The sequence below is a fragment of the Salmo salar genome, chromosome ssa18 (genome assembly GCF_905237065.1).
Source record: "Salmo salar chromosome ssa18, Ssal_v3.1, whole genome shotgun sequence".
Lineage (NCBI taxonomy): Eukaryota > Metazoa > Chordata > Actinopteri > Salmoniformes > Salmonidae > Salmo > Salmo salar.
In genome coordinates, this window is record NC_059459.1 from 8443959 (window position 1) to 8588137 (window position 144179).

General features: G+C 42.1%; 2 protein-coding genes across 2 annotated transcripts; one reads left to right on the forward strand and one right to left on the reverse strand.

Annotated features, from left to right (window-relative positions):
* The first annotated feature begins 31341 nt into the window (after window positions 1–31341).
* Window positions 31342–35610, forward strand: LOC106576803 (cytochrome P450 1B1). Its single transcript, XM_014154233.2, has 3 exons — window positions 31342–31721; window positions 31897–32911; window positions 33726–35610. The coding sequence occupies exons 2-3, from the start codon at window positions 31905–31907 to the stop codon at window positions 34336–34338; spliced, it is 1620 nt and encodes a 539-aa protein (XP_014009708.2). The 5' UTR covers window positions 31342–31721; window positions 31897–31904; the 3' UTR covers window positions 34339–35610.
* Window positions 35611–42435: 6825 nt separating this feature from the next.
* Window positions 42436–98329, reverse strand: LOC106576802 (regulator of microtubule dynamics protein 2). Its single transcript, XM_014154228.2, has 11 exons — window positions 98311–98329; window positions 96293–96747; window positions 81899–82088; window positions 80709–80811; window positions 75839–75899; window positions 48893–48968; window positions 47645–47722; window positions 46720–46818; window positions 45038–45091; window positions 44822–44902; window positions 42436–44696 (listed from the first exon to the last, which is right to left on the reverse strand). Exons 2-11 carry the CDS (start codon window positions 96736–96738, stop codon window positions 44640–44642), a joined length of 1245 nt encoding a protein of 414 aa, XP_014009703.1. The 5' UTR covers window positions 96739–96747; window positions 98311–98329; the 3' UTR covers window positions 42436–44639.
* Window positions 98330–144179: the final 45850 nt, after the last annotated feature.

Genomic DNA, 144179 nt, shown 5'->3' on the forward strand with positions numbered 1-144179 from the left:
AATGCTTAGAACCAAATACAATGCTTTTGGTTTGAGATGTATTTAAGACCAGTTTATTGTTAATTACCCATTCTGACACTGACTGTAACTCCTTGCTAAGAGTCTCAGTGAGCTCACTGGCTGTACTGTAGTTGCTGATGTGTAGAGTGTGCAATCATCAGCGTACGTAGTCATTTTAGCCTCTTGTAAGACAAGTGGCAAATAATTTGTAAAAATAGAGATGACTAATTGCCCAAGGCAACTGCCCTGAGGGATACCACACTGTACATACTGTATCTGATGTTAGAGTAGCTTTCATTGAAGAAGACTCTGAGTTCTATTGGATAAGTAACTCTCCAGCCATGTGATTGCAGGTGATGTAAAGCTATAACAAAGGCTGCACTGAAATCTAACAATACAGCTCCAACTATCATCTTACTATCCATTTATTTTAGCCAATCATCAGTCATCTGAATCAGTGCAGTACAAGTTGAGTGCCCGTCCCTATATGCATGCTGAAAGTCAGTAGTTAACTTGTTCTTTAAAAAATAGCATTGTGCAGTGAGCTCCAAAAGTATTGAGACAGTGACAAAGTTGTTGTTTGGGCTCTGTACTCCAGCACTTTGATACAATGACTATTGGGTTCATGCGCAAACCGTCAGATTTAATTTGAGGGTATTTTCATCCACATCTGGTGAACCGTTTATAAATTACGGCACTTTATGTACATAGTCAATTTTAGGCGACCAAAAGTATTGGGACACATTCACTTATATGTGTATTAAAATAGTAAAAAAATCAGGATTTGGTCCAATATTCAAAGCACGCAATAACTACATCAAGCCTGTGACTACAATTTTGTTGGATACATTTACTGTTTGTTTTGGTTGTATAAGGGCACAAGGCGAGACCCAAATGCAGACACAGGAGGCAGATGGTAGAGCTCTGATATTTATTATAACAAAGGGAGTAGGCAAAGGCAGGTGGGGGACAGGCAAGAGTTCATAAACCAGGTCAGAGTCCAAACAGTACCAGGCGATAGGCAGTCTCGAGGTCAGGCCAGGCAGGAGTCAGAAACCAGATCCGAGTCCAAAACAGTACGGGAGAGGCAGGCTGGTAGTCAGAACAGGCAGAGTGGTCAGGCAGGTGGGTTCGGAGTCAGGACAGGCAAGGGTCGAAACCAGGAGGACTAGAAACAAACAGAGACTGGGAAAAATAGGAGCTAGTAGAAACCCTGGTTGACTTGGCAAACAAGACGAACTGGCACAGAGAGACAGGAAACACAGGGATATATACACCTGGGATAATAAGCGACACCTGGAGGGGGTGGAGACAATCACAAGGACAGGTGAACCAGATCAGGGTGTGACAGGTTGTGTTTCGGATTATTTTGTGCCAATAGAAATGCTAGGTAAATAATGTATTGTGTCTTTTTGGAGTAACTTTTATTGTAAATAAGACTAGAATATGTTTCTAAACTCTTCTACATTAATGTGGACGCTACCATGACTAAGGATAATCCTGAATGAATCGTGAATAATGATGAGTGAGAAAGTTACAGACGCACAAATATCATACCTCCCCAAAAATGATAACCTCTCCTGTAATGGTGAGAGGTTAGCATGTCTTGGGAGTATTATATTTGTGTGTTACAGTATGAACTTTAACCTTGTAGTCATTGTGTCATTTCAAATCCAACGTGGTCAAGTACAGAGCCAAAACAACAACAAATGTGTCACTGTGCTAATACTTTTGGAGCTCTCTGTATTTGTTTAAACACAATTCTCTCCATCAGTTTACTAAGAACAGGCAGGAAACTGATTGAGCAGTGGTTAAAGCCAGCAAAGGGTGCTTTACTATTTTTAGGTAGTGGAATTACTTTAGCTTCCCTTCAAGGTGGACACACACTCCTTTAGGCTTTGGTTGAAGATATGGCAAATAGGGGTGGCAATACAGTCTGCTACCATTCTCAAAAGTTTCCCATCTAGTTTGTCTATACCTGGTGGCTTATCATTATTGATGGATAACAATAGTTTCCCATCTAGGTTGTCTATACCTGGTGGCTTATCATTATTGATGGATAACAATAGTTTCCCATCTAGGTTGTCTATACCTGGTGGCTTATCATTATTGATGGATAACAATAGTTTCCCATCGAGGTTGTCTATACCTGGTGGCTTATCATTATTGATGGATAACAATAGTTTCCCATCTAGGTTGTCTATACCTGGTGGCTTATCATTATTGATGGATAACAATAGTTTCCCATCGAGGTTGTCTATACCTGGTGGCTTATCATTATTGATGGATAACAATAGTTTCCCATCGAGGTTGTCTATACCTGGTGGCTTATCATTATTGAAGGATAACAATAGTTTCCCATCGAGGTTGTCTATACCTGGTGGCTTATCATTATTGATGGATATCAACCGTTTTTCCACCTCTTCCACACAAACTTGACCAAATTCAAAACGGCAATTTTTCTCTTTCATTATTGGATCTTCAATGCACAAATATGATGGTTCACTGTTCAATGTTGTCATTTCACTTCTCAGTTTGTCCACTTGACGGGTGAAATAGTTATTGAAATGATTGGCTATATCAAAATGTTTTGTTATAAATTACCCATCAACTTCAATGAATGATGGAGATGAATTTGGTTTTCTGCCCATAATATAATTTAAGGTGCTCAAGTCTTTTCCCGTTGTTTTTTTATGTAATTTATCTTGTTTTGGTAACACCATTTCTTCCTTTTTTTAAGTTTAGTCAAAACATTTCTCAATTTAAATTATTATTAAAAATATATATATTTTACCTTTATTTAACTAGGCAAGTCAGTTAAGAACAAATTATTATCCACAATGAAGGCCTACCCCAACCAAACCCGGATGACACTGGGCCAATTGTGTGCCACCCTATGGGCACCCAATTGACAGTATGATAACCAATCAGCTGAGCAGCCTGACTTGTTTGCCACCTTCTTTGCATAATTTCTTTGAACCATGCCATTTTTCAATTCATCATCAATTAGGGGGCTCAACAGTCCACACAGTTAGTTTCTTAACAGGTGTATGTCTGTCAACAATTGGCAAGAATAATTTTACAAATACTCTAAGTGCTGCATCTAGATTCTCCTCCTTATACACATCAGACCAACATAATGTTTTTACATCCTCAACAAAAAAGAGAAAACATTTTGCATGATCTCTTATGAATAACATTAGGCCCTGCCTTTGGTACTTTGGCTTTCCTTGTTATTGCCACAGTGTTATGGTCACTACAGCCAAATAAGAACTGATATATCTTTGGAGCCAAGCTCTGCAGCATTGGTGAAGATATGATCAATACAAGTGGATGTCACAGGTCCAACACTATTGGTATACCGTCTAGTTGGTTAAATGATAACCTGAGTCATGTTACAGGCATTTGTCAAGGTAAGAATCTAACTATTGAGAGACCAACTAGATGATAACCAGCCAATGTTCAGGTCACTAAGAAAATACATTTCTCTTCTAGCATTAGAGACCTTATCTAACATCACACACATTTTCCAGATACTGACAATTTGACCTTGGTGTCCTATAGCAGCACCCTAATAGAAGAAGCTTCAGATGAGGCGGATGAACCTTCAATCACAGCATTTATACTTCATTTGTCATGAGATCCTCGCTGAGCTTTACAGGAATATGGCTTTGAATATATACAGCAACACCTCCCCCGTAGACATTACTGTCTTTTTAATAGATGTTATATCATTGTGTTCCTACTGTTGTATCATCAAAGGTGATGTCTAAGAGAGTATCAAAAATGGCTAATATATTAATATTTTCTGAGATTAGCAAATTAATAATTTCATTAACTTTGTTTCTGAGGCTACATATATGCATTTATAGGAGCTAACTTTAACATTGCCATCAAACAATTAGTACCTGTGTGAATTATATTATGTTTGGCCCCATTTAATTGGTTGCTTGATATATTTTTTAAAGGCACTTGCTGTTGTTGGGAATCATAGCTTTCTGACTAGGATGCCAGGGAATAGCAGTTTCTCTCTGGGAAATTTCCCTTTGGAGTCACATAAAATGAAGGCCATAGGGCTCTCTGCCTGTGTGCTGCTGTTGTGGGCTGTGGTGTCTGGTGTGATGGTCTTTGGATGGAGTGGGGTAGGGACCACAGGTGGCCTTTCGTTGTCTTCCTCTCTCCTGAGGGTCCCAGCATGGCTCCACTGGCATGGTGTTCTGGGGCTGGGATGTGAGGATCTTGGGGAGGTCTGGTCAGACGTATCTGACGAGGGTAAAGTGCTAGTGTGGGAGGAGTTTTTACTGGGTCTGGTTACTGATCTCATGCTGAGTTTGTGTGCGTTACGGAGGTTCACTATGAGAAGCAGTGTTACTGCCGATGAGGGGATGTGAGGGTTGTGGTAGTGAGGGTTGTGGTAGGCTCCAGTTGTTCTCTTGGACTGTGGACGGTGGTGTCTCTGTGTTGTAGCAACTCTATGACTGCTCACAACTCTCTTTGTAGCTCCACCCTGGTGTCAGCTACCGCTCTCCTCATGATGCTCTCGACCATTGCCAGTTTCTCTCTCAGCTCCTCCTTATCCTGCCTCAGAGCTGTCACCTCACCACAAAGCTCATTCACCTCTACCTCCAGTATCTCTACTCCCGAAGGCCTGGGACAGCTGGGACTGGTTGTCACTCTCCATATCTGCTAGGGTGACTTGGTTAGTTATGAGGGTGGAAATTATAGATTTATCACCAGGTCTGTCTTCTGGTTGAAGTGCAGCAGTTAGAGTGGCATTCTCTTTCAAGGTGTCTGCTAGCTCTTTCAGTGATGTAAACTCATGTATATAGAGGATAAGTCCAGGTTCCAGGCCTTTAATCATTATCGTGCCATTTTTGTAGGTGTTAATGGTGAAGAGGTGGTCTTCCTGAAAACTGTAAACATACGCACCCTAATTACCTGAAGACATGAAATGCTCAGCTTGGAACGTGGAACATTCTCTCTCCCAAGCAGAGCTTCACAGATTTTACATATTGGGATGTGATAAAACATTTCAGATAGAGAAAAGGGCATTTTAGTTCTTGTTTCATGCAAATTCATTATTCAAAAAAACATGTGAAAATGTGATCAGTTAGGTTTCATGAGAGTTTGACATTGTAAATATGTTACCAGCTTATATGCCTCCAGTAATATTTACAGTTGAAGTTGGAAGTTTACATACACCTTAGCCAAATACATTTAAACTCAGTTTCACAATTCCTGACATTTAATCCAAGTAAAGAGTCCCTGTTTTAGGCCAGTTAAGATCACCACTTTATTTTAAGAATGTGAAATGTCAGAAAAATATTAAAGAGAATGATTTATTTCAGCTTTTATTTCTTTCATCACATTCCCAGTGGGTCAGTTTACATACACTAAATTAGTATTTGGTAGCATTGCCTTTAAATTGTTTAACTTGGGTCAAATGTTTCGGGTAGTCTTCCACAAGCTTCCCACAATAAGTTGGGTGAATTTTGGCCCATTCCTCCTGACAGAGCTGGTGTAACTGAGTCAGGTTTGTAGGCCTCCTTTCTCGCACACGCTTTTTCAGTTCTTCCCACAAATTTTCTATGGGATTGAGGTCAGGGCTTTGTGATGATCACTCCAATACCTTGACTTTGTTGTCCTTAAGCCATTTTGCCACAACTTTGGAAGTATGCTTGGGGTCATTGTCCATTTGGAAGACCCATTTGCGACCAAGCTTAAACTTCCTGACTGATGTCTTGAGATGTTGCTTCTATATAGCCACATCATTTTCCTCCCTCCTGATGCCATCTATTTTGTGAAGTGCACCAGTCACTCCTGCAGCAAAGCACCCCCACAACATGATGCTGCCACCCCCGTGCTTCACTGTTGGGATGGTGTTCTTCAGCTTGTAAGCTTACCCCTTTTTCCTCAAAACATAACGATGGTCATTATGGCCAAACAGTACTATTTTTGTTTCTTCAGACCAGAGGACATTTCTTCAAAAAGTATAATCTTTGTCCCCATGTGCAGTTGCAAACCATAGTTTAGCTTTTTTATGGCGGTTTTGGAGCAGTAGCTTCTTCCTTGCAAAGCAGCCTTTCAGGTTATATCGATCAGTGGCGGTTCTAGACCATTTCAATTGGGGGGACCAAGATGGGGCCAGTTGTACTGTTAGAGGGGCCAGTTACATTAGAAGTTATTGTTGTCATATCGTTTTCTTCACTGCATTGCAGGCATTAGCAGGCAAAAGACCATGTTCATAATCATCATCATTGCCACTGTCTAATAACGGATGTAAAAAAAAGAATGATAGCAAAAATTTGTTATGTAAAAATTATTTCATACTCCACATTTAGGGGGGCCACAAGGGGGTCCAAAACTGTTGTCACAGGGAAACTGCCCCCCCCCCTGCACCCCAGAACTGCGAGTGGTGTCGATATAGGACTCGTTTTACTGTGGATATAAATACTTTTGTACCCGTTTCCTCCAGCATCTTCACAAGGTTCTTTGCTGTTGTTCTCGGATTGATTTGCACTTTTCGCACCAAAGTACGTTCATCTCTAGGAGACAGTATGCGTCTCCTTCCTGAGCGGTATGACAGCTGTGTGGTCCCATGGTGTTTATACTTGCGTACTATTGTTTGTACAATAGTTGAACGTGGTTCCTTCAGGCGTTTGGAAATTGCTCCAAAGGATGAACCAGACTTGTGGAGGTCTACAATTTTTTTTCTGAGGTCTTGGCTGATTTCTTTTGATTTTCCCTTGACGACACTGTTTGAAGGTAGGCCTTGAAATACATCCACAGGTACATCTACAATTGACTCAAATTATGTCAATTAGCCTATCAGAAGCTTCTAAAGCCATGACATCATTTTCTGGAATTTTCCAAGCTGTTTAAAGGCACAGTCAACTTAGTGTATGTTAACTTCTGACCCACTGGAATTGTGATACAGTGAATTATAAGTGAAATAATCTGTCTGTAAACAATTGTTGGAAAAATTACTTGTGTCATGCACAAAGTAGATGTCCTAACCGACTTGCCAAAACTATAGTTTGTTAACAAGAAATTTGTGGAGTGGTTGAAAAACAAGTTTTAATGACTCCAACCTAAGTGTATGTAAACGTCCGACTTCAACTGTATATTGGCCGAGCACAATTGGCCTGTATGATTGCTTATAGTCATGTGTCAACTAACTAATTTAGAGAAACCAGAGAGAACTACAGGGCTACAGCTTGTGTTATGTTCTAACATTTTGCTCAACTTCAAATTATAAGTCCCCTCCTATTGTGCTAGAAAGGTTTCCAAACAAAATATTTGTACACACCGGAAAGGTGACCAAAGTAGCTCATCAATAAAGACATTTCAATAACCTTAAAAGCTTTGATCTGCCGGGACCCCCAGTTTCCCCCTTATTCCATGTACCTCATTTTAAGGAGCTGTGACATTCTACTGATGTTGTGGCAACATTGTGAGAATGTTATGCTTGAGGAGTCACTCCCAGTGTCTCTCTGTTCATTTTGGCCTTTCCATGTGTGGGGCTGATTGGCACGGCTTCCTCCCCACACTACAGGGGAACACAAGGCTTTATTGGGTAATAAATCCAAGGACTCAGAGGAGGCCCTCCTTGGGTACCGAGTGCCCCAAAGTCATGCACCTCTCCCTAATCATACAAACATGATGTTGACTCCCATGCAATGGTGGTTCTAAGGGGCAAATTAGAAATTCAGTGTTACTTTACCCTTAGGGCCACTGTACCATGACCTTTCAGGATATACATTTTGTAAGAGCTTTGTGGTCTTTATTGAAATGCTTCATGTTATAATTCACATAGGTGTCAATTATTGTTGACATCTCCTATACAAGTTGGGTACATTTCCTTTTATGTGTTTTACCTTTTGGGCTGCCAACAGTTCCATAAATATATTGTACTATAAAGCGCATACTACTCCAGGGTAAGCAATATTGAATAAGGACCGAGCACGCCCCCATTCTCATCGACCGGGCTGTAGTGGAGCAGGTTGAGAACTTCAAGTTCCTTGGCGTCCACATCAACAACAAACTAACATGATCCAAGCACACCAAGACAGTCATGAAGAGGGCATGACAAAACCTATTCCCCCCCAGGAGACTGAAAAGATTTGGCATGGGTCCTCAGATCCTCAAAAGATTTTACAGCTGCATCATCGAGAACATCCTGACGGGTTGCATCACTGCCTGCTATGGCAACTGCTCGGCCTCCGACCGCAAAGCACTACAGAGGGTAGTGCATACGGCCCAGTACGTCACCGGGGTCAAGCTTCCTGCCATCCAGGACCTCTATACCAGGCGGTGTCAGAGGAAGGCCCTAAAAATCTTCAAAGACTCCAGCCACCCTAGTCATAGACTATTCTCTCTGCTACCGCACGGCAAGCTGTACCGGAGTGCCAAGTCTAGGTCCAAGAGGCTTCTAAACAGCTTCTACCCCCAAGCCATAAGACTCCTGAACAGCTAATCAAATGGCTAACTAGACTATTTGCACCCCCCCACCCACGCTGCTACTACTCTTAGTTATTATCTATGCATAGCCACTTTAACAACCCTACCTGTATGTACATAATTATCTCAATTACCTCGACACCGGTGTCCCTGCACATTGACACATTGGCTCTGTATATAGCCCCACTATTGTTATTCACTGATGCTCTTTAATTATTTGTTTTTCTTATCTCTTACTTTTTTATTAATTTTTATTTTTTAGGTATTTTCTTAAGCAAGGTTATCAAAGCTCAATGATGTTGAAAACTCACAGTTTGAGCATATGCTGTATTTTTTTGGTGGTTCAACACTGTATTTACTTCTTATGTTCAGTACAATTCCCAGTCTCAACTAGTATTCCAATCGCAAGTGAGTTTAAAGAGAACATCTATGTTCACAGAACAAATTACATCCACATGTGTGTTCCAAAGGCGTCTCTCACTGAGTTTATTAAAGAAGTGACATTTATAGACACAATAACTTCAGACCTTCTTGTTATACAAATCATTCCTAGATTACGTCTACTCCACTTCAAGTTTATGGTGATTTTGAAACTTACACTAAAACCAGTGAGATCATAAATACGCTTCAGAGGATTTAAAATAGAACAAACATTGTAATGCACAACAGTACTACCTGTAGCAGTTCAACACATAACTATGACATCTTTGGTAGATCATTCAGAATGATGTTCCAGCCCTAATCTAACACACTTGGCTTTGTGAATCAGCTGTTCATCGGCACCTTGATTAGCAGGACTGTGCTAGGGGTCCGTGCTATCCGGGATCCTTGGGATGACCCTACCCCATTGAAGTTGAAATGTAAAATGGTTAAGGTAAGGGCTAAGGTTAGGGTTTGGATTAGGGTTTAGGGTAGACCTATCCCAAGGATCCCAGAGAGCACTGACCCTGTGCTAAGTCAGAGAGTCAGGTCAGAGTCAGGTGCCTTTGTATTGAGCTGGAGAAAATACCTGCATACTCAGTAGCTCTACATAAGGAAAGTTCACCTCCAATATAATGAATGGCCTTACATTGTTTCAGCCATAATGTGTCGCTTGGCTATGTTCCTACCCCTCTAACTTCTTCACCCCTCCTCCTCTCATTGGAGTAGCCCCACTGGGGCTCTTTTTATTACTGTCAGGAGTTTCCCCTCCACCCAGGGATGTGGGTGGAGGGGAAGTGCCTTGTTTTTCACTGTGTAAACTGGGATCTACTGAGGTGGGTGGCATTATGCTAGGATGTGTGTGTGTGTGTGCATGTCTTGATTGCGGTAGAAGTGGAGGGTCATTGTCTGACATTGTTTACTATGCAGCTCCAAAAGTCACACAGTTTCCTTCCTGTTGGGACAGGGGGTGGGTAGCTGAGCCATTTTGTTGATATCAACATTATATTGATCTGGGGCCACATTAAATAAATGAAGAAAAGACCCCATCCGCTCCTCCAGTCCAATAATGCAAGAAGAGTAGGACAACAAAAATATCACCACAACAACAACACTACAAGCTACCTCTGAAGTCTCAGAGGTCTGCGATTGACCCCTGGCCTAACGGAAGTTTGACCTGAACAATAGCTTTAAGACTACAGGCACTCGGTAAACACTAAGTCTGACCTAATCTTCCACCCCAAGATGCTATCTGATCAACTCTGAATGCCATTATCAGCAGCAACTAACAGCTCAGAGGAAATACCAATCCCTTAGTGGAACAATAAGCTGAGAACATGCAGTACCTGAATGGAGACAGGCTGTCAGCAGGGAGCAGTCTCTTCAAGGGGGTGGGTGACTTAAAAAATAACCAGTTTTCCCTTCTGCTTCTTTACATTTACATAATTTAGCAGATGCTCTTATCCAGAGCAACTTACAGTTAAGTGCATTCATCTTAAGGTCGATAGGTGAGACAACCACATATGACTATGATAGCAACTCAGGAAGAATTTTGGCAATGATGACATTTTACATTTACTTAATTTAGCAGACATTCTCATCCAGAGCAATTTACAGGAGCAATTAAGGTTAAGTGCCTTGCTCAAGGGGACATCAACATATTTTCCCCCGGTGATTTGAACCAGCAACGTTTCAGTTACTGGCCCAATGCTCTTAATGAACCGCAAGGCTACCTGGTGCCCACATCAAGGTTTAATTCAAAAGCAGCACTGTTATCTTTGAATTAACTGATGTCAAAGAAATCCACTGTATCTGAATAATCAATGCAACCATAAGTAGCCTACACATTGCTAAGCTTCCTATCAACACTTGTACTACGCAAAAACTATTCGGAGTTTGTTAAACATTTCACACAGGATTCAAAACATGAATTCCCCCGCAAAAAATGAGCTGGAAGAGACAGAATATTAGTAATGACAATGTCCTGATTGTCGAAGGTCCTCAGTCAGTCGATGCATTTTCCACGCCCAGTATGACCAAAGCAGAGGATTAACAATGAATCAGTAAGCTCTAATATTTGATTTAATATGGAGGTACAATTTTCCTCTCCAATCCCATAAAAAAATCAGCAAACATCTGAGACGGATATCAGAGACCAGATCATGTACTATCACAGGGTCGTCACCTGTATTGTTACTGAGAAGTTGGACGACTCAAAGAGAGTTTGAAGTGAATGTCCCTGGAGTGCAAAAACGCAAAAATACATCCATATCATCCAGGGTGCTGTTCTGAAATAACAAAATGGATTGATGTTATTCCTCTGAATGGGAAAGGAGACCTTCGTTTTCTTCCTCTAGCTCATAGATAAGCAGACCACCATACTAAACCAATGTCACCAATATTGGCTTTCCGCACAGATGATCTTGCATTGATGGCTGCACATTTTATACAGTGTTTGTTTTCACATGAATGGCTAAGTAAGTCACAGTTTACTGCATCAGTAGATTGACATTGTGTCTGTCTGGATGGGTTTCTAAATCCCTAAAATAACTTAAAGGACAAGTTCATAATTTTTCAAACCAAATCTCTATTTTTTGATGTAAATGGCCAGACCCGTTTTTGGTGATTTCACTCATTTTTTTAAATAAACTTACCCCAACCAGCTATAGACTTTCTCATACTCGTTCTGCAGTGCCAGTGCACTGCTAAAACATGAACAAAAGTTTTTTTTAAACACCTTAATACGTCATTTTAGAAACGGCAACGCTCTCAGTATAGTGGTGTTGTACACATGAAATTGTGTCATTCCGAGATTTATCCGCAACGTTATATTCCATTTTGTTGGACTCAAGCGATACTTCTCCGTGTGTGAGCATGTGCGTTCTTTCTCGTTCCCATTGTGGTGATACAAGAAACGAGTAAGAATGTACGTGCTCGCACATGGAAGAATATCGCTCAAGTCCAACAAAATGGAATATAACGTTGCGGATAAAGTTCGGAATGACACAATTTCATGTGTACAACATCTAAAGACCTGCGTCACTCTACGTGCGTACAATATAGGTTGGAGAAAGAAAAAGTTAGATAGATAATGTGTAAATGAAGATGTTCATGTTTTAAGTTTGTTTTTACTGTTTTATCCCATACTGAAAAACCTGGTGCAAACACTGGGCCTTTGTTTAAAAAATATGATAGTATCAAAATCATTTTTGGTAAAACTTTCTATGAAGTACATGCATATTACGCTTTATAACATCCATTATAATGTGTTATAACACTGACTATAAGTGTCCATAATAACTCATAAGCGGGTTGATGTTGTGTAGATAACTAACTACAATGGCTTATAAGACTATAGTGAATAATGTAATATAGCCATAGTAGTTTGAAAACACAGGCAATACCGTTATTACACACATTGTGCTCTTTGGTACACTTTTACAATAGCTCATAATATATTATAAAGCTTTAAAAAGCACTACAAACAACTTTCTCATCTCAAGTACACTGCAGATCGGATCACAGACAAGACGATGCACCACCTTGATTGACTTCCACCTTTGCAGGCCATGGCAGATCGGTCGTGACTGTCCGTCATCATTACCTGCTTGTAAAAACACCAAAGATGGGCCTGGTTAGGGGGTAGAGGAAGGGAGGCTTAGCTTCCCTTTGAGCGCTGCTTCACCTCTGACCTCTCACAGGGGGAGACAGATAAACAGAAGGGGGGAGACAGCTAAGCTTCAGTGACTTTTAATGACAAACTCAGTTAGGGTTAAAATAGCAACACTGTCATCATGCAGAGCCTAGATATGATTAGGGCTCATCAGGCACACTAAAAAGCCTCTCAGTTGCCGTGGAACAAGTTTCTGTGTGCAGAGACGTTAAAAAAGGGTAACCTGCTACGGAGTAGATGTGTAGGTTTTTTATTTCACTTCAAATGGAGTCTGGGGATATAAGCTTTCATAAAACAGGTTTACTGAAATTTGGCTAAGGGCCAAACTAAGATAATTTGGCCTGTAACATTTTATTTGTCACATGCTTCGTAGACAACAGGTGTAGACTAACACCATGCACAGACCAGAGGTGCGCGGGTGCGCCATCGTGCGCAAATTGATTTTGTCCCCCCACACCAAACGCGATTACGACACACAGGTTGAAATATCAAAACAAACTCTGAACCAATTATATTAATTTGGGGACAGGTCGAAAAGCATTAAACATTTATGGCAATTTAGCTAGCTAGCTTGCAGTTGCTAGCTAATTTGTCCTATTTAGCTAGCCCTTCTGTTGCTAGCTAATTTGTCCTGGGATATAAACATAGAGTTGTTATTTTACCTGAAATGCACAAGATCCTCTACTCCGACAATTTATCCACACATAAAACGGTCAACCGAATCGTTTCTTGTCATCTCTCCTCCTTCCCGGCTTTCTCTTCTTTGGATTTTATATGGCGATTGGCATCTAGTTTTCAAAGTATTACCACAACGACTGACCGACCTTAATTCATCACCCACGTGGATATAACCAATAAGGAGATGGCATGTGGTTATCTGCTTCTATGAACCAATGAGGAGATGGGAGAGGCAGGACTTGCACGGCGTTCAGCGTCACAAATAGAACTGAATTCTATTTTAGCTCTTGGCAACATAGACGCTCGTTGGCACTTGCGAGCAGTGTGAGTGCAATGATTGAATAACATATATGTGTAAATGTATTTTTCAACGCTCGCACAAGTGACGAGAGCGGTGTGGTCAGCATGTAACAGTGAAATGTTTACTTACGTGTCCATTTCCAACAATGCAGACTTAAAGAAAAAGAATCTAAATAGTGACACAAGAAATAAATACACAGTGAATAGCAAATAAAAATAACGAGTTAAAAATAACATGGCTATATATAGGGAGTAGAAACCAATATGACTATATAGAGGGAGTACCAGTACCTAGTTAATGTGCAGTGGTACAAGGTAATTGAGGTAGCTATGTACTGTACATATAGGTAGGGGTAAAGTGATTAGGCAACAGGATAGATAATAGACAGTAACAGTAGCGTGTGTGTGTGTGTGTGTGTGTGTGTGTGTGTGTGTGTGTGTGTGTGTGTGTGTGTGTGTGTGTGTGTGTGTGTGTGTGTGTGTGTGTGTGTGTGTGTGTGTGTGTGTGTGTGTGTGTGTGTGTATCAGTGTAAGTATGTGTGAGTGTGTGGGGAGAGTCCAGTGTGTGCGCATTGCAAAAATGGGTCAATGCAGGTAGTCCGGGTAGCCATTTGAGTAGCTATTTAGCAGTCTTGTTTAGAAGTCTTCTGGCTTGGGGGTAGAAGCTGTTCAGGTTCCTGTTAGTTCTAGACTTGGTGCACTGGTACCACTTGCCGTAGCAGAGAGAACAGTCTGTGACTTGGGGGACTGGAGTCTTTGACAATTTTTGGGGCCTTCCAACACCTCCTAGTATAGAGGTCCTGGATGGCAGGGAGCACGGCCCCAGTGATGTACTGGGCCGTACACACTACCCTCTGTAGCGCCTTGCGGTCGGATGCCAAGCAGTTGCCATACCACACGGTGATGCAGCCAGTCAAGATGCTCTTGATGGTGCAGCTGTAGAACTTTTTGGGGGCCCATGCCAAATCGTTTCAGCCTCCTTAAGAGGAAGAGGCGTTGTCTTCAGGACTGTGTTGGTGTGTTTGGACCATGATAGATCCTTGTGATGTGGACATCAAGTAACTTGAAGCGCTCGACAGCCCCATCGATATGAATGGGGGGGCGTGCTCATTTCCTGTAGTCCACGATCAGCTCCTTTGTTCTACTGACGTTGAGGGAGAGGTTGTTGTCCTGTCACCACACCTCCTCCTTATAGGCTGTCTCGTTGTCATCGGTGATCAGGCCTACCAACGTTGTGTCGTCGGCAAACTTAATGATGGTGTTGGAGTCGTGCGCGACCACGCAGTCGTGGCTAAACGGGGAGTACAGGATTCAGTTGCAGAGGGAGGTGTTCAGTCCCAGGGACCTTAGCTTGGTGGTGACCTTCGAGGGCACTATGGTGTTGAACGCTGGACTGTAGTCAATTAACAGCATTCTCACGTTCTCCCCTGCATTCTACCCTGCATTCTACCCTGTATGATAAGTACTTTTTTGTATCCGACACCAAGCTAACATTCTAGGAAACTGACATTCAAGGAAAATGTAAATATTACTATATTAGCTCAGACTGTTTCATACTAACCTGACTTTATTTTCATAATCAGTTCACAAAGTACATTTACAAAACAAAGTAGTTCTGATCTCATTAGGACCTCTCTTCCATTAACTCTCATTAATCTCTCTACATAGATCTTGTCAGTGTTTTCTAGTAGGACAATAAAAACAATGACTGATGGTAACAGCGAAAAAAGGATCAGTGAGGACACAGCTTTCTTAGTTGACGTGTTTTCAAAAGCGCAATCATGCAGTAGAACACATTCTGTGGCTGGGCTCCCATTCTTCCCAAAGTACCAGGAGTTCAACCGGTTTCCACATACTTGCGACAAAGGTTTTTCCTCCAGTAAAACAAAAGTCTGCACGCCGATTCAGAATTCAGGGGTAAAATGCCCTTTTAGTGTGAGGATGGAGGGAGACGCCTTCACGGGCTGCTGACTACGCTTTGGCAAGGGCCTCAGGAACAGTTGGCCAGACAAAAAAAAAAGACCACGCAGATAGAGGTACCTCAATGAGCACTCTGTTAATCCGCAAAATCATTAGGATACGTCGAGCACTCATTAGCATCGTTCTCTTTTCATTAACTTGGGTAAAATCTGGATTTATAGTCTTCTGGGAAGCTTTGAGGGCGAGCGGGGGTGTTGTGGGGCACTTTGACATGGAGTCACAGGGGTCATTCAGTCGTAATGAGGGGCCGCTGAGCGGGCGGCTTGGCCACCGACTCGTCCCAAGACTAACCTCAAAGCGGCAGGTTTCTTTATCTAATAGGAAGCAATTCACATCTCTAATGGGAAACAATTAACAGGATGGGCAAACCCACTTTGAAGACTGGGGCAAAAATAGAGGCAAGAGAAAGAGAGGAGCAGTTGTAATTGCACTGTGTGTTACAATATGAGCCTTACATCTCCGATAACAGTGAAATTACCTTCCAATAAGTGTGTAATTTTAACAAGCCAACATGAGTAGAAAAGTACAAAGTAAACCACATGCAATGATGTCAGAAGTAGTTATAACTTGGTTACATTGCTTGAGTAGGTACAGAAACACATGCGTTCAACGGTGATGTGGGATACCCTAAAGGTGTATAGGAAATTCTATTAACATGAATGCAGAGCATTCCTACAAGGTAATCAAGGGGGGAAAAAATTGTTTAGGACATCCTTTACCTTTACAATGGAGCATGTGTCAATCTTCAATACACTGCCACCCCAGGTTTAAACAAGAGCATGGGGAGCTCTGCCCAACACATACAGGTTCTTCGTTTCCAGACGTTGCAAGTTGACCAGTTTTATTATTGCCTTGTCCAAAATCCTAGAGTCCAAAACTAAATCACGTGTCAGCCTGGCCAAGACTGTTATTAAATAATCAAACAAACGAAGATACAGGTTCTGGTGCAGATCCGAGGGAAGCACTAACTAACATTTCAACTTAAGTTTTATCGTATCCATACACAGGAACATCAAACAATACCGTCAAGCTTAGCCAGCACTTACCAGACACATGACAAACACTTCCCTCTTACCAGCACCTTTCCCCAGGTGGCTGCACCTTAAACCCCCAAAAGTACAGCGTTTAAAGGAAACAGTCAGCCAAGGAGAATTCTGAATCAATCATTCAACTAACAATGCAGAAGCGTGCATGATAAGCAATTGAGGCTTTTGTCACACCTGTGACACACGCACCAAGGAGGACATCCGGTTGGGGAGAACCCCAGGGGCATCCATAGCCTATCATTCAGGATCCATGACATGGTCAAGCAAAACCAATGTATCCTGTAAGCATTATGTAACAAATTATTTTCATTCAAAACATTATTACACATCTAAGCTATAACTTCATGTGCACATCGACACCAATTTCCAATGCATTTGTGGCCGTAAACATTGTTGCGATCTTAACCCAACATCTAGCAATCTCAAGAGGTTTAGATCTCTTGGTGTAATGGCTAAGGTGTTGGGTTGACAGTCGCCGGACCCAGACTCAAGTCCCGATCCGGTTGCCCCTGAACTCGCTACAATATGTTTGCCAGTTTAGTGGGGAATGATATATACTGTATTTTATTATTTCTCACCACTAAATATTGATTGTATTCCATAAGGCCATGTAGGCTATCCCATGCCTATTTCAACTTGTCTAAAGTGCAGGCTTTTTCAATTGCTGAGAGTAAGCCTACGACATAAGAGTATTTTACCATGACCAGTCTAGTCAACGCAATTGCTCAAAAGGATACAGTGACATTGTATTAACCCTGGCAACTCCACACAACATAGCCCGACCTAGCAGCAGTGTGTTTTAGGGAGGTTGTCAGCGTCTTTTCCCTTTCAGAAGACACCCCCATGATGAACTGCATGTGCGTGACAGCTCCACGGCTGTCCCCTCTGCTCTTGTTTCCCCCAGAAGTTCACTGCATCGATTGAGAGATGAAGATAAGCCTTCTCTAAGCACGGTAAAAGTGTACACCTCTCTTCCTAGGGTGCGTGTACACTTCCACTAATTACTCACATAAATCAAAGTAATGGCCCTTTCTGTATTTTATTTACTGATCATGTATCTTGTTCTCTGATTCAATATAGGCTAGACCAACAGCAAAACAGATTTTTTTTTGTGTGTGTGACATAAGTGACACAAGCCTATAACAAAAGCCAGCACCTGAATATATTAAATGTACGAGATATTGACTTTTTAACCTTGTAACTTGAAGTCTCCCAGCTTAGTGTGGGTCTTGTCATTGCTTGCAGTTCCTCTGGATTCCAAGCACTCCTTCACACGCAATCTCAGCAATAGAAACAGCGAGAAGAAGAAAAATTGACTGTTCTGCATCTGGTGACCTAGTCAGGGTGCGGGTGCTCCTTTAATGAAATGCTGACAAAAGTCAAAACAATTCCTCATAGGCATTCCTAGAAAGATCAGTCAATTTCATTTAAAGGGGCAATCTGCAGTTCAAACAATAACAAAGCGCTGACTTGCCTCTGTTTTGGTAAAGAGCTGAGAGTTGGGGCTGGAGAAATGCAACCGCTCTCAAATTCATAGACAGAGCTATGGATGCAAGGACTGACCATCCATGAGATCGCAATTACTTAAACCATGTTTTGAGCCTATACAGTTTTTGTTTTGAATTACATTGTTTAAAAATGATGGAGTAAAACAACCTTACATTTTGGGTTCTGATGGAGTACGACAGTTGAATAAGCTCACGAATCATTTCTAAGTTATATTCTTGAAGAATCAATGGGTATATACTGTATATCAAAGTCCAAAAATGGATGTAGACGCTATAGCAATTTGTCTCTTAAGTTAAAATAAATAATCTTATATGCATTTTGTGTGTTTTGACACAGAATAAATGACTATAATAAATGATTATGAACTCACTTTCTTGTTCTATCCCAAATGTGCAGATATTAATTTGGCTTTCAAGTATGTGTAGTGAATATGAGCAGTTTTGTCTTTAAAAAAGTGTCTGTCTTTGTAACACGGTGTGTAAGACCGCCTGTGTATCTCTGCAGTGATTGATGTGTTCGTGTGAACATGTGGAGGAGGGAAATCCTTACATGTCATGTTGATTTACTGATGTTGATGTGAAAAGTGGAAGTCTGATTGATCTTCAAAGCCTTTCACAGTAGATCAGCTCAGCACCTGTGTGAAGCAGTCTGTCCGTCTGCAGTCACGAGGGGAGGGACAGACTAGCCAGCCCAGGTATGGGCCAGAGAAGCCACTCAAACCAAATCTCAGCTCTGCATCCGGTCCCTCTGGTCCTCTCCTCTCCCATCTCACTATCATTTCACCAAAGGCCCGACTGTAAGTTTACCTGGTCAGTGGATTACCTGCACTTAAAGGGCAATTGTGCCACTTTTCAACCTCATATTCATAATCTATAGCAGCAAACCAGTGTCTGTGGTTATTAAAAAGATAAGAAAAAAGGTCCTACAAAAAATTGATTCTCTGTGACATTACGGTGTGTGATTAAAAGTAAAAAACTGTGATTTTCAAAACCTGCAACGAGTTTCTAGCCCAAGGGAGTGTGTTTTCTTGCTCCTCACGCCACCGTGGATCTCATAGTGTTTGAAAATCACTGTTTCTGGTAACGATATACTGTGACTAAATATCCACAACTCATTCATTACACATCTCTATGCATTTCATGAACGTGTTATATATAACAGGTCCCAACTGCCTTATTAACGGTAATGAAATATATCCATAGCATATCTATAGCGCATTCATGTAATGCTATGCAAGAGCTCATATTTAAGTATCTTAATAGATGCATTACAATGACAGTGAAGTGTCATCATTATGGCTGTTCTCAAAAGTGTGCTTCTGCCATACCAGTGTTACTGACTATGCCCAAAGGCCAAACCACTTTTTTTAAAGTGAATCCTCAGGGTAAATTTTACGGATCAAATCGTGTAGTTGAGGGTCAAATCATAACTCTTTCGTAACTCATTAACAGCCCTCCTCCACATCACAATTAAGTTGGCAATACTGGTCAAAAAACGCACAAATAAAAGGTACGAATTCTATGCAGTCAAAAGTAAAGTCAAATCTATGTTCCCATTTATAAAGAAAGCATTTATAGCTAAGCACTTCATGGTAATTAACTGTGGCGTTTGCCACTCTGATTTATAACACCAACATTAAAGGTCTATGTATGAATTCTATTAAGTCAGAGTAACGTCATTTATATTTTCCCATTTATAAAGCATTTATAAACATTCCTCACTTATCAAAAGATATGTTTTGTGCACAAAGGTGATGATTGTCTTATTAGGAATTTTCAAATCTGACTTCTCTACGTGGCCGTCTATGGACATTGTCTGTCTGGGCCGGGCGTCAGTTAAACTGCAGTACTGAAGAAAAACTGTAAGAGCAGTCGAAACCGTGCTTCTAGAGTGGAAGCCTAGCCCCTTGATGCAGCTACCCCACTGAGGTATAATAAGAACTGGAGACTGCGTCCAAGATGTCCAACCGTTGTTTTCAAGGTAATATGTTGGCATACGTCGATTCATGGACAGTCTACGGTGCCTTCGGAAAGTATTCAGACCCCTTGACTTTTTCACAAAAAAAATACGTTACAGCCTTATTCTAAAATGGATAAACATTTTTTAAATCCTCAGCAATCTACACACAATACCCCATAATGACAAAGTGAAAACAGGTTTTTACACATTTTTGCAAATTCAGAAAAGATAAAAAAAACAGAAATACTTTATTTACATAAGTATTCAGACCGTTTGAAAAGAGACATGAAATTGAGGTCAGGTGCATCCTGTTTCCATTGATCATCCTTGAGATGTTTCTACAACTTCATTGGAGTCCACCCGTGGTAAATTCAATGGATTGGACATGATTTGGAAAGGCACACAACCGTCTGTATAAGGTCCCACAGTTGACAGTGCATGTCAAAGCAAAAACCAAGCCATGCGGTCGAAGGAATTGTCCGTAGAGCTCTGAGACAGGATTGGGGGGAGGGTACCAAAAAATGTCTGCAGCATTGAAGGTCCCCAAGAACACAGTGGCCTCCATCATTCTTAAATTGGAAGAAGTTTGGAACCACCAAGACTCTTCCTAGAGCTGGCCGCCCGGCCAAACTGAGCAATTGGGAGAGAAGGGCCTTGGTCAGGGAGGTGACCATGAACCCGATGTTAACTCTGACAGAGCTGTAGAGTTCCTCTGGGGAGATGGGAGAACCATCTCTACAGTACTCCACCAATCAGGCCTCTATGGTAAAGTGGCCAGACGGAAACCACTCCTCTGTAAAAGGCACATGACAGCCCGCTTAGTGCTTGCCAAAAGGCACCTAAAGACAATCAGACGATGAGAAACAAGATTCTCTGGTCTGATGAAACCAAGATTGAACTCCAATGCCAAGCGCCACGTCTGGAGGAAACCTGGCACCAACCCTATGGTGAAGCATGGTGGTGGCAGCATTATGGGGATGTTTTTCAGTGGCAGGGACTAGGAGACTAGTCAGAATCGAGGCAAAATTATGCTAAATATACAAGCAGATACATTTTCTCCAGTCTCTGAAAGACTACGAGGCGGATACTAACAATAATCCTTTGGGCAAAACTGAAAGAACTTCAAGTGATTCCTCTCATCAACACGAATTAGATGATGGAGCATCTATTAGCTACATGGTAACATTCAACCGTACATGTTTAAACCGGAATATAGCAAAGAGGATTCTAAACAATGAGTTGGATTTAGCTAACGTTAGAAGCTCAGCTACACCCAAAGCCAGCACCCAGAGGGCAGATGACAAATATGGTGCCTAGCTAAGTAAGTTATTTTTCCTGCAAGCAACCTAGCAAACTTTAGTTTATCTACTGAAACCCATATTGTGTATTGCTGGCTAACAACCTACTGTGTTATTGTGGGGGGATCTAATAATTGTTCTGTTTGCTAATTTAGCTAGCTAGGTAGCTAGCTAGGTAGCACAACTACCGGTATATTTTGTATCTCAATTGTAAAATCTCTTCTCTTTTTAGTCGTAGATATGGCTAGCTACTAAACAGCAAGCTACAACGTTACAACCAGTCACCTAAAGCTAGGTTTACCAACAAATGTTAGCACATGACTGGAGTTGGCTAGCTCATTAGCCTGGCGCCTGTTAACTTATGTGCCACGCCTCGCATTTGTAACTTGCTAGCAAATGTGTCGCATAAGCAACTGTAACTAATTTACTAGCTGGCTACGTAACATAATTGACGAAGGTTGACGTTGGTTATGATTATGACCTAGGATGCATTTCAATCACAAAATCATAGGCATGACACAATATAGGGTTCTGAACAGATGTAAATAACAAGTATTGCATATCCAGCAAGCCAGCTAGATAAGTTTACTAGCAAACAGTGATGAGAAACAATAATACAATAATTTACTGTTGTAAATCTCTAAAACTGAACCTGGTTTTAGTATACAAATATTTGCATAAGCATGCCTGGTATTCATGGTTGTAGGTAGATACTGTCTGCTTTCTTACCTAGGCTCATTTGTACAGTCTGGTCACTGTGCAAAGGTTCAGGGTTATGCCCTGTTTCTTTCTATTAGGCTAGATATTGTTGTACATGTAATCTCTGTGCCTCTGCACATGTATGCATGTTCAAGTAGTCTATCCTAATGTTGCTGTAATGCTGGCATGGTTTAACTGTTGTTCAAACAGTACAACAGAATATAATGCTGTTTATTTTTTGTCTAACAGCCAATACCATGGGTGCCTGGGCTTCTTCCTGAAGTGGATTCTAGATACAGACACTGAATTCCTTTGCCTGTGAGTGTCATTGTAGTAGAACTGTATCCCATGAACTGTATCCCTCTCGTGGGATTAGACATTATGCTCGATTTCAAGCAGATGACTCATGAGGAACTGAATGGCAGTATGATCATAACACTCCTCCCACAGCTCCCAAGTACTCCCTGAACTGTCTTTGGAATGGCAATTTCATCATGACCACCTCTCCCATCATCTGCTTATCAACAGATTGTTGGTATCTATTACTGGGAGTTACAGGATAGGTACTGTTTGGTGTAGCACAGATCATTTTTGACCATGGTGTTACTTGTTTTGTTTTTTCCATTTATATTTTGAGGTTGCATTTTAGCACGTTAGCATGTAGGGCACAGCGATTGGTGTCACCTCATTAGTCAGTATGTGTTACACCTGTGCTGGTTGCCATCTCGTAAGTGGGTGCTACTTAAGAATGGCTGGCCCAGTGCTCCAGTGTCTTGAGAGATGTAGAGGGTCAACACCTTTAGTTGTCTCTCCCGATTTGATTTCTAGAAAACCCAGAGTAGAGGAGCACTGGGTCTTCTGGCAGGGTTTCCAAACTTGGTCCTGGGGACCCCAAGGGGTGCACGTTTTGGTTGTTGCCCTAGCACTACACAGCAGATTAAAATAAACAACTAATCGAGCTTTGATTTTTTGAATCAGCTGTGTAGTGCTAGGGCAAACATCTAAATGTGCACCCCGTGGGGTCCCGAGGACCGAGTTTGGAAAACGCTGGCATAAGAACGTTGTTACGCAATGGTGGACTGACTGGGGAAGCTGAGACTTTTTGTGCTTATGGCGATGGTCTTGTCGTGTCTGCGGTGAATGACCAGCTGGATAAGACTGCTTAAAGTGCTGTAGGGCTTCTTAACCACCAACTGTTTGGTCCTCTTGCAGAATATTTGCTGGTACTGCACATCTTCTGGTAAGACATGATTGTGGTCTTAGTGCAACAATACAAAACAATACACAATTGAACCCCCCCCCCCCACTAATTGTATTGATCTCTATTAGACTGGCTAGCTAAGCATACCTAACATGGATTTCAATATTTTCAGGTTGCTGTTAACTAACTCACGTCACTAAATTGGCGTCAAGACTGCTAGCCAGCTGACAGTGGCTGAGAACCAACCAACCATAGACGATATATACACATTAATTATTGCTACCAACACACAAACAGAGAGTGACTTAGCTATATCTACAATTCTATTTTTGGTAACGGAGTGTTTTCCAGACAAGGGTGGAATAGATGACTACCAAATTGAGACTTGTTTTTGGTAACATTAGCTAGTTTATGTTAGCTAACATCTGTCAAAGGGAGAACATGTCACACCCTGATCTGTTTCACCTGTCCTTGTGCTTGTCTCGACCCCCTCCAGGTGTCACCCATCTTCCCCATTATCCCCTGGGTATTTTTACCTGTGTTTTCTGTCTGTCTGTGCCAGTTCGTCTTGTTTTGTCAAGTCAACTCCGTGCTTCTGCTTTTTCCTTTTCTATGTTTTTTGCTAGTTCTCCCAGTTTTGACCCTTGCCTGCCTTGACTCTGAACCCACCTGCCTGACCATACTGCCTGCCCTGACCTCGAGCCTGCCTGCCACTCTGTACCTCCTGGACTCTGACCTTGTTATGATCTTTTGCCTGTCCACAATGATTTTCTTGCCTGCCCCTTGGATACTAATAAATATCAGAGACTCGAACCATCTGTCTCCCGTGTCTGCATCTGGGTCTCACCCTGTGCCCTTATAGAACAAACATGTTTACTCTGCTGAAGGTAGCTACCAGTCAAGCAGTGACTACAATGGCATTGGCGAAATTGATTGACAGTGTGCATACCAGAAAAGATAGCTATATGAGTTAGCTATCAGCACTGTAACGTTAGCTAGCTAAATTACGACTGTAACTTTAGCTGTTACCCATCAGTTCAGTCTGAAAATCCCTGATTATCTTTGGTCACCGCATCATTCTTGATAGCCGCAAGTAAGCCACTGGCAGAATCTGGGTGATTTTCTGGTAGGTATAACGGTGAAAGATAACACATTTTCACGTTTGTTTATACTTAGCACAGAACACAACACAGGCATGATGACAAACATTTGTGAAAAACTAACGTTTTCAACAAAAATCTTGCCTAGAGAAGTTCTTAGATTACTGTTTGTTGGTCAACACCATTATTCAAGTTTGTGAGAACGCCCCCTCTACCTAGCGGGCGGTATCAGGATTCGTTATGAATTCCAGACTTTGTGGTTCACTATGAGTGTCACGGTTGTCGTAGGAAGGAGTGGACCAAAGCACAGCGTGTGTGTCGTTCCACATTTTATTTTCACTGTGAAACTATGCAATACATACACAAATAAACTGAATGAACAAAAACAACAAACCGTGACGCAGAGTTGAAACATACACTAACTCAAAGACAATCTCCCACAAACCCAGGTGGAAAAAACACCTACTTAAGTATGATCTCCAATTAGAGACAACGAGGACCAGCTGCCTCTAATTGGAGATCATCCCAACAAACCCAACATAGAAATACAAAACTAGAACATACCAACATAGAAAAACTAAACGAGAAAACCCCCCTGTCACGCCCTGACCTACTCTACCATAGAAAATAACAGCTTTCTATGGTCAGGACGTGACAATGAGCAGACGAATACACAGGGAGTCGACACTTCCCGATTCTACCTGTGAAATGAAAATTTGCTAGTTCTAGCATGTGGTTTGGATAATTGTGATGTTTATGATAAAAGCGTAATATTGTTCATATACTAATGACTATATGCTGTGGCAGAGCCAGAGTGAAATTCCCCTTTAAACTGTCAGATTTTTACGGGGGTATTTTTTATTATGCTAATTGGGGGTGTCTCCTACTATTCATCTGCACTGACTGAAGTGGATTTAACAGGTGACATCAATAAGGGATCATAACTTTCGCCTAGATTCACCTGGTCAGTCTATGTCATGGAAAGAGCAGGTGTTCCTAACGTTTTGTACACACAGTGTATATCAGCATAATATTTTTAAGGTGGTTTGGCCTTTTGACATGTTCACTAACACTGGTATGGCAGAAGCTCACTTTTGAGAACAGCCATAATGATGGCACTACGCTGTCATTGTACTTATGCATGTATTAAGATACCTAAATATGAGCTCTTGCATAGCATGACATTAATGCGCTATAGATATTTTATGGATATATTTCATTAACCTTTAATAATGTGGTTGGGACCATTATAAATGCTTATAGATGTGTAATACATTATTTATGGATATGTAGTCAAAGTAAATTGTTACCGAATTAGTGAAAAAAAAAATGTTTTCTACAAAACTGTTTTCACATATGTTGACACTGGTTTTGTGCTGGAGATATTGAAAATGCGGTTGAAAATGAGTTGCCCTTTAACTTTTTCACAACACAAGCTCCAAAGAAGATGCTATCCCTCTCAGCAATAGAGATATGACATGACTGGCCATTTTAATTATGGCATGTGGGGCCGTTTGTGGTGCTGTCTGTAGATTATGGACTGTGTGGTTGTTTTAATTATGGTTTATATCGACGTATGTTAGCTGTCAGTCAAACTGCGTAAAAATGAAACCGATATTTACCTCGACTGTTAAGTTTACATTTTTGTAAAATTTTGTTAACAGGGTTATTAACCTTAGGCATTAATTCCAAATGGTTAAGGTAAGGGTTAAGGTTTGGGATAGGGTTAAAACAAACAAAAAATGTAAACCACTGGAAATTACTGGGATTGAACCCACGATCCTCAGAGCCGTAGCTAGCGGATCGCATAATACTGCGATTGAACCCACTATCCCATTTATAGTGTGTGGGGCCATCTGTGGTGCTGTCTGTAGATTATGGACTGTATGGCCGTTTTAATTAAGTATATTTTGATATATGTTAGCTGTCAGTCTGTCATAGGCGTCGTAAGGATTGGACCAAAACGCAGCGGGTATAGTGCTCATCTTCTTTATTTAGATTAAAGTGAACACTTAAACAAAATGACTAACAAACGACAAAACGACAGTTCCGTAAGGTACAAAGACTATAACGGAAAACAACCACCCACAAACCCAAAGGAAAAAACAGGCTGCCTAAGTATGGCTTCCAATCAGAGACAACGAGAAACACCTGCCTCTGATTGGAAACCATACTCGGCCAAACATGGAAAAAGAAACATAGAAATAGAAAACTAGAACCAAAATCCCCTAGAACCAAAAACCCCAGAACACACAAAACAAACACCCCCTGCCACGCCCTGACCATACTAGAATTACAAATGACCCCTTTACTGGTCAGGACGTGACACAGTCAAACTGTGCAAAAGTGAAACTGAAACAGTTTTTGGTTAAATTTAGGCAACAGGGCATTCATTTTGAGTGGTCAAGGTAAAGGTTTGGGATAGGGTTAAAAAAAATGAACAAGTGCTTAGCACTGCGATTGAATCAGCAATCCTCTGAGTCGTAGCTCATCGCGAGCCTACTAAATGGTAATAGGTGATCGCGTTGCGGCTTGTGGACGGTAGGAAATTGTGTTGGAAATAAAATGTGTTGGTCAATGTAAATTGTCCGGTTGCGATTTTATGAATTGTTCAGCAGTCTAATGGCTTGGGGGTAGAAGCTGTTGAGGAGCCTTTTGGGCCTAGACGTGGTGCTCTGGTACCGCTTGCCGTGCGGTAGCAGAGAAAATAACTTGGGTGACTGGAGTCTGAATTTTATGGGATTTCCTCTGACACTGCCTATTATATAGGTACTGGATGTCATGAAGCTTGGCTCCAGTGAGATACTGGGGCTACCCTCAGTGAGATACTTACACTACCCTCTGTAGCGCCTTACGGTCAGATGCCGAGCAGTTGTCATACCAGGCAGTGATGCAACCGGTCAGGATACTATCGATGGTGTAGTTGTAAAATCTTTTGAGGATCTGGGGACCCATGCCAAATCTTTTTAGTCTCCTGAGGGGGAAAAGGTTTTGTCGTGCCCTCTTCACGACTGTCTTGGTATGTTTGGACCACGATAGTTCGTTCGTGATGTGGACACCAAGGAACTTGAAACTCTCAACACGCTCCACTACAGCCCCGTCGAAGTTAATGGGGGCCTGTTCGGCCCGCCTTTTCCCGTAGTTCTTCACGCAAAAGGCTTGGATCTGGGCCTGTTCCAGTGAAAGCAGGATATCCTTCTCGATGGACTCGTTAAAGGAAAAAGTTTCTTCCAGTCCGCGGTGAGTAATCGCTTTTCTGATGTCCAGAAGTTATTTTCGGTCATAAGGGACGGTAGCAACAACATTATGTACACAATAAGTTAAAAAATAAGTTACCACAAAATGCTAAAAAAATGTTTAAAGAATTGCACAATTGGTTGGGAGAATATAAAACGTCAGCCATGTTCTTCTGCGCCATCTTCAAATTGTGCAAACTATTTAATATAAATTGATGGAAAATGTGCTGACCATTGAATATTTAATATATGTTTCATAGTTATTTATTTATCAGCATTTAATAACAGGTGTTGGCATTTAGGTAAGGAGTCAATTTTGAGAGTAAAATGATGTACGCATGTTAAAATAAAAAATAGAAAGATATTTTCTAGAAGGATATACAGTACATGGCCAAAAGTATGTGGACACTTGCTCGTCGAACATCTCATTCCAAAATCATGGGCATTAATATGGAGTTGGTCCCCCCTTTGCTGCTTTAACAGCCTCCACTCTTCTGGGACGGTTTTCCACTAGATGTTGGAACATTGCTGCTTCTTGCTTCCATTCAGCCACAAGAGGTCGGGCACTGATGTTGGGTGATACGGCCTGGCTTGCAGTCGGCGTTCCAATTCATCCCAACGGTGTTTGATGGGGTTGAGGTCAGGGCTCTGTGCAGGCCAGTCCGATCTCCACACCGATCTCGACAAACCATTTTTGTATGGACCTCACTTTGTGCATGGGGGCATTGTCATGCTGAAACAGGAAAGGGCCTTCCCCAAACTGTTGCCACAAAGTTGGAAGCGCAGAATCGTCTATAATGCCATTGCATGCTGTAGCGTTAAGATTTCCCTTCACTGGAACTAAGGGGCCTATCCCGAACCATGAAAAACCGCCCCAGACCATTATTCCTTCTCCACCAAACATTACAGTTGGCACTATGCATTCGAGCAGGAAGAGTTCTCCTGGCTACCGCCAAACCCAGATTCGTCCGTCAGACTGCCAGATGGTGAAGCATGATTCATCACTCCAGAGTCCGCATTTCCACTGCTCCAGAGTCCAATGGCGGCGAGCTTTACACCACTCCACCCGACGCTTGGCATTGTGCATGGTGATCTTAGGCTTGTGTGCGGCTGCTCGGCCATGGAAACCCATTTCATGAAGCTCCCGACAAACAGTTCTTGTGCTGACGTTGCTTCCCGAGGCAGTTTGGAACTCGGTAGTGAGAGTTGCAACCATTTTTACACACATCCTATGACAGAGCCACGTTGAAAGTTACTGAGCTCTTCAGTACAGGCCATTCTACCTCCAATGTTTGTCTATGGAGATTACATGGCTGTGTTCTCGATTTTATACACCTGTCAGCAGGTGTGGCTGAAATAGCCGAATCCAGTCATTTGAAGGCGTGTCCACATATTTTTGGTCATGTAGTGTATATTGAATAGTGAATGTATGCTTTTGCATTGTATTTCAAGTGAGTGCTCATTAACAGTTATGAGAATGAAATTAAACTACCCATTTCAGTTTTTGATTCCAAACTCAAAAGCATTAGGTTATATAATTTAAATATTAGCTGTCGAAAATAAACACAGTTATCTTGTATGCGCTGTCCGTGGTACTGAAGTCTTAAAACTATAGCCAAAAGGTCCCAATAAAAAAAATGTATAACAAAACAAAAAAAATAAGTGACAAATCTCCTCATTCTGACTAACACACTTTCCACATTATTGTGCTGTGTGATTTGTGAATGGTGCTGTGAGATGAGATGCTCAACAGTGAGTAGAATGGACATAAATCCACAGAAATGTAGTGATGTGTGTTATGCACTTCTCCTGGCGCCGAAGACGTGGATGTCGATTATGTCAGCCCCCCCCCCACCTCTCTGATTCAGAGAGGTTGGGTTAAATGCGGAAGACACATTTCAGTTGAATGCATTCAGTTGTACAAATGATTAGGTATCACCCTTTCTTTCCTTGAAAAATTTTTTTACAAATAAACAATATGCCTTTATCTCAATCATTCTTATTTGGATTTTTGTGTCAACAAACTTGTAAACTATTATTCCAATAGCTTGTATTCCAAGATAACCGTTCAAATACATGCGTAGGGAAATAGATAGAATACAATTGTAATACAATGTCTTGTAATTAGTGAAATTAAAAAATAAAAGGCATAGGGACAGTCTCCTCTTGGTGGTATACATTGGACATGCAGCCTAATGAACAACGTTTGTCTAATGAACAACGTTTGACAGGCCTATCATAATTTCATATGCTTTGAGAAAAAAAAGACCCATTGACAAATATTAAATATATCAAATGTAAAATGTTTCTTAGATTAAATGGAGGCGGGACATGTGGGGAAACGAACATGCTATGGAACAACTTGATATTTACATACAGTTTACTCTGTGTCCTGCCAAAATTCATGCAGATCTGTGTAATAGCCTAAATGACAAGTTATATATAAATTAAGCACCTATGTTTTAAGATATAAAATATACTTCATCAACAGTTAGTAAGTGATTGCAGGTATGCTTGAAACCCAGCTCCTGTCACGTATCAGGCCTCGATAACGGAATAAAGCATCAACTAATAATGAGGAATAATAAGTCTAATGTTTTATAGACCTCTCATAATTAATAATTCATTATAATTATAAATTAAAACGAACAAATTTTACTTGTTGGAAACTGTATCCCGTAAAGTAAGAAATACAACTATACCAGAAACACTCGGTCAATCTACAAACACGTTTATTTCTATTAATGTGCATGATCCGCACTAGCCTTTATGTAAACACATTAAAGGACATAAAAAACACATGTTGTTAGATCCATTTGGGGAATAATTCACGAAATATAGCATAGCACCAGATAATTCTGGAAAACGTGTCCCCAGCACACACATTCGTATAAATCCTTAATAAATTGCAATATCAAATAATTTGACAGTATGAATGAGTAAAAACACGATTTATTTGCGTAAAAGGAATAGAAGTCGAATAAAGTTCAAATGAAACAAGGAAACTCTCATTTGCTGCATGATAAGACCCACTCTATTGAATTTTAATAAACCATAGGCCTACATTTCCGCAGACACTAATCATCATTTATAAATTAAATTCAATACAATACTATATCTTATACTTTCAAGGTGTAACCGATAATAACTTTATAGTATAATAGTATACCATTTCTAATGATAATTCGAATAATATTAGGTCAAACAAATAATAAATACAAAAAACTACTACTACTACTACTAATAATGTTACATTAATAGTAGTATGGTAGTTCTGTCTTCTAGTATTAGGCTGCTAAAATCATATGATCTTTCATTTTTATTGATATTTCATCATGGTTGTAGTTATTGTTAGGCTATTACCATTAAATCTAAACATATAACCATCTACATATGAGGCTATAGCCTAGGCCCAAATAGAGGCATATTTGGTGAATGGTAACCAAAACAAATGAATACGTTGATTTGATTGGACATCCATAATTCTTTGACAAAACCTATCCAGCAAAGTATTGAGTTTCTAGTGGCTAGTGGTGATTGCATTCTGCCTCCAATTGCAACGAGGGAATGGACAACACAAACAGTTTGACAACAAAAAGTAGGCGCGCTGTGTTTCGATGAGAGAGGGGAGGAAGAGAGAGTGCGAGTGAGCGCGTGCGTGCGCGCGCGTGCGTGCGCGCGCGTGCGTGTGTGTGTGTGTGTGTGTCAAGGGGAGGGGGGGGAGGGGAGCAGACACCCCTTACAACTAACCACGACTCAGACGTTGACGAGCTATAAAGCTATTTGACACTTCTGTTTGTGATAAATCATTTAACTCAGGACAGCAGAAGGCTATTCACATGTGGAGAGTGGAAGGTCTAGAACTGCACCAAATGACAAATTAAGTTACTGGACGTATAATGGATTACTTGCTTGTCTATTGTGCAGGTTATGAGGATTTTATTCTCCAATAATCCTTACTTTCAATCACTGGATCCGCTATATAAAGACGTGACCTATAATTACCGCGCTTCTTGCATTTATATTAAAATGTAGTCTTACCATCGGCATCGACGGGACAAAGGACAGGAGCTTATTCATCAAAACGTCTATTAGTAACCGACAGACTACAATTAACATAAGGCTGTTCTTTACTTGGAAGAAGCAACGAATTGACTGCAAGGTGGTGTATTTTCATTCCCACTATTTGACCCTTTAAATATAGGATATGTTGTACCATATTTTGTGCTGTAATATTATTACCGCTATATTCTTGATTTTACTTGTGTATTCCCCTAGAATGAGTTAATATTTTTTTTCCCAGAAATAACTTATTGCTTTCTCTCAATATATTATAGGCTTCATAATGGACATACAAAATATATTCGAGGAGATGACCTGGCCATCGCCACGGAGTATATTATTGGCGTCTTTGACTGTTGTCTTTGCCGTGCACCTGTGGCGCAGGATCAGGCGGAACTGGGACGTGTGCAGCCCGCCTGGACCCTTCGCTTGGCCGGTCATTGGGAACGCAGTAGAGGTTGGCAAAACTCCTCACCTCTATTTCTCTCGCATGGCACGGAAATATGGGGATGTCTTTCGAATCAAACTTGGCTGCCGGGACGTTGTGGTGCTGAATGGCGACGCAATCAGGCAGGCGCTCATCAAAAAGGGATTTGATTTCGCAGGCAGACCGGACTTTACTTCTTTTCAATATGTTTCCAATGGCGATGGCATTGCTTTTGGAAAATTCAGCGAATGGTGGAAAGTGCACCGAAAAGTAGCCCAATCTACTGTTCGTATGTTTTCCAACGGCAACAATCACTCCAAAAAGACCTTCGAAAACCACGTTGTCTGCGAAGTTAGGGAGCTGCTCCGTCTTTTCCTGGGAAAAACGAAAGAGCACAAATATTTCCAGCCGATGACATACTTGGTGGTATCAACAGCTAACATAATGACCGCGGTGTGCTTTGGAAAGAGGTATTCCTACGACGACGCAGAGTTTGCGCAAGTTGTGGGACGAAATGATCAATTCACCCAAACAGTAGGGGCTGGGAGCATCGTTGATGTGATGCCTTGGCTCCAGTATTTTCCCAACCCAATAAAAACAATTTTTGACAATTTTAAAGAGCTCAACCGGGAGTTCAGTCAATTTATCGTTACTAAGGTTGTCGAGCATCGAAAGACCATTCAGCCAAGCACAATCCGGGACATGACAGATGCTTTCATCGTGGCATTGGACCATTCTCAGGACAGCTCGCCCGGAGTCTCACCAGGCAAAGATTATGTGCCACCTACTATTGGTGATATTTTTGGAGCAAGCCAAGACACACTGTCTACTGCACTGCAATGGATCATTCTGATACTTGTGAGGTAATAGCCTACGTATTCATTTTGAATCAGCTAAAGTGTAATTAAAGTACTCTTTTTCCTATAGGCTATAATATGTTCTATTAACAATGCATTTTATATTTTAGTCATAAAGCCGTCGCTTTTATCCAAAGCAACTTACACTAAGTGCATTCATCAATTCACAACAGCATATATGCTTTATGTTGAGAAAACCTATGCGTAAAACAGAAAAAGCTATTTTGTCTTGGGAAAATGATCCAACCTAATATACTAGTATGCCGCTGTCTCACTATCAACATAAAACAACGAAAGAGTACTATGCTCTGCTCTTTTATTGCTGGCAGCCTACTACTGTACGTGCTCCTGTGTCCCGCACGTCAGTAGTAGAACTAGGATGTTAGGTAATAGTCTTAAATAGCAGAAGTGCCCAGGCAGGTATTGGAATGAGGGCTCCGCTCTACTGAAATTTCGCTTGAGAAAAATAAAGTAATCTCAGCCGTAGAACATCATGATGTGAGTTGCCACTTTGCGCGGGAAAAAATAAAACCGTTTCGATGGTAATTCATGTTTATTTTGTCCAGTATTTGGTACTTACTTAGGATTACTTAGCATGTTGGCAACTGTAACCATGCTACCAAATCCCCAAATAACAAATTGCCAAATAACCTGTAGCCTATATCAACCTGTTGCTCATAGTTACCCATCAAAAAATATTAATGTATTGAGTATGCCCTCAGTGTTGAAATAGAGGTTAGCTTCCCAATAGGAAATTATTATCTCAATGAACAAAGATATCTGTGTTCTGAGTGTTCACCTTTGGCCATTTCCTATATAGGTTTCCTCATATCCAGCTGCGTCTCCAAGAGGAAGTGGACAAAGTGGTCTACCGGAGCCGTCTGCCCACCATCGAAGACCAGTCTCAGTTGCCTTACGTGATGGCCTTTATCTACGAGGTGATGCGCTTCACCAGCTTTGTGCCTCTCACCATTCCCCACAGCACCATCACCGACACTACCATCATGGGCTACACCATCCTCAAGGACACAGTGATCTTCATCAACCAGTGGTCCATCAACCACGACCCCGCCAGGTGGACACAACCAGAGACCTTTGACCCCCTGCGCTTCCTGGACCAGGACAGCTCTTTGAACAAGGACCTGGCCAGCAGCGTGCTCATCTTCTCCTTGGGAAAGAGGCGGTGCATCGGAGAGGAGCTGTCCAAGATGCAGCTGTTCCTATTTACTGCATTGCTGGCACACCAGGCCCACTTTAGTCCCGATCCGGACAAGCTGCCGACCATTGACTACACCTATGGGCTGACCCTGAAGCCCAATAACTTCTCCATAGCAGTAAATCTACGGGACAGCATGGACGTCTTGGAGGAGGCTAGCCAAAAGCCCCTCTATGGGGAGACCCAGGAGGACACAGGCAACTCCAGATCAGACTGAGAATATAGTTGCTAAAAGCATGACAAAAACGGTAAATGAAGCTTTTAAGAAGTAGATTCATGAACTGAAATTCGTCCTCATGTGCTATCAGGTATCAGCTAATATACAGTTAAAAATGTATTTATGAACTGAACACTCAGGCAAAATACCCTTCATATACATTATATTTTCTTTGTTTTACCGGTAATCACTCATATGACCATGGCTCACAAAAATGCAACTTTTAAAGATTTTTGTTAATAGGTTATTGCACTGATGTTTGTATATCTTTCACTGGAACACGCCAGAACATAAAAAAAGTGTGCAGTGTTCATCTGAGGGCGATGGCATGTTCTTTTACACTTGTTTGCCACTTCATTTACTGTATTTACTGGAATATTGACCAATTGGAGTTGATTCAGTCATTTTACTTGCACCCACCACCTCAGAGAGCACTGTGTGTACCTTTTATGGCCCAAATGATCTCCCAACAAGGTCAATATGATACAGAGAGAATATTGATTTAAGTAAATATAGGTAAGTAGGTAGATAGTAATACCAACCTTATTACTATTAAAAACAATAATTGTGTTTTAAGTGACATAGTGTTGGTAATTCTAATGAGCAGCCATACCCTAAATTTGACATATGCACTAAGGTTTTACAGAAAACTCAGATTATTGTGCTTTTTAAAAAATTGAGTCAACTTTAAAAAACAAAATATGGCAACCAGCTCTCATCAAGGCAAAGGGTGGCTACATTTAGATTTCTTTATCACTTTTTTGATTACTACATGATTCCATATGTGTTATTTCATAGTTGTGATGTTTTCACTGTTATTCTACAATGTAGAAAATAGTAAAAAAATAATGAAAAACCCTGGAATGAGTAGGGTGTGGACAAACGTTTGACTGGTACTGTACATTTGTTAAATTGAAATGGTCATTTTTAAAATCTATATTAGAATAGCGTTTTCTTTTTTATTGTCTTTTTGTTCTCTTCAAGTGTGTGTTATGTCTTCATACGCTTGAACGTTCAAAAGGCTGCTCTGCAAAAGTTCTTCATATATACCATATCATTAAGATTCTTCATTTAAGATACCAGTTATCAAATTATTTATTCTCCATGTTGTATTGAATACAGAACATAATCATAGTGTTACTGCAACTCTGATGATGCTCTTGTGAGAGTATTTTACGATATCTATCTGAACTGATGACATTGAGTTGATGAGTAAAGATAATATGTGTGATATTATACAGTCATACTAAATTAAAGGACATTTTATTCTTGCTTGATTTGTAACTAGTGTATTTATTATACTGATATGAGTTGGAGTAACAAGAGATTGCGTTTTGTTTTTATTTTAACACATGCCTCAGAAGAGGAGGTATAACTAACCAGCTTTTGAGTAAGTAGGGGATCATTCGAACCAAAATAAAAAGTAATGTGGGCAGGTAGAAAACAAATAGAATGCTGATTCTGCAGTGTTTAGGAATACACAAAGGTTATACACAAAGTCACTCAACACTTCCATATCTCAAACTCACTATGGATGAGATTTTCTATTTTTAAATGACCGGTTCAATTGTTTCCGAAAATAGAATAACCTTTAATTGTGTATTTTCTGAAATGACATAATTATTATTAGAAATACACTTTGTCTGGTTGTTTGATACAGTAGATTTCATTACTTTCTTATTTCAGCGAACAAATGTATTGTACTGTATTATGGGCACATAGCCATGTCATGTTGCAACAAATGGGAAGTGTTTAGGAGAGCCCTTTCCCTGCCGTACGTTTTATCTCGCTCACCCAGAACATCCTGTATTTCATCAGCGAGATGCTTGCAGCCAGACAGCCAGCTTGGAGTGCGTGACAAATTCAGATGAAGCCAGATGATTACTGATACGCTACTCCCTTAATGCTCACCCAACAGAAAAGGAAGAAAGTCAAAGAAAAAGATTTGCCTCAGATCTCAGTGTGAAGGAAAAGCATAGATAGACAAGACTCGGAAATTCGGCACATGTAAAATAATTGCGGGGTTGTGAGGGTTTGATTTTTGGAAAGGCTTTTTCAAAAACAAGCAAACCATATTCCAACGTGAAGGCAGAACTACGTGTCCAGGGTTCAAAGCTCTCATCAGTCCTCATCCTGCACACATGACCCTATGGATGGTCGTGGACATGTTGAATGCACCTTCAACATCATATTTGGCATGTAAATCTTGGTGGGGAAAAAAAAAAAAGTGGGATGCATGCCTGCAAAGCCACTAAACAACACAACACTAAACAATACATTAATTGCACTATAATGGTGACAAACGGTGCCCACAAACTCTTAGAGCCTACATAAAGCTGTCCCAACAGCAGCGTCCCAACAGCAGAGTCCCAACATCTTACCACTGCTAAACCTGGCTTTCAGCAGAGCCTTGTCTGGCAGCAAAACAGTTAATTCAGCCTCATTTAGTGCCATAAAAAAAACATAGCTGATATGGCTGACTTGCTTAAATAAGGGGACGACAAGCGGATGAGGCAATCGGTGATTTCGATTAACACATGAACGAACAAGCGACGACGGACTTAGTCAATATAACTATTTCTACAGCACTTTTGAAATGTACTGTACATCGACAGAATTCAGAACATGGGCCATTCTTAACATGGGCCATTCTTAACACGGAACCCAAACCGGCTCTGCGCGTGCGCCATCGTGGGTACATTTATTTTGTCCCCCCTACACCAAACGTGATCACGACACGCAGGTTGAAATATCAAAACAAACTCTGAACCAATTACATTAATTTGGGAACAGGTCGAAAAGCATTAAACATTTATGGCAATTTAGCTAGTTAGCTTGCACTTACTAGCTAATTTGTCCTATTTAGCTAGCTTGCTGTTGCTAGCTAATTTGTCCAGGGATATAAACATTGAGTTGTTATTTTACCTGAAATGCACAAGGTCCTCTACTCCGACAATTAATCCACACATAAAACGGTCAACCAAATCGTTTCTAGTCATCTCTCCTCCTTCCAGGCTTTTTCATCTTTGAACTTATATGGTGATTGGCATCTAAACTTTCATAGTATTACTACACCGACCGGCAACACAGTTCGTCTTTCAATCACCCACGTGGGTATAACCAATGAGGAGATGGCACGTGGGTACCTGCTTCTATAAACCAATGAGGAGACGGGAGAGGCAGGACATGCAGCGCGATCTGCATCAGAAATAGAAAGGAGTTCTATTTTAGCCCTTGGCAACGCAGACGCTTGTTGACGCGAGCAGTGTGGGTGCAATAATTGAATAACATAGATTTCTAAATGTATTTTGCAACGCTCGCTCACGACGCAAACGGTGTGGTCAGCCTATTACAGTGTACTCCATGTACCAGTCAGAACCGTAGGATAAATAAATGGGGCATTTAAAACATAATGAAAGCTCTTACAATATTCGATGATTACATTTCTCTAAAACAAGTTATAGGCTATTTGTGCATCACCAAGTTAGAACAGAAGGCAAATTAAGAGGTGAAAATAGAGCAAATTATTAGGGTGAGGCGCATTGGATGGCGTTTGGGTCTTTGCCTGTCAAAAAAGATACATGTCATATAACACTATTTGACATGTCAAATATTTGACATGTTAAATAAGCTTTTAATTTGACATGTCAAATAACACAATTCTACTACAGAATGTTGTGTGTGCTGAATTTGCACGTGCAAGCCAAGCACCACAACTACTAACGTTATGTGTTTACAATACCACGTCGGTGGAAATAGACCAAATTATTAGGGTGAGGCACATGGGCTACTAACAGCTTACTACACAACATACACTTAGTATTACTTTCTTAGCTACATTATACATTTATCCCGTGCATATTACATCATTTATGCAGCAGCATACAAGACATTTTTGGACTCACCTTGTGAAGGTGGCGCAGCGGTCCTTTGTGGGCAAATTTTGTCATAAAACTTTGTCATCAAAGTCTGGCATTCTCTGGATTTATGGTGGGAACTCGTAAAAAAAACCACAGCCACTCCTTTGAATAGCAGGCTAACATTAGTGTTTTCTTTGCAGGCTTGCAGTTAGCCACTGATTCCCTCCAAACAACTCATTGTTGAATTTGCGATTTCCAACTTGTTGTGTAATGTTTATGTGCAATGGCCGATGAGCACAGATACATTTTATATATAATTTCTCTTCATTATTTGTCTTCATATGGCAAGGATTAAAAAGGATGTGCCAGCATATCGTCGACTTAATGACAACTGATGGTGACTGCTAGCTAAGACTTTGAAAGTAAGATGTTGACATAATCAGTCAAATCAAAGCTATTGTAGATATAACGTGATTTGATGTCATTCTATCTGTGGCCAATGACCTTGAGCCTTTTTGGGTGGGCACTTCTAATATAACTTTATGGCAGAATCCAAGGGGCTAAAGTTTTCGAGCTCTAACCTTAGAATTGGGGATGATGTACTGTCCCATGAGTGACAGAAAACCGAGCCAATCATGACAGAAAACTGAGCCAATCAAGCGCAACGCTCTGTATTTTCTGCTGGCTAGCCCCACCACAGAAAAAACTGAGCTAGTGCTCAAAACAGTGCTCAAAACAGGTGGGACTCAGCCCCACCTGCTCTGAATGATGGGTCGCCATTGTCCCCAACAATGTCAGCTTCAGGGTTATTACTGGATCACAATACAGCCCCTGCTAACCCCTCTTGGGTTACAGGAAGGCAGGCAACACTCTACTATTACATTATTACCCACACAAGCCAGGAGAGAGGAATGAGTGTTGACCTGGCAAATGAAAGACGAAGCTTTACACCTCTGAAAATCCAGGCCACTTCCTGAAATGATCACAAACATCTGTGAGGAGGGTGGGAGTCATACAAATCAAGAGAGCACGTGGGTTGGGTGTGTGAGGGATAGGGCACATGTAAAACAAAGTTCTACAACATGATAAGTCCTCTTCTCCACTGCCCACCTCCAGAACAGCAGAACAGCGACTGACCATCTTAAGACTAATACTTACTTAAAGTGCTTTCATAAAGTATTCACACCCATTGACTTTTTCCACGTTTTGTTGTGTACAGCCTGAAATTAAAATTGATTAATTTGAGATTGTGTGTCACTGACCTACACACAATAACCTACGTCAAAGTGGAATTATGTTTTTCAACATTTGTACAAATGAATTCAAAATGAAAAGCTGAAATGTCTTCTGTCAATAAGTATTAAACCCCTTTGTTATGGCAAGCCTAAATAAGTTCAAGAGTAAACATTTGCTTAACAAGTCTCATAATAAGTTGCATGGACTCACTCTGTGTGCAATAATAGTGTTTAATATGATTTTTGAATAACTACCTCATCTCTGTACCCCACACATACAATTATCTGTAAGGTCACTCAGTCACGCAGTGAATTTCAAACACAGATTCAACCACAAAGACCAGGGTGGTTTTCCAATGCTGAATGCAATGTAATGTTTGGGGCAAATCCAACACAACAGATCACTAAGTACCACTCTACATATTTTCAAGCACGGTGGTGTCTGCATCATAGTATGGGTATGCTTGTCATCGGCAAGTACTAGGGACTTTTCTTTGCCAAAAAATAAATGGAATACAGCTAAGCATAGGCAAAATCCTAGTTCAGTCTGCTTTCCACAGACATATAAATGTCATCCATTTTGAATTGGCTGTAACACAACTAAATATGGAATAAATCAAAGGGTATGAATACTTTCTGAAGGCACTCACTGTATTTGTTATTTTATTAGGATGAATAATTTCATAAGGATGGATGTATATGGGTGGGGATTTCTTGGAGCACTTGTCACACCCTGATCTGTTTCACCTGTCCTTGTGCTTGTCTCCACCCCCCTCCAGGTGTCACCCATCTTCCCCATTATCCCCTGTGTATTTATACCTGTGTTTTCTGTCTGCCTGTGCAAGTTCATCTTGTTTGCCAAGTCAACCAGTGGTTTTCTCCTAGCTCCTGACTCTGAGCCTGTCCTGACTCTGAGCCCGCCTGCCTGACCATTCTGCCTGTACTTGACCTCGAGCCCTACCTACTGCCCTGTGCCGTTTTGGACTCTGACCTGGCTTTGAACTCTTGCCTGTCCCCGACCTGCCTTTTGCCTACCACTTGGACTATAATAAATATCAGAGTTCAAACCATCTGCCTCCCGTGTCTGCATCTGGGTCTCACCTTGTGTCGTTATAGCACTGGGGAGGATTTATGTACGTTTTGAAAATGATAGACTGTTTGTGATTTGAACACGTCACCCAAAAAATTATAATAAAAAGTTGCTCACAAAAAAAGAAAAAGAACTGGCTTTCAGATCGTTTTTTTTTGCCATCCGAGAGAGTAAATGTTATTCCGGTTCTTCTGTTCGATTACATTGTTAACAGTTTTGTAACTTTAATGAAGCTTACAAAAATGTAAGAGTTCCTAGAAAGCTTACGCAAATCCCACTGTTGGGAAAGTTACCACTTTGTAACAATATGTAAACAATTATGTAATTAATAATACATTACAATATGTAATGTGTAAAAACGTTTTCATTAAATGTTTTATTTGCAGGGTACCAATTTAATATGATGAACAATAATGACATTTACTGTCACGGGTGGCAAAAAATAGCTATCTGAAAGCCACACCTACTGAAAATAACCTATGGATTACATTAAAAAAGACCTAACTGCTGGGTGAACTCAGCATGAAAGTGAATATAAACCAATTGACGGTTAAATTAACCCATGTTTGGGTAAACCCGACAACCCAATATGTTGGGTTATTCATGCAACACTGGCTGGATCAAAATTACCCAACGTGTGTTCTGTCCAATATTTATCCAGCGCTGGGTTAACAAATAACCCAAATTGTGTTGATTTTAACCCAGCATTTTTTTGTGTATGTGGTGAGGAATATGACCTAATCCTTGATCGCATGACTGATGACAGTTTGGTTTTGTGACTCATTACGTCACAATTTTCCATTAGCCAAAAAGACTGACAGTCGTGTCTGTGATGGCGAATCATAAACTCATGACAGTTCCTCAAAAGTAGGATATAGTTGACCAACCTCCCAGACGGGCAATATACACATTAGCAGAAGTTTTCCAGTAAACCTTACTTTCAAGATGATTAACTACCGCAAACATTTCCAGTTAGGACATTATGAGAAAGGAAAGAAGATCATTTCCCAATTATGTAACATGTAGCTACCCTATATTGTTCAGATGAGATGTTAACCCTTAATGATTTTCCCGAGCCACTGGTATATTTGTTTACAGTACATTAGGGAGAGTTAGTGATTGTGGTATGCAGCAGGGTTGTGGTTAAGACATTTTAGTCATTTAGCAGGCGCTCTTATCCAGAGCGACTTACAGTAGTGAATGCATACATTTAATTTCATGGATTTTTTTGGTACTGGCCCCCCGTGGGAATCGAGCCCACAACCCTGGCGTTGCACACACCAGGCTGGCGTTGCAAACACCATGCTCTACCAACTGAGCCACAGGGAAGGCTTAAGACATTAACATTAACTTTTTAGTCCACTTTGGAAGAGGCATTTGGTAAAAAGTTGCAACAGGATTAGCTCCACTGACATGGAATACTGTAGTTCATTGCTGTGTTGAGGCAAGTTCCATTAATTTGGTACAAATGATAAGGCTAAAGCAACTTTCCAAGGATTTATTTTGAGTTATTTTAATACTGAACAAACACCTGTGTTCCGTTAGGAGGTAATTGAATGAGTCTATGCCATAACAATAACCTGAAACATGACCAGACTGGAGGGAAGTTGGACTGAATTTGATCCAGTGACAAATTTAAATTGGCTCTGGAACAAACTACACAGTCTGGACAAAAAGGGGAATGGAAGGGGGGCTTACAAATAAAACACCACACTTTACCTTTGGTAATCAAGCAAGAACTTGCTTTCATACCTTACTATTCCATTACATTTGGACCGAGACCAGGGTAAATATTTGGATGGTAATAGAATGAAAATGTCCCCATTAGATTTTTATCAAGTGTTGCGTACAAAAATTGTTGTGTGTGCATGTATTCCAGCAACATCTCCCCTCTCTCTCTCACACACACACACACGATTCCACATATTTATTGAAAAATGGCAGACTCAAATAACATTGATCAGTAGTGTCTATAGAATAGTCGTTTCCAGAGCCATGCATTTTCATTTCTAAATACATGGCTCGCATAGTGTATATATAATATTTTATGTACTGTATTTAATTTACAAGACATTATAAACTGGGTGGTTAGAGCCCTGAATGCTGATTGGCTGACAGCTGTGGTATATCAGACCATATACCACGGGTATGACAAAACATGTCTTTTTACTGCTCAAATTATTTTGGTAACCAGTTTATAATAGCAATAAGGCACCTCAGGGTTTGTGGTACATGGCCAATATACCACAGCTAAAGGGCTGTATCCAGGAACTCCGCGTTGCGTTGTGTGTAAGAACAGTCCTTAGCCGTGGTATATTGACCATATACCACACCCCCTCGGGCCTTATTGCTTAAAATTTACTTCACTGGGCACAGACATCAATTCAACATCTATTGCAAGTTGGTTCAACGTAATTTCATTGAAATGACGTGGAAACAACATTGATTCAACCAGTGTGTACCCAGTGGGTACAATGTGTACAACACTAGATCAAACAAAATCATACATTCATATTACTGGAACATAGACAAATCTGAGGCAAAATAAATGATAGCATTCCTGTATTTCACCTCTCAGATAAAGTATGCACCAGTTAATGGTTTCCAGAAGACTTGATAGGAAAGAAAACTTGACTCCTAGGGAAAATCTCAATTTCATACTCCTCGCGTCCTTTTTCCTCGCCTCATTTTCAAAACCCATTGAGAAGGAGAAGAGGAGAGAGGACGCGATGAGTATAAAATTGAGATTTTCCCTAGGAGTCAAGTTTTCTTTCCTATCAAGTCCTTCATCTTATCCGATGGGACCATCATCTCAGTCTATGTACAAACAGTGACAGGAACACAAAACCTGCCAACCAGCAGAGCTACACTAGTGGTCCACTCAGTGCAGGTCAAAGAATACAAAAAAAATGTCCAAGTCCGCATCTGAAATGGCTCCATATTCCCTATTTAGTGCACTACATCTGACCAGAGCCCCTATTCTATATTTAGTGGACTATGGCCCTGGTCAAATGTAGTGTACTTTATAGGAAATAGGGTACCATATAGTTATAGTGCCTTCAGAAAGTAGTTAAACCCCTTGAATATTTCCACTTTGTCACATTATAGCCTGAATTTAACATTTATTTAGAGATTGAGTCACTGGCTTATTAAGTATATTTTTAATATTTTTATTTTTTTAACAAATTAATTAAAAATGAAAAGCTGACATTTTTTGAGTCAATAACTATTCAACCCTTTCGTTATGCCAAGGCTAAATAAGTTCAGGAGTAAAAATGTGCTTAACAAGTCACTGTGGTCAATAATAGTGTTTAACATGATGTTTTGAATGACTTCCTCATCTCTGTACCACACACATACAATTATCTACAAGGTCCCTCAGTCGAACAGTGAATTTCAAACAGATTCAACCACAAAGACCAGTGACATTTTCCAATGCACTTATTGGTAGATGGGTAAAAACAGAAAAAACAGGCATCAACATTTTTTTTAAAGCAGTTCTTAGGCTAGGCTATTTCAGTGTAATAAAAAAACAAATCAATAATCATTATTGATACATATGCAGTTTACAGGGGACCATATTCATTTCTGAAACTAATAGGGTGAGTATAATTAAAATATTTTCTAGCTACAGTATTGCCTGGTCCTCCACACTTGTCTGCAGATTGCTTCAAGGTGAGATGGTAGATAATATATATCCCATTGAACACCATTGATTGACTTACATCAAAGATAGGAACAGCCATTGAAATTGGATTCTGGGTGTGTAACTGCTTGCTGATAGGTCACAACTGTCCCTTTTACCACAATCTCTTTAGCAAACAGACGTCAAAGAATTTTGATATCTGCTTTTATAAGACATCAAGATGTGTCTGTGATGAACTTGTTCTCCAGAACACTGTTCCCTAGCATGCACAGCAGATCCAGTCAATTCCAATCCCAGAGAGTATTAGCAAAAGTCAGGTATTTCAAAAATGTTGAAGCCCCCATTGAAGGTACTGTCCCATCAGTAATCAAAGAAGACATGGACTTGGATTCCATTCATAGTGTGGCTTCCAGTGAAGAGGATCATTGGGTTTCTCCCTAGCGAGAGGACGTAACCATTTCAAAATGTCCTCAATAAACACCTAGCGCAGGGAGAAGGTAGTCAAGCTCCTTCTGTGCCTCCTCATCCTTGGAGAGAGAGAGAAATAAAAAGAGACAATCAATCTCTTTTTGAACCACAACAATGACAAACGTGAGAAAACTTAGACTTTAGAGCACAAGAATAAGCCAGTGACAATACAGTCAGTACCCACCTCTTTGGAAACGGTTTCCATTGAGGCAGCAGCATCCCACATCTTCCTGGCCTGACCTTTCTGCCCCAGGTCTCTGTAACACTGACCAATCAAAGACACATTCCTCCTCCTCATCATTATCACCATCGGTGCACATACAGAGTCCTTTGATTATTGGATATACTGTAGATTAATCTAAGATGCAAACATTACAACAACATGGGCAGTCCGACTTACCTTGGCTAAAAACACATAGTTTAATTTGGAGTACTTGGGACGTATCTCCTCCACCTGTGAAAGAATGAAAATATTATAAAACATGAGAAAACTGCACTTGCTGATAATCAACTCTTTCTGGAGTTCAGCTTCCTGAGGCTGGGACAAAATGGCTTCTCCTTGTCCAGAATCTCTGTATTCTGATTAAGTCATACTCTTGTGAAAAGGTAGCCCTGCATTGTAAGCACAAATCTCCCCCTCAAACCTTGAGAATGTCCGAGTTAAGTGTTACTATAAGGCCAGAGGAGGCTGGTGGGAAGAGCTATAGGAGGATTAGGCTCATTGTAATGGCTGGAATGGAATAAATGGAAGTGAGTCAAACGTGGTTTCCATATGTTTGATACCATTCCATTGATTCCATTCCAGCCTTTACAATGAGCGTGTCCTCCTATAGCACAATAACATGTCTGTATTCTTCCATTGGACCGGCACCAAAAACACAACCGCTGACAAAAACACTGCCTCACAGTTTACGTTCTAATGGCATCAGATCAGTCCAGGACAGGTACGGGGTTGGTACGGGATTTGGGCAAATGACTGCAATTGAAACATAGAACCTTCTCAGCACACACAATTACAGAAAGGACTAACCATAGAATTATTCTGCCTCTAGCCGTAGACAATTCTATTTCACTTGACTCAACCTTAAATTTGGACCCTATATAGCCTGAGCATTAATAGTACAGTGAGAAGAATACTAGGGCAACACCTGGGCACTAGGTAGTGTGTAGTCACTGTTCGTGTACTTGGTTATAGTGGTACAAGTTGTATAACAGCAGGATGTGTTTGTTGAAGCTAAACAGCCTCTACCAGAGTCCTTGCGGCCAGAAGAAACAAGTTACAACAGAGACCACTTAAATTCAATTGATGGGTGAGATACACAAGACGTGAGGAAGAGACATGAAGCAAGAGAATCTTGGCCGGGAACAATTTCACATCTCTCTATATAAACATGTGAAATGTGGGAACACAGATTAAGCCTCTAAATACTTGGGGTTTGGGTCTTTCAATCTGGGTGCAGAAGTGACCTCTGGGCAAATCCCGACTCAACACAAAACCAATAGGCTGCTGCGCGCTACATGTTCCAATGGGTTGGAGAGAGAGCATGAAAGAGAGCAGAGGATCTAACAGCAAGTGCGCAGAACACAGGGAAGAGTTTTCCGAGTTTAAATGTGCAGTGATCAGGAAAGCTGAGTTAAAGAGAGAGAACTTGGGGTGGCAGGTAGCCTTGGTGGTTAGAGCGTTGGACTAGTTAACCGAAAGGTTGCTAGATCGAATCCCCCGAGCTGACAAGGTAAAAATCAGTCGTTCTGCCCCTGAACAAGGCAGTTAACTCACTGCTCCTAGGCCGTCATTGTAAATAAGAATTTGTTCTTAACTGACTTGCCTAGTTAAATAAAACTAAAAAAAAAGTTTTTTTTAAACTTGACAGGACCGTATGATTCTAACAGGCTAAAGTATACAGTGCAGAACTATGAAAGTAACAAACAGTGTAGCTGTCCATATTCAAATCTTGCAGTTGGGCAAATGAGAAATGTACTGGTAAATTACATTTGCAGTATTTGCAAGGCCTGACATGCTTTACTCCACTAACATGTACTGCCAAACACCACAATCTATGGTAGCAAGGAGAATCCCAACACCTTGAGGAAGTTCTTCAGCGCATCTTGGACCGTGGCACTTGGAGGCTCTCCAAACAATGTAGCAGCAATTTTCCTCTCGATCCAGGACAGCTGAGCCACCTGAACAGAACCAATGTATAGAGCCCTTTCAGAACATGGTAAATCAGATCAACATTTAAAACAACACGGTGTGAACATGACTCTCACACTACAGTGTGTAAACATTGCGAGTAGCATTTAAACAAGGGGAGGGTCATGGGAGTAAAGGATCTGAAAATGACTTTTTTACATTTTTTTCACTATGGAAAGGCACTTCCAAAATACTAACCAATGTTGCTAAAGCCCCGTCACTCAGGATGCGGAGACAACATAATCCGCGATGGAAGCAGTTTCTAATCCTAACACAAACCAACCCATCACGATAAACAGTCACACACACACACCTTTTCCATAAAACTTGATTACAGGAATAAGATAATGGGCCTAATGTGATGGACTTGCTGGGTCAAACGCACGCACTTGTTCCTTCCCCGCCCCATTCATCTTAGAAATGTGCGACTGTAGGTGTAGCACTGCCTTGCCGTCACCGCGGGCCCTTTCAAAGAGGGGCCCGCTGCCTGAACGTAAGCAGTGGATCAATGTTTAACGTGAACACGGAGCAGAAAGCCCTTTAAATTCACTCTCACAAAACATCAGGTGGTGTGACTTTTTCTCCCTTCTTCTGAGAAATAGCCACTCATCTTTGACTGCAGCTAGCTACACATGGGAGGGTATGTGGACGGTGTTTGTGTGTGTGTGTGTGTGTCAATGAGCGTATCTGTGTGGGTTGACCACCACCATTGTTCCATAGGCTAATGACTCCTTCTCAAAGCTCACTTTTCAGGGAGTGTATTCCTCACTGCATGGTTGACTTGGGTTAGTGTGTGTGTGTGTGTATGTCACATACAGCATAGCACCAGCGGCCAAGCAGGTAGTAAGACATAGGATCCTGTGGTTTCAGCTCGATGGCCTTATCCAGATGATCCTGAAAACAGAAGAGGACAGACAGCATTAAGTGTTGATTCATGACACCACACATTTTCCTCTGACCTGATCTGTCCTGCTCCACATACACAGCTACCCACAACTATGCCACAAAAATCTCTCACACACGCACATGCATCACAAGCTCCTATTTGTCATGCAACCCTCTCCCTTTTCCCTCCCACTGTTCTTTTCCACTCAATCGCAAAATCATCTCTCTCAACATAAATGCTGCGTGCGGTTGCCCCAGTCTCAGCCGTTATGCAACCCATACATCTGGGTGTTTTATTTAACCCTTAATTTAGGAGGTTCTCATTAACAGCAACAACCTGGGGAATAGTTACAGGGGAGAGAAAACAGCCAATTTTAAGCTGGGGATGATTAGGTGGCCATGATGGTCAGATTGGAAATTTAGCCAGGACACCAGGGTTAACACCCCTACTCTTACTATAAGTGCCATGGGACCTTCAGTGACCAGATAGTCAGGACACCCGTTTAACGTCTCATCCGAAAGACAGCACCCGTCACATGGCAATGTCCCCAATCACTGTCTTGGGGCACTGGGATATTTTTTTAGACCAGATGAAAGAGTGCCTCCTCCGAAAGAGTGCCACTTCCAGCAGCATCTGGTCTCCCATCCATGGACCAACTCTGCTTAGCTTCAGAGGAAAGCCAGCAGTGGGATGTAGGGTGGTATGCTGCTGGACAGTGAGGGGAGTGATCTGAATAGAGCCCACAGTCAATAAGGTTAACACCTGTACAGCAGTCAGTGTATATAAGCACTGACAATAACCGTATGTATAGGACCATTTTTTGACATTTAATTTGAGGGATACCTGACCTAAATAAGACTGAGGGAGATTCTTCAGCTGTCAACTTGTGGTTGTATGACAGGGGAGGACCCTCGCCATAGCTGGGAATCAACACGGACTGAGTGAGACCACAGGGGAAGTTCTGGGAAAGCACACGCCCCGACCTCACCTCAGTTACCCTCTCTTATTACTGCTAAATTCCCCCATTCCATCTGTGTGCCTGCCACCACCTCAGGTGCTGCTATTGTAAGGTAAGGTCTGACATCCTTCAAGTACACACAAAACAAACACTTGAATCAGTGACTACATAAAAGATATGGCTTTATGTGTAGACGGTCTGTCAAAAAAAAATCACTTACTTTGAAGATGTAGCCATTCTTTATCCTGTTCTGCACAGTCTCGTACTCTGTCATGATTCCACACATGATGGCATACCTAGAGAAACAGAGACAGAGAATTGAGAAAATTGCTCGACAATGTTGCATTGGCAATATGAATGTGTCATTTTGTCATGCCAATAAAGCCTTTTGAAAGTGTGAGAAAGATACAGTGCCCTCAGAAAGTATTCATACCCCTTGACTTATTCCATATTTAGTTGTGTTACAACTGAATTAAAAATGGATTAAATATATTTTTCTCTCACCCATCTACATTTACATTTACATTTAAGTCATTTAGCAGACGCTCTTATCCAGAGCGACTTACAAATTGGTGCATTCACCTTATGATATCCAGTGGAACAACCACTTTACAATAGTGCATCTAAATCTTTTAAGGGGGGGTTAGAAGGATTACTTTATCCTATCCTAGGTATTCCTTAAAGAGGTGGGGTTTCAGGTGTCTCCGGAAGGTGGTGATTGACTCCGCTGTCCTGGCGTCGTGAGGGAGCTTGTTCCACCATTGGGGTGCCTGAGCAGCGAACAGTTTTGACTGGGCTGAGCGGGAACTGTGCTTCCTCAGAGGTAGGGGGGCCAGCAGGCCAGAGGTGGATGAACGCAGTGCCCTTGTTTGGGTGTAGGGCCTGATCAGAGCCTGAAGGTATGGAGGTGCCGTTCCCTTCACAGCTCCGTAGGCAATCACCATGGTCTTGTAGCGGATGCGAGCTTCAACTGGAAGCCAGTGGAGAGAGCGGAGGAGCGGGGTGACGTGAGAGAACTTGGGAAGGTTGAACACCAGACGGGCTGCGGCGTTCTGGATGAGTTGTAGGGGTTTAATGGCACAGGCAGGGAGCCCAGCCAACAGCGAGTTGCAGTAATCCAGACGGGAGATGACAAGTGCCTGGATTAGGACCTGCGCCGCTTCCTGTGTGAGGCAGGGTCGTACTCTGCGAATGTTGTAGAGCATCTACACACAATACCCCATAATGACAAAGTGAAAACACGCTTCTAGAAATTGTTGCTCATTTATTGAAAATGAAGTACAGAAATAATCGCATTTACATAACTATTCACACCCCTAATTCAATACTTTGTAGAAGAAGCACCTTTGGCAGCGATTACAGCTGTGGGTCTTTCTGGGTAAGTCTGTAAGAGCTTTCCACACCTGGATTGTGCAACATTTGCCTCTTTTTTTTCTCCCTGAAATTGCTTCAAGCTCTGTCAAATTGTTTGTTGATCATTGCTAGACAACCATTTTCATATAACTTGCCATAGATTTTCAAGCAGATTTAAGTTAAAACTGTAACTTAGCCACTCAGGAACATTCACGGTCTACTTGGTAAGCAGCTCCAATGTAGATTTGGCCTTGTGTTTAAGGTTACTGTCCTGCTGAAAGGTGAATTAAACTCAGTGTCTGGTGGAAATCAGACTGAACCAGGTTTTCCTCAAGGATTTTGTCTGTGTTTAGCTCCATTACGTAATTTTTTTTTCCTGAAAAACTCCACAGTCCTTAATGATTACAAGCATACCCATAACATGATGCAGCCACCACTACGCTTGAAAATATGGAGAGTGCTACTCACGAATGTGTTGTATTGGATTTGCTACAAACATAACACTTTGTATTCTAGACAAAAAGTGAATTGCTAAGCCACATTTTTGGCAGTTTTACTTTAGTGCCTTGTTCCAAACAGGTTGCATGTTTTGGAATATTTGTATTCTGTACAGACTTCCTTCTATTCACTCTGTCATTTAGGTAAGTATTGTGGAGTAACTACAATGTTGTTGATCCATCTTCAGTTTTCTCCCATCACAGCCATTAAACTCCGTAACTGTTTTAAAAAGTCACCATTGGCCTCATGGTGAAATCCTTGAGAAGTTTCCTTCCTCCGGCAACTGAGTTAGGAAGGACGCCTGTATCTTTTGTAGTGACTGGGTGCACTGACACATCATCCAAAGTGTAACGAATAACTTCGCCATGCTCAAAGGGATATTCGGTGTCTGGTTTTCAAATCATTTAAAAATGTTAAACACTATTATTGCACACAGAGTGAGTCCATGCAACTTATTATGTGACTTGTTAAGCACATTTTTACTCCTGAACTAATTTAGGCTTGCCATAACAAAGAGAGAAATTTGGGGGTGCTTATATTTGTCCTGTTACACACAAGTGTGCAATTGAAATGCGTTTCTTTGCATATCTCAACTTGACCCCACTCCTACACATGTCTCAGGGCACGGCCAGGGTCGCCATTTTACAGCGCCCATGTAGCAATTAGGGCTAAGTGCGTTGCTCAAATCAAAAATACCTAATAATAATAATAATTAAAGAGCAGCAGTAAAATAACAATATCGAGGCTATATACAGGGGGTACACGTACAGAGTCAATGTGCGGTGACACCGGTTAGTCGAGGTAATTTGCACATGTAGGTAGAGTTTTTAAAGTGACTATGCATAGATAATAACAGAGTAGCAGCAGCGTAAGAGGGGGGCGAGGGCAATGCAAATAGTCTGGGTAGTCATTTGATTAGATGTTCAGCAGTCTTATGGCTTGGGGGCAGAAGATGCTTAGAAGCCTCTTGGACCTAGACCTGGCGCTCCGGTACCGCTTGCTGTGCGGCAGCAGGGAGAACAGTCTATGACTAGGGTGGCTGGAGTCTTTGACAATTTTTAGGGCCTTCCTTTGACACTGCCTAGTATAAAGGTCCTGGATGGCAGGAAGCTTGGCCCCAGTGACATAATGGGCTGTACGCACTACCCTCTGTAGTACCTTTATGTCGGAGCCCGAGCAGTTGCCATACCAGGCAGAGATATAACCCGTCAGGATGCTCTCGATGGTGCAGCTGTAGAACCTTGAGGATCTGAGGACCCATGCCAAATCTTTTTAGTTTCCTGAATAGGTTTTGACGTGCCCTCTTCATGACTGTCTTGGTGTGCTTGGACCATGTTAGTTTGTTGGTGATGTGGACACCAAGGAACTTGAAGCTCTCAACCTGCACCACTACAGCCCCGTTGATGAGAATGGGGGCATGCTCAGTCCTCCTTTTCCTGTAGTCCACAATCATCTCCTTTGTCTTGATCACGTTGAGGGAGAGGTTGTTGTCCTTGCACCACACGATCAGGTCTCTGACCTCCTCCCTATAGGCTGTCTCGTCATTGATCAGGCCTACCACTATTGTATCATCGGCAAACTTAAATTATGGGGTTTGGAGTCGTGCCTGGCCATGCAGTCATGAGTGACCAGGGAGTACGGGAGGGAACTGAGCACGCACCCGAGGAGCTCCCGTGTTGAGGATCAGCGTGGCGGATGTGCTGTTACGTACCCTTACCACCTGGGGGCAGCCTGTCAGGAAGTCCAGGTTCCAATTGCAGAGGGAGGCATTTAGTCCCAGGGTCCTTAGCTTAGAGGGCACTATGGTGTTGAACGCTGAGCTGTAGTCAATGAATAGTATTCTAACATAGGTGTTCCTTTTGTCCAGGTGTGAAAGGGCAGTGTGGAGTGCAATAGAGATTGCATCATCTGTCGATCTGTTGGGGCAGTATGCAAATTGGAGTGGGTCTAGGGTTTCTGGGATAATGGTGTTGATGTGAGCCATCACCAGCCTTTCAAAACACCTCATGGCTACAGACGTGAGTGTTACGGTCAGAAGTATTTAGGCAGGTTACCTTAGTGTTCTTGTGCACAGGGACCATGGTGGTCTGCTTGAAACATGTTGGTATTACAGACTCAGACAGGGAGAGATTGAAAATGTCAGTGAAGACACTTGCCAGTTGGTCATCGCATGCTTGGAGTACACGTCCTGGTAATCCGTCTTGCCCTGCGGCCTTGTGAATGTCGACCTGTTTGAAGGTCTTACTCACATCTTCTGCGGAGAGCGTGATCACACAGTTGTCCGGAACAGCTGATGCTCTCATGCATGTTTCAGTGTTACTTTCCTCGAAGCGAGCATAGAAGTTATTTAGCTTGTCTGGTAGTCTCGTGTCACTGGGCAGCTCTCAGCCATGCTTCCCTTTGTAATCTGTAATAGTTTGCAAGCCCTGCCACATCCGATGAGCATCGGAGCTGGTGTAGTACAATTCAATCTTAGTCCTGTATTGACGCTTTGCCTGTTTAATGGTTCGTCAGAGAGCATAGCGGGATTTCTTATAAGCTTCCGGGTAAGAGTCCCACTCCTTGAAAGCGGCAGCTCTACCCTTTAGCTCAGTGCGGATGTTGCCTGTTATCCATGGTTTCTGGTTGGGGTATGTATGTACAGTCACTGTGAGGGACGACGTCATCAATGCACTTATTGATGAAGCCAGTGACTGATGTGGTGTACTCCTCAATGCCATCGGAAGAATCCAAGAACATATCCAGTCTGTGCTAGCAAAACAGTCCTGTAGCATCTGCTTCATCTGACCACTTTTTTATTGACCGAGTCACTGGTGCTTCCTGCTTTAATTTTTGCTTGTATGCAGGAATCAAGAGGATAGAATTATGGTCAGATTTTCCAAATGGAGGGCGAGGGAGAGCTTTGTACGCGTCTCTGTGTGTTGAGTAAAAGGTGGTCTACAGTTTTTTCCCCTTCTGGTTACACATTTTGCACAACAGGAAATTAGGTTAAATGGATTTAAGTTTCCCTGCATTAAAGTCACCGGCCACTAGGAGCGCCACTTTTGGATGAGCGTTTTCCTGTTTGCTTATGGCCATATACAGTTCATTGAGTGCCAGCATCGGTTTGTGGTGGTAAATAGACAGCTACAAAGAATATATATGAAAACTCTCTAGGTAGATAGTGTGGTCTACAGCTTATCATGAGATATTTTACCTCAGGCGAGCAAAACCTTGAGACTTCCTTAGATATTGTGCACCAGCTGCACCAAATATACATAGGCTGTCACCCCTTGTCTTACCAGAGGCTGCTGTTCTATCCTGCCGATACAGTGTATAACCCGCAAGCTGTATGTTATTCATTTCGTCATTCAGCCACGACTCACTGAAACATAATATATTACAGTTTTTAATGTCCGGTAGGTAGGATATACATGCTTGTAGTTCGTCCACTTTATTATCCAGAGATTGTACATTGGCCAATAGTACCAATGGCAAAGGCAGATTAGCCACTCGTCGCCGGATCCTTACAAGGCACCCCAACCTCCGTCTCTTTCTCCTGCGAATGACGGGGATGAGGGCCTGTTCTGGTATCTGGAGTAAATCCCTCTCATCCGACAAGGGCACAGCGAAAGATTTCTTCCCCCACCTTGTCGGCTCTGGTATTCGAACCAGCAACCTTTCGGTTACTGGCCCAACACTCTAAATTCAAGGCTACCTTCCGCCCCTGACCACACCACCCAGGAGGGGCTGGAAGCCAACAAATCAAATTGTACACATTTAGCAATGTTTTTGCGGGTGTAGCGAAACCTCCCAGACAAGCTCCTCATTAAACAACTTGAGAAAGAGAGATAAGATCAGCTGATTTCCCTCTTTTCCGTTGTTCTCTATCCCAATTAAAGCTCCAATCTACACTTTGGGAGGCTGTTCAATGGTCATTTCAATTCTAGAATGGTTTCCAGTGTATAGCTCCAAAATATGGTCAAAACAATCTCTTGGATTTCATGGATTGTTAGTCCAAAACAAGTGAAATGTTGTGTTTAGTTGTTTATCGAATCCCAGAATGCAGCTTTAATATACAAGGGACACTGGGAACAAGGAAGGGGCTAAATAAAACAGTGGAAGATGGTGTGTTTTATCCCCAGCCTGTAGCTGTGGGTTCTGAGAAAAAATGTGTTGTGCCAACTGCCAATGTTCAAATTCTGTTGCCTGATTAGCAGGAAAGTATTAGGATTGTGTGTATGCTCTGTGTACCGGTTTTCGTATGCTCCATGTGATTCGTACATTCATATGTGCTTTAAAATGTATACCACCTATACAGTGGATGTTGCAAAATAAGACAGTGAGAAATCAAGTGCCACCCACACCACACTCACAAAAGCATCTTTATCTATTATCTGCCAAAGCATTGGTGGGCGAATTGTATATAACTGTAACAAAACGGTACTTGTTTATTTTCTTATGGCAGCGCGAGGTGCGGCTACACCACCGCTGGTTGGCGAGCGATGAGATAGCGGAGATGCTATCTGCAGCTTTTAGCCGACTGGCTTCCAATGAAAACATTCTGCTGTGTGATGATATGTTTTAGCAAGTCCTACACCACTGACCGACTAGCTACCTGTTAATGAATGAATACGGACGGTGGATGGATGATAAATGGTTTGTTTGTCCCCTATCTGACCTAAATAGATCTTAGGCATATGTATACACTGAGTATACCAAACATTAGGAACACCTCTCGTTTGCCCCAATTCGTCAGGGCATGGACTCCACACTCTACACCGCCCATGTTGACTGCAATGCTTCCACAGTTGTGTCAAGTTGGCTGGATGACCTTTGGGTGCTGGATCATTCTTGATACACACGGGAAACTGTTGAGCATGGAAAACCCCAGCAGCGTTGCAGTTCTTGTCACAAACCGGTGTGCCTGGCACCTACTACCATTACCCCATTCAAAAGGCACTTAAATCTTGCCACACATACACAATGCATGTCTCAATTGTCTCAAGGATTAAAAACCCTTCTTTAACCGTTCTCCTCCCCTTCATCACCGCTGATTGAAGTAGATTTAACAAGTGACATCAATAACGGATCACAGATTTCACCTGGTCAGTCTGTCATGGACAGAGCAGGTGTTCTTGATGTTTTGTAGACTTAGTGTATGTATTGATGTGTGGGTAAATGTCAGTAATGTGGGTAACTGTCAGTAATGTGGGTAACTGTCATTAGGACTTTTATCTGGTTTTATTCTTATTTTAAATTTGTGCAGTTCTGTCCTTGAGCCCTTCTTGTCTATTGGTGTTGTGCATCATTTCATGTTTTATGTATTGTGTGGACCCCAGGAAGAGTAGCTGCTGCTTCTGCAACAGCTAATGGGGATCCGAAATAAAATACTAAATACTGTTCCGACTTCCTACATCATGTGAGTCGTCCAAGGACAAGGAGTTATTACAGTGCAACTGAAAGTGAATGAACAGTGACCACAGCTAGACTAAGAGAGACAAAACAATGCCTTGATGATTCCAGCTGCAGTGGCCCTTCATATTCTTATTAGAGCGGGTAATATGGACCTAACCTACTGACTATTAAGGTTAGGGGAGGTAAAGTAGTCTGCCAGATGGCCTAAAAGGTCCCAACAGTTAGTATCTAAGGAGCCACGAGGGTAACACCTTTCAGAGCCAACATGCCCCAAAACCCTATAACCCATGCATAACACATTTATAACCACAAGTTGTTGTAGTGACAGTGAATAACAAGCCTGTAAAGAAGCAGTGTCTAACCACCTAGAATAAACTGTACAAATTATAGTTTTAGTCGAGGAACATTAGCGATTGTCAGGAGTGCAAACACTGTAGGGAAAAACAACAACTCTTCAATTTGTTTTTATGTAGTCCTATTCAATATAATATGATTAACAGCTATAAATCTAAAGTGAAGTCAGGGGAGTGGAGTGGAGTTGAGAAACACAGAGTAGCATAACAGAGGTGTGTACTAATCACAGTTCATATGGAACATCTCACAGGTGAGGGCTGTGAAGGAGCAGGATGGATTTCTCAATATTAACCGCAGGACATTTTTCCTGTCTCTCAGTGGTTAGGCCAAGTTAAGTATTATTACTCATCATGTAACTCTGCTCTGGCATAGCCAACTAAACTCAACTCCATGATTTACGATGGAGTAGCGACTAGCGTGGGCGGACTGGAGCTCTGACGTCACATAAAATGAAGTTAGCAAAAACTACTGATTTCTCCTCCCGAGTGGTGCAGCGGCCTAAGGCACTGCATCGCAGTGCTAGAGGCGTCACCACAGATCCCGGGTTCGATCCTGGGCTGTGTCGCAGCCGGCCGCGACCGGGAGACCCATGAGGCTGCGCACAATTGGCCCAGCGTCTTCCGGGTTAGGGGAGGGTTTGGCCGGCCGGGATGTCCTTGTCACATCGTGCTCTAGCGACTCCTGTGGCGGGCACGCTGACACGGCGGTTGACAGTTGGACGGTGGTTGCCACCGCTGCTAAAAAAAAAAAACTTGGGAAAGACTGTTATGCCAACAAAAGTGAAGGTCCGATCCCTATATACCCCTACCCCCCTGTCTTTCTGGATATGACTGTCCGATAAAGGTCTCTAGGATGTAGGTTAGAATGTGTCAAAGAAGGGTATTTGCACCTGCCATTTGAGATTCGTTTTTTTTTTACGAGTCTGGCAGAAGCTCTACCTTAAGCCAATTTCTCAAGTAGAAATATAAGCCAATGCTTACATTTGCGATGTGTGAAGCAGCACCTTGACTCCAGAGGCAGAGATTGGGGGAGGAGAAACAGAGTGGATGCGAGGGTGAGAAGTGGTGTGCCTGGCCCCAGGGGACTGCCTCATGTTGTTTTGTTTTTTTTCTCCCCCTGCTGAAACAATATCTCCCATAACTTTTTACAGAAAGGAAGCGAGGGAGGGAGAGATCAAGAGAGGTGGAGGGCGTCACAGGAAACAGAGAAAAGCACTGTCCTCTGCCAGGATATTGCGCAAGGTTATTACAATCCAGTTCTTCCTTGAAATCCCCCACTCCACTGGCCAAAGACAAAAGGGGGGGGGGCACGTGTCAACTGCTTGGCGGAAGCAGCAGATTAATTTCAGCCATCAGATCCAAACATAGAGAACTCATTGAAAGAGAGAGGACCAGCAGGTAGACAGCACCACAGGCTAAACCTAAACAGCACAGGGGCGGAGGAACTCTGAATCCTGGGCAACCTGTGTGTGGGAGTAGCTGAGCTAATGTTCTTAGAAAAGAGCAATGGAACAAGTGGATAGTGTTTTTGTAATTTTTTGGGGGGACACCATGACAGTCGTTTTATAGTGTGAGGAAATGTAAATCCTATTTAACAAGCATAAACCAACACCTGCCAAGGGGAAAGTTTGAGAAGTCTGAGGAACGACAATAAGTTCTCACGGAAATGGTAAGTAGAATAAACAGTGTTAACCCAGATTTATAAACTATCTTGCAACACCGGAATTGTTTGGCCCTAAGTGCCCGTCCCCCACACTTACGCACGCACTGCAACCTTAAACTGGGAGCTTTATCTAATTTCCCATCTGTCCATTAAACCGAGGCACGGACCCAAACTGCTTTAAGTTTCTTACAAACTCCATTAGTGGACATAGGATTAAGCATAAAGCTGTTGTTCTTAATTAACTAAACAAACACAGAAATGTCTCCCTCTTTTACTTGACAACAGTGAGCTGTGGTATGTGTGAATGAGCTAATGCTAATTATTTCCTAACGAGCAAGGCAAACAGGACTGTTGGCTCACAGAGCAGGCACAAGGCACCCTGTGACACTTTTCCATGGGAAAATACACACAGCAATTTAAAGAGGCCAATAACATTCACCGAAGAGAGGTTTGGTTCACAAATGACAATTTCACTGGTAAATCCTAGAAAATGCACACACTGGGGAAAAGATTAGCCTTTGTAAAATAATGCGTTTGCAAGTACACATAACATACTGCAAGTTACAGTCCTCGCCATATGTATTTGTACAGTGACTAACATTTTTATTTTGTCTCTGCTCAAGCATTTTTGATTTGAGATCGAATGATTATTATTCCCTTGTTAAAGTATTTTCATACATATCTTCTTTAGACATAAAAGCACTTTATGTATTGTGGTAAACCGTGGGTTGTTTGGTTTGAGCGCACAGAGATGGACACAGAGACAGGGAGGCTCTAGTCAGGAAAAACACCTTCACTGGGCAACATAAAATAAACGTAACAAAATAAAGTCTCCCTCCTGGTCCGACTCGGGCCCAGCGGAGACCTCTCGCGGCTGGGCATGGGTTGCACAGGCGACAGTGCGCGGAGGGCATGGACTCCTCCCGGCCAGGGCAGCTCCACGCAAGCTTCACGGCCACGGCTGGTTCCGTCTGGGCCCCATTCAGCCCCTCATCTCTCTCGGGGCCCTTTCAGCAGGTCCTGGGTGTTCTGGTGGGTTTCCACCGCAGTCAGCAAATCCTCCAAGCTTCGGGGGTCCTGCATGCTTGTAGGAGAGGGCCCGAACGTACCGATCCAGGACAACCTTATCGATTATTGGGAGGGACAGTACGTCAGTCAGTAGACAGCCCTTGGGTAAGGTGACTCAGGATCTGGCGTTTGAGTCCCTCATAATTCTCTGTCTGGTCAGCGTTCAAGTCGAAGTAGGCCTTCTGGGCCTTCGCGGAGAGGTAGGGTGCCAAAAGGCTGTCCCACTTGGGCTTGGGCCACCCTTCACGCTGCGCTGACCTTTCGAAGTTGCACAAATACGTCTCCACGTCATCTTCCTCCGTTAACTTGACCAGGAATGTAGTCGGGCTAGACTCCTGGGCCGTACCACCTTTCAGCTGGGCTACGTCCGCTACTAATCGGAGGTTTTGTTTTGGTTGACACGCTCCCCTAATTGGTGCCGTCAGCATCGGGGTGCCCAGCACAGGTACTCCCAGCAGAGGGAGCCAATGTCGCGGCACGTACCTCCCCTCTATCACCAACCTCCGTGGGTAGACCTCCCGGGATACCACAGTATCTACTCCCCTTGTTTGACAAAATCACAAGTATTTGGACAAATTAGTGTATTAAAACCTGTTGGGGCTAGGGGGCAGTATTGACAATTTCGGAAAAAATATGTGCCCATATTAAACTGCCTCCTACTCAAACTCAGAAGCTAGGATATGCATATTATTAGTAGATTTGGATAGAAAACACTGAAGTTTCTAAAACCGTTTGAATGGTGTCTGAGTATAACAGAACTCGTATGGCAAGCAAAAACCTGAGAAATCCTACCAGGAAGTGGAAATCTGGATGCATGGGCTCTCTTCAAGTCGTTTCCTATTGAATACACAGTGACGTAGATGTCGACAGTCTTTACAAAGTTGTTTGAAGGTTCTACGATGAACAGAGCCCGAATGACAAGGAGGGGAAGTTGTTGAGGCAGGGGGTGACATCACTTCTTGGGGCGCGTTCACGAGGGTGGATCCTCCCGTTCCAAAACCTTTTTCAAGACACAGGAATCGTCAGGTTGAAATATTATTGAATCTTCACGTTCTGAAGGCCCTAAAGATTGATGTTTTACAACGTTTGACATGTTTGAACGAACGTAAATACAACTTTTTTTTACTTTTCGTCGCGACATCGTCCGCGCGCTTTCTACACTTGGAGTAGCTTACTGGACGCACGAACAACAAGGAGTTATTTGGACATAAATTATGGACTTTATCGAACAAAACAACATTTGTTGTGGACCTGGAAGTGCCTTCTGATGAAGATGATCAAAGGTAAGGGAACATTTCTAATGCAATGTTTGATTTTAGATGACTCCAAGATCTGTATAGCCTAGTGTATTTTTCTGAGCTCAGTACTCAGATTATTGCAAAGCGTGCTTTCCTCGTGAAGCTTTTTTGAAATCTTTCATAGCATTTGCATAAAGGAAATGTTCATCTATAATTCTTTGAATGACAGTTTGATTTTGTATCAATGTTTATGACAAGTATTTTTGTATATTGTGGCGCTTATTCACCGGCAGTATTTGAGGGAAAATATTTTCTGAACGTCACGCGCCGATGTAAAATGCTGTTTTTATATATAAATATGAACTTTATCGAACAAAAAATGCATGTATTGTGTAACATGATGTCCTAGGAGTGTCAGCTGATGAAGATCGTCAAAGGTTAGTGCTGCATTTAGCTGTGTTTTGGGTATTTGTGATGCATGCTAGTTGCTTTGAAAATGGCTGTGTGATTATTTTTGGCAGGGTACTCTCCTAAAATAATCTAATGTTTTGCTTTCGCTGTAAAGCCTTTTTGAAATCGGAACAACGTGGTTCGATTCAGGAGAAGTGTATCTATAAAATGGTGTAAAATAGTCATATGCTTGAGAAATTGAAGTTATAGCATTTTTGAGGTATTTGTATTTCGCGCAACGCGATTCCACTGGCTGTTGACTAGGGAGGGACGCAAACGTCCCACCTTGCCCAGGGAGGTTAAAGTAATCAAAATCTGAGTATATGGTCTCATATGCCATGCACTCAATGACTACATCACGCTTGCAACTCTACAAACTCGGTAGGTTCATTTGCCGTTTGTTTAGGGGTCATGACAAAATTGGTGAGGACCGTATAGCAGGTTTGATCGGTTCCTTATGCTATCTGTGAGGGAGATGAATAACTAGCAATATTCAGGTCAACAAAATATGATGAACATGTATAGCACACACCATTTATATTGGTGGCAATTTGTATATTTCAGCAATGCATTATGGGAAAAAACTTTACAGTTTCAGGAGAATCAGAGGGCTTAATCTAGTACAATCTACTATAGCTGTAATCCATTCGCTGGTCTATGATGAGCAGTCAAGTCCAGACAGGCCCCAGTGTTTCAGATGAGGAATGCAGCAATGGGGCCTCCACAAACACAAACAGGACCAATGCGGTTACTTTATACTCCAGAGAACTAATTAAAAGCAAGGGGATTTTTCTCTAAATCACCAAGCAAGGTGGTACACTTTTTAATCAAAACCAGGTGGGGGTTTACGTCTACTTTAGCTTTTCAGGAAGTGATGTGCCACAGAGGTGATATAAGGAGAGGTGATTCAATTTACAGAACTAATTGTGGAGTGTTCAATATAAACATCAAAAACTTTTCTTGAGGAGGACTCTCTTTGAGAAGAAGGTAGATGACATGGGAGCCACTATAAGGCTTATGAACATGAACCAATAGAACTATCACCAAAACAACAAGTATAACCACACAACATTAAATCACGCGGGTGCCATTTAGCCAATGCCTTCAGAAACTGCTCATACCTCTTGACGTATTCCACATTACAGCCTGAATTCAAAATGGATTTAATATATTTTTCTCCTCACCCATCTACACACAATACCCCATTATGACAAAATTAAAACATGTTTTTAGAAATGTTTGCAAATATATATACAAAAGTAAGTGGGCACCCCTTAATTAGTGGTTTCAGGTATTTCTGCCACACCTGTTCCTGACAGGTGCTTAAAATCGAGCACACAGCCATGCAATCTCCGTAGACAAACATTGGCAGCAGAATGGTTTTTACTGAAGAGCTCAGTGACTTTCAACATAGCTCTTTCCAACAAGTCAGTTCGTCAAATTTATGCCCTGCTAGAGCTGCCCCGGTCAAAGTGCTGTTATTGTGAAGTGGAAACGTCTAGATGCAACAATGGTTCAGCCGCGAAGTGGTAGGCCACACAAGCTCACAGAACGGACCGGAAAGTGCTGAAGCGCGTTAAAATTGTCTGTCCTCGGTTGCAATACCGAGTTCTAAACTGCCTCTGGAAACAACGTCAGCAGAATAACACTTCATCAGGAGCTTCATGAAATGGGTTTCCATGGCCAAGCAGCCGCACACAAGCCTAAGATCACCATGCGTAATGCCAAGCGTCGGGTTGGGGTGGTGTAAAGCTCGCCCCCATTGGACTGGAAATGCGGCCTCTGGAGCGATGAATCACACTTTACCATCTGGCAGTCCTACGGACGCATCTGGGTTTGGCGGTAGCCAGGAGAAGGCTTCCTGCCCCAATGCATAGTGCCAACTGTAATGTTTGGTGGAAGAGGAATAATGGTCTGGGGCTGTTTTCCATGGTTTGGGCTAGGCTCCTTAGTTCCAGTGAAGGGAAATCTTAAACAGCGTACAATGACATTCTAGACGATTCTGTGCTTCCAACTTTGTGGCAACAGTTTGGGGAAGGCCCTTTCCTGTTTCAGCATCACAATGCCCCCGTGCACTAAGCGAGGTCAATACAGAAATGGTTTGTCGAGATTGATGTGAAAGAACTTGACTGGCTTGCACAGAGCCCTGACCTCAACCCCATCGAACACCGTTGGGATGAATTGGTACGCCGACTGCGAAACAGGCCTAATTGCCCAACATCAGTGCCCGACTTCACTAAAACTCGTGGCTGAATGGAAGCAAGTTCACACAGCAATGTTCCAACATCTAGTGGAAAGCCTTCCCAGAAGAGTGGAGACTGTTATAGCAGCAAAGGTGGGGACCAACTCTATTAATGAACATGATTGTGGAATGAGATGTTCGACGAGCAAGTATTTACATACACTACATGACCAAAAGTGTCACATTTACATAAGTATTCACAACTTTGATTCAAATTTTTTAGAACTGCCTTTGGCAGTGATTACAGCTGTAATTCTTTCTGGGTAAGTCTAAGAGCTTTGCACATACAGTTGAAGTCGGAAGTTTACATACACTTAGGTTGGAGTCATTAAAACTCGTTTTTCAACCACTCCACAAATTTCTTGTTAACAGACTAGTTTTGGCAAGTCGGTTAGGACATCTACTTTGTGCATGACAAGTACATTATCCAAAAATTGTTTACAGACAAATTATTTCACTTACAATTCACTGTATCACAATTCCAGTGGGCCAGAAGTTTACATACACTAAGTTGACTGTGCCTTTAAACAACTTAGAAAATTCCAGAAAATGATGTCATGGCTTTAGAAGCTTCTGATAGGCTAATTTACATAATTTGAGTCAATTGGAGGTGTACCTGTGGATGTATTGCAAGGCCTACCTTCAAACTCAGTGCCTCTTTGCTTGACATCATGGGAAAATCAAAAGAAATCAGCCAAGACCTCAGAAAAAAAATTGTAGACCTCCACAAGTCTGGTTCATCCTTTGGAGCAATTTCCAAATGCCTGAAGGTACCACGTTCATCTGTACAAACAATAGTACGCAAGTATAAACACCATGGGACCACACAGCCGTCATACCGCTCAGGAAGGAGACGCATTCTGTCTCCTAGAGATGAACATACTTGTGTGAAAAGTGCAAAGCAATCCCAGAACAGCAGCAAAGGACCTTGGAACGATGCTGGAGGAAACAGGTACAAAAGTATCCATATCCACAGTAAAACGAGTCCTATATATAACAAAAATTGAACTGTTTGGCCATAATGACCATCGTTATGTTTGGAGGAAAAAGGGGGAGGCTTGCAAGGCAAAGAACACCATCCCAACCGTGAAGCACGGGGTTGGCAGCATCATGTTGTGGTGGTGCTTTGCTGCAGGAGGGACTGGTGTACTTCACAAAATAGATGCTATTATGAGGAAGGAAAATTATGTGGATATATTGAAACAACATCTCAAGACATCAGTCAGGAAGTTAAAGCTTGGTCGCAAATGGGTCTTCCAAATGGGCAATGACCCCAAGCATATTTCCAAAGGTGTGGCAAATTGGCTTAAGGACAACAAAGTCAAGGTATTGGAGTGGCCATCACAAAGCCCTGACCTCAATCCTATAGAAAATTTGTGGGCAGAACTGAAAAAGCATGTGCGAGCAAGGAGGCATACAAACCTGCCTCAGTTACACCAGCTCTGTCAGGATGAATGGGCCAAAATTCACCCAAACTTATTGTGGGAAGCTTGTGGAAGGCTACCCAAAACGTTTGACCCAAGTTAAACAATTTAAAGGCAATGCTACCAAATACTAATTTAGTGTATGTAAACTTCTGACCCACTGGGAATGTGATGAAAGAAATAAAACCTGAAATAAATCACTCACTTACTTATTGACTTTATTGTCCCCATGGGGAAATGTTGTTGCAGTGTCATGTACACGTTTAAAGTGGCGTTTAACTACAAAACAAAATTGACAATACAACTTTCATAACGGTTACAAACCAATAAAAAAATGTTTTAAAGACTAGCCTGCTGGCCTTACTGAGTCGATTGGAACATTATTCTACTATTATTCTGACATTTCTTTCACATTCTTAAAATAAAGTGGTGATCCTAACTGACCTAAGACAGGGAATTTTTAATAGGATTAAATGTCAGGAATTGTGAAAAACTGAGTTTAAATGTATTTGGCTAAGGTGTTTGTAGACTTCAACTGCATATACCGATTATTCTTCTAAAATTCTTCAAGCTCTGTCAAATTGGTTATTGATCATTGCTATACAACCATTTTCATGTCTTGCCATAGCTTTTCAGCAGATTTAATTAAAAACTGTAACTCGGCCACATAGGAACATTCACTGTCTACTTGGTAAGCAACTCCAGTGTAGATTTGGCCTTGTGTTTCAGGTTATTGTCCTACTGAAAGGTGAATTCATCTCCCAGTGTCTGGTAAAAAGCAGACTGAAGCAGGTTTTTCTCTAGGACTTTGACTGTGCTTAGCTCCATTCAGTTTATTTTTCCATCCTGAAAAACACCCCATTCTTTAACCATTACAAGCACACCAATGCAGGGTTCATACATATTTTGACAGATGAAATTTCAGGACTTTTCCATTACTTTTAACCACATTTCCATGACCAATCATTGGTGGCATCTCTATGTGTATTGGTATTGACACTAGTCAATGAGTGTCAAATGATGCAAAGCTTATAACAGTTTGATTAAAATAATAAACACTTATAAATTAATTGTGGACAAGAAAACCTTAACAGATACAACAGGAAAAACTGGAGAGAAAAAAAAGTACATAACAAGTGCTTTCTTTTTATGGTCTGACAGTTGGAGTTAAAAACACACGCAAACCTGAAGAAGTTGTTTCACATTTAAACTTAACTTACTATTCACATTTTTGACTGTCCTGGATAGTGCAGGAGATATTTTCACACGCACAAACGCTGATGACACAGCATGGGGTAGGGTTATGAAAAACCTCATGCTCCTGGAACTCTCACACACACACACACACACACACACACACACACACACACCTGAACAATTTGTTTGTTTGACATTGAAACTAAGGAGCTAAAATGGAACACACACACACAATGCTGAGGACACAGCAGGGATAGGACAACCCTCATGCCCCTGGAAAACACACACGCATACAACTTTCAGTCTGATAAACTGGACACACACATTCCATAAGTGCTTTTTTCTTCTTGAATGTCCAGAGATAAACTGAACAGTATTTTGCCAGCTTAGTTCTTCATTGCTACAAGTTTCTCTGTTTTTCAATCTCCAGCAGAGATGTCTTCTCTTTTGCAGTGCGTCAGAAACGGATGGATTTTGCGATGCAAGTCAGCTTGCTTGTAGCATTTGCCTTCTCTGCATATTCCTCAACTGATTTTTCAAGAGCACTGATATCAGCTCCCAACCTGGCCCTCTTCTTGAAGTCGTCCAGCTCATCAATGATACCCTTTCTCTTCAGGTCGATGACTTGTCTCTCCTTCAGTCTTTTCTGCTCATCCAAGCACCCATGATACCTCAGCCTTGCTCCTGCGGCTGACATCAACAGCTCTTTGGTGATCTGTAGATTACTTTGTCTGTTTACAGAAACGTACTCTGTGTACAGAAAATGTCCAAATCAAAAGAGACATGGCATAAACAGTTGAAACAAACAAACAACTCATGAAAACGACAGCTTACCTGTAATTTGGTTACACCCCCAACGTCTCTGACGTGATCAACAATGAGCCTCAGAGCCACTCCTTCTGATTCTCTACCACAACCTCCTTATTGATTGAGAGTCACCTCTTCACACTAGCCTGTCCATGAGACAGGACAAGCTGCATCTGAACAACATCCCACAGCCTGGAGAAGGCATCTTTTAACCCCTGGTCTCCTACAGCAGTGTCCACCCAGTTTGTCTTGGGGTCAAACTCTCTGAAGCTGGCTTGGAGTGCAGCAGCATCACAAAACTCTCTGAACTCTCTCAGAACATCGTCACACACGAACTCCTCCACATGTTTGGCAGTAACGAGTGTAAGCAGTATTCTCTTTATCTGTGGTACGCACAGCTGTTTGGATATTGCCATCCGTCTTGGCTCAAACCACTGCATGCTTCTCACCATATGGTGGTGCACTGGAGCCTTCTTCATTACCTTCTCCAGCAGTGTGATCAGGAGCCTCTTGCAGTCCATCTTGAGCTCCAGCACATGCCTCTCTGTAATCTTTCTGGAAGATTTCAGTTGATTGAGGGTTGTTTCTGGTGCAAATCCAGTGTTAATCATTGAACTGTCCTTGCGCTGACTGTTGTCCTCAAATGGAACTTGGAGGAGCTTCAGTGTTGAGGTGGCTTCTTTCAGGGTGTTTTCCTTCACAACCGTTCCATGAGCTGTGAGCTAATGAATATTGTTCTTTAGTTTAAGCTCGGATAGGAAACTTGGATTCTAGATTGTTAAAATGTATAGGTTTCATTCCATTAATGTACACATAAAACAGCCCAAATAAATCACAATGTGACGATTGTTTGATTAATACGTTATTTTAGTAAACAGCACTAGGAATGATCCTTTCTGTCCCATGTATTTTGAAGACAAAGCAGCATAAATACTGTATCAATCGTATCACACGCATACAAAATGTGGTCAACTTGTCAATAATTATCCATATTTCTTTACCTTTCATCATTTTTAACATGTCCTCACTCAGGAAGGGCAGTATGGGTTTGTCCGTTTGGTACATGGTGAGGAAAAGGGTGATTTGTCTGGCTACGCCATTGAAGATGTCCACTTTCACAGGGAAAGCAGCACAGCTGTCATTCACTAAGTCAAAAGACTTGTACTTTGGATCGGGTAGTTCTCCTTTTCTCACCATCTCCACGTACTGTTTCCCGTGAGGCCAGAGCAGCAGTCTGCGGCCTGAAACGTTTACATTTTCTATCCAGTGCTCGCAGAACCGAAGCATGCTAGTGCTACAACCTGTGGCTCCTTCAAAGTCTACGTTACGTGCAGGGAAATCGTGAAAAAGACTTGTGTGTGTGTGTGTTCTACATCTCAGTCAGCGGCTTTGCATCCATCCCGGAATGCGTTACGCAGGATGTACAATACACAGGACCCAATGTTGATCCGTGATTTGTTGACATCTCTCAACATGTTCTTCTGTAGTATGTTGAACACCTTCCAGTTGACATTGGGACTGCCAAGTGAAAGTTACAGCAAGTTCTTAACTCCGATCTCATTTTGCTAAGTATATCAACAGCAGAGGAATGTCCCATGAATTCGGACCCAATGCATTTCGTTTTCACCTCTTCACATGACTTTTAAGAATAGTGGGAGTTCGCCACTTTCAGGGCCCACCATACGTTTGGCTGCTAGCACTTCATTCTTGTTTACCACGATCGATATTTGCTTGGTAGCAGAGGTGGTGGTGGATACGGTAGCTGATCCTGCTGCTAACTCCGGGTTGAAGAAGCTAGTGATGGGGGTCAGTGACGAGTTCGTCATCTTGCGCGCAACAGCATTGAGGTGTTTCTCCTCCCCCCCTCCATGTGGCTAGTTACCGCTGCCTTCCCCATGTTCGAAATGTACAAATCTTTACTGCACGTTGCATTTTGCATGTGCTGGGTTTTGAACTTTCGCCAGTCACAACTCTTACTTTGGCATGTGTAGCCAAGCATTGTTGAAGGAACATTTATTTACCCGGCCTGGCTAGCTAGTTGGTTTGTTAGCAAGCTAGAACTATCTACGAAGACCAGCTAGACCAACATACACGAGCGTGAGACGGGGGAAACGCGCAACCAAAAATCGCGCCAGAGCATTGATCATTGTGTTTCATTCTGATCATGTATATTTTCACTTTATTGATAAAATATTTAAAAGTGTGCCTTAATGAACTACATGAACATAAATGATTCAAATAACTCCCATTACTTTTCTAAAACTTTTGTGATATTATTTTCCAAAACATATCAAGGACTGGAAAACAAGATTTTCAAATTCCATAACTTTTCCATGACCATACGAACCCTGCCATAACATGACGCAGCCACCACGATGTTTGAAAATATGAAGTGTGGTGCTCAGTAATGTCTTGCATTGAATTTGTCCCAAACACAACACATTGTATTCAGTACAAAACATTAATTGCATTGCCACACTTGTTGCAATATGACTTTATTGCAAACAGGATGCATGTTCTGGAATATTTTTTAAATTCTGTACAGGCTTCCTTCTTTTCACTCGGTCAATTAGGTTAGTACTTGGAGTAACTACAATGTTGTTGATTCATCCTCAGTTTTCTCCTATTACAGCCATTAAACTCAGTCACCATTGGCCTCATGGTGAAATCCCTGAGCGGTTTCCTTCCTCTTCAGCAACTGATTTAGGAAGGACACCTGTGTCTTTGTAGTGACTGAGTGTATTGATACACCAACCAAAGTGTAATTAATAACTTCACCATGCTCAAAGGGATATTCAATGTCTGCTTTTATTTTTTTTACCCATCTAACAATAGGTGCCCTTCTTTGCAAGACATTGTAAAACCTCCCTGGTCTTTGTGGTTGAAATTCACTGCTCGACTGAGGGACCTTACAGATAATTGTATGTGTGGGGTACAGACACGAGGTAGTCATTCAAAAATCATATTAACCACTATTATTGCAGACAGAGTGAGTCCATCCAACGTTTATGAGACTTGTTAAGCAAATGTTTTACTCCTGAACTTATTTAGACTTGCCATAACAAAGGGGTTGAATACTTATTGACTTAAGACATTGCAGCTTTTCATTTTTTCTTAATTTGTAAAAAATAAACAATTCTACTTTAACATTATGGGGTACTGTGTGTAGGCCAGTGACCCAAAAAATTATATATATATTATAATAAATGTTTAATTCAGGCAGTAACAAAATGTAGAAAAAGTCTAGGGGTGTGAATACTTTCTGAAGGCACTGTATACAGTGCCTTTGGAAAGTATTGAGACCCGTTGACTTTTTCTAAATTTGTTTACGCTATAGCCTTATTCTAAAATGGATTAAATAAATAAAAAAATCCTCAGCAATCTACACACAACACTGCATAACACAGAGAAAACAGGTTTTTAGACATAAAAAACAGAAATATATTATTTACATAAGTGTGAGCGTGTGAGTCCTTAAAGAGATGGGTGGGGCTAAGGCTTAAGAGGGTGTGAACGATGCTGAATGGGTGTAGACAAAGAAGAGCTCTCCAGTAGGTACACCAAAACATTCAAGGGCCATTTTCTCAAAAGTGGGGTTACAAGTTTATAAACTTTCAAAGCAGAATTACTTTCCCATTATTCCTTAACTGCATTGTATGATATACAATTTTCTTATCTCTGAATCTCTACTTTCATCCAATGTAAAAAAAAATAAACATTTCAAATTTTGCTACATAAGACCGAATCGAGGATGTAGGTCACATAGTTGGGCGGTTGCGATTGGGTTATTAGCAATTGCGGGCGGGTGAACAAACAGCTGACCCACGCACCACTAGAAGATGCATACCTATTAGGGCTGGGAATTTCCAGGCACCTCACGATACAATATAATCACAATACTTAGGTGCTGATATATATGATGTCCTATGTTTTCAGGATATAGAGAAGAAACTGGTGCAAAAGGAGACAGAAACATGAACCATCAGAGACCAAAAATGATATGATACATGTTAGATGTTATAAAATATCAGCTTCTACAGTGCAACAGGAACATATTCAGACCCCTTCACTTTTTCCACGTTTAGTTACTTTAGCTTTTTCCCCTCATCAAGCTACACACAATACCCCATAACAACAAAGCAAAAACATGTTTCTAGACATTTTTGCAAATTTATAAAATAAAAAAAACTGAAATATCACATTTACTTAAGTATTCAGACCCTTTACTCAGTACTTTGTTGAAGCACCTTTGGCAGCGATTACAGCCTCAAGTCTTCGAGGGTATGACGCTAAATGCTTGGCACACATGTATTTGGGGAGTTTATCACATTCTTCTCTGCAGATCCTCTCAATCTCTGTCAGAATGGATGGGGAGCGTCGCTGCACAGCTATTTTCAGGTCTCTCCAGATATGTTAGATCGGGTTCAAGTCCGGGTTCTGGCTGGGACACTCAAGGACATTCAGAGACTTGTCCTGAAGCCACACCTGCGTTATCTTGGCTGTGTGCTTAGGATAGTGGTCCTGTTGGAAGGTGAACCTTCGCCCCAGTCTGAGGTCCTGAGCACTCTGGAGCAGGTTTATCAAGGATCTCTGTACTTTGCTCCGTTCATCTATCCCTCGATCCTGACTAGTCTCCCAGTCCCTGCCACTGAAAAACATCCAAGGCATGATGCTCCCACCACCATGCTTCACCGTAGGGATGGTATTGGCCAAGTGATGAGCAGTGTCTGGTTTCCTCTACATGTGACGCTTGGCATTCAGGCCAAAGAGTTCAATCTTGGTTTCATCAGACCAGAGAATCTTGTTTCTCATGGTCAGAGTCCTTTAGGTGCCTTTTGGCAAACTCCAAGTAGGCTGTCATGTGCCTTTTACTGAGGAGTGTACATACTTCCATCTGGCCACTCTACCATAAAGGCTTGATTGGTGGAGTGCAGCAGAAATGGTTGTCCATCAGATTCTTGGTCACCTCCCTGACGAAGGCCCTTCTCCCCCTGACCGAGCGGCCAGCTCTAGGATGAGTCTTGGTAGTTCCAAACTTCTTCCATTTAGGAATTACGGAGGCCACTGTGTTTTTTGGGACCCTCAATAATGCAGAAATGTTTTGGTACCCTTCCCCAGATCTGTGCCTCGACACAATCCTGTCTCGGAGGTCTAAGGACAATTCCTTTACCTGATGGCTTGGTTTTTGCTCCGACATGCACTGTCAACTGTGGGACCTTATATAGACAGGTGTGTGCCTTTGCAAATCATGTCCAAACAATTGAATTTACCACAGGTGGACACTAATCAAGTTGATCAGGATGCACCGGAGCTCAATTTGAGTCTCATAGCAAAGGGTATGAATACTTATGTAAATAAAAAGGTATTTCTTATTTTTTTACACATTTGCAAAAATATCTAAAAACATGTTTTTGCTTTGTCATTATGGGGTATTGTGTGTAGATTGATGAGGGAAACAAATTATTTAATACATTTTAGAAAATAAGGCTGTAACGTAACAAAATGTGGAAAAAGGGAAGGAGTATGAATACTTTCCGAATGTACTGTATGTTATTTTGAGAATAAACACATCACTATATTATTATCGTGGCAAAACATGTCAGCTGTATCAAAATTTGCCCTCATTTGCAAGATGTCATTTTTAAGTCTTTATTAAATACTACACAGAGTGCACCAGTTTCACTAAATTAGATTATCCTCAAGATTAGCTCATACAAAATCAGACAATCTCCTGCCATGGCCTGGTGTGCTTTGGCAGCATAACGAAGACACGCACGCACACACAATCTTAAATGAATCTGTCTGGGGAATATTTTCCTGAATCTGTGGAGTGATGATTGGCCTTGTCCTATTTTAACTGGCAGGGATTGCAATGCACTCTAAACCCAGATGCTTGTAAGGACAAGATTCCGGACACACATTGCAGCGCAAAAAGGCCTGTCACCATTCTAGGGACCGCAGGACAACTCTGTCACTCACCCAAAACCATAGGCTTCTGAACTTCTGTCCTGATGCAACTCAAGCTGCATGTTTTCACTCCGTCTCATTGGCCTTTATTAACATAGGCTTTTCCACTCACAGCCTGTCAGAGCTCAGTTTCTCCGCTTCACAGCGCAGTATGGTTTTTGACTGACAGACGTTATAAACTTCAGCACCGCACATGACAAGATGCCCCTATCCCTCCCACTAATTGGGTTACTTTTGCACATTTGTTGTTGACAGAGAGGGAAATGCTGTAAATTGAGAGGAGTCAATGGGTTCTGAAAGATGAGATGTTGAGGATTATAATAAATACCGCTGACGTTATACAAGCAAAACCCCAAATGGGGTCCAAATGTGCATTTCATATTTCCAAACTTATGTCATTTACAGTATCAACGTTCATGATCATTATGTTTGATTCACAGTTACAAGGATAAAATGCGTTATAATCAAATCATTTTATTGGTCACATACACATATTTAGCAGATGTTATTGCAGGTGTAGCGAAATGCTTGTGTTCTTATCTCCAACAGTGCAGTAGTATCTAACAATTCACAACAACACATCTAATAGTAAAATAACGGAATTAGGAAATAAATAAATATTAGGACGAGCAATGTCAGAGTGGCATTGACTAAAATACAGTAGAATACAGTATATACATATGAAATGAGTAAAGCAGTATGTAAACATTATTAAAGTGACTAGTTATTCCATGTCTATGTATATAGGGCAGCAGCCTCTAAGGTGCAGGGTTGAGTAACCGGGTGCCGCCTAGTGATGGCTATTTAAAAGTCTGATGGCCTTGAGATAGAAGCTGTTTTTCAGACTGGCTGCATCACCGCTTGGTATGGCAACTGCATGGCGCTACAGAGGGTAATGCGCAGTGGTGTAAAGTACTTAAGTAAAAATACTTTAAAGTACTACCTTAAGTAGTTTTTTGTTGTTGGTGTCTATAGTTCACTATTTTTTGGCAACTTTACCTTTTATTTCACTACATTCCTAAAGAAAATTATGTACTTTTTACTACATACATATTCCCTGACACCCAAAAGTACTTGTTACATTTTGAATGCTTAGCAACACAGGAAAATGGTCCAATTCACACACTTGTAAAGAGAACATCCCTGTTCATCCCTACTACCTGATCTGGCGGATTCACTAAACATATGTCTGAGTGTGCCCCGGCTATCTGTAAATTAAAAAAACATGAAAATCGTGCCGTCTGGTTTGCTTAATATAAGGACATTTAAATGATTGATACTTTTACTTTTGATACTTAAGTACATTGATACTTAAGTACATTTTATCAATTACATTTACTTTTGATACTTAAGTATATTTAAAAACCAAATACTTTTACTCAAGTACTATTTTACTGGGTGACTTTCACTTTTACTTGAGTCATTTTCTATTAACGCATCTTTACTTTTACTCAAGTATGACAATTGGGTACTTCTTCAAATCAAATCAAAGTTTATTTGTCATGTGTGCTGAATACAACAGGTGTAAACCTTACAGTGAATTGCTTACTTACAGGCTCTAACCAATAGTGCAAAAAAGGTATTAGGTGAACAATAGGTAGGTAAAGAAATAAAACAACAGTAAAAAGACAGGCTATATACAGTAGCGAGGCTATAAAAGTAGCGAGGCTACATACAGACACCAGTTAGTCAGGCTGATTGAGGTAGTATGTACATGTAGATATGGTTAAAGTGATAATGCATATATGATGAACAGAGAGTAGCAGTAGCGTAAAAGAGGGGTTGGCGGGTGGGACACAATGCAGATAGCCCGGTTAGCCAATGTGCGGGAGCACTGGTTGGTCGGCCCAATTGAGGTAGGGGGGGCACACAATGCAAATAGTCCGGGTAGCCATTTGATTACCTGTTTAGGAGTCTTATGGCTTGGGGGTAAAAACTGTTGAGAAGACTTTTTGTCCTAGACTTGGCACGCCGGTACCGCTCTACATGCGGTAGTAGAGAGAACAGTCTATGACTGGGGTGGCTGGGGTCTTTGACAATTTTTAGGGCCTTCCTCTAACACCACCTGGTGTAGAGGTCCTGGATGGCAGGCAGCTTAGCCCCAGTGATGTACTGGGCCATACGCACTACCCTCTGTAGTGCCTTGCGATCAACCACCCACTCCACGGTTTTGACTGTGTTGAGATCCAGGTTGTTGTGATTGCACCAGACAGTCAACCTGCCATCCAGGACCTCTATACCAGGCGGTGTCGGTTGAAAGCCCTAAAAATTGTCAAAGACTCCAGCCACCCATATCATAGATTGTTCCGTCTGCTACCGCACGGCAAGGGGTACTGATACACCAAGTCTGGAACCAACAGGACCCTGAACAGCTTCTAAGACTGCTAAATAGTTAGTTAATTAGTTAACCAATAGTTACCTGGATGTTCTGCATTGACCCTTTTAACTCATCACATACGCTGCTCCTGTTTATAATATATCATGTTGATCACTCATTGGGTATTTATTCCTCGTGTTATGTTTGTAAAAATTATTTTTATTTTCTTCTCTTCTCGCCACGGGGCCCGTAAGTAAGGATTTCCACAGCTAGCTGAAACCTTCGCTTGAAAAAAGTCGCAATAGTACTGTTTGTCCATTTTGAGATACTATAGCCATAACCAAAGAACTCTGTCATTCATTTTGACGTTTTTGCCAACGCAATCTTAGTCGCACAATTTTACATCTAACTACTATAAGATGTTTGGTCAATGAAAAAATGTGCATGCAAACGAGTTGTCTCTCGTTGAATGACAACAAAGACTTTAATGAAGAATCACTACTGTTGGCCAATCACCGACGAAGGGGAGTAGACGTCGGATCCGAACTTCAGCTTGCCTCCAGAAAATTTTTTGTGTGCCCGAACGTCACCGATGTCCAAAACATCAAAACGTAGTCAAAATATATGCACGAACTCTACCAAACTGTTTTAGCTGGGAAGAAAGCATACACCTTTAGTCTACACCTGTTGTTTACGAAGCATGTGACAAACAACATTTTATTTGGATAAAGTTCCAGGGACACACAGTTGTTCAAGGGAGAAGGAAGACACACACAAACACTTTGGCTACTTCACGGACCATGCTTCAAATAGATCGTAACACTAGCCTCGGTTTCCCATCTCAATGTCCTTGTGCTTGCACATGGCTGCAAGTGTGGGTGTGTGCACAGTACACACCACACAGCCAATGTGGTCATGGATGGGTGTTGGAGGAAGTGAAGGCCTGGTAGTCTAGGTCCTCATGCGGACACAACATTAAGGCAACAACAACGCATGAAGTCAGTGGAGCGGACACCCAAGAAGAGGTAACAATGTTCACTCTTTGGCACTTAAGTGGCTAGACGGACATGGCACCTTGCCACAAATGACATAACCGAATGGCTACAAACTAATTGAGTTGCCCAACTACGACTGGAACATAGGTTTAAGAGGATGTATGTGTAACGTATGGCTATTAGCAAAAAAGACTCACCACTGATGACTTTCGGCACACATAGGGTTCATCTTCACGGCTTCCTCGCCAACTTTCTTCCCTGAGGGGAGAAAAGAGGGAGGACATGAACAGAGCTACTGCACTGAAACATGAGCTCAGTATACACAATACTGGCAGCACATTTGTTAACGTCATACAGTATACACAAACATATAGGAATGTACCTACATTTAACAGATGAGGAGATTCAACAGAACCACACAGATGACATGGACATCATTCAATGACACACATCACACGAAAACAAAAAGACGCCACACAAAACGAGAGAAGAGACTGGGCATGAGATGATGAACAAATAAAATCAACAGTGATATGAAAGATAATCCAGAAAGACAGCAGGGCCATAAACTTGATGTCTTTATTGCTTTAAAATAGCTAACACTGCATCGCCCTGTTTCCTTCTGTGTTTCCAAACCACTTGACAATGGTGCCTTTTGCGGAAAGCACCTGGCCAGCCTTGATTAGAGGCCCATTAATGAGGAAGTATTACTGTATGAAGAAACAGGTCAAGCCAGTCTGTACTGTTCAGCACAATCACACAACAGTCTCTGTTGAGAAAAAAGAAAGACTCTAGATGGTAAATGGTATAGTGCTATACGTAATATGCCGAGGCTCATGGCCAACATAATGTTACAGTTACACGAGACATGCAAAGAGTGTTGTGAGTTATTGTAACTCTGCTTACAAGCACTGCAGGGGATGGAGTATTTGAAAAAGGCAGGGAGAAAATAAAAGCATGCAAGCTGAATGCTAAAAAAAGTATAAAATAACTAGCGATTTGAGTGAACACCTACACTACCTTACAAAAGTTTGGGGTCACTTAGAAATGTCCTTGTTTTTTAAAATAAAGCACATTTTTTTGTCCAGTAAAATAACATCAAATTGATCAGAACTACAGGGTAGACATTGTTAATTTTGTAAATGACTATTGTAGCTGGAAACGGTTGACTTTTAATGAAATATCTACATAGGCGTACAGAGGCCCATTATCAGCAACCATCACTCCGGTGTTCCAATGGCACATTGTTAGCAAATCCAAGTTTATCATTTTAAAAGGCTAATTGATCATTAGAAAACCCTTTTGTAATTATGTTAGCACAGCTGAAAACTGTTGTGCTCATTGAAGAAGCAATACACCTGGCCTTCTTTAGACTAGTTGAGTATCTGGAGCATCAGCATTTGTGGGTTCGATTACAGTCTCAAAATGGCTAGAAACAAAGAACTTTCTTCTGAAACTCATCAGTATATTCTTGTTCTGAGAAATGAAGGCTATTCCATGCGAGAAATTGCCAAGAAACTGAAGAACAGCACAAACTGGCTTTAGCCAGAATAGAAAGAGTGGGAGGCCCCGGTGCACAACTGAGCAAGAGGACAAGTACATTAGAGTGTCTAGTTTGAGAAACAGATGCCTCACAAGTCCTCAATTGGCAGCTTCATTGAAAAGTACCTGCAAAACACCAGTCTCAACGTCAACAGTGAAGATGTGACTCCGGGATGCTGGCCTTCTAGGCAGAGTTGCAAAGAAAAAGCCATATCTCAGACTGGTCAAAAAAAGAAAAGATTAAGATGGGCAAAAGAACACACACTGGACAGAGGAATTCTGCCTAGAAGGCCAGCATCCCAGAGTCACCTCTTCACTGTTGAAGTTGAGACTGGTGTTTTGCGGGTACTAGAAAATGAAGCTGCCAGTGGAGGACTTGTGATGCAATAGGCTATGCAATTGCGTGAGAAAACAGTGAATGGGCTCTATTCAACGTTAATAGAGGATCCCAGAGGATCCCATCAACGTTAATAGGCTTACTATATTTATTTTCAACTTTCCTAATATTAAGCACATTGCTTCTCTTTACAACAGGAGTATTAGCCTACCTGGCTGGCAGGAAAATTAACCACAGGGAATATTAGCCTATCACTTGTGAATGATATATCATCACCAGCTTGTGTGCAGTAAGGCAATAAACGAATACCCTTTAACAATTTAAAAAGAATCCTAGTTGCACACCTCATGTATAGGCCCATAGACCTATATGTTTTGATACGGTTTGTATCACAAATAAAGTTGCCAAATAGTTTAAAGATGTTAAGCACATTAATCCGCTTTACAACGGGTGTAGAGCCTAAATGGCATACATACGCAACACGTGAGTTTCAAGTTTGGGGAAGATAATTTCAACTGTAAAAATTAACTTTTATAATAAAAGCATTACATGCATAAATCACTTTTGCGGTCACTTTTGAGAATGGGGTTTTCCCGCTAATGGAACATTTGCGCTTACTGCCATGTGCGCATTACTGCGCTTATGTGAAGAAATAGCCTAATAGTTATCAACACTTAAAGCTAAACATTCTGATCCGTTGAGTCAACCTCATTGCTTAAAAAAGTTTTGGGATGCTAGTGGTTGTATTACTTTGGGATCTATCCCATCCCACCACTGTCCCAGACAATGTTTGTAATATTTCTTTCTCGCACAGAATAGGTAAACTTTTGTACTATGGGGGATAGTAGATTGACATAGGCTAGTGCTTTTGCTGTTTGTTAGGCCTACTCATCTTGTTGGCTGATGAAAAATAAAATGTGGACAGTTCTTCCAATATCTTTAATATGTGCAAATTGGATACGGAAGCGTGCAGTTTCGTTCCGGATGTGTTGGTCTTCACTTGTAGCCTGTGAGAAAGACCCAATCACGTGACGGAGAGCCATTTGAGTGAGAGGTGATTTGGAGCATGCAGCCGGGAGAAGGGAATTATAATTATTATATTCAACCCAAGGGCACAACGGCCACAAAAGACATGGATTTTTTTTAGGGGGAATTATCAAGTGCTTGTCAAATTGTGAATGAGAGACAGATGAAGTGTGTACAGCCTGCGCAAAAAAAAAGCATGACTTTCATGAGACTTTAAAATCATCATTAGAGTTGCATCAAGCAGCCTTAGGATGTATTTAATAAATCTAAACATACAGCCCAATGTTTGTTTCACAACTAAAGTTACATAAATAACTCTAAATTAAGCATATAAGAATGCCTGTTTCTTTGTTAACCGCTCAACACAGAATAGCCGCATGTGCGCACTCCCTCAAATCGTTTGGAGAAAATATTATTTATATTTTATTCAGCTATGTTCAATTGTATTCTTCATACTATAAAATAATGCCATGGAATTCTAAGAAAATCTTGTCTGCTAAATGAACTAGTGTAGCTCACAGCCATATGGCATAGCCAGATCAGGGCCTAACATAAGAACAACTCTGAGCATGCTATTCTGTTCTTCTGAAATAGACTACATTTCTTCATATCATGTTTCTTTTGACCTGACCAAAATAAAAAATGTATTTATTGTGATAGTGAAGGCTATATTACATGGATTTATTAGACTTTTTGTTCCAAAGGTCTGCATCAGTGGCTTGTAGGCTATGCGTGGAAGCCAGAAGATACTAAATGTGTTTGTTAATTAAACGGTCAATTATCGTGAGACCGGCAGTTATTTGATTGCCAATCACCGGCTGACAAAATTTCATGACCGCCACAACCCTATATGCCACCACAGCTGTATGGTACAAACATTATGGGCAAATGCAGTATAATGCAGATTAGTATTTCAGGTCATTGATGACAAGGTGCAGTAGTCAGTCCAATGCAAAGTCACTTAATCCCTATGAGCCCGATAGCCGGATGATGAGGGCCACAGCATGGGGGAAGAAAAGGTTAAAGTGGCGGACCTAAACCGTCTGCCAGTCTTTGAAAGACAGGTGTTTGGGGTGGGCAGGGTCGGCAATGGTCTTGTACTGGAGGCGTGCAGGTCCGTCATGGAGGGAAGGTGACAGCCGATGACCTTCTCCGCAGACCGGACGATGCGCTGCAGTTTGCCCTTGCAACAGGCAGAACCAAACCAGACGGTGATAGAAGAGGCGAGGATGGACTCAATGATGGTGTAGAATCTAACCAGAATTGTCAGAAAGATTGAGTTTCCTCAGCTGGCACAGATGGTACACATCCTCTGTTGAGCCTTCTTGGTCACCACTGATGTTGTCCTCCCCCTTGAGGTTGTGAGAGATGATGGTCCCCAGGAATTTGAATGACTTGGCCGTGCTGACGGCTGAGCCATCAATCTCGAGGGACAAAGATGGTGGGGGGAATTTCCTGTAGTCAACCACCATCTCCATGGTTTTGACTGTGTTGAGTTCCAGATTGTTGCGATTGCACCAGGCGGTCAACCTCTCCATGGTACTTGGATTTTTGTCGTCAGAAATGAGTCCGACCAGGTTGGTGTCATCAGCAAACTTGAGTAGTTTGACGGATGTGTCGTTGGAGGAGCAGTCATTCGTGTAGAGTTAGGAGAGGAAGGGAGAGAGCATGCAACCCTGTGGCGCCCCAGTGTTGAGAGATGTTTTCCCATCTTAACGTGCTGTGTCCTGTTGGTCAGAAGTCGGTGATCCACCGGCAGATGGAGTCAGATACGTTCAGCTGTGCTCACAAACTTCGCCAAAGCTCACCACAGATCCTGCCAGTTATCTTTGTGGCCAGATTTTAAATTGGCTTACTTATCAATACTAGAGTTTCACAGGTGTCATTCAGTTGCTGATTTTCACCAGGACTACCTCCAGGCCACTCCAAGGTGTGGATACTGCCAACAAGTGGGTGGCCTGCAGAACCAGTTGTGCAAATGAACATACATGTCTCCAATACCAGGAACTGTTATGGTTGCATATTTCCAGACACTGAAAAACCTGGGCATTTTGGGAAATAGAAACCTTGGCATTTTGGGAAATTTGGGGAATTGTATAACCCTAATCTTTGGTACATGCTGTGAATACTGGAGATCAAGGGGTCAGTATGTGGTTTATTACCAGTCTCTGCATGGGTCTTCTTCTGCTCTAGGTTGGTAGTGATGTCGTGGACATCCACATAGGCCCGAACTAGTCTCCATAAGAAAGTAGTGTTCTGTCCAAACTGTGAAGAAAAGAGGAGTGTCATTAAACTTCACATATTGACTTTAATTTGGAGGCAGGCTTCACCAAGTAACTTCACTGCTCAGACTTGGATTCAAATAGTATTTGTTTTGCTCTTTTGGAAAAATATAGATTTCTTCTATGCAATATTCCATCTAATTATTGTCAGCATTGAGCAAATTTCAGATTTGAGCGGAAAGTTAAACGTTGTGAGAATTCCGTGCAACCTCCAGCATGTGCTTACTGTGAACACTGAGGCTGTAACTCTTTAAGTTACAGAGACTTAAAAATAATTATGAAGGGCTTGATGTTAACCTTTTGACAAGAAGGAGATCTTTTTTACTTGGTCTGTAACAACATGGGCCAAATAGGTGAGTGGAAATCGCATTGTATTATGTTGTATGATGCAAGAAACTGCTTTACAAAATAAAAGTCATTATTATTACCATAGAGAGAATCAAAGAAAAATGTAGGCTACCCTCTGCCTATTGGCTTCTTTGCATATTCAAGCCTGTCTCAAAATACAACACAGGCCCTTTAAGACATATAAAAGCTATTTACCTGACTTGCTTTTCAAAGACAGCTAGAAATGTACAAGTTGTGTGCTCTTGTAGGAAGCAGTCACTCCCCCATTGCTGACCAATAATTAGCTATATCCTAACTGGGCAAATAACTCTCTAACTAGCAAAGAATATTAATAAATGTGCATGTGGCTCTACACTTTGACCTGAAAAGCGCATCTACTCGCAACCTCGGGTGATGGAAAGACGGCTCGTAGGCTACCCGTTAATAGAATTCTACTCTGTTGCCTTCAGCAAAGTCACCGACTCAATATTGCAAAGATTAGTTTTGGTTGATGCATTTAAAAAGGGGGATGATATTATGTTGATTCACAAGTCTCACAGGGAAACGTTGATCTAAGTATAGTGTAAAATAACGGGGCAAACTAATAAATTCAGTAATGTTTCAATATTGTGCATTTCTGGCTGCGCGGGCTGGCATTTCTTCTGTGCGGCAGTCTTGGACATTGCTTCTAGGCATAGGACATCCAAACTAAAGACTAAGGACTGTTGGTTTAAGTGGCCCACCTCTGTCCTCTTATCCAGCATGGTGCGGAGGCACTCCCTCTTGTCTCCATCCGTGCCATTGTGTAGAGCGTCCACCCTCTCCAGGAGGGCTGAGAACTCGTCCAGAGGCTCGATCACTGTCACTTCCTCCTGACTCTCATCAGCCTCACTCTTCTCTTCTTCCTCAGAGTCTGTCAGAGCCGTAATGTACCTGGAACACATGGGGAAGCATTCATTAGGGCCACAGCCTAAATTCTCAGTTTCCTTGGCATGTGTTGTCATATTTAAGATAAGTGGGAGGAAGATAAACAAAGTGTGGGTGGTTAAAACTTAAAATCCCTTGTGTGGTTGCTTCAATTCTACTCTACTGGGTTATCATATAAAATGTAGCCTATAGGCTACGCCTTAGTGTGCCAAGACAGTACAAACTGTACTGGCATCAGGCTATTCATATATAGTGAAGAGGGGTGGGAGTATCTCCAGAATAGGATCCCTCTGGTAATGACTCAGAGAGTGAGTCTTAGTTAACAAGTGCCTTTAATTACCCCCTCTCTGCCAGATGCTGTCAATAACAGATGAACATTCCCTGTTGGTTTACATGCAAACAGCAACACGTTTGATTACACAAGCTGGTTACTTAATTGTGTATAAACGCTGCCTAGCAGTTAAGAAGTCTTGACACAGATACCTGAAGGGTTTCCAGTACCGAACACAGAGACTTGTTTGTCTCTGTCATGGCGTGGCACATAATGTCCCAGCATTAGCCCCGGTTTACCGCTTCCAAAAAAGTCCCCTTTCAATTACTGTAAGTACATACTAACACCCTCAGCTAACACTTGAGTAGGGGAGGTGAAATAGGTGTGTATTAATGACATAGGTAGAAATTCAAAGAAATAGAAGACTGAAAGTGAAAAGGTTTAAACATGAAAGGCCTCCATTAAGTGCTGGCAACAGCTACATCATCGGTGGTTAAGGAAACGTTTGGGTCTGCGAGCGATGGTTCTGGGCAAGGGGGAGGTGTGTTGGAGCGGGGCCGCTGACCGGCACACCGTGGGCCCACAACAGGTGGTGGAAGCCCCATCTTAGATACCTCCCAACTCACAACACTTAGGTCAGGCCCAAATAGCTGATTACTTAAAGATGCACTACGCAGAAATCGCTCTGCCATTTCCTGGTTGCTAATTTTTTTTTTTTATAGTTTGCATAATTTTGTATAAAAAGAAAGTAAAAAACAAAACTTTTGGCTATACCAAAAGTCTATGCACCGCAAGAATATCATGGCTATAGGCCTATTTTCCCCCATTTTCCAATCTAATTGGACCACTGAGTAAAAATGGAAACCAGTCATAGAAGTGCTTTATGTAGGGATTATGCTGCTGTCAATCTCTCTTCTGCCATTTGTGTGGCCAACGAGCCCAGCATGTTAGCTCAGACTCCCTGTGCTTGTTGCTTTAATGCCGCTGTTTGCTCGAGACCACAGCTCTTAATCTGTCCACACACACCTCTCAGCAGAAGAAAGCAAACACACTGCGGCCCTAGCCAAGAATCTGGCCCACTCACTCACTCACTCACTCACTCACTCACTCACTCACACACACAACACACAGTGAAAAGCCCGGCCGATTGATTCACAAGACATTCATTCTAAAAGGAATTATCTTGTGTTACCAAAATAGGGTAAGATTTGTTAAATACAACATCTAAAAATTCGAACAAAAATGTGGGGGCAACACACGAAGAGGGAATGAATGAATCTGACAAGAAAGACAATCCATGATCTTTATCCTAAAAAACGCAGATTACAACATTTTAATTAATAGACATAGAACCGGTGTACCACAGGGTACAGTTCACTGGCCATTGGCGTTCCTGGGATCTGGAGCTGTGGCCTTGTTTACAAACCCAGATTCCTAATCTCTGCACAGTGACCTCAGAGTAAGCTCCAAACCTGCAGGCTGGTGCTGAACCCATTTACAGAGCATTCGGAAAGTATTCAGACCCCTTGACTTTTTCCAAATTGTTTTACGTTTCAGCCTTAGTCTAAAATGTATTGAATACGTCTCTCGTCAATCTACACACAATACCCCACAACGACAAAGCAAAAACAGAAATACCTTACTTAGAAAAGTATTCTGACCCTTTGCCATGAGACCCGAAATTGAGCTCAAGTGCATCCTGTTTCCATTGATCATCCTTGACATGCTTCTACAACTTGATTGGATTCCATCTGGGGTAAATTCAATTGATTGGACATGATTTGGAATGGTACACACCTGTCTATATAAGGTCCCACTGTTGACAGTGCATGTCAGAGCAAAAACCAAGCCAAGAGGTCGAAGGAATTGTCCATAGAGCTCCAAGACAGGATTGTTTTGAGGCACAGATCTGGGGAAGTGTAGCAAAACATGTCTGCAACATTTAAGGTCCCTAAGAACACATTAGCCTCCATCATTCTTAAATGGAAGAAGTTTGGAACCACCAAGACTCATCGGGGGAGAAGGGCCTTGGTAATGGAGGTGATCAAGAACCCAATGGTCACTCTAACAGAGTTCCAGTGACAGAAGGACAATCATCTCTGCAGCACTCCACCAATCAGGCCTTTATGGTAGGTACATGCCCACTTAGAGTTTGCCAAAAAAAGGCACCTAAAGGACTCTCAGACTGTTGCGAAAAGAGATTCTCAGACCGTGATGCAACCAAGATTGAACACTTTGGCCTGAATGCCAAGCGTCACATCTGGAGGAAACCTGCACCATCCCTTCGGTGAAGCATGGTGGTGGAAGCATCATGCTGTGGGGATGTTTTTCAGCGGCAGGGACTGGTAGACTAGTCAGGATCGAGGCAAAGATGAACGGAGCAAAGTACAGAGAGATCCTTGATGAAAGCCTGCTCCAGGACCGCAGACTGGGGCGAAGGTTCACCTTCCAACAGGACAACGACCTTAAGCACACAGCCAAGACAACGCAAGAATTTCTTCGGGACAAGTCTCTGTATGTCCTTGAGTGGCCCAGCCAAAGTCCGGACTTGAACCCAATCGAAAAACTCTGGAGAGACCTGAAAATAGCTGTGCAGCGACGCTCCCCATCCAGCCTAGCAGAGCTTCTTAGATTCTACAGAGAAGAATGGGAGAAACTTCCCAAATACAGGTGTGCCAAGCTTGTAGCGTCATACCCACGAAGACGAGGCTGTAATCACTGCCAAAGGTGCTTCAACAAAGTACTGAGTAAAGGGTCTGAATCCATGTAAATGTGATATTACCGTTTTTGCTTTGTCATTATGGGGTATTGTGTGTAGATTGATGAGGGGGAAAAAATGTTTTAATCAATTTTTGAATAAGGTTGAAACATAACAAAATGTGGAAAAAGTGAAGGTCTGAATACTTTACGAATGCACTGTATGGGCAATACAGGACTTAAAATTCTGAATGGACTTGCATTTGTGGTGAGCAGCAATGGCCATTCTCCAAATTGTTGTGCATTAGTTTTTTTTGCACCTGCACACAATGTACTAGTACAGGGTTCGATACTGCGACCAAAACAGTCGTATTTGCGACAGTTTGACTTTGCAGTGCGACACTGATTTTAAGTGGTCGCAAGAGTGCCATTGAACATTTTCCCTGGTCACGTTAGTTTTTAGCTCACAATTCGCTTTTTTAATCATCATGATTTATTCAAACAGTAAATGTGCAAATGACCAAAAATAAACCAACTTTATGAAGAGGCAACAACAGTACGGAAATGCCCGTCTGTGTCAGTGCTCAACATGGGATGTTTTGGAAACCCTCCGGGTCAGTCGATCATCCCGTCAGTGGCCAGCTTGAAGAGGTGCTGTTGCTTCTTCCCCACCCTGTCTGTGTGGGTGGACCATTCAGTTTGTCTGTGATGTGTACGCCGAGGAACTTAAAACTTTCCACCTTCTCCACTGCAGTCCCTTTGATGTGGATAGGGGGGTGCTCCTTCTGCTGTTTCCTGAAGTCCACAATCATCTCCTTTGGTTTGTTGACGTTGAGTGAGAGGTGCCCTCACCGCCAACCTGTATGCTGTTTCGTCATTGGTGATTTAGCCCACTACTGTTGTGTCGTCTGCAAACTTGATGAATGAGTTGGAGGCATGCATGGCCATGCAGTCGTGGGTGAACAGGGAGTACAGGAGAGGGCTGAGCACACACCCTTGTGGGGCCCCAGTGTTGAGGGTCAGCGAAGATGTGGTTTCCTACCTTCACCACCTGGGGGCGGCCCGACAGAAAGTCCAGGACCCAGTTGCACAGGGAGGGGTTGAGACCCAGGGCCTCCAGCTTGATGATGAGCTTGGAGGGTACTATGGTGTTGAATGCTGAGCTGTAATCAATGAACAGCATTCTTACATAGGTATTATTTTTGTCCAGATGGGATAGGTCAGTGTGATGGTGATTGCGTCATCTGTGGACCTGTTGGGGCGGTATGCAAACTGAAGTGGGTCTTGGTGGCAGGTAAGGTGGAGGTGATATGATCCTTGATTAGCCTCTCAAAGTACTTCATGATGACAGAAGTGAGTGCTACAGGGCGGTAGTCATTTAGTTCAGTTATCTTTGCCTTCTTGGGTACAGGAACAATGGTGGCCATCTTGAAGCATGTGGGGACAACAGACTGGGATAGGGAGCGATTGAATGTCCGTAAACACACCAGCCAGCTGGTCTGCGCATACTTTGAGGAAGCGGCTAGGGATGCCGTCTGGGCCAGCAGCCTGCGAGGTTTAACACGTTTAAAATGTTTTACTCACGTCAGCCACGGAGGAGAGGGGGCGCAGTCTTTGTTAGCGAGCCGCGACGGGGGCACTGTACTATCCTCAAAGCAGGCAAAGGTGTTTAGTTTGTCTGGAAGAGTGACGGTGTCTGTGATGTTTTTGTAGTCCATGATTTACGTCTCGTGTCTGAGCCGTTGAATTGCGACTCCACTTTGTCCCTATACCGGCATGTTGCTTGTTTGACTGCCTTGTGGAGGGAATAACTACACTGTTTATATTCAGCCATATTCCCAGACCTCTTTCCATGGTTAAATGCGGTGGATCGCACTTTCAGTTTCAGGAAGGCAGCCATCCATCCACGGTTTCTGATTAGGGTAGGTTTTAATAGTCACAGTGAGTACAACATCTCCAATGCACTTCTTTATAAACGCACTCACCGAGTCAACGTATAGGTCAATGTTGTTCTCGAAGGCTGACCGGAACATATTACAGTCCGCGTGATCAAAAAAGACTTGAAGTGTGACTTTCAATTAGTCAGACCAGCGTTGAATGGTTCTCGTCACTGGTACATCCTGTTTGAGTTCCTGCCTATAAGACGGTAGGAGCAAGATGGCGTCATGGTCAGATTTTCCAAAGGGAGGGCTTTGTATGCATCGCGGAAGTTAGAGTAGCAGAGGTCGAGAGTATTAGCCCTGCGTGTCATGCAATCAATATGCTGACAGAATTTAGGTAGCCTTGTTCACAAATTTGCTTTGCTAAAATCCCCAGCTACAATAAATGCAGTTTGCAGATATATAGTATCCAGTTTACATATAGTCCAGTAAAGTTCCTTGAGGGCCGACTTGGTGTTCGCTTGAGGGGGAATTTACACAGCTGTGACTATAACTGCCGAGAATTCTCTTGGTAGGTAAAATGGCCAGCATTTGATTGTAAGGAATTCTTGGTTGGGAGAGCAGAAGGACTTGAGTTCCTGTATGTTGTTATGATTACACCATGAGTCGTTAATCATAAAGCATACAGCCACGTGCTTCCTCTTCCCAGAGAGGTGTTTCTCTCTGTTGGCGCAATCACAGATTACAAAAGGGAATAGACGAGCCTACCAGACAAGCTTAATGCTTTCTATGCTTGCTTCGAGGCAAGCAACACTGAACCATGCGTGAGAGCACCAGCTGCTCCCGACGACTGTGATCACGCTCTGCGTAGTTGATGTGTGTAAGACCATTAAACAAATCAACATTCACAAGGCTGCAGGGCCAGACAGATTACCAGGACACATACTTTGAGCATGCGCTGACCAGCTGGCAAGTGTCTTCTCTGACATTTTCAACCTCTTCTTGACCCAGTCTGTAATACCTACATGCTTCAAGCAGACCACCACAGTCCCTGTGCCCAAGAAAAATTACCATTGTTGCACTCACATCTGTAGCCATGAAGTGCTTTGAAAGGCTGGTCATGGCTCACATCAACACCGTCATCCCAGACACCCTGGACCCACTCCAATTCGCATACCGCCCCAACAGATCCACAGTTGACGCAATCTCTATTGCATTCCACACCACCCTTTCCCACTGTCCTTTCCCAAAATTCTGTTTATTGACTACAACTCAAAGTTCAACACCATAGTGCCCTCCAAGCTCATCACTAAGCTAAGGACCCTGTGATTGAACAACTCCCTCTGTAATCGGATCCTTGACTTCCTGACGGGACTCCCTGTTCACCCACGACAGAGTGGCCGCACACGTCTCCAACACCATCATTAAGTTTGCCGAAGACATGACGGTGGTAGGCCTGATCACCAACAATGATGAGACAGCCTATAGGGAGGTGATCAGAGACCTGACAGTGTGGTGCCAGGACAACAACATCTCCCTCAACATCAGCAAGATAAAAGGGGATGATCGTGGACTTCAGGAAACAGAGGGTCAAGCACGCCCCCATTCACATTGATGGGGCTGAAGTGGAGCGGGTCAAGAGCTTCAAGTTCTTCGGTGTCCACATCACCAAGGATCTATCATGGTCCAAGCACACCATTGAGAGTATCTTGACTGGCTGCTTAAACGCTTGGTATGGCAACCACTTGGTACCAGGCGGTGTCAAAAATTGTCCAAGATTCCAGCCACCGAAGACAGACTCCTGAACAGAATCTACCCCCAAGCCATAAGACTGCTAAATAGTTTGTTAAATAGTTAACCAAATAGCTACCAGGACTATCTGCATTGACCCATTTAACTTATGACACATCGCATATGCTGCTGCTACTCTTTACTATCTGTCACGTTATTAGATATACAGTATGTATATACAGAGATTTCGGAAAGTATTCAGACCCATTCACTTTTTCCACATCTTGTTATGTTACAGCCTTATTCGAATGGATTAAATACATGTTTTTCCTCATCAATCTACACCCAAAGCCCCATAATGACAAAGCAAATACTGGTTTAGACATTTTTGCAAATGTATTAAAAATAAAAAACAGTAATAACTTATTTACATAAGTATTCAGACTTTGCTAGGTGACTCGAAATTGAGCTCAGGTGCATCCTGTTTTCATTGATCATCCTTGAGATATTTCTACAACCTGTGGTAAATATGATTGACTGGATATGGTTTGTAAAGCCCCACACCTGTCGAAGGAATTGTCCATAGAGCTCCGAGACAGGATTGTGTCAAGGCACAGATCTGGGGAAGGGTACCAAAACATTTCTGCAGCATTGAAGGTCCCCAAGAACACAGTGGCCTCCATCATTCTTGAATGGAAGAAGTTCGGAACCACCAATACTCTTCCTAGAGCTGGCCCCCCGGCCAAACTGAGCAATCGGGGGAAAAGGGCCTTGGTCAGGGAAGAGACCAAAAACCTGATGGTCACTCTGACAGAGCTCTAGAGTTCTTCTGTGGAGATGGGAGAACCATCTTTGCAGCAATCCACCAATCAGGTCTGTATGGTAAAGTGACCAGAAAGAAAGCCATGCCTCAGGTAAAGACACATGACAGCCCACTTGGAGTTTGCCAAAAGTCACCAAAAAGGACTCTGACCATGACAAACAAGATTCTCTGGTCTGATGAAACCAAGATTTAAATCTTTGGCATGAATGCCAAACATCATGTCTGGAGGAAACCATGCACTGCTCATCATCTGGCCAATACCATCCCTTCGGTGAAGCATGGTGGTAGCAGCGTCAGGGTTGTTTTTCAGCGGCAGAGACTTGGAGACTAGTCAGGATCGAGGCAAAGAAGAATGGAGCAAAATACAGATAACCTGCTCCAGAGTGCTCAGGACCTCAGACTGGGGCGAAGGTTCACCTTCCAACAGGACAAGCCTCAATGTCCTTGTGTGGCCCAGCCAGAGCCTGGACTTGAACCTGATCAAACATCTCTGGAGAGAACTGAAAATAGCTGTGTAGCGACGCTCCCCATCTAACCTGACATATCTTGAGAGGATCTGCGGAGAACAATGTGATAAACTCCCCAAATACAGGTGTGCCACGCTTGTAGCGTCATTCCCAAGAAGATTCGAGGCTGTAATCGCTGCCAAAGGTGCTTCAAAGTACCGAGTAAAGGGTCTCATGTAAATGTCATTTTATTTTGAAAAAAAAAATACTAAAAAATGTTTTTGCTTTGTCATTATGGGGTAGATTGATGAGGGGTAAAAATATTTAACACATTTTAGAATAAGGCTGTAAAATGTGGAAAAAGCCAATTTATCGTTACTCATTGTGTATCTATTATTACTTTTATTATGTGTTTTACTTTACAATTATTTATTTTCTTTCTCTCTGCATTGTTGGGAAGGGCGTGTAAGGAAGCACTTCACGGTTAGTCCACACCAGTTGTACACAAAGCATGTGACAAATAAAATGTGATTATAATGGAGCATAATAGGGAAGCCTGGAGCCAAGCACGTTAGTGTTACGCTAAAAGAGAACTGAAAGGAAACTGTGACAATGGGGGAGGGGGAGTAGTGGGTGGTCACAGTCGAAGTGGTACAGTATGCAGGTGGAGGGTAGAGGAGGAGTCTACCATGCCCTGCAGACATACTTACTATACGTAGAAGGTAAACTGCCGGAAATTCACAGGAATGGGGGTATCAGAACGTCAACAGTGATTTGGGTGCAAGATTTTCATCTAATAACATGTAGGCCTACTTTCTAGGGGAAAATACTGCATCTCCGGTACATCAGTGACTTCCATGAAGTTCCAAATGCGAAAGACGGAGAGAGACAAAATGTGACTGGCCTGGACACTCATCACTAAATCATGACATTTTTTTATATTCGAAGCTTTTAATTACAAAAGACAGACAAGGTCATTTTTCACTTGAAAAACCTCTGTGTGTGATCAGACATGCCCGTTACTAAATAAACAAAAGTCTTCTCCTTAAAATAAGCAACTATCCAATGCCAAACGCTATCATTTTAAACACAAAACGTTATAATATCCTCTAGCCATGGGCAAACAGCATGACGTGGATAAACGGCATTGGGAACTGTTTGAGGAATGACAAGTTCCGACATGACACTTTACAATGAGACCTTTGACAGCTCGGCATACAGACTGGGAGATTGATGGGCCTGCTCGGTTGAGGTGGGAAGTTCGAGGAAGCGGTTTTGACAAATGAAAAGTGAACGGTGCAAACTGCTTGAGCTTTCCACCTTGCGAATGCGTGTTGCTAAACTGAGCAAACACAATCCTTATCAACTTTGACCTGCTCCATAATTGAGCCGCCTTCTTCGTGGTCCTTTGTAGCTCAGTTGGTAGAGCATGGTGCTTGTAATGCCAGGGTAGTGGGTTCGAATCCCAGGACCCCCTATACGTAAAATGTATAGATGCATGACTGTTGGGAGATTTAGAAAAAAACATCTGCTAAATGACATATATATTGCCACACGGTGCGGTACGGCGTATTGTCTGTACCCCATTATAGCCGCTTCATGTTTCAGCAAGACCCAATACAACCTGCAAATATATCACTGCTGGTCATGGTCTGTATATCATATATTTTTTACCCCGTTTTTCCTCCCCAATTTCGTGGTATCCAATTGGTAGTTACAATCTTGTCCAATCACAGCAACTCCCGTACGGACTCGGAAGAGGTGAAGGTTGAGAGTCGTGCGTCCTCTTGAAACACAACCAAGCCGCACTACTTCTTGACACAATGCCCACTTAACCCGGAAGCCAGCCACACCAATGTGTCGGAGGAAACACAGTGCACCTGGTGACTGTGTCAGAGTGCACTGCGCCCGGCCCGCCACAGGAGTCGCTAGTGCACGATGGGACAAGGATATCCCTGCCGCCCAAACCCTCCCCTGATTTTAGAGTGTTTTTTGACCAAAAACAAAATGTTTTTATTTATTTTATATATAAAAACATTTTTTTGGGGGGGGGATGGGCTCAGCTGTAGGACTTGCCTCTAAACTACATAAATCATTGCATTCCAAACTCCATAAATCATTGCCTAAAAAAATATATAAAAAATATCAGCGAGAATGCTAAAAAGCATGAAGCCTGCCACACCCACCATAGATAGCATGGTTTTCTAATAAAAATATCTCAGCAGTGAAGGATACAGTCAAGTGCTGTTATTTCCTACAGTTCCAAGCCACGGTGCAACAGACAACCAAAACACTTTAAATGAAGGTGATGTGAGGTCTATGAGTGTAGCTAGCACCACTGGGTGAGTACCAAGCATTCCCTAAGGGCTAGAAGCTAGAATTTGTCCATTGCACCATCACCCCCTTCCCGCTCTAACAAATCATGGGGGAGAGGGAAAGGCAATTTAATTACAGTAGGTGTGTGCGTGATTTGATTTCTTTCAAACCATAATAACCCGGGATGTAATTTAGAACATTTGATGGGGCCGACAGCTGCCACTCAAAGCAAGTTGCTGGAGCTGCTGGAGGGCAGGCTGAGGCACCATACTTCGGTTTGCATCTCTTTCTCCAACAGGGAGAAAAATAAACGAAACTCCATTGATTACAGAGTTAGGAGAACCGATGACCTGATATAACCTAGTCCTCATGTGGTACAGTAATTTATATTAGGCCGAAAGTTCCAGTCTATGCGCTTTTTCACTACAAAGATAGGAGAGTAGTACGCTTCACAATAGACCACCTGATTATTGTATCACTCAAGTATGGCCTGATTCCTTCAGTCTAACTACTACAACATACCGTAAGTCATGGCCTGAGTAAGAATGCAAATTGAAGGACCTCAAAGTCCGTAAACTGAGAGGCAAAGCCAAAGAGACAGATACACTGAAGACAGTAAAACACAAAACAGTAATTAACTACCCAGAGTGTTCAGGCTGGCTGTTAGCCTGCTTGTTATGTTGTTACTAGAAATGCGCCCAGGCGACTGCTGCTAGATTTCTGCCAGGATACAAATCTGGAGCAAACCTAACTGGGGGAGGTGCCATGATCCAGCTCTGATCTGCAGCCCATTACACTCCTCTGCCCCGCCCACTTTGCTGGGTTTGGATGCCAAGCCAGGTAGGGTGCTTCTTTTTCTTGGCACACTAATTTACGCATGCTTAGTGAAAGTACAGGAAAAGTCAATCCAGGTGATGCTCTCCTAGTCAGAGTAAAGTCCTGCAACGCTATAACAAGTTATTAATCCACAGCATTCTTGTTTCAGGAGAAGTCTCAGAACATCCCTATCGCTTTACTCTTTTTATATTCACCACTACAAAACATCAGACACGCTTTAATATGTGTTTTTCAGAGATCAAGACCATTCTGTGAATACGCCTAACAGAATAGCCTCACACATCTTTTCTGTTCTGTTTTGTGTAAATGGGACATAGTGTAAGACTGCAATTATGCTATTAGAAACCATCTGGTGGTGGCTTGTAGTTACAAAAATCATGTACGTTTATTGGACATGAAAAAGGGAAAGCCATAACTTGGATGGCCGTTAGGTCATTCTTGTCGCAACGTCAGAGTAATCCTCATACCCAACCGAGACTGTGCTGGAAGTGGTATTGGAGGGCCAGTAGGAGGCCCTCCAATATATACCAATGACCCAGGGCAGAGATTGGGATCATTGCCCTGTGTTGGGTTCCGTCTTTCAGATGGGACGTTAAATGGGTGTTCTGACACTGTGGTCACTAAAGATCCCATGGCACTTATAGTAAGAGTAGGGGTGTTAACCCTGGTGTCCTGCCTATCTATCTATCTATACGCACACACACACACACACACACAGTTGAAGTCAGAATTTAACATACACCTTAGCCAAATACATTTAAACTCAGTTTTTCACAATTCCTGACATTTAATCAGAGGAAAAAATCCCTGTCTTAGGTCAGTTAGGATCACCACTTTATTTCAAGAATGTGACATGTCAGAATAATAGTAGAGAGATTTATTTCAGGTTTTATTTATTTCATCACATTCACAGTGGGTTAGACGTTTACATGCTACCAAATACTAATTGAGTGTATTGCCTTTAAATTGTTTAACTTGGGTCAAACGTTTTGGGTAGCCTTCCACAAGCTTCCCACAATAAGTTGGGTGAATTTTGGCCCATTCCTCCTGACAGAGCTGGTGTAACTGAGTCAGGTTTGTAGGCCTCCTTGCTCACACACACTTTTTCTGTTCTGCCCACAAATCTTCTATAGGATTGAGGTCAGGGCTTTGTGATGGCCACTCCAATACCTTGACTTTGTTGTCCTTAAGCCAATTTGCCACACCTTTGGAAATATGCTTGGGGTCATTGCCCATTTGGAAGACCCATTTGTGACCAAGCTTTAACTTCCTGACTGATGTCTTGAGATGTTGCTTCAATATATCCACATCATTTTCCTACCCCATGATGCCATCTACTTTGTGAAGGGCACCAGTCCCTCCTGCAGGAAAGCACCCCCACAACATGATGCTGCCACCCCCGTGCTTCACGGTTGGGATGGTGTTCTTCAGCTTGCACGCCTCCCCCTTTTTCCTCCAAACATAACAATGGTTATTATGGCCAAACAGTTCCATTTTTGTTTCATCAGACCAGAGGACATTTCTCCAAAAAGTACGATCTTTGTCCCCATGTGCAGATGCAAACCGTAGTCTGGCTTTTTTATGGCGGTTTTGGAGCAGTGGCTTCTTCCAGGCTGAGCGGCCTTTCAGGTTATGTCGATATAGGACTTGTTTTACTGTGGATATAGATACTTTTGTACCCGTTTCCACCAGCATCTTCACAAGGTCCTTTGCTGTTGTTCTGGGATTGATTTGCACTTTTCGCACCAAAGCACGTTCATCTCTAGGAGACAGAACGCATCTCCTTCCTGAGCGGTATGACGGCTGCGTAGTCCCATGGTGTTTATACTTGCGTACTATTGTTTGTACAGATGAACGTGGTACCTTCAGGCATTTGCAAATTGCTCCCAAGGATGAACCAGACTTGTGAAGGTCTACAATTGTTTTTCTGAGGTCTTGGCTGATTTCTTTTGATTTTCCCATGATGTCAAGCAAAGAGGCACTGAGTTTGAAGGTAGGCCTTGAAATACATCCACAGGTACACCTCCAATTGACTCAAATTATGTCAATTAGCCTATCAGAAGCTTCTAAAGCCATAACATCATTTTATGGAATTTTGCAAGCTGTTTAAAGGCACAGTCAACTTAGTGTATGTAAACTTCTGACCCACTGGAATTGTGATACAGTGAATTATAAGTGAAATAATGACTTGTGTCATGCACAAAGTAGATGTCCTAACCGACTTTCCAAAACTATAGTTTGTTACCAAGACATTTGTAGAGTGGTTGAAAAGTTTTAATGACTCCAACCTAAGTGTATGTAAACGTCCGACTTCAACTGTATATACCCCAAAAATATATGGGGGATTAGAAATGATGCAGACAATTACATTGATGGAAGCTGATCCAGCACCTAAAAAATAAAAAAAATAAAAGCAACAGTAGCCTATGTGAATAATATGAATATCAAGTAATAGGCCGGAAATTTCCCATAAAGCTTTGAGACAAGAAGACATTCTGAATGCATTCATGTACAAGAAAAGCTGTGCAAGTTAGGCCTGACTGTTAACACAAGTGCCTTGTTTTAATAGTCCCTACTTACCTGTTAATATATTGTTTTCATAAAGAGGAATTTTAAGAGGGAGAGCATTTAAAAGCAGACATCTGTTGTTTATGTTATTCAAGCCTGGCGTGTGATCCAAGGTATTTGGCTGTAGATGGAGGATGACTGTGCGTGTGGCGCTAGATTCCACTCTCTGACACCCCAGGCACATTCACATACAGTACTTCTTATTTTACCACAGATAACGACTGAGCAAATCAAAAAGTCTGGTGATGCAGGGTGAGCATGTGACTTGGGCTTATTAAGATATTGATCAAGTACAGGTGGGATAGTTAAGGTGGTGCAGCTGGCAAAGAGGAAACCAGAATTTGAGTATAAAAGGCCAAAGGGTGTGGTGGATGCTTGGACAGAGACGATTAGGTAGCAAACTACAATCATATCATTATGAGTGAATATGAGTGTATCGTTGTAGGATATTTTAAATGAGATCTCATGCCAAAACAAGTCAGAGTTTTGGAGCTGTTCCATTGAACATAGAAATAAAGGCATTTCAAATACTATGAACATTTCCTTGTTTTTTTCTATGAAATCATTCTGATGTGTGAATTTCCCCCTTGTATCTGAAACAACCAACATGTGACGATGCCAGAGAGAAAGATGGGACTCACCCTCCTTCACTCTCAGCCCCCTCCTCTGAGCTTTGGCCTTCAGCTCTGGCTACTCTCCTCCGGCGTGTGGGTATAGTGCGGTTTGGTGGGCCTGCCCTGATGCGAGCCACGCCCCCCTCGGCCCCGCGTCCTCTCAGCTCATCCCTCACGTGGTCCTGCAGCTTTGGGATGGCACTCTTTAGCGCCCGCACCTCATCTTTCAGTTCTGACACACACTGGATCAGGGCTCCGAGACGATCTAGAACCTCAGCCTGACCCAGCATTCCCCCCACCACCATACTGGCTCCAGCCGCCCGCTGGTCATTACTGCTGAGGTACTGCTCACTGTGTCCACTCTGTGGCATGGCCCTCCGGCTGTTGTACAATGCCACGGCACCCAGGCTGAGGCCAGCCGCTCCAGCCAACACACCCAGGACCAGAACCTTGTTGTCTGATGACTGGGCCATCGTGCCAACCTGGAGAGAATGAGGAGGAATGAAAATGATGCATATTAATAATGAATTTGCTCTGTTGTGCAGGGACAACTTCTGATTTTAGGAATTGTTTACTTGAGTATCCCGCAGCAGAGAAAGTAGCATTGCAAAAAGTTCATCAGAGTTGACTGAGCAAGGAGCTGAGTTGGTCGGCCCTTAGCTCGTTACTTGCAGAGTTTGACCTCTTTGATCTTAAACCAATCTGCACCTCCATTCTAATCATTAACACGTCCAATGTCCATTTCCTACTAGTCTACATGACAACTGATTTGATAGTTCCTGTCACACGAGCAGCTAAATTCTCTGTGCCTATTAAATAATACAATTTAGGCCATTTGGCTAAGCTCTTAACTGTTTCCACAAACACTGGGCAAAGACCTGCGGATAAGGCCTACAGCTAAAGGGGACCTCAAGCCCATTAAGGACACTTAATCAACAGACAAATCAGGGCATTGTTTAGGACAGTATAGTAAGATAATTGATTGGGTTAGCTGTCAAATGTGGAGAGCCTCAGCTGAAAAGTCAAGCAAACTAGTTTGAGGTATAGAAATGTAGCAAAGTAAAAAGCCACTTAACTTCTGAAACCCACCAGCCAGTGACAGATTGAGAAAGTGACCTAGTGACTAGTAGCAAGCTGTCAAGATAAAGCTGGCAACGTCATGGGGAGGGATTAGTCACTCTCCTGTTGGATCCTCCCATTCATCTCAGTGTTAGACTAGCTAGTTACGTTTCCACGAAGGACTAACGTTAACAGGATTAGTTAGCTAGCTAACACTTGAACCAGTACCTGGGCTTGAAGAGACAAGATCTCATCTGACGCCCAGGGATCCTTCAATTCAAAGTCCCATCAACCAGCTCTGCAAACGTTATGTCAAAATACGTTCGGTACTCACCAGAATATTGAGTTTTGCAGAGCAACTATCGTCAATACCGCCGTTCCGTACGGGATGTAGTTCCAAAAAAAAGGTCTAAATAAAATTAAATCAATGACCTTTCGGGATTGTGGAACCTAGAGCCTTAGATTTGGCGCATGCGCACTTGGTCAAAAACAATAATTTTAATGTAGACCTTTTTCGGAAGTAACGGCAGTAATGACAATAGATGCTCGGCGAAAGTCTATATTTTGGTGAGTACCGGTCGTATTTTCACGTCATAACGTTTGCAGAGCTGAATTTAAGGATCCTGGATCTCGTCTCCTCAAGCCTACTGGTTCAGCTAACACTCAAGCTAGTCAGTTAGCGAGACAGAATAATGTCAAAGAAAGGGCATGTAATGGCATGGACAGAGCCACCAAGCTTGCGAACTAATGCCTGGCAATGGTGTTCACGATGTGTTGTTTAAATAACTACACAGAGAAAATAGATCGCTAGCTTAAGTAGCTTTAGCTCAACATTAAGCAGTGTATTTGAGTGTGGCACCCTTATGCTATCGCATAGTTGTGGACTTGACTATAGTTAAATGTAAAACACTTTAATTAAGGTTCAATAAAATAATATTCATTAAACTCCAAAAAAAGGTAGAAATTGTAGCTGTCATTGACCTTACTGCGGAGAAGCGAGCAGTCTCTGTACACCTGTAGTTTGAGTATTATTTATGTGCAACAACCAAATATTCCGTCTTATCAGGAGAGGTTGATACACCATCGAAATGTTCCGACCTCAACCGCAATGACTGTGTCAGTTTACCGATCAAGGTAGGGTGATATGGTGATACTTTTTAACGCATCAAACCTGTCAAGTCCTTTGATGATTATGGCATTTGCAATGGAACAAAGTAACAACCTGAAAACCGTACTACATGTGTTCCTCTACAATTCAGATAGAAGCGAGTAGCCACACCATTTTTATTATTGTTCACTACCCATCACGGCCGATTGTGATACAGCCGGGGATCGAGGAATCGAACCAGGGTCTGTAGTGACGCCTCTAGTACTGAGATGCAGTGCCTTAGGCCACTGTGCCAATTCTGTAAAAAAAAACATTGATTGGGTAGTCATTGGGAGTAAGCTATCCCTGATATTAAATGTGTTTATATTTAGCTGTCTGCTATATACATTTTCTGGATATTATTAACCCCAGATATCTCACATAATTATTGTATCATTCATTCAACCCACTGGACAGTGGGTACAGATGCCAGTTCAACGTCTAGTTTTGATCGAGTTACCAACTAACGTGAATTAAACTTAAAATCAACCAAACATTTTCCCATCTCATTGGAATTTGTTTAAAAGTTTGTTGAAAAAAAATACTAAATTCCCCTACATTGATGACTTTTTGAAAATCCAATCCGTTTTCCACAGAACATCATCACATTGAATTATTTTTGTTGAAATGACGTGGAAACCTTGATTCAACCAGTTTTTGCTCAGTGGGAAGGGTCCATGTGGCGTTTAAACTAACAATAATATTGTGGTCTTTGATCCTACAATGATGGACTATTGCGTTTCCAAAACATTTCAGAGGTTGAGGTTTAAAGATCTGCTGGAAAACAGAGACTGTCATGTAATAGATTTGAGCAAAAGACTAATCCAGTGGCTCAACTGAACGGCCAAAGTACACTCCAACAACAACAACCCCCATGTACCTCTGTGTTAACTAGGTTGAATACCAGACTGCACCCTGAGAACAGTCAATGAGATCAGTCTCTGAATCCATTGACAAATCAGTGTAATATTATCTTAATGAAAATAGCATTTTTACAGAATAAAGTTATTTCAGAATATAGGTTCAAGGAAGCCTACAGCTGAAATTCCATAATCACAAAAATCAGTCCCCATTAGGCCATGCTTTTTTCATGTTATTGACCAACTTGAAAAACACCCCTTATTCATTTAAACTGGATAAGAAGATGAATACATTGCAAAAAACAATGGCAACTCACCTCCAAAAGGGATTTTTGTCTCTCTGTGGGAGCTGTTCTCACACTGTGCCCAGACAGAGTGTGTACGAGGGAGGATCACAAATGCAGTTAATCTGATCAACTTTGAACCTGCAGTCAGTTCAAGCGGCGCTGTCCTCGTCAGCTTTTCCTTTCAGGGTTATAAAAGGGTGTTTAATTTCTACCTTTATTTAACTAGGCAAGTCAGTTAAGAATTAATTCTGATTTTCAATTACAGCCTAGGGTTAATGGTGGGTTCTGCCCCTGCCTTGTTCAGAATGACTGATTTTAGTTTTTTGTTAACAGATTCTTTGTCAGCTCAGGGATTCGATCTTGCAACCATTCGGTTACAAGTCCAACGCTCTAACCACTAGGCTACCTATGCGGTGCTATAGCAGTAAAATTGAAATGTTGGTATTTCAAACAGATTCTGTACAGTAGGAACATTATGTACTGTGAAACATCAGACACAACAGAGTGGTAGGATCAGATTGTAAAAAGTGTAGTATTTAAAAATAATAAAAAAAATATATATCTTTTTTTTTTTGGTGCAAAATAGCCCACACGATTGTTCTTTGTCTGTCACAACATCACTTCAGTTTGCTTATCTCCTGGATAATCTGCCCACCATATTTACATTTCACCTGCACCACGGTAATGCTGCTACAGGGCTCAAAGTACTCATTGGAAGATTTCAATCAAGCCCCTTTAAAATTATATTTACATAATACATACAGATACACAATTGCCTGTCTCAATTTGATGACTTAACCTTTTTTTAAATAATTTGAATAACATGGATTTCATAACCATAACCTTGAAAGATAATGTGCTTTGTTTAACCAACCCAAAATGATTTTGGAGGTTGTGTGATTCTACAGAAGTGGTGCAAATTGCAATCCCACCCCTACAAAAACTTTATGTTATACCCTTCCCCAGATACATGCCTATTTTAAAAAAACAGTTAAGTCTCTTAATTAGGACATGTATTTACATACTAGGTTCTAATTCAATCAAAGGCAATAACAAATATATATTTTAATTAATATAGTACAAAGTCATTGTTTATACATCTATTTTTATTGAGAGGTGTGTGTCCGAAACCCTAACTCTTCATGTTAATAAAAGATAAATAAAGCAATTCATGATTTTTGAAGAAAAAATAAAATGCATTATTATTTCAATAGATCATCTTGAGTTGTTCTATTATTACATTCAAAGATACTGATCTATTTAGTAATTTTGTATATCTTTCAAACATCTTTCTCCAAAAAATGCTGTCACACCTTTTGATGTCATTACCAAAACACACACATTAAAAGACGATAGAATGAATGTGCCTTAAGCCACACCCTTACAAATGTCACCAGGTAATGGGATTGCACCCCTTTCCAGGATGGCTATATGGTGAGTAGTCTGTCTGCAAACATTTTGGAGACAGTTAGTGAACAATTTGGTAAATCTTCATATATTTTTAAGAACTGTCACTACCGAACATTTAATATATCAAGAATATGTAAAGTACGTTGTCAGGACTAAAATATATGTTTTCTTGGATGTACAGTGCCTTGAAAAAGTATTCATCCCCCTTGGCATTTTTTCTATTTTGTTGCATTACAACCTGTAATTTAAATGGACTTTTATTTGGATTTAATGAAATGGACATACACAAAATAGTATATATATATATATATATATATATATATATATATATTAAAAAATGGAAAAGTGGTGTGTGCATATGTATTCACCCCCTTTGCTATGAAGCCCCTAAATAAGATCTGGTGCAACCAATTACTTTCAGAAGTCACATAATTAGTTAAATAATGTCCCACTGTGTGCAATCTAAGTGTCACATGATCTGTCACATGATCTCAGTATATATACACCTGTTCTGAAAGGCCCCAGAGTCTGCAACACCACTTAGCAAGGGGCACCACCAAGCAAGCGGCACCATGAAGACCAAGGAACTCTCCAAACTGATCAGGGACAAAGTTGTGTAGAAGTACAGATCAGGGTTGGGTTATGAAAAAATATCAGAAACTTTGAACATCCCACGGAGCACCATTAAATCCATTATTAAAAAATGTAAAGAATATGGCACCACAACAAACCTGCCAAGAGAGGGCCGCCCACCAAAACTCATGGACCAGGCAAAGAGGGCATTAATCAGAGAGGCAACAAAGAGACCAAAGATAACCCTGAAGGACCTGCAAAGCTCCACAGCGGAGATTGGAGTATCTGTCCATAGGACCACTTTAACTTCTCTAGGGTAGGGGGCAGTATTTTGACGTCTGGATGAAAGGCGTGCCCGTAGTAAACTGCCTGCTACTCAGGCTCAGAACGTAGGATATGCATATTATTAGCAGATTTGGATAGAAAACACTCTGACGTTTCTAAAACTGTTTGAATGATGTCTGTGAGTATAACAGAACTCATATGGCAGGCAAAAACCTGAGAAACATCCAACCAGGAAGTGTGGAAATCTGAGGTTTGTAGTTTTTCAAGTGATTGCCTATACAGTATGCAGTGACTTAGGGTTCATTTTGCACTTCCTAAGGCTTCCACTAGATGTCAACAGTCTTTAGAAACTTGTTTCATGCTTCTACTGTTACTGGGGAGAGAATAAGAGCTGACTATGGAATCCAAGATGGCGTAGCAGTCAGACGTCTTTGTCCTTCGTCCTGTCGTGTCCCATGTATATATATTTTTATATATTTTTTCTTCGCATATCTTTTTATATTTTTCTAACCCCTTACTTCAAAATACTCTCCTGCAACCCGCCTCACCCAATGTGGTGTGGACCTGCTTTTTCTCTAAAGTATTTTTCTCTACCTCTATTACTGAAATCTCCAACATAAGCTAGCCAGCTAACGGTCATCAGCTAACCGTTAGCTCGGAAAGCTCTCACCAGTTTGTACAACGCGATTCAACCAGAGCATACCGGACCTATTTTTCTCTCCATATCCCCGGATTCCTACCGCAAGCTCTGAACCTTCTCACCTTCCGACCTTCGCAGCTAACGTCCCCTGAATGCTAGCTGTCTAGAGCACAACGGACTGTTAGCTTAACGAGGCCCATTGAATACATTCCGAAGCTACTAGCTAGCAGTCAGCTATCGTTTGCTAGCGGTCAACAGCTACCTTCATCCCGGACAACTCTCGCCAGTCTGTACAGCGCGACTCAAACCAGAGCTAGTCGGACTTATTCTTCTCCATATTTCCGGGTTCCTACCGCAAGCTCTGAACCTATTTTTTGTATTTTTTACTATTATATATCTTTTTTTTCCCACCTAGAATTATAGCAGCTAATGTCCCCTGAACGCACAGCCGCTAATCCACGGCCTGCTAGCTATCTAAAGCACATTGGACTGCTGGCTTAAGAGGCCCTTCGGACATATTTCTTTGGCCACTATACATATTTTGCAAATTGGCCTGGTTTACCACACGGAGCCCTGCTGATCCGTCCGCTGATGTAACTGCATGAGAAGGCCACAACAGACTTTCCTCCGTCGCCTCGCCCCTCTAAGGCCTTTCTGTTAGCCTGCTAGCCCGCTGCTAGCTGCCTGAAGCCACGCACTGGACTCTTATGATCACCCGGCTACGCATGCCTCTCCCTAACGTCACCATGCCTTGTCCATTGCTGTTGGTTTGTAACTATTGTTTTATTTCACTGTAGAGCCTCTAGCACTGCTCAAAACCCCTCGGCTAACAATTTAGTTCCACCTCCAGCATACGCAGTGACATCACCTGGTTCAAATGCTATTTCTAGAGAAAATATCTCTTTCATTATCACTATATGCACAGGTTTCCCCCGACTGTATTCACATCCTACTATACCTTTGTCTGTACATTATGCCTTGAATATATTCTACCGTGCCCAGAAATCTGCTCCTTTTACTCTCTGTTCTGAATGTGCTAGACGTCCAGTTCTGTTAGCCTTTAGCCATACCCTTATCCTAGTCCTCCTCTGTTCCTCTGGTGATGTAGAGGTTAATCCAGGCCCTGCAGTGTCTAGCTCCACTCCCATCCCCCAGGCTCTCTCATTTGTTGACTTCTGCAACCGTAAAAGCCTTGGTTTCATGCATGTTAACATTAGAAGCCTCCTCCTTAAGTTTGTTTTATTCACTGCCCTAGCACACTCCACCAATCTGGATCTCCTAGCCATGTCTGAATCCTGGCTTAGGAAGACCACCAAAAACCTTGAAATTTCCATCCCAAACTATAACATTTTCCGACAAGATAGAACTGCCAAAGGGGGCGGTGTTGCAATCTACTGCAAAGATAACCTGCAGAGTTCTGTCTTACTATCCAGGTCTGTACCCAAACAATTCAAGCTCCTACTTAAAAATTCACCTTTCCAGAAACAAGTCTCTCACCGTTGCCGCTTGCTATAGACCACCCTCTGCCCCCAGCTGTGCCCTCGACACCATATGTGATTTGATTGCCCCCATCTATCTTCTGAGCTCGTGCTGCTAGGTGACCTAAACTGGGACATGCTTAATTAACACCCCGGCCATCCTACAATCTAAGCTTGATGCCCTCAACCTCACACAACTTATCAATGAACCTACCAGATATAACCCCAAATCCGTGAACACGGGCACCCTCATAGATATCATCCTAACTAACTCGCCCTTGAAATACACCTCTGCTGTTTTCAACCAAGATCTCAGCGATCACTGCCTCATTGCCTGCATCCGTAATGGGTCTGCGATCAAACGACCACACCTTATCACTGTCAAACGCTCCCTAAAACACTTCTGCGAGCAGGCCTTTCTAATCGACCTGGCCGGGGTATCCTGGAATGACATTCACCTCATCTCGACAGTAGAGGATGCCTGGTTGTTTTTTAAAAGTGCCTTCCTCACCATCTTAAATAAGCATGCCCCATTCAAAAAATGAATAGCCCCTGTGATATGCAACTTTTCAGGGAAGTTAGGACCCAATATACACAGGCAGTTAGGAAAGCTAAGGCTAGCTTTTTTAAACAGAAATTTGCATCCTGCAGTACAAACTCAAAAAAGTTCTGGGACACTGTAAAGTCCATGGAGAATAAGAGCACACCCTCCCAGCTACCCACTGCTCTGAGGTTAGGAAACACTGTTACAACCGATAAATCCACTATAATTGAGAATTTCAATAAGCATTTCTCTACGGCTGGCCATGCTTTCCACCTGGCTACCCCTACCCCGGTCAACTGCCCGGCACCCTCCACAGCAACCCGCCCAAGCCCCCACCATTTCTCCTTCACCCATATCCAGATAGCTGATGTTCTGAAAGAGCTGCAAAATCTGGACCCCTACAAATCAGCCGGGCTAGACAATCTGGACCCTCTCTTTCTAAAATTATCTGCCGAAATTGTTGCAACCCCTATTACTAGCCCGTTCAACCTCTCTTTCATATCATCTGAGATTCCCAAAGATTGGATAGCTGCCGCGGTCATCCCCCTCTTCAAAGGGGGAGACACTCTAGACCCAAACTGCTACAGACTATCTATCCTAACCCTGTTTGTATGCTCACTAATGCTGTGGGGTACAGACGGGTATCCCCATGAATGCACGTAACACTGATATCCTGACTTGTATCCAGTTTATGCGTCGGCACTAGGTTTGCAACGACCAGAGTTAGCATACTGCCGGAATCCAGTAGTGCTTCAAGCTGTTTCTGACAGGAGCTGTGTGTTTGTTTCGCTGTCCTGGTCCACGCAGGCCACAGGTAAGGTCAAGGATAGCAGTGTTACGTGCATTCATGGGGATACCCGTCTGTACCCCACAGCATTAGTGAGCATACAAACAGGGTTCGGTACACAAATCTGGTTCTCGGTAGGTCCAGGTCTAAACGCCAACAGGTAAGTCCAAAACAGTCCAGCTCGTACACGGTAATCCAGCCAATGTAGATTGTCTCTTTCTCTATGGTTCATAGATCCTTCCCGCCCTCTCTCTCTCTTGCTGGTTTTTCTTGACCTTTTATCTGTGGGTCGGCTCCACCTTCTGAGGGTTCCCCTTGCTTCTGGGAATTGTCATTTTGTGATCTGTAGTTCTGATCAGGGTGGCCATTTTAGTGATCGGGCAGAGCCCGTTTATTAGTTCTGCCCTCACATATCTGCCATTTATCACTCGACCCCCTTCTTTGCCACAATAAATATGAACTTTATCGAACAAAACATACATGTATTGTGTAACATTGAGTCCTGGGAGTGTCATCTGATGAAGATCGTCAAAGGTTAGTGATTAATTCAAACAGTCCATTTATATATATTTTTAAAGGTAAGGTTATGCTATACATCAATGGAATGAGTGTGAGCATGCTTTCTCCCAAACACAGAGAGGAAGAAATATAGATCATAAAATGCTTGTAGTGATACAACACCTGCCTGGCACATCCTTATGGCTAAATGAATACCTCCATTACATGGCAGGCAAGTGATGCTGAAGTGATTGGTCAACTGAGGTAACCCACCTAATGTAAGTTGGTGAAACCCCAATATGTAATTCTGAGGCGGGATTTTCAACCTAAAATTTTGTGGTCTCTCACCAGGCAACTGATAGCAATGGCTGAATTCATCCTCTTATATGTATATTGTTTGACAACAGTTATGAGCCTATTTCTGTGCATGAGGCGAATCAGACTGCTTTCTCTCCCCCTCAGTGGCATGAGGCCTTGGCCAGCTGCCTGCCGTGGATGGATAATAGATGTCTGTTGACGATGGCCCCTTATCTGCAGACTTTGACCCGATGGAGGCGAGGCCACGGCTGGATGCCTCTCTTCTTATCGGTCCATCTGCGTCTGTGGGGCAAGTCCAAGGCCAGGCTTTTTTTTTACGCCATGCCTCTGAGTTTCAGGTGGGGGTTTTGTTCCCTCAGACTGGAAGAATGCAGGCTGTGGGCCTGGAACAAAACTCTAGTGCAGTGGTTCCCTACCTTTTTATAGTCCCGTACCCCTTCAAACATTCAACCTCCAGCTGCATACCTCCTCTAGCACCGGGGTCAGCGCACTCTCAAATGCTGTTTTTTTGCCATCATTGTAAGCCTGCCACACACACTATACGATACATTTATTAAACATAAGAATGAGTGTGAGTTTTTGTCACAACCCAGCTTGTGGGAAGTGACAAAGAGCTCTTATAGGTCCAGGGCACAAATAATAATAATCAATAATTTTGCTCTTTATTTAGCCATCTTACATATAAAACTTTATTTGTTCATCGAAAATTGTCAATAATTCACCACAGGTTAAAACCTCTTTGGGATAGGCGTACCGCTAGCGCCCGACCTCGACAACATCTGGTGAAATTGCAGAGCGCGAAATTCAAATTACAAAAATCGTAATATTAAACATTCATCAAAATACAAGCGTCATACATCATTTAAAAGCTTAACTTCTTGTTAATCCAGTCGCTTTGTCAGATTTCAAAAAGCGTCATGAAAGTCTGTAATAGCTATAAAATAAATCACTTACCTTTGAAGATCTTCATCTGGTTGCAATCACAAGGGTCCCAGCTACATAACAAATGGTCCTTTTATTCGATAAAGTCCTTCTTTATATCCCAACAAAGTCAGTTTAGTTGTCGCGCGTGACTCAGTAATCCATCGGTTTCCCTCGTTCAAAATGCATACAAATGAATCCCGTAAATTACCAATTAAGTTTGTCCAAACAAGTCAAACAATGTTTCTAATCAATCCTCAGGTACCCTAATATGTAAATAAACGATACAATTTAAGACGGAGAATAGTATGTTCATTACCGGAGATAAATAACGAAGTGCGCGCCCTCAACGGAACGCGCTACAAACACTACAGCCAAAATGGGAGCCACTTACAAAAACTTCAAATTCTAGCTCAGTTTTCAAAAAACAAGCCTGAAACTGCAATCTGAGAGGTATTCCTTTTATATTCCCATAGACAGCCATTATAATTAGTAGTGAGCCCCCTAAAAAAAAAATCCCGGATGGATTCTCCTCGGGTTTTCGCCTGTTATATCAGTTCGGTTAAACTCACATACATTATTGTAACAGTTTTGGAAACTTTAGAGTGTTTTCTATCCATATGCATATGCATATCCTAGCTTCTGGGCCTGAGTAACGGGGCAGTTTACTTTGGGCACCTCATTCATCCAAACTTCCGAATACTGCCCCTTAGCCAGAAGAAGTTAATGAGAATGGTGTGCTTGAAAGGATGCACATAACTCTACAATGTTGGGTTGTATTGGAGAGAGTCTCAGTCTTAGATCATTTTCCACACACAGTCTGTGCCTGTATTTAGTTTTCATGCTAGTGAGGGCCGAGAATTCACTCTCAAATAGGTATGTGGTTGCAAAGGGCATCAGTATCTTAACAAACTCGATGATCTTAGCCTTAGTTTAAAGCTGCTTGTTGGGTAAAGCTGCTAGAGCAACCATTACCAAAACAAAAATCAACATTAAAAAAACTTGATTTTAAATGTCATATACAGTATGTATCTAAGCAGCAGAAATATTAACTTTAGCACAAAGGCAGAGGAGGTGACCATTTTAGCATTACTTTGACATTTGATAGTCTCTTGATTGATGGATCAGGGATATCTTTTTTTTTTTTACAGATGTAGGAACTTCATTTGATTACTTTTTTGTTGCTGAGAATTGTCCTGCAGGGCATGAAATGCGAACTTGCAGCATATTACAGGTTTAAAAAGGTTTAAAAAGGAAATTTCCACTTTAAAATGACAAACTTGATTTTCCCTAATGAAAAATGTATCAAACCCTACAAAAAATGTCCATTAATTAATGAAACGAATCTGGGTTTGACGTATGCAAAGATCTTACCTATGGCAAAATGCATGGTTTTCCATCATATTTATTCACATAGATGTAGGAGTTCACACAGAGCACAGTGGGTCCAATTGTCTATGATCTTGTTTTAACTGCCACATCCAGACACTGCAGTAGATTCGCCTTGCCCCTGACCAATGACTGCATAAATTAGGGGCCCTGATTCTTTGTGTCACATGACCCAAGGAAAAGTGTGTTTATTTGCCATCTCTCCATTACCGGGGCACATCATGCGTGTAATCCCGACCCTAACGCCCACTGCACAACTTGGCACAGCTCGGTGTGGCAGGTCGCCCCATGCCACCCCTGCATATTATCAGCCCCCATGTGTCACAGGACTTTTTCAGCCCCCGTGTGTCACAGGGCTGCATGTTGTATTACTCAAGCATCAACCAATGGAACACTGTTAGCTTCTACATGAAAATACTATTATTAAATAGGAGTGTGTATGTCACAACTACATGTCAATCAAACTATAGACCATCAAGCTGTGTCAATAACATAGGTCCAACATGATGAAGCAGAAATGGCACGTTAAAATAGCATGTTTGTCAGTAAATTCTTCTGACAGCTCCTGACAAGTGTTTGATTGATACTGTATCTCTGGAGTGTCCTGAGAAAGAAAATTCAATGCTGTGACTAAAGACAACACTGCCCCTCAGTGTTTATGGCTGCATGTGGCATTGCATCTATGTATCTGTCTCACGCACGCAGACACACAAAAACACACAGATACATGTACACAGAAAGCTTTATTTTTACACTACCTTAAACTACTGCCAGTGCCAATCTCCTGTTTTCTCTTGCCAGACAGTTACTGTTAACACGTGACACGCGGAGATGCAACGAAAAGGAAGACAGGTTAACTTGTTATCATGCAGATGGTGAGGCTGACCGAGAAGTAGAGTTATACACTATCTACTCTTATCGCACCACATGCCAATAAGTGTTCATATAGGTAAACTCAGATAATGTCATTATGAATCGCTGAGGTGACTATTTCAGCGGCAGCTGCTTAAAGTCATTTATTGTAACTCCACTGGGCACGCTTTTGTCATCTATTGGTATTAGTAACAATACGTTTAATTGAAGTACCGAATGAACGGTGGTTAATGTAGGGCAGCCAGATTGCATCAGAGTCCTCACCGTGACTTTTACATGCGAGTGGCCTTACGCTGACATCACCAGACATAGACAAGGGACGGAATCCTGTTGGCAGCAGGCCTTTAGGGGATGGAGGAGTCTTATATTTCCCTTTGCTCCAATGGGTCAGGGACGGTGGCCTTGCATTTCTCTTGCAGCATTAAACATCAATTACGTATGCCACACTTTTGATTTTGTGAGCTCCCCATGACTCTCGCTCTGTCTGTCTGTCTGTCTGTCTGTCTGTCTGTCTGTCTGTCTGTCTGTCTGTCTGTCTGTCTGTCTGTGTAAATCACACACACATGGATATACACACACACACACACACACACACACACACACACACACACACACACACACACACACAGGGAGAGAAGGAGAGAGAAGCAGCAGCACTTGGTTGTGGTAATTTGTGCAGGTTTGCATTGTTTTTTAAAGAGATTTTAAACAATAAGAGATTTTCTTTTAACATCATCTTCCATGCTAACACATTGCTAGCCATACACATTCCTAGCCATACAACGGAGAGCATGTGTTTATAACTGGCTCTTTGGACCAGCCAGAGATGGCTCTGTCATTCATTTCTAAACGAATATGGACTTTACACCCAGAGCATGCACAGACCAGCTGGCTGTTGTGTTTACGGACATATTCAATCTCTCCCTATCCCAGTCTGCTGTCCCCACATGCTTCAAGATGGCCACCATTGTTCCTGTACCCAAGAAGGTAAAGGTAACTGAACTAAATGACTATTGCCCTGTAGCACTCACTTCTGTCATCATGAAGCGCTTCGAGAGACTAGTCAAGGATCATATCACCTCCACCTTACCTGTCACACTAGACCCACTTCAATTTGCCACAATAGGTCGACAGATGATGCAATCACCATCACACTACACACTGCCCTATCCCATCTGGATAAGAGGAATACCTATGTAAGAATGCTGTTAATTGACTATAGCTCAGCATTCAACACCATAGTACCCTCCAAGCTCATCATTAAGCTTGAGGCTCTGCGCCCTGTGCAATTGGGTCCTGGACTTCCTGACAGGCCGCCCCCAGGTGGTGAAGGTAGGAAACAACATCTCCACTCCGCTGATCCTCAACACTGGGGCCCCACATGGGCGCGTGCTCAGCCCCCTCCTGTACTCCCTGTTCACCCATGACTGCGTGGCCATGCACGCCTCCAACTCAATCATCAAGTTTGCAGACGACACAACAGTGATAGGCCTGATTACCAACAATGACGAGACAGCCTACAGGGAGGAGGTGAGGGCCCTGGCAGAGTGGGCCCAGGAAAATAACATCTCACTCAATGTCAACAAAACAAAGGAGATGCTAGTGGACTTCAGGAAACAGCAGAGGGAGCACCCCCCTAGCCACATCGATGGGACAGCAGTGGAGAAGGTGGAAAGTTTTAAGTTCCTCAGCATACACATCACGGACAAACTGAAATGGTCCACCCACACAGACAAGTGTTGTGAAGAAGGTCCAACAGCGCCTCTTCAACCTCAGGTGGCTGAAGAAATTTGGCTTGTCACCTAAAACCCTCACAAACCTTTACAGATGCACAATTGAGAACATCCTGTCCGGCTGTATCACCGCCTGGTACGACAGCTGCACCGCCGACAACTGCAAGGCCCTCCAGAGGGTAGTGCGGTCTGCACAACGCATCACTGGGGGCAAACTACCAGCCCTCCAGGACATCAATGACAACAACCACCCAAGCCACTGCCTGTTCACCCCACTACCATCCAGCCATCCAGATGGGGAGGTCAGTCCAGGTGCATTAAAGCTGGGACCGAGAGACTGAAAAATAGCTTCTATCTCAAGGCCATCAGACTCTTAAACAGCCATCACTAACACAGAGAGGCTGCTGCCTACATACAGACTTGAAATCATTGGCCACTTTAATAAATGGATCACTAGTCACTTCAATAATGCCCCTTTAATAATGTTTACATATCTTGCATTACTCATCTCATACAGTGGCAAGAAAAAGTATGTGAACCCTTTCAAATTACCTGGATTTCTGCATAAATTAGTCCTACAATTTGATCTGATCTTCATCTTAGTCACAACAATAGAAAAACACAGTGTGCTTAAACTAATAACACACAAATGATTGTATTTTTCTTGTCTATATTGAATACATCATTTAAACATTCACAGTGTAGGTTGGAAAAAGTATGTGAACCTCTAGGCTAATGAGTCCAATCAATGAGACAGGATTGGAGATGTTGGTTAGAGCTGCCCTGCCCTATAAAAAGCACTCACAAAATGTTTGTTTGCTATTCACAAGAAGCATTGCCTGATGTTAACAATGCCTCGAACAAAAGAGATCTGAAAAGACCTAAGATTAAGAATTGTTGACTTGCATAAAGCTGGAAACGGTTACAAAAATCTTTAACAGCCTTGATGTTCATCAGTCCACGGTTAGACAAATTGTCTATAAATGGACAAAGTTCAGCACTGTTGCTAATCTCCCTAGGAGCACACCAACATCAAAGCCTCACCCCAACTGTAAAGTATGGTGGAGGGAGCATCATGGTTTGGGGCTGCTTTGCTGCCTCAGGGCCTGGACAGCTTGCTATCATTGACTGAAAAATGAATTCCCAAGTTTATCAAGACATTTTGCAGGAGAATGTAAGGCTATCTGTCCGCCAATTGAAGCTCAACAGAAGTTGGGTGATGTAACAGGACAACGACCCAAAACACAGAAGTAAATCAACAACAGAATGGCTTCAACAGAGGAAAATACGCCTTCTGGATTGGCCCAGTCAGAGTCCTGACCTCAACCCGATTTAAAATGCTGTAGCATGACCTCGAGAGCGGTTCACACCAGACATCCTAAGAATATTGCTGAACTGAAATAGTTTTGTGCAGGTCTGATCCGCAACTACAGAAAACGTTTCGTTGAGTTTATTGCTGCCAAAGGAGGGTCAACTAGTTATTAAATACAAGGGTTCACATACTTTTCTACCCTACACTGTGAATGTTTACATGGTGTGTTCAATAAAGACATGAAAACGTGTAATTGTTTGTGTGATATTACTTTAAGCAGACTGTGTTTGTTTGTTGTTGTGACTTCGATGAAGATCAGATTCAATTTTCTGACCTATTTATGCAGAAATCCAGGTAATTCCAAAGGGTTCACATACTTTTTCTTGCCATTGCATGTATATACTGTATTTTAGACCATCTATTGTATCTTGCCTATGCCGCTCTGTCATTTCTCATCCATATATTTATATGTATATACTCTTAGTCCGTTCCTTTACTTAGATTTGTGTGTATTAGGTAGTTGTTGTGGAATTGTTAGACTACATGTTAGATACTGCTGCACTGTCGGAACTAGAAGCATAAGCATTTCGCTGCACTCGCAATAACATCTGCTAACCATGAGTATGTGACCAATACAATTTGATTAGACTTTTCAGCATTTTGCTGAACAATAAATACATCTTTAAATTGCATTATCTTATAAACCATGACTACCAAATATTTTTTGGCTCTTTTTGATTTCTAATATAATTGCTGTTGGAATAATCTACTCATAATTCCTCAGAAATATGAATAGTCCATATTATTTTAAACCAAGTTTTTTTTTTACCTACTGTACACTCACGTAACATAAGAGACAAGTCAAGTTGACAAGGGGTGCTTTTCGTTGTGGTCCAAACTTTACCACCAGGTGGCGCCTACAGAACTGACTTGAGAAAACTCACCTGCTGGGACCACTATGCAGAGCACACAGGACACCTTAGAGGAATAAACAATTTAAAGAGGGATGTTACAATTTTGTGGGTTTCTGTCTTTTCCCCTCCCTTTTATAATGTGCATGTCTTTCAAAAGATCATAATTTTGTGATCACTATTTCTCAGATCAGCCCCTAATTTGACATGGTTACGCTATGTCTGGGTCCAAGGCAAGACAACAATTATGGTAATCTGATATTACACACAAACCAGATAGGCAACTTGTTAGGTTTCTACATATCTTTCTTGGCATCTCTGTATTGTGTCTCATTTTAGTCCAAAATGAGAAATATCTGTCTGCCTGTGTGGATTAAGAAGACCTGAGTCATCTGATCTCACAGGGTTGTTATGTCTCCACTCATCAGGTAGATAGGACTTAATTAGACATTACAAAACAGCAGGGTCATATTCATTTGGCAGCAAACAGAAGAAAACAAACTGAAACAGGGAGGGACTACCTACACCTGTCCAATTACAAATGCTCTTCCATTTTCCATTGCAAGACACTTTGAAACATTTTGCTATGGTGCGCCCTAATGAATACGACCCAGACAAAACCTTGCCTGAGTGAAGGAGAAGGGGCTGTCATGAACACTAGGGCAGCTTTGCGTCAGCATAACTCGTTAACTGCTGTGTTCCACATGCAGTCCGAGGTGAAGTCATGTCTACCCGCAACCCAAACTGCTCCACGTAGCGTTGTGAAGACATGTAAAAAAAATAATATTTGAGCTAATTGTCTTTGACACTAAGCAAAACATCTTCCAAAAAAAAACAATTTCAGCTTGAAGTGTCAACGGCTAAAAGTGTCCCAATGCCTACACACAAAACATAATGTGCCCATGTGAATTGAGAAAATAATGTTCTTTCCGCAAATGATTTCTAGTAATGCTGTTACATGTAGTTAATGTTTTTCCCTCACTCGCTCTCTTTCTGTGGTTGCTGAGCAGAACTACCACAGTGGCAGCGAGGCCCGGGATAGCAGAGGGTGGATAAGGGCTATATACTTGCATGTGGGCCACTGATTTGGTTCTCTTTAGTGTTTCTCAACCATACTCTGGCCAGTGGAATGGAGGCTGCTGCTTCCTCATGCATGCCAGTGGTCAGTGCCCTGCCTACACACCCACCGCTATTTCTGTCACTTCCTCTCTCTCCAAGTTCAGCTGCACTCCCTCCACACAGATAATGAACTGGTAAGACATTTCATGGACCTTAATGTTCCTGATAACAGTCACAAAGTGATTTAAGACTACTCTGACTAATAAGCCTTCAGGAAGAACAGAGCAGAGAGCCACATCATTTCAAAGAAATGTAAAGCATGCCTTTTGTTTAAACATGGAAGTGGCTCATTGAATTAAACCAAATGGAACATATTCATTCACAATCAGGCAAAGGGAGAAGATTGTTAAGTGCTTGAACTTTGCACAGAGCAGTATTGTTTGAACTGAGCGAACATTTGTATAATACTCAAGCATTCCTGAGTGAGTTAAATGTGTTGTATGGTTCTGAAAAGAACGGCGAGAACATTAGAGTGAATTTTTCTGCTTCATGTCCACTCAGATAAACTCCAGACTTCCAATGACGCACATACACAGACAAACAAGATTTACAGGCTTGCATCTACAGTATGTACACACTTTGAAACACACACATACATACACACCCACAGTCACTGGTACCCTGTGTATATAGCCTAGTTATCTTTATTCATTATGTATTTATTTTTCTATTATTTTAAAATTTCTCTCCATTGTCGGGAAGGGCCCGTAGGTAAGTACTTCACTATTCGTCTACACCTGTTGTTTACTAGGCATGTGCCAAATGAGATTTGATTATGATTTGATTTAAAAGTCACCCCCCCCCCCCCCCTTCAACCCCTTAACACACACACACACATTCTCACAGGCTTGAAATGAAACTCTCTCTGTATAAAATACATTTCCAGAGATCCCTTTCTTTGTGTCAGTGGTGACGGTGTTGACTGACAGCATCTCTTGGATCCAGAGTTCCAGATAACCAGGTCCAGATGGAGCAGGTCGGATGTGTCTGCCCCACTGATTTACGCCCGGGCCTTGGACAGGACAGGGCGAGGGGACTAGACCAGCACCCATAGCGCCACACCCCAACCCCCAGCCCAGGGCAAATCCAAACCACATGGGAGAGGTTTAGATGTCCTTTTGATCTGTCCTGTGGGAGAGTCAGGATATCCCATCTAGCAGCTCCCTTCCTGCCCGGGTTGTGGCAGATTCTATGAACAGTCAGCTTATGAGGTTGTGATAGTTTACACTGTAATAAACCCATAATGGGACTTCCAGACATGATCTGTTTATAATAAGACAGATGGAAACTGAGTCATGGATGACTGGGCATTTTATAAGGCATCTCTACATGTGGACTGTAGCTGACTGACTAACAAAGTATCCAGATGGTAGCTGAATGACATACACTATATATACAAAAGTATGAGGACACCGCTTCAAATGAGCGGATTCGGCTATTTCTGCCACACGCGTTGCTGACAGGTGTATAAAATCGAGCACACAGCCATGCAATCTCCATAGTCAAACATTGGCAGTAGAATGGCCTGTACTGAAGAGCTCAGTGACTTTCAACGTTGCACGGTCATAGGATTCCACCTTTCCAACAAGTCAGTTGTTCAAATTTCTGCCCTGCTAGAGCTGCCCCGGTCAACTGCAAGTGCTGTTATTGTAAAGTATAGAACGTCTAGGAGCAACAACGGCTCAGCAACAAAGTGTTAGGCCACACAAGCTTACAGAACAAGGCCGCCGAGTGCTGAAATGCGTAGCGCGTAAAAATCGTCTGTCCTCGGTTGCAACACTCACTACCGAGTTAGAAACTGCCTCTGGAAACAAAGTCAGCACAAGAACTGTTCCTCGGGAGCTTTGTGAAATGGGTTTCCATGGCTGAGCAGCCGCACACAAGCCTAAGATCACCATGCGCAATGCGAAGCTCTGGAGTAATGAATCATGCTTCATCATATGTCAGTCCGATGGACCAATCTGGGTTTGGCAGATGCCAGGAGAACGCAACCTGCCCCAATGCATAGTGCCAACTGTAAAGTTTGGTGGAGGAGGAATAATGGTCTGGGGCTGTTTTTCATGGTTCGGGCTAGGCCCCTTAGTTCCAGTGAAGGGAAATCTTAATGCTACAGCATACAATGACATTCTAGACGATTCTGTGCTTCCAACTTTGTCCCAACAGTTTCAGCATGTGAACAAAGCGAGGTCCATACAGAAATGGTTTGTTGAGATCGGTGTGTAAAAACTTCACTGGCCTGCAAAGAGCCCTGACCTCAACCCCATCAAACACCTTTGTTCCACACCGACTAGGCCTAATCGCCCAGCATCAGTCCCCATCTCTAATGCTCTTGTGGCTGAATGGAAGCAAGTCCCCGCAGCAATGTTCCAACATCTAGTGGAAAGCCTTCCAAGAAGAGTGTAGGCTGTTAAATAATGGCCATGATTTTGGAATGAGATGTTCAACGAGCAGGTGTCCACATACTTTTGTGTATGGTCCTGTGTGGCTCAGTTGGTAGAGCATGGTGTTTGCAACGCCAGGGTTGTGGGTTCGATTCCCACGGAGGACCAGTACGGGAAAAAATGTTATGGAATGTATGCATTCACTACTGTAAGTCGATCTGGATAAGAACGTCTGCTAAATGACTAAAATGTAAATGGGTGTGTGAATACTGTAGAATAAACCTATGGTTCTCAACTGGTTTTGCCTCGGGACCCCAATTGAACCAGGTTGTCTCAGTTGTGATCCAAATTCGGATCGCAATTTTTTATGGTTGACAAAATGCAGTCTGTAAAACTTTTTAATGCTATATTGATAATATGACATGTACCAGTTATATGACAAGGGAACAACAGTGTCACCTTTTTCATTGTCAATCATGAAATTTTGCCCATTTTCTTGGTGAAGAATGTTATGCTCATAAATCAACAAAATCCGTTAAATAGCGCTCCTAATATCTGTATATTGAAAATACTGTGATTGAAGAAAAATTGTTAATAGATGAAATAATGAAATATATACTGTACAGTACCAGAACACCTACTCATTCAAGGGGTTTTCTTTATTTTACTATTTTCTACATTATAGAATAATAGTGAAGACATCAACACTATGAAATGACACATATGGAATCATGTAGTAACCAAAAAAGTGTTAAACAAATCAAAATATATTTTTATTTGAGATTCATCTAATAGCCACCCTTTGCCTTGATGACAGCTTTGCACACTCTTGGCATTCTCTCAATCAGCTTCACCTGGAATGCTTTTCTAGTCTTGAAGGAGTTCCCACATATGCTGAGCCCTTATTGGCTGCTTTTCCTTCACTCTGTGGTCCAACTCATCCCAAACCATCTCAATTTGGTTGAGGTCGGGGGATTGTGGAGGCCAGGTCATCTGATGCAGCACACCATCACTCTCCTTCTTGGTAAAATGGCCCTTACACAGCCTGGAGGTGTATTGGGTCATTATCCTGTTGAAAAACAAACGATAGTCCCACTAAGCCCAAACCAGATGGGATGGAGTATCGCTGCAGAATGCTGTGGTAGACATGCTGGTTAAGTGTGCCTTGAATTCTAAATAAATCACAGACAATGTCACCAGCAAAGCACCCCCACACCATAACACCTTCTCCTCCATGCTTCACGGTGGGAAATACACATGCGGAGAACCTCCGTTCAGCAACACTGCGTTTCACAAAGACACAGCGGTTGGAACCAAAAATGTCCAGTTTGGACTCCAGACCAAAGGACAAATTTCTGTTGGTCTAATGTCCATTGCTCGTGTTTATGGCCAAAGCAAGTCTCTTCTTATTATTGGTGTCCTTTAGTAGTGGTTTCTTTGCAGCAATTCAAACAAATGCTATAATTTAATTGCTATATTGTAATTACTTCGCCACCATGGCCTATTTATTGCCTTACCTCCCTTATCCTACCTCATTTGCACACACTGTGTATAGACTTTCTTCTACTGTATTATTGACTGTATGTTTGTTTATTCCATGTGTAACTCTGTTGTATGTGTCGAACTGCTTTGCTTTATCTTGGCCAGGTCGCAGTTGTAAATGAGAACTTGTTCTCAACTAGCCTACCTGGTTAAATAAAGGTGAAATAAAAAAATTAAATAAAATGAAGGCCTGATTCACACAGTCTCCTCTGAACAGTTGATTTTGAGATGTGTCTGTTACTTGAACTCTGTGAAGCATTTATTTGGGCTGCAATTTCTGAGGCTGGTAAGTCTAATGAACTTATCCTCTGCAGCAGAGGTAACTCTGGGTCTTCCATTGCAGTGGTGGTCCTCATGAGAGCCAGTTTCATCATAGTGCTTGATGGTTTTTGCGACTGCACTTCAAGAACCTTTCAAAGTTCTTGAAATGTTCCGTATTGACTGACCTTCATGTCTTAAAGTAATGATGGACTGTCATTTCTCTTTGCTAATTTGAGCTGTTCTTGCCATAATATGGACTTGGTCTTTTACCAAATAGGGCTATCTTCTGTATACCCCCCTACCTTGTCACAACAAAACTGATTGGCTCAAACCCATTAAGAAGGAAAGAAATTCCACAAAATAACTTTTAAGAAGGCACAGCTGTTGATTGAAATGCATTCCAGGTGACTACCTCATGAAGCTGGTTGAGAGGATGCCAATAGTGTGCAAAGCTGTTATCAAGGCAAAGGGTGGATATTTGAAGAATCTGAAATCTAAAATGTATTTTGATTTGTTTTTTGGTTACTACATGATTCCATATGTGTTATTTTATAGTTTTGATGTCTTAACTATTATTCTACAATGTACAAAACAGTAAACATAAAGAAAAACCCTTGAATGAGTATTTAAAAAAAAATAAGAACAAATTCTTATTTACAATGAAGGCCTACACCGGCCAAACCCAGATGACGCTGGGCCAATTGTGCACCAACCTATGGGACTCCCAATCACGGCCGGTTGTAATACAGCCTGGATTCGAACCAGGGTGTCTGTAGTGACGCCTCTAGCACTGAGATGCAGTGCCTTAGACCGTTGTGCCACTCGGGAGTAGGTGTTCAAAACCTTTTGACCGGTAGAGTAGATGTATATGATTGGATTAGACCAAATCTGAACCAATCATAGACGTCTGTGTTTGGGCCAAATATGGGCCAGTCCGGACTGAATCAAGGCCGGTCCGGGCAGGACCAAAGAAAGACGTAGCCATCAGAAAATGCTTAGTGGGTTACCTGTCTAACATCAGTTCGCTTGCACTGAGGGGGAAGAATTGGCAAAATATGAGGTGTGTCTTTAAAAACAAACGCAAAAGTGACAATTTCATGGACCACTAATGGGAAGTTTTAAGACCCACAAAACGCTGGTCTTAACGATAACGCAGTTGATAATGGCTTGGATTTTGAGAGCGGAAGCGCAGCCTATCCAGCCATGACGCACAGTACCCATGAACGAGAGATCATGGAGGTGAATCTCGTATTTAGAAACATAAAAAAAAAGATTGGGTTCCCCCCATTTCCTTTAACTTGATAAAAAGAAACAAGTATAACCTACCTTCCCCTTAATCTCATAAGTGTATATTTTTATCCTGGTCATAGCCAATTAGCATATGAATAAAGGGGTTTTAAATTGTCAACTGAGACTGCTTTGAAATATTTGTAAGGTTTTTTCCCTCATGCTTTTTCATTATTCACAATTCACATACCTGCATACTTCATTTTGTAGGCAAGTAGGATCTCCATCCCCATTTCATAGAGTGCCCCTCGTCCGATTACCAAAGGCACGCTACTCCAAACCATTCAGTCCTCCTATAATGCCATATCAACACCAGATTTTTTGGGAGAATCTACCTAGCACATAGGCAACGATACAATTGACAGGAGCCTAGTATTTTGCATAGACGTGTGAATGTTATGTGTAAAGACATTTAGGCCTACCTGTGCACACAGTGCCATGGAACGAGAAAAGCGAGTATGAAATCATGCTTTTGACCCCATTTAGAAATGGGCCTATTCTTGTTGTTTTAAAAAACAGATTGCTTGTTTTCCATAATACCATGAAACGTGACACTTTTATAACCTAAACGTCAGTGTTTAAAACTTAAACGTTAGGTATTTAGATTTGCCAATAAGTGTTCTCATCTTAAACACTGGCGTTTAGAATGCAAGATTAAACATGGTTAGTCCATTTTTCCAGTCAGTTTCCAACCAGGAGAACACCTATATCACCTAAGTGTTAAGATTTTGTATTTACTTTTTTGTGTTTTGTGTTTACTGTCTTGTTTAGAGTGCATTTAGTCATTTGAAAAAGTATGTGACTTTCCATGCCTTTTATTCAGATCAGTGTTAGGAATGTCTGTCACCTTACCTACATTTCAGCACAACTGAACAGGACATTTGATTCAAGAAATATTTTCAATCGCATTGCGTTGTTCCTCGACTGTGTTGAGTTCATTTCCATTAACTCTCTGAGTGAAAAGACATGGAAGGGGCCTCATTATCATATTTCCCAGCATGCTTTGTTGCAGGTTCATTTCTAGAATAGTTTGTTTTAATATCAGTTTCCTCATGCACATTGATTCATTCATTGAACTTATGCTACACAAAGATAAATAACAAAAATGTTTCTAAATTAATCCAATCTGTAAATGGTTGGATCAGGGGAGAATGACTGCCCCCTCGCATTAAGGATTTCATATTCAAGGCCGACCGTGTTACTTCAGACATTTGTTTCCAGAAAACAAGATCCCCCATTATAGTCAATTGGAGTATGGTGATCTTCATGCAGATACAATTTTTTCCCAAAACGTAATCATATACCAATACTTGCTTTTATCTCACCAGATGTATGTACTGTATGTCCTTCAACTGATTACTTTAAAATCACACACAGACGGAGTTTGAGGCTAATTTAGTTGCTACCGGCAGCAAATTTAGATGTCACAAGCCTGTGTATATTTTGCTTACTGTGTGCGTCACATACAATACAATTTACGTGAGCTTAGTTTTTTTTATTTTAAGGGAAGTGCGAGGCGTAAAGATATGTAGGCTAGGCTCGTTGAAGCCAATTACTACACTGTTGACTGCCAACACTCCAAACATAGGCTATTGAGTAACCACTGGAGTGTTTTTTATTTTTACTGTTGCTATGTTTTTTAATAAACTGTAGCATCAATCCACAATGGACCAGGACGAGAATAGTCCGTGCCCCCTGTCGAATTAGAGTTGATGACAATGCAAAGACCGTCAATAACCTGCAGAAGTTGAGACAAACGCATGCAGTATTAAGCCATGGAATGCGTTGATTGACCAGTAACATGTTTATTCATCAAAACCCAGCTCTGTCGCGCCACCGCAAAATATTGCACTTATAATTCCAGCTGTGAAAATAGCAAAAATATTTTGGTCACACCCCTGGACCTATAGCACTACCGCCAGCACTTACATTTACCATTGCTTTAGGTTTGTTAAAATAGAGCCCTGTATGTCTGTTTTCATGTTATTGAAAACAGACATATTGCCTTCAAGAGAATATTTGACCTCTGTCCATTTGGACAGTTATGCTACTACCTTTTGATTAATATTGATGGTTCACTACTTAGAGCTGTCTTCTCTTGGTAGGATATGCACACCATGGAACTTGTTGATATACTGTATGAATGTTCTTGAGCACATTCCTTACCTGTGCCTAAGGGAGTGATTTTGAACCATTAAGTTAACTGTGATTGTTTGTCACTGGGCCTAGTGTACTAAAACAAACTATAAAAGTGCAATCCCTGACCCACCCCATCATAAATACCACAAAACCACAGTTAACTAAGGCCTGTATTTATAAAACGTCTCAAAGTAAGAGTTCTGATCTAGAATCAGGTCCCCCCCTGTCCATATGATCTTATTCATTATGATTTAAACAGCTAAACTGATTCTAGATCAGCCTTCCTACTCTGAGATGCTTTATGAATGCAGGTCCAGGGTTTTCATAAAGAGATGGTGTAAGCCTGATAATGGGATGCTTGGATGAACCATTGGATCTTGGGTTGAATAATCAAATTATCTTTATTCTAATAATATAACTCAATGAACAGTTCTAATATTGTAAGTCAGATAGTGAAGATAAGAACGTATTTGTCTCTCAATTATAAGACAGACTTGCTATCAATGCCCCCTTTCATGCCCTGCGTTGATAACCTACGCTAATGCCCCTACCCAGTGGGCACACACTCGTTTAATCAAACATTGTTTCCATGTGAGCCAACATGGAATAGACGTCGATTTGACGTCTGTGCCCAGTGGGTACCCATCAAATCCCCTTACTTGTGCATGATCAGTTCATTTGTATGCCCTCTCAGTGCTCCTGTCTTTTGCACACACTCAGTTTCACCGCACGTGCTCAGTGTCTCTGTTCTTCTGCACACCCTCACTGGCTCTGAATACAATAAAGGCTGAAGTATCTGTGGCATGCGCCTAGTAGCCCCCGCTCAGATTGCCTCTGACACATACTGGAGTTTGAGGAAAACACATTTACACTTCTGTCCCAGTCTCGATTGAGTAATAATGACATGCTTTGTGAATAATGTACGATCGTTCGAAAAATGTAGAGTTCTTGTGTCTGCCTATCAGCTTATACTACATTTGAAAGATAATATTGGTCTGTTCGTTTCGCGGGTCAGGACAGAAATAACACCACTACAGCAGTAAACTGAAAGTGTCTATTGTCTATTTAGGTAATGGCTGTTCTATAGGTCATGTGGTCCTTTTGAGTGTTCTTGGGTGCACTAGACAAGTTAGGGCAGGTACAACCCCCCCCATCCAAAATATCTCACTTTGTTTTTGTACAAGTCCTTTTTTATGCATCTACATGTACATGGTAGATTAGCAGCCCTGGGAAGTGAACACCCAGCGTCTCACAGCAGCCTGCTGGAGATGAATGTAGGAGATAGAATGCACTAACAGTAATGGATGGCTGCATGTTGAGTCATGTTTAGTAGGGGGCTCCTGAGTGGCGCAGTGGTCTAAGGCACTGCGCCTCAGTGCTAGAGGTGTCACTACAGACCCTGGTTCAATTCTAGGCTGTATCACAACTGGCCATGACGGGGAGTCCCATAGGACGGCACATAATTGGCCCAGTGTCATCCAGGTTAGGGTTTGACCAGGGTAGGCCGTCATTGTAATTAAGAATTTGTTCTTAACTGACTTGCCTAGTTCAATAAAAACGAAATAAATACAATTAGTAGTCTATATAAATGAGTGAATATCACAGAAACCTAATGAGGGGAGGATGGCTCATAATAATGTCTGGAATGGAGTTAATGGATTGGTATCAAACACATGAAAACCATATGTTTGATACCATTCCATTCACTGTGTTCCAGCCGTTATTATAATTTCCTCCCAAGCTAAGGTGCCACCGGCCACCTGTGGTGAATATTGCCTACTCCCCAATTAAGACCACTGCTTATGGAATGTAAACTCCTACAGTATACGTACACAGCAGACGCTGCTTTTTCTTTGCTCAATTTAATTCAATAGTACTATAATCCCCAAGAGACAATTAATTACAAAGGCATTGTCAGTGCATGGCAACAACATGGAATACATTTGGAGATTGAATATATGCATTTAGATTAAAGCATATTTTGTGGCTCCAATATTTCCATACCTTTTTTTTTTTGTCAATCCTGTCTGAGACAGTAATCTAATTTTGTGATATGAAACATAAAACAAACCGTTTTTGGAGATTGTGCATGACTTTCTCACATAACACAAGCCCATGGTTAAAAAGGACAGAAGGACTAAAAAGTACCAAGTTTAATAAATGTGTCTGTGAGCTGGCAGCTGGAAGCCATGACTGCTAATGAACTGTTGAGCCCTCTGCCTGAGTCGAAGCGGCTGAGGATACAATACCAGATGTCCCAGGCATATTGCTTTACTGCGAGTGAAACCACACAATACGGCAATCTAAAGCAGATGAGGCATACATGGAGAGCGTCTGATGAAGTTCAGGTTGGACAAAATGTGAAGATGGTGGATATGGCCCACTAAGTTTGAATGTGCAGTATATGGAGGAATTCATGGATTTCTGTTCAAGATTACCTGATGGCACAAGTGATACCAGTGGTTGTGCTTTAGGTCAGGAAGGAATTTAGGGAGAGACTGCAGAAACAAAATTATCAAATCAAACTGACTTTGGAGTTTCCCATGGTCATTTTTCTCCATCCTTGGAATTATTTACTGACCATACTGATAAGAGGGGGGGGGACTTCCGTAAATACCAACTGGAATGACACATGAGGTCCCCACGGACATCCTAGCATGCTTGCAGAGAAACAGGAAGCCTCAGTATGATCATATCAGGGGTGACTCCAGACAAATGTATTTCAGGAGGGTCCATAAAACAGTCAGCTTAACCAAAACAATGTTTTGGATCTGTTTGTGCTGTCTTGGCAACAATTACCATAAGATGCCACTAACAGAGGAAGGAACAGCCCACTGGGCACAGACGTCAATTGAACGTGTATTCCACGTTGGCTCAATGTAATTTCATTGAAATGATGTGGAAACAACATTGATTCAACCAGTGTGTGTGCCCAGTGGGAGGCCTGACAGTAGTTTGTCCAACATCTCAATATAAACAAAATTCCTAAACTGAAGAATGTTAGAAAAGCATGTTCCCTGAGACTTTAACACATATCTAATGAGAACCAGACTTTGCTTGGGGCCAAGAGTTTACAGAAGTAAATCACGACCCACCGAAGGCACCTTTAACTCTCTGCAACAGCTTACCAGCTTCCAGATTTCCATGGTTCTCTGAGTCAGAGCTAAAGTCAGAGTCTTGGTTTGGCCTCACTCTGACACTAGCCTGAAGCCTCACTTAGCCTACTGCACTGTCACCACTCTACCATACCCTCAAGACTATCCTGCCAATTCCTAAGGCAAAATAGCAGTTATGGGGTGGTACCACCGGACAACCACAGTCATTCTTATGGGATGGCTCACTCATTCATTTTACAGATTACTACTGTATTTCTTTTTTCTCTTGCAGATGTGTGCCAGACATCACTATGCCATCTTATACTGAACAAAACTATAAACGCAACATGCAACAATTTCAAAGATTTTACTGAGTTACAGTTCATATAAGGAAATCAGTCAATTTAAATAAATTCATTAGGCCCCTATCTATGGATTTCACATGACTGGGAATAAAGATATGCATCAGGAATTGTGTACAGATCCTTGCGACATGGGGCTGTGCATTATCATGCTAAAACATGAGGTGATGGTGACCGATGAATGGCATGACAATTGACTTCAGGATCTACTCCCTGTATCTCTGTGGATTCAAATTATCATCGATAAATTGGAATTGATAGTTGTCCGTAGCTTATGCCTGCCCATACCATAACCCCACCACCACCATATGGAAATCTGTTCACAACATTGACATTATCAAACCGCTCGCCCACACAACGCCATTCACGTGGTCTGTAGTTGTGAGGCCGGTTGGACGTAGCGCATTGTGCTGTGTGACAAAACTGCACATTTTAGAGTGGCCTTTTATTGTCCCAAGCACAAGGTGCACCTGTGTAATTATCATGCTGTTTAATCAGCTTCTTGATATGCCACACCTGTCAGGTGGATGGACTGTGTTGGAAAAAGAGAAATGCTCACGGACAGGGATGAAAACACATTTGGGAGGAATGGAATAAGCTTTTTGTGCATATGGAACATTTCTGGGATCTTTCATTCCAGGTAATGAAACATGGGACCAACATGTTGAATTTTATATTTTTGTTCAGTATACTTTAGTAGCAATTAGCATAGTTAAGGACCGTCAGTAAGAAAGCTGAGATAAATTGTTACCTTCTCAGCTTTAAATCAACATTCACAACTGATCACATCAAAACTGTAACTACAGTAGTACAGTAGCTCCATTACTGTAGTACTGTAGATAGATATACAGTAGCTTGCGAAAGTATTCACCCACTAAGGCATTTTTCCTATTTTGTTGCCTTACAACCTGGAATTAAAATGGATTTGGGGGGGGGTTGTATCATTTGATTTACACAACATGCCTACCACTTTGAAGATGCAAAATATTTTTTATTGTGAAACAAATAAGAAATAAGACAAAAAAATTAAAACTTCAGCATGCATAACTATTCACCCCCGCAAACTCAATACTTTGTAGAGCCACCTTTTGCAGCAGTTACAGCTGCAAGTCTCTTGGGGTATGTCTCTATAAGCTTGGCACATCTAGCCACTGGGATTTTTGCCCATTCTTCGTGGCAAAACTGCTCATGCTCCTTCAAGTAGGATGGGTTCCGCTGGTGTTGAGCAATCTTTAAGTCATTGCAGACTCTGGGGCCTTTCAGAACAGGTGTATATATACTGAGATCATGTGACAGATCATGTGACACTTAGATTGCACACAGATGGAATTTATTGAACTAATTATGTGACTTCTGAAAGTAATTGGTTGCACCAGATCTTATTTAGGGGCTTCATAGCAAAGGGGGTGAATACATATGCACGCGCCACTTTTCTGTTTAGAATTTTTTTTAAATAAGTACTTTTTTTTCATTTCACCAATTTGGACTATTTTGTGTATGTCCATTACATGAAATCCAAATAAAAATCTATTTAAATTACAGGTTGTAATGCAAAAAAAATTGGAAAAACGCCAAAGGGGATGAATACTTTTGCAAGGCACTGTAGGTCACAATGGACAGTTATAACATGGCAGATCACCATGCAAATCATTTTGGGATATGGCCGCAAAGCAAGATAGTGTTTACTACACGCAATGCCCCCCTCTCTCCAGACCCTCTTACAACTCTTTGCTCCTCTCTGCTCACTTTTAGAGAATTGACCAATAACCACATTGTGTTGGTCCCTCCCTAAGTACAGTACAGTGGAGAACATTGTGAAATGTTTACTCTCAGCCTGAGCATGAATGTGCACATTAGACCCTCCAGTAACAGAGGCCGGGGGCAGAGCTGGCCTTCCAAAGCTGGCCTCAAGCCTATATACATTTACAAACTGTAAATTTAAGACAGACAGAGAGAACACATTGCACATGTAAAATAAATCCTAACTTATTCAGGAATGTCACCATAACTCTCAGTAATTTTTTTTAAAGCATATTTCCCTGAACCCCCAGAGAGTAGAGATTGTGGGGGAATGTTATGTTAGGCTTAATCCCTTGACATTTCTGGTCTCTTATAAAGAGATCCATCCCCAAAACCAGACACTATAAACCAGATCCTAGTGTAGAGCAGCACTCCTACTCTGTGTTGTTTTAAATACGGGCCAAGGCTCTTTGTTATTGTTTCTGCCTTACTTTCCTTCTTTTCCTCCTCTAGTCTGATAATAATGTGCCAACACTGGTACAGGTGTAAACATCGGCGTCGTCACAGCATCTGGAGAGAGACGTTGGGAGAGTGGCAGGGATGTGTCAGAATGCTTGATAGAAATTCTGTCGATGTCACCATCAGGATATTGACTAACTGGTGCTATTCCCTATCTGTATATAGCAAAACTTCAGTAGAAATATAAAATGGAAACAAAGACTGGCGCTTGGGAATGAACAGAGGTTCATTAGGTTTACCCACATAACATTTCAAGGCTAAATGGAAATGGCCTTATCTTAATTTTTTTAACATTAGGGAGTAAGAGAAACATAACACATGGTGGAAGAAATGTGTCAAATAAACATGTTGACTAAAAATAGACGTTGAAATGTAGGAAGATAGAGAAATACTTTATCAAAATGTTTGCAAGATGAAGACATGGGCATTTTAGTTGAACTAAAGAGGCCTTGTTCAAATCAAATGTTACTTGTCCTATGCTTCGTAAACAACAGGTGTAGACTAACAGTGAAATGCTTACGTATAGGCCCACAATGAGTAACGATTACTTGGCTACATGCACGGCAATGGTGGTTAGTGATGTTTAAGATGAGGGAGGATGATAAAAAAAAATGTATGAGCATGGCCTTATTTGTATTAGAGCACATTAGATGACTGTCAATTATATTCCATTCACCCAGCTCAATGTAACATCGATAGGTTTAGGTTACTACATGACACTCAAATTTTCTGTATGCCTATCATGAGGTTGCTACATCCTAGCCTATGAATGAAAGTTTACTACATAGGTGCACATATTGAGAGAACATTTTTAGTAATCAAGGTGACAGACAGTGAGACATTCAATACCGCCTTGCACACTCTTGCCTGCATCTAGCTGATCTAGTGTGGAATCATTAGTCCAACAGTTGCAAACGAGTTTCTATTGGAAAAATTCAGGTATATTTATCCCTGTTTCATTTTGTTTGCTTCTGTTTAAGAAGGGCTTGAAAAACACGAGCCTCCTAGGAATTGTATTGAAGTCAATGTACCCAAATGAGGATGTACCCTAGCTATCGTCCAACTACCCCATGGTGCTACCCTATAGAGTGCTGTTAAGGCTACTGTATACATTCATTGCAAATCAGTGTTTTAATCAATTATTTGGTTGACATGAGTATATTACTAGAGTTCTATATAAAAATGATAACTTTAATGTTTCATTGTTTTTATTTTTATGAAATTCACTGAGGAGGATGGTCTTCCCCTTCCTCCTCCGAGGAGCCTCCTCTGATACATGGGTACCAGTACCAAGTCGATGTGCTGATGTACAAGGTAATTGAGGTAGATATGAGCATATAGGTAATGGTAAAGTGACTAGGCAACAGGATAGATAATAAACAGTAGCAGCAGCGTATGTGATGAGTCAAAAGAGTTAGTAGAAAAAAGGTCCATGCAGATAGTCCTGGTGAAGTATTTTTTTTAAATGATTATGGCTTGAGGGTAGAAGCTGTTCAGGGTCCTATTGCTACTAAACTTGGTCCATCGGTACCGCGTGCCATGCAATAGCAGAGAGAACAACCTATGACTTGGGTGGCTGGAGTCTTTGACAATTTATAGGGCCTTCCTCTATAGTGATGTACTGGGCCATATGCACTACCATCTGAAGTGCCTTGTATACGGATGCCAAGCAGTTGCTATACTAAGTGGGGATGTAGCCAGTCAAGATGCTCCCAATGGTGCAACTGTAGAACGTTTTGAGGATCTGAGGGCCCATGCCAAATGTTTTCAGCCTCCTGAAGGGGAAGAGGCATTGTTGAGCCTTCTTCATGACCGTGTTGGTGTGTGTGTGGACCATGTTAATTCCTTAGTGATGTAGACACAGAGGAACTTAACTCTCGACCCGTGGTGTGCTCGGCCCTCCGTTTCTTGTAGTCCACGATGGGCTCTTTTGTCTTGCTGATGTTGAGGGAGAGGTTGTTTTCCTAACACCACACTGTCAGGTCTCTGACCTCCTCCCTATAGGCTGTCTCATCGTTTTTGCTGATCGGGCCTTCCACCGTTTTGTCGTTGACAAACTTAATGATGGCGTTGGAGTCGTGTACGGCCCAGCAGTCGTGGATGAACGGGGAGTACAGGAAGTTACTAAGCACGCAACCCTGAGGTTCCCCTATGTTGAGGGTCAGTGTGGCGGATGTGTTGTTGCCTACCATCACCACCGGGGGTCGGCCCATCAGGAAGTCCAGGATTCAGTTGCAAAGGGAGGTGTTCAGGCCCAGGGTCGTTAGCTTAGTAAGGAACTATGGTGTTGAACACTGAGCTGTAGCCGATGAACAGCATTTTCACATAGGTGTTCCTCTTGTCCAGGTAAGAGAGGGCAGTGTGGAGTGCAATAGAGATAGCAATATCTGTGGAACTGTTGGGGTGGTATGCGAATTGAAGTGGGTCCAGGGTGTCTGGGATGATGGTGTAGCCTTTCAAAGCATTTCATGCCTACTGATGTGAGTGCTACGGGGCAATAGTCATTTAGACAGGTTACATTGGTGTTCTTGGGCACAGGGACTATGGTGGTATGCTTGAAACATGTAGGTATTACAGATTGGATCAAGGAAAGGTTGGAAATGTCAGTGAAGTCACTTGCCAGCTAGTCAGCGCGTGCTCTGAGTACGTGTCCTGGTAATCTGTCTAGCCCCGCAGCCTTGTGAATGTTAACCTGTTTAACCTCACTAGGGTAGGGGCACTATTTTCACCTCCGGATGAACAGCGTGCCCAAAGTAAACTGCCTGCTACTCAGGCCCAGAAGCTAGGATATGCATATAATTGGTAGATTTGGATGGAAAACACTCTGAAGTTTCCAAAACTGTTAAAATAATGTCTGTGAGTATAACAGAACTGATATGGCAGGCAAAAACCTGAGACAAATCCATCCAGGAAGTGGGATTTTTTTATTTTTGTAGTTTTCTATTGAATGCCATTGATTTAGGACTCAAATTGCCATCAGTGTCCCAGAGGTTTTTCATGTGCACGACCGAGAGCACGTCTTTCTTGAACAAGAAGTTCATCTTTAAACCGATGTATAACACTTGTATGTTTTATGAATTTTTATAATGAGTATTTTTGTTTTTGAATTTGGCACTCTGCAATTTCACTGGATGTTGGCCAGGTGTGACGGTAGCGTCCCACACCCCCTAGAGAGGTTAAAGGTCTTACTCACATCGGCTACGGAGAGCGAGATCGCACAGTCATCCGGAACAGCTTGTGCTCTTATGCATGGTTCAGTGTTGCTTGCCTCGAAGAGAACATAGAAGGCATTAAGCTCATCTGGTAGGCTTGCGTCACTGGGCAGTTTGTGGCTGGGTTTCCTTTTGTAATCCATGATAGTTTGCAAGCCCTGCCACATACGACGAGCATATGAGTCGGCGTAATAGGATCCAATCTTAATCCTGTATAAACTCTTTGCCTGTTTGATGGCTCGTCGGAGGTCGTAGCGAGATTTCTTATAAGCGTCAGGATTAGTGTCCTGCTCCATGAAAGCAGCAGCTTAAGCCTTTAGCTCTGTGTGGATGTTGCCTGTAATCCATGGCTTCTAGTTGGGATATGTACATACAGTCACTGTGCGGACGACGTCGTCAATGCTCTTATTAATGAAGCAGGTGACTGACGTGTTAAACTCCTTAATGTTAGTTGAATCCCGGAACATATTCCAGTCTGCTACCGAAACAGTCCTGTGGCTTAGTATCCACTTTATCAGACCACTTCCGTATTGAGCGCGTCACTGGTACTTCCTGTTTGAGTTTTTGCTTGTAAGTAGGAATCAGGAGAATAGAGTTATGGACAGATTTACCAAAGGAAGGGTTAGGGAGAGCCTTGGATGGGTTTCTGTGTGTGGAGTAAAGGTGATCTAGAATTTTGTTGACTGTAGTTGCACAGGCCTAGCTAGAATGTCACTGCAATGGAGAGCTTCACCACGCTGTCTGTGTGGGTGGACCATTTCAGTTGGTCCGTGATGTGTACGCCGAGGAACTTAAAACTTTCCACCTTCTTCACTACTGTCCCGTCGATGTGTATAGGGGGGTGCTCCCTCTGCTGTTTCCTGAAGTCCACTATCATCTCCTTTGTTTTGTTGACATTGAGAGAGAGATTGTTTTCCTGACACCACACTCAGGGAGGAGTTCCCTCACCTCCTCCCTGTAGGCTGTCTCGTCGTTGTTGGATCAGCGAAGTAGAGATGGTGTTTCCTTCCTTCACCACCTGGGGGCGGCCCGTCAGAAAGTCCAGGACCCAATTGCACAGGGCGTGGTTGAGACCCAGGGCCTTAAAACGTCTTACGGATCAGTGGGACGCTGGCATCCCACCTCGCCAACATCCGGTGAAATTGCAGAGCGCGAAATTCAAAATACAAAATTCGTAATATTAAACATAATGATATTAAAAGTGTTTTACATCGTTTAAAATCTTAACTTCTTGTTAATCCAGCCGCTTTGTCATATTTTAAAAAAGGCTTTACGGCGAAAGCATACCATGCGATTATCATGAGGACAGTGCCCCGCGTACAAAAGCATTACAAACATTTTCCAAACAAGCAGAGGCGTCACGAAAGTCAGAAATAGCAATAAAATAAATCACTTACCTTTGAAGATCTTCCTCTGTTTGCAATCCCAAGGGTCCCAGCTACATAACAAATGGTTGTTTTGTTTGATAAAGTCCTTCTTTATATCCAAAAAAAGTCAGTTTAGTTGGCACGCTTGATTCAGTAATCCACCGGTTTCCCTCATTCAAAATGTATTCAAAGGAATCCCAAATGTTACCAATAAACTTCATCCAAACAAGTCAAACAACGTTTCTAATCAATCCTCAGGTACCCTAATATGTAAATAAATGATAAAATTTAAGACGGAGAATAGTATGTTCATTACCGGAAAGAAATAACGAAGTGCGCGCCCTCATCCACGCGCTCCACAATACTACAGCCAAAATGGGACCCACCTAGTTAAACTACAAATTCTAGCTCATTTTTCAAAAAACAAGCCCGAAACTCTTTCTAAAGACTGTGGACATCTCCTGGAAGCCCTAGGAACTGCAATCTGGGAGCTATTCCTTTGATTTTCCCATAGACAGCTATTTCAATGAGTGGTGACCTCAAAAGAAAAATCCGTATGGCTTCTCCTCGCCTGCCATATCAGTTCTGTTATACTCACAGACATTATTTTAACTGTTTTAGAAACTTTAGCGTGTTTTCTATCCAATACTACCAATTATATGCATATCCTAGCTTCTGGGCCTGAGTAACGGGCAGTTTACTTTGGGCACATCAGTCATCTAAACCTCTGAATACTGCCCCATCCCTAAGAAGTTTTAAAGAAATGTAGCCAATTTATTCATTACTAAATGTATTTAACATTAGATAGTTATTCCAAAGATTCTTACCTTTGCCTCGATTCGGCAGTCTCGTCCAGATCACCATGGTATTTGTAGTTCTTTATGATATCCATATTAGCAGCTATTTGACATTTCATTTTTTGTGGGTAAATACAGGCGAATAAATTGATTAAAATCACCTTGTTCTAGAGAGATTTACATGGTTATCAAAACGTCACACCAGGGTAAGCCAACACAAAACACAGCCCTTATTTTAACTGTTTATAAAATCCCCTATGGGAGAAATTAATGGTGGACATTTTTTTGGAACCATTTCCCTGTTTGACTGCTAGGTTTTATTGGTAGTATGACTTATACTGTGGTACTCTATTTCCTACCATGTATCATCTCCATTGCCTGATTCTATAAATTCTTAAACTGAACTGCATCTCTGCCACCGCCTGCTCTTTAACTGGAGTCCACAGTCAATGGGCACCACCATAAACCTCAATTGGTTACAGTCTGCTGGTTTGAGGTCCAGGCAGCTTATTGGCAGCGCCCTCTAATAAGGTCACTCTTTTAAATACAATTTTGTATTTCTAAAACATCTATTGTTTATGTAAATGCAGTGGTTAACTGTTTTTTCTTGTCTACCATCAGAAGACAGTGTTTTTGTCACTGTTTTTGGTCATCTTGTGAACATAGTCAGCTGAATCTTTGCGAAAGCACTGTTGTATTTCAGAAAGCCATCTAGTGGAAGTAACAGATCTAACAAGTCATTTGGTGTACTCTTGTTAATGTGTTATTTTTCAAGCAAACCTAATCCTGTCACAGGCGTCGAAATGAGTAGACCAAGGTGCAGCGTGTATAGTGCTCATTTTTAAACTTTTAATGAAGACACTTGAACCAAAACAATAAAACGACCGACAACAGTTTTGTAAGGTACACACTGACAAAACGGAAAACAACTACCCACAAAACCCAAAGGAAAAACAGGCTGCCTAAGTATGGCTTCCAATCAGAGACAACGATAGACACCTGCCTCTGATTGGAAACCATACCCGGCCAAAACATAGAAAACAAAACATAGAAATAGAAATCTAGAAAAAGCCCACATATAAACAGAAAACCCAAAAAACACCCAAAACAACCACCTGTCACGTTCTGACCACTCTACTGTGGAAAATGACCTCTTCCGAGGGTCAGGACGTGACAAATCCTCTAAGCTTTAAACTGTGCTTGTTCTTTAACTGCCTCTGTACTGTTTCCCTTTAATGGGCCTGGAACCTGTGTAACGTTTAAATGTACAATTTGTATATTTTGTTTATGTTTTAGCTATGGCGTTGTCTGGTCTGTTGCATTGCTCAGAACTGTTGATCCAACTGAATAGATGGCCTATCATGAACCTTGGTGTCTAATGTTCTGGTTCTGGTTTCCCCTTTTTAAACAGTAACTGGTGCAGTTTGGTAGTTGTGCCATGTTGGCTAACCCTAGTGTAGTATTCAGTCATCTCTTCAAAACCACTACAGTGAATACTACAAAAACCACTACAGTGAATACTACAAAAACACTACTGTGAATAGTATACTACAGTGCGCATGCAGTAGCCTGAGACTGCCGTGCAGCTCCCTGGAATTGCCTGCAGAAATGTCCGCCCACCTAGAGAAGCAGGAGATTGAACTTCACTCAACTTTCTAGAGCAGTGGTCACCAACCGGTCGATCGCGAAACTGTTGCCACTTTTGAACCATTTCATGTGTCTGAAGGTACAAAGTCTACCTTCCTGGCGGGCCCAGAGAGCAAATTACCGCTGGCCAATTGGATGGCTCAAATGATTGTCTGCAGTAACGTAGCAGGCATAACAGAAAGCTACAGTAAAGTTGATACTGTGAGATTACAAAACGTTTAAAACCATGACTAGAGAGAGACTGTCAACGAATATAGCAAAGAGCTGCTGTTTTTATGAGTGAGTTAATGTTTAAGTTCTTATTCAGCACTGTCAACACTTTGTATTCAACACTTTTATAAGCCATAAAATGCTTGTTCTTCCTATTTCCACTCAGCGCTACAACGAGCACTGCAGCAGTAATGAATGAGTAGGAAAGTATATCTACAGGCTTGTGTTATTATTAGAAGCTTGTCTTTTTTAATTTCTGAATATTTTACTTTCTCTGTTCATAGGAGTAACAACATCAATTTGAGCATGAGGCAGAAATAATGTGGTGCGACTCGAGTTTCACAACCAGCTGGAAGACGGTGTGTCCCTTTTTGGTCAGTGTCAGTGGAGGAAAGGGAGAGTTGAGAGGCGGAGGGCTTTTGAGAGGCGGACCCTCAGTCTGCTGCTCTCTCCCTCTGCTGAGACAAACCATCAGATGCAGGCACCATCAGCCCAGTAAAATACATATAAAAAGCAAATTATTTAAATGTATGCTCACTCAGCTGTGCTTCACAAGTAATACAACAATGGATCTATTACCGGTGTGACCATATAGCTTACCACACATTTTGAAATATAATTTAAAAAAATGTCCCGAACAACAATGCATACATTCATTGTCAGGGCAATTCAAGCAAAGCCAATACACAGTGATAATGTATTGGGCCTATAGCTTACTGCACAAACCTCATTGCTACAGTACTGTTTTTAATTGGTTAATGTTGCATAGGCTTACGTTTTTTAAGTCATGTTAAAGAAAAATCTGAGCGGTAGGTCTCAGCTTGCATTTTGACTGAAAGTGATCTTGACTTAGAAAAGGTTGGTGCCCACTGTTTTAGATGTTTTTCCTGTTAATACTATCAACGTTTCCTTTTACTGTGGCAATTGTTATTGAATCAGCGCAATTTTAGCCACATTCAATTGGAGTAGAATTATATTGCATTGACATGCACTACCCAGCCCATACTTTACATAGACCGGTGTGGCATAAAAAATCTGAGCTGCAGTAGGCCTATATGCAAATAGACCCTTGCCATATGTGGATCTATGCCATTTACTTTGAACTAGACTGTGTTTACAGCATGAGCGGTTGTGAGTAGATGCGCTTGTTTTGAAATCAAAGCGAGAGCTGCATGTAGCAACGTGTGCACATTTTGTGCATATCCTTAGCTAGATAGTGAGTTATTAGCCCAGTTTTAGATCATTTGTAGTCAGCAAAAGGGGAGTGATTGCTTCCTACAAGAGCACAAAATGTGTAAAAAATGTTGACATCTTTGAAATGTGAGTCAGGTAAAGAGCTTTTTTTTGTCTTAAAGGGGCAGTGTTGTACTTTGAGATAGCTTATTCAAGCCTAAGTAGCCAATAGGCAGAGGGTAGCACAATTTGTCTGATTCTCTGTAATAATGTTATGGGAATAATGCATTTAGTAAAGTGGTTTCTTGCATCAAACACTACATTTTCAGTCACCACCTTGTCTGAAGGACAAGTGGATAAATAGGTTAATGTCAAGCCCTGCATGTTTTTTTTCTTCAAGTCTCGTGGAATGTAAGCCTACATTGAACACCACACATTGGCTGCTACTGTAGGCTGAATGATAGAACAGCTATTTCCATGTTACAATGTATTGGGATGCATTTTTTCTGCTGTTCTTTTATGGCAGGGCACTCTGGTAGGGCTACATTATGATCAAATAGCCACAGTAGGCTACATGGCCACTGTTTAAACTGTAACTTAAAGCGGGTACAGCCTCAATGTTCACAGTAAACGCGCACTGGAAGTTGCACAGAATTTTCAGAATGTTCAACTTTGCGCTAGCAGACTTGAAATTTGCTCAGTGCCTACAATTTTTTTTTGAGGGAATATTGCTAGTCATGTCTGCAAAAACACTACAGTGAACACTAAGATTTGGCATGGGTCCTCAGATCCTCAAAAAGTTCTACAGCTGCACCACCGAGAGCATCCTGACTGGTTGCATCACTGCATGGTATGGCAACTGCTCGGCCTCCGACCACAAGGCACTACAGAGGGTAGTGCGTACGGCCAAAGACATCACTGGGGCCAAGCTTCCTGGCATCCAAGATCTCTATACCAGGCTGTGTCAGAGGAAGTTGTCAAATATTCCAGCCACCCTAGTCATAGACTGTTCTCTCTGCTACCGCATGGTAAGCAGTACCGGAGCGCCAAGTCTAGGTCCAAGAGGCTTCTAAAAAGCTTCTACCCCCAAACCATAAGACTCCTGAACATCTAATCAAATGGCTACCCAGACTGTTTGCATTGCACCCCCCCCCCCCCTCCCCACCTCTTTTACGCTGCTGCTACTCTCTGTTATTATCTATGCATAGTTACTTTAATAACTCTACCTACACGTACATATTACCTCAATTACCTCGACTAACCGGTGCCCCCAAACATTGACTCTTTACCGGTACCCCCTCTATATAGCCTCGCTATTGTTATTTTATTGCTGCTCTTTAATTATTTGTTACATTTATTTATTTTTTTTTAGGTATTTTTCTAAAAACTACATTGTTGTTTAAGGGCTTGTAAGTAAGCATTTCACTGTAAGGTCTACACCTGTTGTATTCGGCGCATGTGACAAATACAATTTGATTTGATGTTAGAATCACCTTTGGCAGCAATTACACCTGTGAGTTTTTCTGGGTAAGTCTTTAAGAGCTTTGCACACCTGGATTGTACAATATTTGCCCATTATCCTAATTTAAATTCTTCAAGCGCTGTCAAATTGGTTGTTGATCATTGCTAGACAACCATTTTCATTTCTTGCCATAGATTTTCAAGCAGATTTAAGTCAACTGTAACTTGGCCACTCAGGAACATTCATTGTGTTATTGATAAGCAACTCCAGTGTAACGCCCTGGCCATAGAGAGGGGTTTTTTGTTCTTTATTTTGGTTAGGCCAGGGTGTTACATTGGGTGGGCGTTCTCTGTTCCTTTTTCTATGTTTTGGTATTTCTTTGTTTTGGGCCATGTGTGTGGCTCCCAATCAGGCACAGGTGGTGCTCGTTGCTGCTGATTGGGAGTCACACATAAGGAGCATGTTTTTCCTTTGGGTTTTGTGGGTAAATGTTTCTTGTTTAGTGTGGTTGCACCTGACAGGACTGTTGGCTGTCAGTTTCCTTGTTTTTGTATAGTGTTCTTTCCAATTAAATTGAAGGATGAATACTAACTCTGCTGCATTTTGGTCCTTTCCTGAAGACAGCCCTTACATCCAGTGTAGATTTGGCCTTGTGTTTTAGGTTATTGTCCTGCTGAACGGGGAATTTGTCTCCCAGTGTCTGGTGGAAAGTTTTTCCTCTAGGATTTTACCTGTGCTTAGCGCTATTCCATTTATTTTTTATCCTGAAAAACTCCCCAGTCCTTAACGATTACAAACATACCCATAACATGATGCAGACACCAGTTAAACACCACTTGAAAATATTGAGAGTTGTACTCAGTAATGGGTTTTATGAAGACATAACACTTTGTATTCAGGACAAAAGGTGAATTGCTTTGCCACATTTTTTTGCAGTACTACTTTAGTGTATTGTTGCAAACAGGATGCATGTTTTGGAATATTTTTATTCTGTACAGGCTTCCTCCTTTTCCAGTGGCGATTTTAGGATGTAAATCTTGGTGGGGCAAACTCCCCCAGTTTTTTTTAGACGCATGCCAGCAAAGCCACTACACAACACAACACTAAATAATACATTAGTTGAACTATAATGGTGACAAATGGTGCCCACAATCTTTTAGGGCCTACATAAAGCTGTCCCAACAGCAGAGTCCCAACAGCAGAGTCCCCACAGCAGTCTCAACACCTTACCACAGCTAAACCTGGCTATCAACAGAGCCTGTTCTGGCAGCGAAACAATTCATTCAGCCTCTTTTACTGCCTTTAAATAACATAGCTGATATGACTGACTTGCTTAAACAAATGTGGTTTCTACTGACAACTGAGATGTACAAACTACTGTATGGCATAAGGGGATGACAAGCAGATAAGAGGCAATCCGTAATTTGGATTAAGACATTAATGAGCGAGCTAAGACGGACATAGTCAATATAACTATTTGTTCAGCACTTTGGAAATGTACAGAGACAGAATTCAGAAAATGGGCCGTTCTTACAGTATTATCCCTGTATACCAAATCCGAATAAATAAAGGAGGCATATAAGCAGACAATGAAAGCTCTTACAATATTTGATGATTACATTTATCTAAAACAGAATATAGGCTACATGTGCACCACCAAGTCAAAACAGTAGGCAAATGACAAGGTGGAAAGGGACCACATTATTAGGGTGAGGCACCTGGGCTACTAACAGCTTACTACACAACATACACTTAGTACTACTTTCTTAGCTACAGTATACATATCTCCTTGGCATATTACATTTTATTCCACCGCATACAAGACATTTTTGGACTCACCTTGTTGTGCTGTGCTCACTTGAACAGGAAGGTGGCGCAGTGGTCCTTTGTGGGCAAATTTTGTCATCAAACTTTGTTGTTAAAGTCTGGCATTCTCTGGATTTATGGTGCTTTCAAGACAACTGGGAACTCTGGAAAAAAATAAGATTGAATCATGACGTCTGTGATCTTCAGGTCGGAGCTCTAGAAAGAGGCCGAGTTCCCGACTTGGGATTCCGAGTTGGATGACCGTTCAAAATGTATTTTCCCAGTCGGAGCTAGTTTTTTTTTTAGAGTTCCAGTTGTCTTGAACTCACTGAAGTCTGAGATTACCCAGTTTTAAGTTTCCAGTTGTTTTGAACGCGGCAGAAGTCATGCTGGATTGACAGCATGGCCAATGTTGAATGTTAATCCTTTTAAGCTTGGAAAAAATACCCTTAAACCCAGACTTGGGACCACACACCCACACCACTGAGTAGCAGGCTAGTGATTGCTTTGCAGGACTTGCAGTTTACCACAGATTCCTTCCAAACCACTCATTGTTGAATTTGCTATTTCCAACTTGTATTTCCAACTTTCTATAATTTCTCTTCATAATTTCTCTTCATCTGACAAGGATTGAAAAGGATTTGCCAGTAGACTGTTAACTTGATTCATGATGATGACTGCTAGCTTGCTAGCTAAGATTTTGAAAGTCTGATGTTGACATGATCAGTCCAATCAAAACTATGGTACTGTAGATATAACGTGATTTGACTAATTTTATCTGTGCCCAATGACCTTGATCCTTCTTGGGTGGACACTTCTAGTGTAACTCTATGGCAGCACCCAAGGGGCTTGAATTCTTTAGCTCTACCCGTAGATTTTGTGGTGACGTAGTGTCCCCATGCGTGACAAAACACTGTGCCAATCAAGGCGTAACTAGAGTACATTACCAACCCCTACGCTCTGTATTTTTCACTGGCTGCCCCACCACCACAGAAAGGACTGAGCTAGGCTGAAACACCTGCATTTTGGAGCTGCCTCACTCGAGAAAGCAAAAAAGTGTCCATGTTTGTATGTGGCTTTATTAACTCAAATATACATTTTTACATTGTTTGCAAACTGATCTGTGACACGTATTAATGCCAAAATAACATGCCCCACCTGCCCTGAATGACGGGTCGACACTGTTCCTTTCACTCTGTCATTTAAAGTGCCTTTAGCGGAATGCAATCTTAAGATCGTTTGGTCCAGAGACAAGAACTCTACCATCTATGGCAAAAGCCTGGGCTCCTGACGGGGACAATAGAATTCTCATCACTGCATGTTACAATAGTAAATCATAATCTGTTTGTCAAGATGATTCTATATTGAATGTTGTCTTCGAGATGCTCTAACAAGTATGTGCTGTGTGTATGTTGTGCTCTTCAACTCTAAAATGCATTAGACGGTGTAAGACAAAACCCACAAAGAAAAGACAACCGGCAAATCCATATGTGGTCTCAATGTCTAATAGTGTCAAACTGCAGTATGATGGTTCTCCTCACAGCTGAGTCCATTCTTGGTGAATAGCACTTGGTTGATCTCTGGGAGTAGGACACAGGAGAGGAGAGCTGAAAAGATTATGGGAGACAAAAGTGAGAGAAGATTGAATCCAAGAAATCACCACAGCAAAGGATTGTAGTTAATGAGTTAGAAATGAACATCCTGACAACAAAAAAAATGGAAACAACTAGGATAAGGATAGAGGCAGGGTAATCTTTAAAACAAGAATATTTCACCTTTATTTAACCAGGTAGGCTAGTTGAGAACAAGTTCTCATTTGCAACTGCAATCTGGCCAAGATAGAGCATAGCAATTCGACACATACAACAACACAGAGTTACACATGGAATAAACAAAACATACAGTCAATAATACAGTAGAAAAAAGAAAACAAAAAGTATATATACAGTGAGTGCAAATTAGGTAAGATAAGGGAGTTAAGGCAATAAATAGGCCATGGTGGCGAAGTAATTACAATATAGCAATTAAACACTGGAATAGTAGATGCGCAGAAGATGAATGTGCAAGTAGAGATACTGGGGTGGAAAGGAGCAAGATAAATAAATACAGTTTGGGGATGAGGTAGTTGGATGGGCTGTTTACAGATGGGCTATGTACAGGTGCAGTGATCTGTGAGCTGCTCTGACAGCTGCTCTGCTTAAAGCTAGTGAGGGAGATATGAGTCTCCAGCTTCAGTAATTTTTGCAGCTCATTCCAGTCATTGGCAGCCGAGAACTGTAAGGAAAGGCAACCAAAGGAGGAATTGGCTTTGGGGGTGACCAGTGAGATATACCTGCTGGAGCGCGTGCTACGAGTGGGTGCTGCTAAGGTGACCAGTGAGCTGAGATAAGGCGGGGCTTTACCAAACAGAGACTTGTAGATAACCTGTAGCCAGTGGGTTTGGCGACGACTATGAAGAGAGGGCAAACCAACGAGAGCGTACAGGTTGCAGTGGTGGGTAGTGTATGGGGCTTTGGTGACAAAACGGATGGCACTGTGATGGACTGCATCCAATTTGTTGAGTAGAGTGTTGGAGGCTATTTTATAGATGACATCGCCGAAGTCGAGGATCAGTAGGATGGTCAGTTTTACGAGGGTATGTTTGGCAGCATGAGTGAAGGATGCTTTGTTGTGATATAGGAAGCCGATTCTAGATTTAATTTTGGATTGGAGATGCTTAATGTGAGTCTGGAAGGAGAGTTTACAGTCTAACCAGTCACCTAGGTATTTGTAGTTGTCCACGTATTCCAAGTCAGAGCCGTCCAGAGTAGTGATGCTGGACAGGCGGGCAGGTGCGGGCAGTGATCGATTGAAGAGCATGCATTTAGTTTTACTTGCATTTAAGAGCAGTTGGAGGCCACGGAAGGAGAGTTGTATGGCATTGAAGCTCGTCTGGAGGTTAGTTAACACAGTGTCCAAAGAGGGGCCAGAAGTATACAGAATGGTGTCGTCTGCGTAGAGGTGGATCAGAGGATCACCAGCAGCAAGAGCGACATCATTGATGTATACAGAGAAGAGAGTCGGCCCGATAATTGAACCCTGTGGCACCCCCATAGAGACTGCCAGAGGTCCGGACAACAGGCCCTCCCATTTGACACACTGAACTCTATCAGAGAAGTAGTTGGTAAACCAGGCGAGGCAGTCATTTGAGAAACCAAGGCTGTCGAGTCTGCCAATAAGAATGTAGTGATTGACAGAGTCGAAAGCCTTGGCCAGGTCGATGAATACGGCTGCACAATAGTGTCTCTTATCGATGGCGGTTATGACATCGTTTAGGACCTTGAGTGTGGCTGAGGTGCACCCATGACCAGCTCTGAAACCAGACTGCATAGCGGAGAAGGTACGGTGGGATTCGAAATGGTCGGTAATCTGTTTGTTAACTTGGCTTTCGAAGACCTTAGAAAGACAGGGTAGGATAGATATAGGTCTGTAGCAGTTTGGGTCTGGAGTGTCTCCCCCTTCGAAGAGGGGGATGACCGTGGCAGCTTTCCAATCTTTGGGAATCTCAGACGATACGAAAGAGAGGTTGAACAGGCTAGTAATAGGGGTTGCAACAATTTCGGCAGATAATTTTAGAAAGAGAGGGTCCAGATTGTCTAGCCCGGCTGATTTGTAGGGGTCCAGATTTTGCAGCTCTTCCAGAACATCATCTATCTGGATTTAGGTGAAGGAGAAATTATGGGGGCTTGGGCGGGTCGCTGTGGAGGGTGCCGGGCAGTTGACCGGCAGGCCATTGCTAACAAGCTAGCTGTTAGTAGGCCATGGCTAACAAGCTAGCAGTTAGCAGACCGGGGCTAGCAAGCTAGCAGTTAGCAGACCGGGGTTAGCAAGCAAGCAGTTACCAGACCGGGGCTAGCAAGCTAGCAGTTAGCAGACCGGGGCTAGCAAGTTAGCAGAAGGGCCTTTGGGGGACGTCGTGATGGAGGTAAGTCTGTTTTTGCCTCCTCGTGCAGTGACGTTGATAGACCAGTCGTGGATTAGTAGGGTTCCAAGTAGCTCTAGATAACTAGCAGGCTGCGGTTAGCAGAATGGGCCTTCAGCGGATGTCGCACCTGAGGGGCCTGTTGGAATCCTCGGGCAGATTATGTCGGTATTCCAGTCGCAGAGGATCGGCGGGGTTCCGTGCCCCGTACCGGCAGTAGAAGGGGTCCGGATATTGTAGCCCAGGAGTGGGCTTCGGTGGTAGCCCAGGAGCCCCAGCCGGGCTAGCTTCAGGCTAATTGGTGCTTGCTCCGGGATGGAAACACTATCCAGGAGTAGTCACCCGGGATTGCGGTTAGCTAGTTGCGAAGATCCAGATGAAAAGGTTCAGAGTTTGCGGTAGGAATCTGGGGATATGGAAAGAAAAATAGGTCCGTTATGTTCTGGTTTGAGTCACGTTGTACGAACAAGCGAGAGCTTTCTGAGCTAAAGGTTAGCTGATGACCGCTAGCAGTGGTTTGCTGGCTGATAGCTGGTAGGTAGTTAGCTGGCTAACTTCAGTTGAAGGATTCCAAATCCGAAGTAAATAGAAATACTTTAGAAAAAAACAGATCCACGCCACATTGGATGAGGCGGGTTGCAGGAGAGTATTTAAAAGTTGAGGTTTAGGAAAATATTTTTAAAAGATATGCGAAGAAAAATATATAAAAAGATACATACAAGGGATACGACAGGACAAAGACAAAGACGTCTGACTGCTACGCCATCTTGGAAAGCTGCATCCTACTCCAATTTAGCTACGTATTGTAC

What these genes read in the sequence shown, in the direction of transcription:
- LOC106576803 (XM_014154233.2), top strand. Translation starts at nt 31,905, where the DNA reads ATGGACATACAAAATATATTCGAGGAGATGACCTGGCCATCGCCACGG. An exon ending in ATCATTCTGATACTTGTGAG is followed by an intron (nt 32,912 to 33,725) that starts GTAATAGCCTAC and finishes TTTCCTATATAG; the next exon opens with GTTTCCTCATATCCAGCTGC.
- LOC106576802 (XM_014154228.2), bottom strand. Translation starts at nt 96,738, where the DNA reads ATGGCCCAGTCATCAGACAACAAGGTTCTGGTCCTGGGTGTGTTGGCT. An exon ending in GGGGCTGAGAGTGAAGGAGG is followed by an intron (nt 82,089 to 96,292) that starts GTGAGTCCCATC and finishes CATGTGTTCCAG; the next exon opens with GTACATTACGGCTCTGACAG. An exon ending in TGTGCCGAAAGTCATCAGTG is followed by an intron (nt 48,969 to 75,838) that starts GTGAGTCTTTTT and finishes CTGTTTCTCTAG; the next exon opens with GTATGCCATCATGTGTGGAA.